The sequence below is a fragment of the Phalacrocorax carbo genome, chromosome 4, assembly GCF_963921805.1.
Source record: "Phalacrocorax carbo chromosome 4, bPhaCar2.1, whole genome shotgun sequence".
NCBI lineage: Eukaryota > Metazoa > Chordata > Aves > Suliformes > Phalacrocoracidae > Phalacrocorax > Phalacrocorax carbo.
In genome coordinates this window covers 10,916,963-11,029,317 of record NC_087516.1, presented here as the reverse complement: position 1 = coordinate 11,029,317, position 112,355 = coordinate 10,916,963, and the positions used below count along the sequence as shown (strand labels likewise).

General features: G+C 37.6%; 1 protein-coding gene across 6 annotated transcripts; it reads right to left on the bottom strand.

Annotated features, from left to right (window-relative positions):
• Window positions 1–11,626: 11,626 nt before the first annotated feature.
• RGS12 (regulator of G protein signaling 12) lies at window positions 11,627–101,547 on the bottom strand. Of its 6 annotated transcripts, none has more exons than XM_064449038.1 (18): window positions 101,391–101,547; window positions 91,750–93,694; window positions 76,556–76,675; window positions 55,444–55,465; window positions 47,482–47,651; window positions 44,410–44,502; window positions 43,082–43,225; window positions 38,545–38,724; window positions 37,088–37,241; window positions 35,771–35,847; window positions 33,825–34,025; window positions 32,782–32,855; window positions 29,859–29,985; window positions 29,212–29,308; window positions 27,615–27,691; window positions 26,963–27,116; window positions 23,750–24,367; window positions 11,627–12,501 (listed from the first exon to the last, which is right to left on the bottom strand). In XM_064449038.1, exons 2-18 carry the CDS (start codon window positions 93,604–93,606, stop codon window positions 12,137–12,139), a joined length of 4,530 nt encoding a protein of 1,509 aa, XP_064305108.1. In that variant the 5' UTR covers window positions 93,607–93,694; window positions 101,391–101,547; the 3' UTR covers window positions 11,627–12,136. The 6 variants fall into 6 exon arrangements, with proteins under 6 accessions (XP_064305108.1, XP_064305109.1, XP_064305112.1 ...); XM_064449039.1 differs by having other exon boundaries at window positions 23,789–24,367; XM_064449042.1 differs by lacking the exons at window positions 91,750–93,694; window positions 101,391–101,547 and adding an exon at window positions 89,611–89,627 and having other exon boundaries at window positions 11,635–12,501.
• Window positions 101,548–112,355: the final 10,808 nt, after the last annotated feature.

The following is a 112,355-nucleotide window of genomic DNA, read 5'->3' as shown; positions in this document are numbered from 1 at the left end:
TTATTTTTTCCATCTCACTCCCTCACCATCCTCATCCTTCACTGACATGCTGGCTGAGGATGTCTCATCCTGGACCATGACCTTTCCAGCAACCTCCACTGCCTCCCCAGTGCGCAGCAGCAGAGTGAACATCTTCCTTCCATGCACAAGCCAGTCTCATTGCATTATCAGTTCTTCCTCTCCCCTCTGCCTTCTGCAGGGCTTGAGGCACTCCTTTGGCAGCTCTGCAGACCTTCACACTACCATCTCAACTCCCCACGGAGATGGATCTGCCCCTGGACCCTGGATTTTCTCTCATGATGCCTCCAGCTGGCCTTGGCATGTTTTCATTAAACATCGCTCTTCACCAAAGACCACATCCTGGTGCTTACCTGCCGCTTCTACCCCTTATCTCACTGCTGCCCCTCAGACATGGCCTCTTTGGTCTTGCTCTCCACTAGCATCTTCTCTTCCCACACTGCTGGGTCAGTGCTCAGAGCTATACCTACCTTCAGCGGAAAGTATCAGACCTTGTGAGTCCCTCCTCAGTCAGAGGGTTGTCATATTAATCTCCCTTCCCTAGCCCAGAGCTTCACAGCCTTTCCTCATCACCTGCATCTGGCAGGAGTGGGCACAAGGCCCTCAACAGCGCAGCACCCAGAAGGTGCAGCCTTTCAAACGGGCTCTCTGCAGCAGCAGCAACTACCCAGGGCGCCTCCTCCTCTGGTTTCAGCACTCCTAGGAAGACTCTTCCCATTTTTTTGTACTTTCCCTGCAGCTGTAGCCCCGTCTCATCCATTCCCACACCAGCCTCCTGCTAATATTTACTTTCCCAAAGAGGCATATAACATACTGATCAGGCTGCCACTCTGCGAGCACAACCTCCTAGATACTTTTCCCCATTGGCATGGGTGGCTTTGCCTTGGCAGGATGTGGTATCAAGGAATATTCTGCCTGCAGGTCTTCTCTTTTCAGTTGACCACCTTTGTGTGCACTGGTTCTGTAATGGCTTCATTCTTTTTTCTCTCCGAAATCTCATCTTTAGCCAGATACAGCCACTGCAGTTGCAAGTATATATTTAAAATGCCTTTACCTGCAGCTGTGCTTACAAACGTTTCTTTCATGAATCCAAAAAACTTTAGTTCTGCTCTGAAAAATCAAATCATATAAAAGTAGCAATAGAAGAGCTGGGCTTGAGCTACAGAAAGAAAACCAGACTGTGATTTTATACCCCTAATCACAAAAATCTGTGAGTGATTTAAGGCTTTGCTACAAGCCACAATATGCGGAACCTTCATTTACGCATCTCAGACATGGATCTAGTTTCAAAAAATGGCCAAAATTTTAGAAGAAGCCCATTTCAAGATGATACTTAGTTCTGTTCATACACCCAGATGTCATGACATACCTAAAATACTATGCCTGCAACCAGTCTAGAATGTGTTTGCATGAAAAGACTGTTCCTCCTACTGTATATGAATAAGAGTGGAAAGTAGGTAACTGTATTTTTCAAGGACTTTGATATAAACCTTTGCCGATAACCCTGGCTGAAACAGTAGGCCCATATACAGAGGCGTATGATTTTTTTTTAGCCATGTGCTCACTGAAAACTGACAAGAAGAGGTGTAGAGGCACCCACCTTCCACCGATGCCAACACATTTAGGTAACTTCAGCACAGGCTGATTTGCAATTGTTAGGCATGTACATTTTTAGCTGTGCTCAAATTCCTGCTATTCCACCCACTTTCTTCATTAGCATATTAGACGCCCCCATGGCATACTTTAAAATGGTCTATAAGTCAGGCATGTGTGAGGGAAGGTGGCTCCACTGCTGCAGCTGAAGGCAGCCGAAGTCTTCCCTTTCGAAGTGGGAAAGAGCACTAATGGGGAAGAGACAGCCCCATGGGAAGGAAGCCAGCCCCACAGCCTGCCTCGACTTCGGGGTTATTTCCTATGGTAGGGTGAAGAGTAGAGCTTACAAATAGTGCTCTAATTATTCTGCTTGTAGCTCTAATAATATCCTTTATAGAAACCTATATATATGTACATATATTTTCCATATATTTTTTTTCCATATATATACACATGTATCGAAAACAGATGCCTTATTGAACATTCTGCTTTGCAGATAACTCATATGCCAAGGGTTGAAGTGCCAGGTGACACCTGTTGATCAGCCTTTTGGCTATGGTGACCAGGGGAAGCCACACAGTGGGGTGCCCTCTGCTAAACGTGCACCCTGTGTAGGCAGTGCTCCTGTCTCTCAGTGTCGCTGCCACAGCTGCCAGCAGGGCTGCTTGGACACCGGATTTTACAGCGTCATCATAAGCATACTCACTTAGATTTATCAATCTATACTTTCAACCTGTTAATCTAGCATAGTGTTTGCTAGTGGCAAATCTGGTGGCAAATCTCTAAGGGACTGTCCCCAGAGGGTATTTCTAACCATTTCCCATGGGTGGTGTCATTCCAGTCAAGAGGTTGGCTGCTTAGGGCAGCAACAAACTGCAATTTCTTTCCCCATCAGACACAAATCTCCTTTATCCCTTTGCCCCTCCTGCCTCTTCCTCCTACTGTCTTTCTCCCCCACCTTGTCCTCTCAGTCTCCCTGCTGCCAAGCTCTTCTTCCTATGCAGGATGCCGACCCTCAGACCTCAGTTCTGTGCCTCAGGGTGCAATTGGGAGATCTGATAACATAACAGGGAGGCAGAGATAAGCTTGCCTCCTTAGGGTGGGACATGGGTGCCCCTCAGCCAGGGCTTCACTCTCGCTGCATACAAAAGCCCCACTGCACATGGCCTCCTCTCCTCTATTGCCTACTTCTGCTCTCACCTGTCTATGGTCTTATCCTGCTGGAGACTGCTGCACAGTTTTTTCACCAAATCAACAGGGATTGTGTCACTAACAAAACCTAAAGGCACTTTTCCCTGAATTGCAAAAATAAGGCAGGCAGAGATGTACCAGGAAGAAACTGGGGTCCCTCCTTGTGAACAGCCCTCTCCCCTCTACACTAATCCTGACTTCGAAAGTGATTTGCGCACCACTCTCTATCTCACTGCTGACTTCAAGATAGGCTTAGGCTAGATTTCAGAACCTGGCCAATATCCCTGCTGTATTTCCTTCTCTCTCTTTTCTTTCCCCTTATTTCCCTGTACCTCCAGTGCCACTCCCTGTAATTGCTGCAGAAATGTGATTGCTGTTCTGTGTAATTTCTGCAGAAACAATCTGAGCTGTCGTTGACTTACATTGTTCACATATCAGGAGAAACTGGCAGATCAGTCACCCCACCTAGCTTCAGGCACCTGCTGCATATGTATTTACATCTGAGGTAGGTATCAAGGCTCCCAGAATAAGCAATGGAGACCTAGAAAATACAGAAGAGTGAAATTTAAGGTACAAGTCACCTGTCCAGAAGTATGTTTCACCTCAGGAATGAAACAAATCATTCTTTATACCCATGGAAAGTATTAACTCTATCTCTGATAAATATATTAATTAGCACCTGTGTTCAGGATACAAAGGCAGCTTTGGAGTAGAAACCTAAACTTAGGCACAAAGATCCCAGCCAGAATCACCTAAAAGAGAAAGCAAGACTTTCAGATCAGCTCTGTTAAGTCTATTTTGAATTAAACTGGACTTTCTCTTGCTCACACAAGGGCCAGTCCTGTTAACTATGCAGTTGCCTAGAAAGAAAAATTGCATCTTACAGCACCATAGAGTGGATCCTTTCATGATATAAGCTAATGCCATTGCAATGATTGGCAGCAAAATCTCATATCTCTATGTATGTCCCTTTCCCACAAGAGCATAAAGCAAACGGGCAACATGCAATGGGATGACCAGCCTTCTCCAGGAGACTGAGGTGGTGTAAGACCAGTGGTGAATGGTTAGCCATCCAGCAACTTCCAAGAGGAAGACGACCAGCTGCCTGGTTGTGCCTTCACCCTCTTGCCAGAGAGTGAGGTTGTGAAGTGTGTTGTTCTGGCTTTTCTAATACACGTTTTACTCAACACTTAAATGAGGAAAGACGAGATTAAAGATATATGCCCACCATCATCGATTATCTCCTGCTTGCAAACAAGTTTCAGCTAACTGCTTTGCATACAGCGGGCTGATCTCAGCCAGGCATTGCTTCATCCTGGCCGTAGTATTGACTCTGGAAATTTTAAACGCATGGAAGAGGTTGAAGTTACATAGATATTGTTGGTATTTGAGTTCACATTGTTGGTATACTCGCAAATACTGGCTAACAGTTGCTGGAAAGGATGCTTGTGCAAGTCTATAAATGGGGGAGAATAGTAATTAAAGGGTAGTTTCCCCTCATCTCATAGATTCATCTTTCCAGGAAAGATTCGAATCATTAAGAAAGAGCCCAGTTATCTCTTGCAGTAACAGGGAGAGGCATTAGTTTCATTTTTGTGCCCTGATTTAAGATTATCCCACTCCAAGAGGATTAGCTTTAATTAGATGAACTTCTATCTGGCCTTTCATTTCTTTATCAGCCTCCTCTGGAATTGAAGCTTGAAGCTGTACAATAACTAAGCTATACACTATTTTGAGATTGTGAGCAGACCTTTGCAGGCAGAGAATGCAAATGAGGTACAGGTTGCATCCTGGCAAAGCAGACACAAGGTATTGAAGACTACACTCCCAAAATGGGATTTCAGGGCCTTCTCTAGTGAGGTAGGTGGGTGGTCTTTACAGTACTCACCCTGAGGCTTGATGCAGGCTATGGGGGCTTGGAAATGCTCTAGTGGCTTTGCAGCTCTGTGTACCTGCAGGGGTGGGATTCAGCATCATCACTGGAATGCACTGATGATAACTTCCTTCTCCAAGTGGTAGAGGAGCCAACGAGGAGAGGTGTTATGCTGGACCTTGCTCTCACCAACAAGGAGGGGCTGGTGGGGAATGTGAAGCTTAAGGGCAGCCTTGGCTGCAGTGACCATGAAATGGTGGAGTTCAAGATCTTAAGGCACCAAGGAGGGTGCCCAGCAAGCTCACTACCCTGGACTTCAGGAGAGCAGACTTTGTCCTCTTCAGGGATCTGCTTGGTAGAGTATCATGGGATAAAGGCCTGGAGGGAAGGGGGGCCTGAGAAAGCTGGTTAATATTCAAGGATCACCTCCTCCAAGCTCAGGAGCGGTGCATCCCAACAAAGAGGAAGTCAAGCAAAAACACCAGGAGGCCTGCATGGATGAAAAAGATGCTCCTGGCCAAACTCAAACACAAAAAGGAAGCCTACAGAGTGTGGAAGCAAGGACAGGTAGCCTGGAGGAATACAGAGAAATTGTACAGGCAGCCAGGCATCAGGTTAGGAAAGCTAAAGCCCTGATAGTATTAAATCTGGCTAGGGACGTCAAGGGCAACATGAAAATTTATAGGTACATAGGTGATAAAAGGAAGACTAGGGAAAATGTAGTCCCTCTCCAGAAGGAAGCAGACCTGGTTACTCAGAGTATGGAGAAGGCTGAGGTACTCAATGAATTCTTCCCTCAGTCTTCACCAGCAAGTGTTTAAGCCACACCATCCAAGTTGCAGAAGGCAAAGGCAGGGACTGGGAAAATAAAGAATCACCCACTGTAGGAGAAGATCAAGTTTGTGATCGTCTAAGGAACCTGAAAGTGCACAAGTCCATGGGACCTGATGAGATGCGTCCATGGGTCCTGAGGGAACTGGAAGATGAAGTTGCTAAGCCACTATTCATCATATTTGAGAAGTCATGGCAGTTGGTGAAGTTCCCACTGACTGGAAAAGGGGAAATATAACCCCTGTTTTCAAAAAGGGAAAAAAGGAAGACCAAGAGACCTACAGGCCAGTTAGTCTCACCTCTGTGCCCAGCAAGATTATGGAGCAGATTCTCCTGGAAACTATGCTAAGGCACATGGAAAATAATGAGGTGATTTGTGACAGCCAACATGGCTTCACTAAGGGCAAACTGTGTCTGATAAATCTGGTTACCTTCCATAATGGGGTTATAGCATTGGTGGATAAGAGAAGAGTGACTGATGTCATCTATCTGCACTTGTGCAAAGCATCTGACACTGGCACAAGAAACATCCTTGTCTCTAAATTGGAGGGGCATGGATTTAATGGATGGACCACTCAGTGGATAAAGAATTGGCTGGATGGTCACACTCAAAGAGTTGCAGTTAATGGCTCGATGTCCAAGTGGACCAGTAATGAGTGGCATTCCTCAGGGGTTGGTACTGGGAGTGACGCTATTTAATCTCTTTGTTGGCGACATGGACAGTGGGACTGAGTGCACCCTCAGCAAGTTTGCTGACGACACCAAGCTGTGTGGTGCAGTCAACACACTGGAGGGAAGGGATGCCATCCAGAGGGACCTTGGAGCCGGAAAGGTGGGCCCACGTGAACCTCACAAAGTTCAACAAGGGCAAGTGCAAGGTCCTGCACCTGTGTTGGGGCAATCCCAAGCCAGATACAGGCTAGGCAGAGAGTGGATTGAGAGCAACCCTGAGGAGAAGGACTTGGGGGTGTTGGTTCATGAGAAGCTCAACATGACCCAGCAATGTGCACTTGCAGCCCAGAAAGCCAACCATATCCTGGACTGCATCAAAAGCAGCGTGAGCAGCAGGTCAAGAGATGTGATTTTGGCCTTCTACTCCCTCTGGTGAGACCCCACCTAGAGTACTGCTTTCAGGTCTGGGGCCCCCAGCATAAGAACAACATGGACCAGAGGAGGGCCACAAAGATGATCGGGGGCTGGAGCACCTACCCTATGAGGAAAGGCTGAGATTTGGGGTTGTTCAGCCTGGAGAAGAGAAGGCTGCAGGGAGACCTTATAGCAGCCTTCCAGTACCTGAAGGGGGCCTACAAGAAAGCTGGAGAGGGACTTTTTACAAGGGCATGTAGTGATAGGACAAGGGTTAATGGCTTTAAACTGAAAGAGGGGAGATCTCTTGGTCTCAAGCTGTGTCAGCAGGTTTAGATTGGATATTAGAAAAAAATTCATCACTGAAAGAGTGGTCAGGCACTGGAACAGGCCGCCCAGAGAGGTGGTGGAGTCACCATCCCTGGAGGTGTTAAAAAAAATGTGTAGACATGGCACTTTGGGACATGGTTTAGGAGACATGGTAGTGTTGGGTTGATGGGTTGACAGCTGGACTTGATGACCCTAGAGGTCTTTTCCAACCTTAACGATTCTATGATTCTATCAAGCTTAGATATTGGGAAGAAATTCTTCACTATGAGGGTGGTGAGGCACTGGAACAGGTTCCCTAGAGAAGCTGTGGATGCCCCATCTCTGGAATTGTTCAAGGCCAGGTTAGATGGGACTTTGGGAAACCTGGTCTAGTGGAAGGTGTCCCTGCCCATGGCAGGGGGGTTGGAACTAGATGATCTTGAAGGTCCCTTCCAACCCAAGCCATTCTATGATTCTATGAAACTGGTATGAGATTACTGTGGGGAGTAATACAGCGTCAGCATGGAATTGGAAGTTACATTTCATCCCATTCCCATCCATTGTTATTTTCTACTATTGGCACTCAAAATTCTGCATTGACCCTTGCTCTGGCACAGAGCATTCAAAGCACAGACAAAAGGGTGGTGAATGAGAAGGGAACAGTTTAACGAGCATCGTGTCACTGATTCAGGTTAGTGTACACATACACTGATCTATTGGGACCCCCAGTTTGTTCCACTCTTACTCTCTGGTAGAGAAAGCATTCGTATATTTTAGCAGTGCCTGCTGCAAGGGCAGAGTTCTGATGCATTTGTCCACTCAGAAACCACAGAGCTAGACAATCCACCAAGACTATGTAGAAGGGAAGCCAGAGGAGGATTACACTGGAACTGGAAAACATTCAGCTACTGCCTTACCTCAGGTTTGCAATCCCTTTGTGTTGCTAGAATGGAGCAAAAGGAATTAATTAAAGGCTAAAAACCTAACCCGCTATTATTAAATTCCAGAGGATGAGCTATTTTTAAGGTATATAAATATTTGGCAGAAATTCTTTAAAATCCTCTTTTAAAGGAAATTCTTTATGTAAGCTAGGTTTAAGAAGACGTCTTTGCAAAATCTAATAAAATGCAGGCTAGTTTCACATTGTCTCATACTTCCATTGAAGCTGTGACGTCCAAATGGCAGCAGGTCCCAGAATAACCACAAAAACATTTTTCACATCTTTTCCCTACTTTGAAATTTGATATCAATGCAACTTTATCAGTTCTAGTGGTATAAATTATTTACTTACTACATACACATTTAACATTTTAAATGAGTTTGACATACTTACGGTTCTATAAACATTATTGTATGGTACAGGATTTCTCAATACTTTGGGGAGACAAGGCATGAGAAATAAGTCCAATGTGTGTTTTCATATTACAAAGTGATTACATAGATGTTTAAAGACAAAAGCACAAATAAAACAAGAATACAAATCAAACTCTGTACAACAACATTTTTAGACTGTGCAGCAGAATAATCACTTGGGATGGAAAAATATAAACAATTTTCTTCCCTTATCTTCCACACAAACAATTCAGAAGACATGTTGGTTCATGTGTAACATATTGGATTTGCTAACATTTTGAGTAATGCAGGCAAGATTTGCACACACCTGATCATCCAGCACTTCTCAGCAGATAAAGGTCTTCTGAAAAAAATCAAGTCAACCTTGCTAAAAGTGACAGTTGGTCTACAGCAAGAAAACATTTCAGTAAGATCAATGGAAGTTTTTCCTGTGTTTTAATTGGCATTGGATTAGGGTTCACAAATCTCCTGGTTGTTCATTACCCTAACTCTGTGATGCTAAGCTTGGGATGCTGTTCCAAGAGCAGAGAGTAGTATTTGGTTGTGCCACTTGTTTTTGCTGCAGGGTGAACACCCACACTCTCCACAGAGCAACACTGTTGTCACACGGGTTTGCTACATTCCCACAAAGCTTGGAAATCTGCCTGTTGATGCAGAAAATACGTTCGTTTCTAAACCCAACACAACCACCTATGGTTGAGAGCTAGGAGGAGTGGCTTGGACGTGCAATGGTTTTGGCTTCTCACACCCCATGATAAGGACCTGCAGTTGGGCCATGGCCTTTGGCTAACTGAGCCTTTGGAAAATTTTCAAAATCTTTGAGAAATTGTGAAAAGATGCCTCTGGGTGTTTGCATCACGGACGCTACAGCACACTACTCCACACTCACCCAGTCTCCCAGCTGCAGAGAACCTTAGTAGAGACTATTTTAAATGAGAACATTCACTATCGATGCCACATCAGCGATATCTGGGAAGAGCAATAGCACCACCAGTGAGAAACAACTACTGGCAAGGATTTCAGTTTTGTCATGAAAATCAGGCTACTTCCAAAAAAATCAAAATGGGCTCATAAGTCCTGGTTATCTCTGCTCCAACAAAACACGGAGGCTACTGGCTGAGCCTCGCCTTTTAACAGTTTTCTGTTAAGAACAGTAAATTCCAGCATCAGAAGAGAAGGAGGAATAAAACAATACATGCTACAGCAAAGGCAGGAAAACAGACCAAAGTTCCAGGTGGAGAAGTAGTGCATGAAGGACCCAGCATCCTTGAAAGACACTCAGTAGCCCCCAGAAGACTTTCAGGGGCATGAGAAAGGACATGGTACAGTCAGGTATTGGCGCCTTCCCACAGAGCAGTAAATCTCTTGCAAAGTCTCTTTGCAAAGCCTGTTTATGTGCCTTCAAAAAACGTTGGTTATTTGTCATGCAGACCCCAAGAACTTAATTGCAGAGTGGTTTATTTTGCATGTGCATTATATCACAAATTTGTTGCCAAGGCATACTGCTACAGTAATCCTAAAGGGGAAGTCCCTTTGCAAGTTTGCCTATATGTATATTTTTTATTCTTCACAGAGACTTTAAAACAAAACAAAAAAACCCCAAACAACAGAACAGACTGTTGCAGAGTCTATGAGGCTGAAACTACTACCATTTGAAAATCAAGTACTATGACAACAAGTGAAATATGAGAGAACTAACATATTAAGTAAGATTTAGAATGTTGCAGGATTTTCTAAGTCTTGGGATTTTTTTATGTCACTGGTTGTTACAGTTTTAGGTTTGAAACAGTCAGTGAATTTCCCTCTTCCACATTAAGAGGATGGGGAGACCAAAATCCCCTTTTATTTACCATTGTGGGGTAGAGGAAACGTAAGAGTGACTCTCTGTACAAGTGGAGTTTCAACAGGGGAAAACTGGGAAAAGTAAAAGAAATAAACTGTATAAAATCTGATTATCTTTAGGAACTAGCTAGCAAGGTAAAGGATTAAGCTATCAAGCAGTGCTTCATTTGGGTTGTTTTTTTTAATTGCAATTAGATTTCATTAGTAGTGGAAATCACAGTATATAATGAGGCAACCTGAAATCATATTATAATGTTGAAGTCACACAGTAATTAAAACTGGACAACATCCTTAGTAAAATCTTGGAAAACAGCAGCCAGAGACAGGCTGTCCACATTCATTTTTAGTAACTCCATGATCTGTGGCAACTGATTCCAGCAGGTTTAGCTTTTATATTCTGCTAGATATTGAATAGAAGAATTGAATAATTATTATTTCTGTGTCTAAGGAATGAATTTCCATCAGTCCTAGGTAAGAAGTCATTCTTTTAAACAACATGCCAATAACTGGCATAACAGCGCAGCATGTGGAGGAACGGGGTTTCCCATGCCCTTTTGTTTACAGGATTTCAGGCATTCTGCCAAGATTTTTCCCTATAGCTCTCTTCTTTCACATCCTTCATGTTCCTGCACACAGCTTGGCTCTCCCATGCTGTCAAAGAATTAAACTATTAAAGTTAATGGGTGATGTGTCCATTTATATCACTGGAGCATATGATGTATAACTCTTAAGCTTTAGGAGTCTTACTTTACTGCTGTAAAATCATACATACCTCTTTCTCACTTATGGATTTAAGTTTAAGAAACTGAGTGACTGCCTCCAGTATTCTCAGCTATTCATAATTCTTGGTAGGCTTTAATAACAAGGAAAAAAGAAAAAGTTAATGAATAATTACTGCAATGCTTTAGACTTACTGCCTGTGTGGATCTGCAGTCTCGGAGCTATGCCATACAACATTTTGAGACTCACAATAATTTCAAAGCAGTGAACCACCAGAAGGTCTCAATACATACACTCAATATTTTTTCACGTTGATGAGCAGAGGTCCAACACTCTCATTTCTTTGTGTACTCTTTTGCTTGTCCAGACTCATAACCTCTTCTGAAGTAATACGAAAGGAGGAAAAGGAGCGGGTGGCAAAAGCAACATGTTCACTAGTATTATCTTTTCTTTCTCAAAACTCCACCCAAGGCTAGAAGGTTGACTGAAACTAGAATCAATAACAAGAAGAATGAGGGGTACTTTACCACTTATTGAAAGCAATAACAAAATCCGCCTTCCCCCAAAGCTAAGAGACACCAAGAGCAGTGATGAGGAGGGACCCGGATGACCCTCCCACCATGATGTAATTAGTACAGACATTTCAGGTATGGAAACGTCACCAGTGTTGGCTACAGGAGCAGCTATTACTCCCAGCACAGGAAAGTCACAGCTTTTTTTTTTCCACTTCTTGCTGCTTGTATAACCACAGTCTTGTTGCATACATCCATCCAGGCAACACATTAGACAAGACTGAATTCCACCTGGACCCCTTCCCAAATGTTACGAGACAGGTAGGAAGATAATAATAAAATAATCTAATCTTTTTTACACCAGTAACTGATTTTACTTCCACTTCAAAAGTCTACAGACGCATAGGGAATCATGCAGACCAGGAAAAAACATTAGAAGATTAAAGTAAAATTGTCTTAAATAAAGAGTTTGGATAGGGGAATTTACTGTGAGTTTGTCTTTATTAAAGACAAGAAGGATAAGGGTGGAAATAGTAATTTTAATTGCACTGTGCAATGGAATAGTCCCAGGGAAAATTATATAGAAATGGTAAGAGAACAAAAACAAATAGCTCAATACTTTCGATGAAATAGTATCTTTTCATTCTACAAGTTATAACTTATATCAGAAGAGACAGTCTGGCAGGCTCGTTGAAGGCAACAGGTACTGAAAACAACTTACAACTTGTAGAAACATGTCTCTAAGGCATATCTCCATTGCTGCTGACGCCAAGCAAAAATACCAGAACTCTTAATTAAAAACAGAGATTTAAACAAAAGTAGCTTTGTACTGATTCTCAGTGCCCTTATTCTTCTCACTCTTGACAGTAATCAGAGATGGAAGTTCTGATGTCCTATAAACTCCAGTCCTCATCCTCCCTTGGCAAGTTCTCAGTTCAGAGATGTAACCTTCAAAGCTGAGGTTCCCTTCAGAATCGTCACAGGGGCGTGTGCTGGTGTCCTCCAGTTTGACACCATCCACATCGATTATCTTGTTTACAGGGAGCTCGGTACCAGGGTTCTCTCTCACACCAGGAGGATTAAAGCTTCTGCTGGTCTTCACTTTGTGAGAGGTTTGCTCACAAGAGTTTCCTGAAGTCCCTTGTGAGTCTTTTTTCTTTCTGTGGTTTGCACCTAACAGAAGAATTGAAAACAAAAAACATGAGAGTTATGTGTGTTCTGGTTTTAGCAGTTTTCAATATTGCAACCTCCTCTGAGGTCCTAATGGTAGATACTCAGCTGGGATATTCCTCTGCCCCATCAAGACGACTTATTGATGTACTAAGTAGGTAACTAAACAGTAGATCTCAAAGATTAATGTAAAATGTTAATATGTATCTGTCTTAATTTAGCATTTTTCAGAGTTTTTAAAAAGATTCCATTAAAAATAACTACTTAGTATAAAATTGTACACCTCTGGAACAAAAACCCTCACACCAGCAAACCCAAAGGTGAAGGAGGGGAATAAGAGCTTCTCCTGGGGCAGAACAGGAGATGTTCTTTGACTTGAACAGGCCTTCAGTCCCACATCCCTGCTGAGATATTGTTTTTACTTGGCTAGACATTAATTCTCTCGCAGACTATGAAGTTGCAGTTCACTGTCCTGAACTGCAACTAAGCAATTATGGGCCACGGTTTACAGGACAAGAAGAAATAGCTTAATCTGCTGAAGGGCCTTAAACATTCTAGAAATACCTGAGTTATGTGTGGTTTTTTTTTAACCTTGAAGTTTCTTTTTGTTACAGCGCTTCGAAAATCACACTTCTAGGATTCAGGCCTATTCTCTAGAACTACTCATACAAAGTCATTACTATCCCAAGTTAATCCTAGATTAAAACCTTGAGCTCCCAAAAGCTAGTTTTGCATTAGGTGTGACACTGCAAACTGCTAGGCACTTGTTAAAGCAAATGCAGATAAAGCTGTTTTGCCTGTTTTGACACGCAACAAGAAGGGAAGGCTGAAGCATGAGTTCATTTCATGATTCATACCATGGTTATCAACATGATTTCTGTAGCTGAGATGCCCGCACCATAATGATATAACAAGGGGCAAAAGTCGCCTGGAGAGAGAACTGCTTTTATTAGACCAACTGATATCCAAGAAAAAAATAGAAAAGCTTTCAAGGCACAAAGGCAGACCTGAGTAAGGGCTTCCATTTCATGTTTTATTTCTTTTTTCCATGTATATCAGCTGGTCTTTTAAAAGATACCATCCTGTCCACCATGCCTTACCTAAACCATTTTCAAACTTTTTGCCGCAGGACACACAAGACTCTGACTAGTACATCAAGCCACACAAATCCCATGAGACTGGTGTGGTAACCCACAGCTGGCTTTGAAATCTTTTATTTGTGTTTGCTCCATAAAGTGATGTGTACAGTGGTTTTTGCAAGAAAAGTAAATCTCAATGTATAATCGTAATCAAGAACATTTTGATATGCAGAAGGGGAAAGGGGAAAAGGACAAAAAAAGCGATTTCATACTGTTTCAACCAAATCACTCCAGGGTCTTCTCAAGGGTTAAAAGTTTTCTATTTAAAAAAAAAAAAGTTAAAATTCTAAGTAGTGCAATATTATTTTAGTGCTTTAGCTCCAGTGCAGCCCTGCATTAATAAGGTGGATATTCCACATCAGTAAAGCTTGCCTTTTTCACATCCAGAGGAATTAGATCAAACTCCAAACAAATCAGCTGAGCAATAGCAGAGAGAAGGCAGAAAGCTTTCTCAGCCCTGTTAGCCCAGCACGACTCCAGCCTACTAAATTACAGCTAACATTTAATGGGACTATATGACGCTTCATGTTTACATCTTCCTACAGCAGCTGAACATTGGCTTAATTTTAATTGCTATTTGCATGACTGTGGTGTAAAATGCTATTCTTCTATTCTAAAATGTTTATCTTTACATGAATGTACTGAACCTTACTCCTGATCTTTTTAATCTACCATTCTGTGCCCTTTGAGGAAGATCTCTGATTCTCCTTTCATGTCGGTTTAAAAGAGATACTAATTTCAAAGAAGCCATACTAATAATGAATGACACCAAAGAGTTTGCATTGACAGAGCATGAGTCATCCAGTTGTCCCAGTATTGAGAATACATCCTTCTGCTAAATGTAAAGAAACAACTTTGATGGTGGTGTAAGGTCTTATAGCTCCGTTGACTTGAACTAAGCTGAAATACTTTCCATAGACGAAAGACAGAGCCTGCATTAACAGGGTACAACAGATGAAAGGGCTGGAAGCTCCTGCTGAGAAACACCGTGGAAGGCGTAAGCATTGCTGTATTTATTTGGTTGCTAAGTCTTTCCACAGCTACATATAAGAAATGCCATTAAGTCTCGGAATTATGGTGTCACTGAGCCACCACACGGAGCAACTGGGCTTGCAAAGTGTCTGATAGGAACGAAGCAAAAATAAGGTCAATGTTAGTTCTTGGGCTTCATAAGACACAAACCCACTTGAAGAGAAATAAATCTGTACTATGGGCAGTTTTTCCTATTAATGCCCTTCTCAGAAGCAATCCCTCTGAAGCATCTAATAAATTACTACTAGAGGCAGGACAGTAACAGAGGAGGTCTTACCTAAAATACCAGTCAAAAAGAATATGGAATTACTAAGGCATAATACTGTGAAGATGATTTCTCTTTTCCTGGCAGGGTACAAAAGATCTTGGCTCATCTAAACCAAACGGGAAGATGATTTCAAGAGTAGCACTACACCGAAAAAATATTTTAATGTGCCTTTTTTTCCCATTTCTTAAAACAAAGCATTTATGAAGCAAGGCTATTTAGCACAAATAATAGGAGATTCCAAAAACAGTGTATAAATGTATCCTGTAATATTTAAAATAGACTCATGATTTGCATGTACTCAGTGGAGCTTTATAATGAGGCTTAAATGATGCCTACGACACTTTTGCCCTGGTCTCCTCGTATTCTTTTTTTGAGTAACCAATACCTGAGCAAAATTAGCTGTGCAGGGCACCATCTGTGGTGCAGAGAGCTTTCACAGATAAAATTTCTCTTCACATATTCTTGCACTGAACTGATGAAACCTCTGCAGGTACCTCTGTGGATTGCTTTGCCCTGCATAAAGCATGTCAGGAGTGATATTTTATTTTCCTGAATTCAATCTGTCTAATATCTTACCTAACTTCAAAAGTGAAAGGAAGCCAGTGCTTAGAGCAGTAGTTGCAGAGATTGGAATAGCATCATCGTGCCTATTGGTAATCTTTGGCTCCCCTGCTAAGTATTCCACGCAGCTCTAAGGGAATTTTCTTGTGCATCTGATCCCATTAGTATGTTCCAGCTGGTTTAAAGATGGGATGATGCATGTCATCTTCTGTCTTTAAACTGGAGATCTGCTGTTTTACAGATTCACAGCTAAATAACTGCTTAGAAGGCTAGGTGCACTGCTCTGCATTTTTCAAAAGGTAAATGATCAAGCAGTATCTTGGCTGATCTGATCTCCTTTACCAATATTTCTCTTTTTCTGAAATTTTGATTTTGTGTATTTTCTTAAGGTCTCTGAATTTAACATTGTGATTATGGAAAAGTATCTTTACATAGGAAGACAAAGGGAATTTTTGTTCTTCAGTATAAAATATTCCTCAAACTCTTAAGTAAGATAGAAGCAAGATATTGGAAGACATTGTCTTCCAAGTAGTTTAGGACCAAGGGAGCATTTGGCCAAATTCTGAGCAAAAAATAGGGTTAAAAAAAAACCTGGAAATTTCAGGAACAGCACTAACTGTCAAATGTAGACGATAGGATCAGAAAACCATAACTCAATGCAGATGCTTGGGATTTAAAGGTCCACCCACAACATCTTGCAATGATATTATTTCTATACCATAATTATTAGATCCATTTATTTTCAATGTGCTAATTTTAGTTATGATTCATTTGTTAAAGCACAAATAGAGCCGATCTGAAATTCAGCACCTTTATTTTTAAGTGATCAATACTCGATATAGCTCCATTCACACCATTTTTATCTTTTTTTATAAAAGCAAGTAGAAATCTATTAAGTCTCCCTGTAAGAGATGAGCTCTGTATTTGTCTGTAGTTGGAAGTCCATACTTAGTGGACTTCATATATGACAGAACATTAGAGCCTTTTCCATCATTTTCCCAAGACCATTTCCATATGGACGATACCTCTTCCATGTAGATGCAGCGTTTCACTTAGCATTCCACCTTTGCTAAAATCCTGCCCTTCTTGCCAAAACCATTTACTATTCAGATGGCTCTCAGTTCTGCTGAAAGCTAACAAGAATACTCTGCTGGCATCTATACAGTCGATCCCAGGCATTCAGCTTCTAACGCTTCTAACGTCAGAGAGGATCAGATATTCAGTTAAAGAGGACAAGCTCCAGTTCAATGATTTTGTGCTGACTTATAACAGATAAGAATCTGTTCAAAGTATAGAACTCTTGTGAAAGGAAATCAGTGAAGTTTTCAGGAACAGCTAAGGAACTGGTTATTCACTGGCATATACCACCGCCAAATGCAGTCATTTGCAGTCCCTCAATTCATAGACCAGTGTGTTCTTTAATGCAGGGAATTGGGCAGATACTGTTCTCATCTCTGATTCCATACAACCACCTGTCCTAAGGCGGTAACATGCTGGCTGAGAGCGCTTTTTTTTTTTTTACATCAGACTATAAAAAAAAAAAAAAGAGCTTTGCAAGGGTCACTTCTGCAGTGGTGTTCACTTTGGTGTCCTGGAAATGTGTCAGTATGAGTAGCTCTTCTTCCTTAAGATACACATAAACTGGCAGTTTCACTCTGGGGAAGACACTTCTCCTTTCCTGTCCTAAACTGTTGTGAAATGGTACTTCAGAATTTTAGGCTTCCCAGATGTGGATTCTTTTAAGTGGTAGATAAATGACTTCCACACTGGCTGATGTACTGTTAGTATATAACCGTTTGGGTTTTTAAGTTTGCCAAGTGATTTATGCTTCCAAAGGGAAAAGGATACCTTACATTTAAGATTTAGAATTCTGCCGGTTAAATTCCCTTCAAATGTCGCCTTCCTTTTATCTCTTAACTGATACAACACCAAGGAGAAAGAGGATTTAATAAAAGTTTCCTGCCTACAGTTTATACTAAAACTTTTCAAAGGAAATTTGACTTTACATGCCGTATTTCACTTGCACGATGAAACACCAACAGCAGCATATGCTTAGGGCCTTGAAATCTGACTCAATAATGATGAAGGCATCAAGCTAGGAAAGAGACTATTCTACAAAGCAGCAGTAGTCTGCATTATCAGGCTGTTTACTTTTGTCCTGGGAATTTCTGGAATACATTTGCAGCATTAAGTTTAGAAACACAGGGTGGACAGAAATTCTTTCATCGCACTCATCTCAAAAGCATTCACAAGAACAAAGCACAAAACAGTATTTGGAAAGACAAATTCTGAATATTATGTTGAAGAGGGAGCTGGTATGACTGCGTGGTCATGCACGACAGCTCACCAGTGGTGTATATAATCAAAAAAGGGAACGCTGCAACCTGTGTTTGCTGCGGGCAGTGACCTTTCAAACCCATGGCTACGACAGCTGCTGAAGGGAACTGCGCACAATGTAATTTAAAAGCCAGGGACAGTCTGAGAAGAAATAAAATAAGAAAGTCTGAATTTTGATCCAAAGTGGTATGCATGCCCTCGATAACGCCGGCCAATTTGCTTGAACCTTCTGTTTCTCCACTGCTAAAACTGAAATAATTTTTGAATACTGTCCAAGCAATAGGCAGGACAAAACATCTCTGCAACAGTCTAAAGGTATTCAGCCCTCAGTTTGATCTTCCAGCATTTATTGTTAACACTGGTTTTGCTCAATTTCCATCAGTAGTCAGCAACAGCAGGTTTAGTTATTGAAGAGAATAATACGTTGGGAAATAGTGGATTGAATTACTTGAATCAGTTTTAATTTAACCTGCCATTCATTATGTTATTTTTCAGTTAAGAAATTCTACAATGTGGTTTAGCAGGGCTACCAGTTACGTTTCAACTACTAATTCAACTAAGTTAATTTCATCCTCCAAATACAAGATCCACGTTTGACTAGATCTGGTTTTGGCCTGTGTGCATTTGGTTCAAAGAGCAGTTGTAATTTTTCTGATATTTTATCTAGCAAGTGATAAAATTTGTAATTCTCTCTGAAATGCGTATCTTGCTGATTGATTGCCATAAGCGTACATTTCAAATAACTATCCCTCAAGGCCTTCCTTGCTTCCTGGGTGTCTGCTCTTAACATAACTCTTCCCCTTTGTTTATTAATGATCTCAGCCATGTACCACATGTAATTCTCCAATGTAATCATGCCCTGCTTAAAAGAGGATTAACAGATTCTGGCCTTAGTATTACTGGATCCCCACGAGTACTTCTTTATATTGATCCAGAATCCAATTATCTTCTATAAAATTACACAGAGCCAGTAAGGATGTAATTAACTGCAGGACAACAGCCTTTGTTAAAAATAATGATTTGCATTATTTTTACATCTTTTAGTCATAATCCCTTCCTTTTCTTAAATTTTTATTTCATTTACGTTTTGATTTACATGGCTATCTTGATTTACATAGTAAACACCTCTGGATTTTCTCTAAAATATGCCACATGAATTAAGGGATTATGTAAAATATTAATTACATAAATTATAGAATTTATTACAAAAGTAAATGTTTATATTGAATTTTTGAAGATATACGCAAGATAATTTTTAATCTCCTTAACTATCACAAAGTTTATTGCACTTGGAATTCATTACCCTTATAACTGAAAAGTTTAGTAGTCAAAAAGTGAAAGTCACAGAAATACCACTGATGCTATCTGACCTCTGTTCCTTGCTTGCAGCATACTGCATCTTCTCTGTGAATAATAAAAACAGAGCTGTTGAGATTGTTTCTTTTTGTCTTTGGGAACAATAGCCGCCCCAGGCTCTGAGAGCCCACCCTACATTTTATTGCCTCATAATTTATCTTTCAAAGCAAAAAAATCCTAGCACTGCTACTAACCATCCCACTCCTGAAAGAATTCTTTCCATTAAAAAAAGCAGCAAGTTTCCTTTGAGGATACCATTGCCCATCTATTTCAGAAACCAAGCAGTATCTTCAGAACAAATTAGGTAACTGTTTATATAGTCTAAATTTACCCTTTATCTTCCATAGCCTTATTATTCAAGTATAATTCCAGGGAGTTCACCATGCTTTTATTTTCCCATGCTGGCTCTCTGTCTTAACCGATGACATTATATACCTGTGAAAAGGGAGTTTTGAATAAACCCTGTTCGACTGAATTGTTGGATCCAGTCTATACATCTACTCAAAAAAATACCTTCTTACTTGGTAGGCAATAATACCATTGACTGTAATTGTAATTTGATTTTAAGAATATTTCTCATCCTAAATGAAGAAAAAAAACCCAAGAACTTTTAAAATAATGGTAGAGAGAACAATCTGATGGAATCGAATCTACGGTCTGTGCACCTTCAGTCTGGATTGCTGCAAATTTGAAAATTATCCTACCTAAGGATTCAATGATACTCCCTGAAAAAGCTCAATTGCTACTAAGACTAAATGCCCACCTACTCTGTAGTAGAGACAACAATAACAGCGAACAACTCACTGGCCCCAGTGGAATATCGCTGAATAAATAAACTAGTGCAATGCCTCTGGCCTGATATTCACATCTCTTGTGGGGGACTAACGGTTTGAAAGACTGCCTGTCCCCATGACAGCTATTTTTCACTTGGGTAATGAATATGCCTAACCCCTGGGAAAAACTGGGGAACATTAAAAGTACCTAGACTATACCATGCCATTTAAAAAGAAACAAAAAAAACAACCAAACAAAAACACCCACCACCAAAACCAAAGAGATTAAATCAGTGTTTTAACACTTTCAAAAATGAATGCAGCGCTTCAAGCCAATTACACCGCCATTTTACGTAGAGACATGAAGTAAGCGCATTTCAGAATTAGTGTTCAGATTCCAGAAACTCCTGATTTTTCAAGTGGCGAAATTCCAGAACTATCCAGCTTATTCAAAAATACATTTTCTTCTTGACGAGTAACGCAACTAGAATCGGTAATGATGTTACTTCATAGCTGAATATTACTACAGTATAAACACATTTCACTTATGAAAGATCCTTGTTTGAAAAATTGTTCTCAAAAGCTCTGAGCGATGCGAACCTCCTTTTGCTGTTTTCCATTATTCATATTTTACCTTCTAGACCTTCAAACAGAAAAACGCCTCAAGAGTTGACTGTTACAGGGATGCATATTGGCCTGGCATTGCTACATCAGCCTGCAGTTACAGAACTGACCCCTGCAGAACGTGAGGGACTATTTCATCCCTGCCAGCCCTTCTCCCAGCACACATAAACCCGATGTGTAAACGCCCAACGCAAAGTGTAAGCATAAATGTCATTTGGCTTTATACCAATCTGAAACCAAGATTACAGACCACTTCAAATTATGTAGTCACTATTTTTCTTTTTATCCCAACATTTTAATTCAACAAACCAATCAGAAATGCATTTTCCATTCATAAGAGATTATGAATGGAGACCATTAAAGCACTTAAAAAAGCAACCATTATTAATGATTTAGTCCTTTGAATTATCGATTATTGACTGGAGATAGCTTCCAGCAGTCTTTATTATAATTACTGTACATCATTGAACAGTCTTTCCATGCAAACTCCATGAAATCATGAAAACAGAAATGTTTTGTTTCAGCCCACACTTTTTCCATAAAATCACCGTTCTTTTGTACAGTTCCAATAGCAGCGTACTGTGAGATGAGCGTAGAATGGAGTTAGTGTATGCAATAAGGTTTTAGCCAAAGGTAAGTGTTTTACATCTTTCTTTTAGATTTTTGCTATTCAACAAAAAAAACCAAACCACATAAAATCTGGCTTCTCACAAAGCTAAGAGAAACTAAGATTTTAGTTTTGCAAAATTATTTTGTTTGATTACTTAAAGGTCTCTCACAGGTGACTATGACAGAAAAATAAAAGACAATCACCAGTGAAAGTAGAGTAAACCAGCTGGAATATATGACAATTAAAATTTGTAAAACAAAAATTCAATATGCAGGACATTAGTTAGTTGTTGTGGAAAAGTCTGAATAATTTTAAAAGGGGAACTGCTGTAGGACCTTCAACTGCTTCATTTTCTTTCATGGAGGCCCACAACTATGTGGGAACACAGTGACTTTTGGAAAAACTACATTTTCAGCCCCCAGAACACGAGACCTAGATAACAGCACAAGCCTCTCTGCAGTATTATTTTTTTTTAATTAGGCTTCACAGTACTGTTATATAGGACCCACTTCTAAGAATGAAAAGCGTAGTGCGGTCTCCAGCACCTATCCAACCCTTCATTGCTTACCCAAGATTACCAAACAAAGAGGTTGTTATATTGGTTACTCCACACCAAATGAACTGAGATCACCAGCTCATTTCTTACAGACTAGGGAAGAACTGCTTTAGTTTAAAATAAGAAGAAAAGTAATGAATATAAAGTTTAGCCCAAGAACCCAAAGACAGAAGAGACTCTCCTTTCAGGAGTTCTTGTAACGACTCATTTAAAAGCAATCTTCTCTCTTATCTGCCTTCTGGAGCACATGTCAATGCTATGGATTTTACATGTGACCCATCAGCATCTCAGACAGCATTTGCCCTTTGGTATCCAGACAATTAACAAATATATCATTTGTCAACTTTGTCTCATGGTAATTGCTAGTTCATATCCATTAATCTGTTTGTTATAAGAAGATAATTTTAATCAGAATTCTTAATCCAGGACCAAAAGAAGTGTTTTTAAATAATGAAGAAAATCAAAGCTTAAAACCAGTTTGCGTAACTAGGTCTAGAATTTATTACTCCTGAGAGAACAAAGATACAAAATACATGTGAAAACTACACAAAGATTTCTACAAAGTAAAAAGTAGAAAGTGGGAAAAGGGAAAGCTACAGTTCAGTGGTTACACAGAAACGTATGGCATGCATTAAAATACTGTAAATTAATGAAGTTTTTTTTAAGTGCAAATGGTTTTTTAACAGTTCTCACTGGAAAGGATGCAAACTGATACCTATGTTGTACACTTGTCATATTATCAGAAAGACACCAACACAAATCTATGCATATACACACCAGTATGTCTGAAGTACAATTTGTGGTTTTGTTATTTGTAGGCACTGGTTACAAGTCTGTTCAATACTCAGTTTCAGAAATTAAGTGGTAGCGTTTATAGAACATTTCTCAAATACTGCTAATAAAGGAATTTGTTTTTAAAATACCAAGAGGATGAAATAATTTGCATTGCCATTTATAAGCATCCAACAACCAAAGAAGTATTTACAAATCATCAACCATACAGATAAAGAACAGTATCAAATACTCTGTGTAAAAAGATAAATAATTAAAATGTATATTCCCACATCACAAAGAAATGTGATCATACAAATTATGGCACCATATGTTTGTGAAACATCAAAAATAAATGTAGCACATAGATACCTCTTCTTATATTTTACATTAAAATATACAGTACAGTGACTGTAAATCATCAATGTCACAACACCCATTGTCTTCAGATTCTTGTTTCTGGTAACAGCAATTATTATTGGAGTCCGTGTTTATAAAGAAATTCCATACTTCAGCCTTGGGCTAATATTGCTCTGTGATATTGCTAGACCATGAAACTTACAACTTAAAAAAAGTTACATGTTTTCTTTAAAATTATCTAATAGAAAGACCTAATTTCATATGTGAACATTCTGGGGAGAAGTATGATGGATGCAATCTATTTCTCTGTGTAGCAAAGTATGGGTTAAAAAAAGTAACATTTTTATTTCTAGTCAAAGATATCTAATTTATTAGAGAAATATCATTTAAATTAAGGTTTACCCATTTCAAATTTTAATCGTAAACAATACTGCAATTTTCAACACATAATTAGGGTTTCCGCTAAAGCACATAAACTTCCAAACCCTAATCATGTATCTCATTATGACAAATGGATCAGAAAATCTGGAACACAAGTGTTATGCAGCTCAAAATATGCTGATATCTTGTTTTGTACTCCTACGGTTTAAAAAAAAAAAGATAATTATAGCATAAGGTTTGTCTGCACGTGGCCATTTTTGGCCACATTCCAAATCCAAACAAAAGTACATTGTTAAAAGGCAACCAGAAGTATTACAGTTAGCACAGAGTAAGGCAATGAAAATAGTTTTTTTTCTTTTTGTAAAAAAATTAAGGTGCAGAGAGAATTTTCTTTCTTGTTTTAATGGGTGCCAAACACTGATTAACAGTGCCAAGGAAAAGTAGTTTTACATGAAAGGAAAGACTATTAAAATTTAGAAATACCTGAATTGGATCTTTGATATCCAGATTTTTCCTGATTACCTGCAAAAGGAGTTGGGGGTGGATAGTTGGCTTCTGTGAGCTTACTGATGTCTGACGGTGGTGTTGGTGGTGGCGGTGGTAGCAAAGTGCTGTTAGGGCTACTAATATCTCCTTCAGCCACAAGAGTCAAGTCTGCCACGTTCTCATCATCTACCATCTGTATGCCTTCAGCCTGTAATTCTCTTGACTGCCTTTTCCATATTGTTGCATTGTTTTCCTGTGCATGCGGAATTGGAGACAATGCAGTATTGAAAGGAACACTGAAAGTCTTCTGACTGTGCAGCGCTGTCAAAGCAGATTTATGTTTGTTTTCTGAGTAACCCATTTTCTTAACTGAATTTTCATTAAAGTTTTGTATGGACTCCTGTTTTCCACTTGGAGATGTACATCCATCCTTGCCATCATTTTTTGAAACTCGCTTGTGGAGGCCTTTAGGGCCTGTGGGAGTAGATGAGGATGGTTCTGGTCCAGCGGGTGGTAAACGAAGAAAGTCAGGAAGAATAAGGTCTTCTTTCCTTAGCAGTCCACGTTGGTCATCTGCTCTGTTACTTTGAGCTTTGGATATGAGTTCAAAAAATTCTATTGGGGAAAAACCCAAAATTGACAAGTTTTTGTCAGAAAGTGCAATGTCATTAAAACGTAAATTTTCAGCACATTTATTTTCCATGAAGATCTTCAATTCTTTCAATGCTGCCTTGAAATAAGATCCCATGTTAATGAGGAACTTTTTCAATTGCAGCAATGTTCGCTAGCATCACTATAATTAAGACCATTAGGATTGCTATTGTAAGAGTTTTGCAGTTTAGAACAGCTGCAATTCACTGAGCCTTGAACACATCTTCTATTTTATGCAGTTAATAAATCTGTACACATACACACAGAGGATTTTTTAATTCTTCATACAAAACAAGGCTCTGGTCTTACTGACAATGGGTGCACATTTTTATATTCTGGATAGTTTTCTCAACTCTTAACTCAAAAACAGCCACGCCATTTGAAAGTTCAAAGATTCAGAATGTTGCAAACTTCCTTGTTATGTTGAATTTCTCTCAGTTTAATAATATTTTATCACAGTTTCAATTCAAGATGTAGTTTTAACCCGGGATGTTATCATCACAGGGCATGATCAGATGTTGATTTAAGTAACCCCATTTTCCTTTGTGCTGCAATGAATCAGTAGCATATAGGTAGTAATAACCAAAGGAGCCATTACTCAAAGCAATGGGGCAGCTTTTTTAGTAGAGTTTTTAACACAACTAGAAGTGATTTTCTGATCATGTCCTTAATGATGTCCAGTGGTTTAATATGTTTCTATATATAAATAATACTCATAGTAAATCACCACTGTTCTAGAAAGTCTCAAAACTTGGCAACAAGAAACTTATCAATCATAAGCCAAGAATTATACCACTCCTCAAAAAAGAAGCATCACAACAATAAACAAACTCTTTGGTACAAAACATATAAAAATATGTAAATCTTAATATAGGGTCTCTGCATGTCCTAATTATTCAAGAAGAGAGCATTGAAACTATGCAATATTAAAGATGCATCTCCAACAGATAAATTAAAATCAAGAGTTTCAACCCAGCCTATAAATACTGTTTGAAGCAAAAGCCATTACAAAATAAAGCACAAAAAGTTTGTATCAGTTTTAACTTAGCATAATATGAAGTCATACAATTGCACTCGTACGACCTTATTCCTAATCCTCTATTCATATTTGGCAGGACTTGCAATGTATTTGTAAAAATTACTTTTTAACATGCTTTGACAAACGCCATAAAATCTGAATGTAGCCAAGATGGAAGCTTCAAAATGCTTCTTATTGCCAAAGTTTTGCAAAATGGCAGTATGCATATTAAAACATGCAACATTTCTAATATGCGTTATACAAAATGTTCCTTTCTGAAATTTCAAACTTCATAGAACAGTTTGGTTTTTTTCATTAAAAAACAGTCTACAACATTTGGTACGTATTTTCCGAACTTGGACAAATTTCACAAAATTCAAAATAAAATGTGAAAGCCTCGAATTCTGAAGTTTTCAAATTATGTTAATGTTTTACTCAGCCCTAGGAAGAAAAATGAAAATATTAAGATATGGAAAACAACAAAATAGTAAGCAACACAAAATAATTTAAAATGCACTCATGTTTTGTAATAACACTTATAGTAAACATCTACTTTGCAATAAAAGTTTTAGTCATAGCATTTTTTCACCCATTCTGGTGAGTGGACATTTATTCACAGATGAACATTCATTTGCTGTATAACTGTGCATAACTGAAGTTTTGGATATGCATATTAGGTAACAACAGCAGTGAATTTTAATCTGTGTATGAGGTATGTCCTCTGATTTTTTTCTCTACTTGGGAAAACAGGGAGGAATGTGTAGGGCTGACCAGAAAGGTAATTGCTTCAATTAATGCCCTAGGGCAGAGGGTGATATGTCAAGATTTCTAGTGCTACGTTTTTTAAATTCTGTTTTCCCATGGAGATCTTTCCATTAAAAAGCAAATTCTCCTATGAGTTCTTTTCCAATGATATCACCAAAACTATTAAGATGTAATTGAAGGTAAAAATAGGACTCAGAATATAGAGGATTACCAATAACCTCTCTGCTTATTTCTACTTCTAATCCCCTTTTTAGAGCAGTTACTGAATATATGCTAAGCTTTTTCTCTTGACCATCACAGCTCTTCCACAGTCATCAGACTGACCTGACCTGACCGTTACAGACTTCAGACAAAAAATTTCAAAAATTCTTACCTGAGTAAGTTAGGGTCTACACCATGGTGCAGAATGCCTTTCAGTGAGTTAGAGACTCGTACGTAAAGGTAACCAGAAAGGCAAGCTTCTACATGGCTTGCAAAGGGTATTGAATGGGATATTCAGCTGCAATTGAGTAACTAATTCCTTTTTATTTTACCTGGAATTAGGTAACTTTCACTTTTGGAAATCCCACTAGGCACCTGTGTCTATCTTTAAGTATTCTTAAAATTTTGCCTTCAGCCTCAAAAACTTTACAGTTCAAACACAGTGACAAACAAAAATATAAGGATCATGGCTATGATTTTCACAATGCATTATTAAACACGGTACCTTTTCCTAAAGAGATATAAAATTCTAATTTTTCTAAGATTACTTATGTTAATACATAAAGTTCACATACCCTCTGCTTCATCCAAATTTATTTTCTGACATTTTTTTTTCCCAATCTTTGCAATAGAGTCTTCTCTCTTTGACAGCCGGACTTCCCTAGCATTTTTTCCATTTTCGCCTTTCATTTTGATAGAATTAGACTTTCCTAGAGTTCTTCCCTCTCCCTGCATTAGAAGGAAAGTTAAGGTACTACTTACATTTAGGCTATATCATTGTGTACATAACATGGTCTAAGTGAATAAAAAAGTTATTTTGAAAACACATTTCTCTAACACCACCACAACATATGTTTTAGTTTAACCTTGCCATAGTATTTCCCAAAAATGTATAAATAAATACAATATTGTCTACTCTGAAAAATTCACATTACAGAAAGGGCCTTTGAATATCAGAGTAATTAAATCATTTTCAAAATTAGATAAGCCAATGAGAGACAAAACAACAAGCAACACAGTGAAAGCTATGTGATTCATCATGAACACAAAGTTCTCACAAATAAATGCTGTTGACAGTGGAAAAATATCGAATGAATTATAGCTATACTCAATCTAGTTACATAATTTGGCTCATTCAAAATCATGGATGAATGCAGCTTTTAGTATAGAATTCCAGAAGGAAACAAAAGATGATCTAAGGGACAAAAATCATTGCAGAAGACTTACAGTAGATACTTGATTTCTTGAAGTAGTTACAGTTGCACTCTGTTTTACTGATGCACCTTTTTGTTTATCTGTAAACACTGAACATAAACATACCTTCTATAACTAAAAATTTGTAATTTCCCGAAGAAGTAATATTTAAGTGACGATGATGCACAAACCAGATTTTTTGCTTTAAAATTTCTCAAAGATGTACCCAGAAAATAAAGAGTGAATACAGTTGATATATCCCTGATACTTTTCAGTCAAAACCTACCAGAATCTCCATCTCATCTTCAAATTTTCCTCTTACTGGCAATACTTTTAAAGTTTAAAGATGTTGAAGTTTCATTTAAGTTCTCCTAAATTTTCAGTTGATTTAGGTCAAATACTTTTCAGAATCTCAGCTAATAATTCAGCCTGTAATTCTCAAATTTAGAATTTGAACAAGAAAAAATATATTCAGCAGAAAAGACCACTGGAAGGTCATGTTGAATCTTTTTCAACCTGTTTTGTGCATCAACTGTTTTCTAGACATTACCATATCCTCCTTGTCTACTTCTAACTAACTAAATGGCTCCTTCCAATTACATCTGCTACATCAGTTACACTAACTGAAGACTGAGCTGCAAATACAGAATCATGACCCTTTTCCACTGGTATGTTGCCACAGAATCAGCCTACTGCTAGAACGATCCTCTATAATTTAGGCTTTTAGAGCAGCTGGCAGCGCATAGGATTACAGTTTGACTTGTAATCCTTAAACTAATTATCTGTGTGAGTATTTAGATTTATATCTTTTTTCAAAGTGACAATTGGTTCTGTTTCCTAGAAAAATGACAAATCTGATATTCCTCAATAAATACCTCCATCTTTATTCTCCTAGTTCTTTCTCAAAGAGGATCAGCAGAGTCAATTTAATTTAACCGCATCTAATTTCATTTTTAAAACTAAGTGTTCTATATCCATAAAAACATCTCCTAGAGAAACTGAACCTTTACTCTCAAGGCTGCTTACATTAATCTAACACATTAATTGTGCCAAAAGATTGTCAGTTGTTCAGCTGATCAACTTCTATTTTTCAAATTATTTTGTCCAGGAAATCAAAAATTATATCCTTTTTAGTATTACCTCCAGAAATCATCACTTAAAACTGAAGATGTAGACTTTGCTACTTTCTCGTGTTAAAGAAGCGGATTATCATAGCAGAACATAGAGCTGCTACAGAAACTGCGTCTGTTTTACTTATGCATAATGTTTCTTTCGAAGTAATTGCCAAATTCACACAAGTTATTTGGCATTTTATTCTCATTATTATTACTGGGCACTCTGTCCCTAAATGTGTGTGTGTATCTATGGCTGAATGCAAGTAATATATTCAAGTATTACTAGGGAAAAATTTCTTACAGCAACAGTGAAGTACTTGGTATCAACAGATTAATTTAATCTTCAATCTTTAGAAACTGCACTCCTTTTTAATTAAAAAGAATATAGGCTATATGTGAGATATCCAGGTCTAATCACATTTACCTCACCTTTGCTTCAACAGAAGAAACTAATCAAAGTCAGTGTTTATGAAACTGACTTGACATCATAAATAAAAGCCTTTATGCCAACTTACCTCTACCCTTTGTTGGTTCTTTTTCATCTAGAACAACCCGCTGACCGTCCAGGTTAGATATAGGGACACCAAGATCAAGTGGCTCCTGCTCACCATTCTAAAGTCGGATCACAGTTTGTATATAATAAAGAAAAAGCTGCTTTCAGAACAAATTTACGCAGTCTGACATGTTTTGAAAGAAAATGAGCAAAGCATTTTTACATTTCAGTGTAGCCTCAATCTCTCTTTCTTCTACCATTCTAAAACTGTTTATTCCATTTATGTAAAACTACCTTGATTACAATGAGCGTAACCCATTTATGGGAGGAGAATGGTATTTGGTGAAAAAAAGAAACAAGAAAAAAAAACAACTTTCCCTGGCTAATAATGGGAAAAGTTGAGCTCTGGAAGAAGCTACTTTCAGGTTCTATTATTTAGGATGTTGGATTTATTCTGAAGGAGAATATAAAACAGATGCAGACTAAAGCTTTGAGGTAGTTACTATTAACCATAATGGTTATGACTACTATGCATTTTCATCTCAACATGTAGTTATAAATACAGATTTTAATGCCTAATTATAAGGATAGGAATAATTTCAGGGACTATAATATGATCTTCTCCAGACAAAAATTATTGCAGCTTAAATTACATCAAAGGATACTTACTAGTCTTGCCACCAGTTCATTAAGATTTAAACCATATTTTGCAACCACAGGCCTTAAGACCTCTGTTACTGGTTTGGTGGGTTTAGCCTTCAAACCAACTGATCGATTGATTGGAACAAGATCCAGCCTGAAACACATCAATTGTTTATTGGAATATTTCATACTTAATGTTACAAAGTGTACAAAATATATAAAATCCAATCTACAGCAAAGTTATACTAGCTTATAGCTAGCGACCCTGAAACTTCACTAGCACAAATCCATCCTAACCTGAAGGAATAAAGCACTTTTAATACAAATAAAACTTCACTGTTTCACTCGCCAGAGCTGAGTGAAGGCATTAGCCAACATAATTGCATGGTGATCCTCGGACCAATTAAATACATTCCATAGCACTTTCATCTTTAGATTGCTCTGACCATTCTGGTCCCATAGTGCTTCCAAACTGAGTCCATGCCTCTACTGTAGCCTCAGATGCAAGAAAAAAAAATAATTTCTTCCCACTTCTGCAAGAGACACTCACAGTGTCTTGAGATGGGCTTGGACAGGAATATTTTTTTTTTCTTTTTAAGCAGAGGAACAAACACAGTGGTATTCCAGATGATGCTGATTTCTGGCTAGATGCCACCGTATCACAGAAAAATTGCTGTAAGAGAAACTTATATGCTAAAGCTGTAAAAACAATTCAGTTGGAATTTAAAGGATAACGACAGCCCTCTTCACTGTCTATTACGCAAATTTATCATTTCATTGAAATAGCAAAAAAAATAATGAAATAAGAAACAATTCTTAAAACCCAAACAACTATTCCATTTATGTCTATTTCCCTGCACAGAACTGTGCCTAGTTTTGTTTTTGTTTGGGGTTTTTTGTTCTGTTTTGTTTTTTTAATTGCTCTGCATCTGTACCGATTCCTCCATAACAGCCACATTTGACTATAATGGCACTAGAGTATGAAAACAAGGGCAGGCTTATTACTAACAAAACTATCAGAAGAAATGTACATCATCAGAAGAAATGAAAATTTTTAGTGATTTTCAGTCACAATTAAATGTAAACCCCATCTTTTCACTCACACAAATTACTTAAATACAAGATGCTTAGTCTTATTGACTTTTCCCTTCCACAAGAAACCTGAATAACTGAAACTTTGTCTTTCATATTTTCTTTGAATACAACAGCTAAATAGAAGTGATCAACAATTAATTGGTAACTGACACAGAAGTGGAGAAATGGCAGACATTTAGGTAACCAAGTACATCCACATATTATTTGTCTTAAGCCTGAAAATATTCCAAATATTTGAGTATTTTTGCTTACACAGTGTCTACCCACAGAAGGAAATAATGTAGAACATTTCTACATTTTAATTAACACACAGGTAACATGGTACTGCCTACTTAAAGTTCCTTTTTAATTTGGAAACTCAAACTCACACCTAATATAAGACTGCTCAATCTCAATTTTGAAATTGAATATGCTATACCATAATCATTAATCTAAAGTACCCTTAAATTGAAACTAGCCTTACTTCCCAAAGAAAAGTAATATAAAGCCAAAATGAAGAATGCCTGACAAAATAAGTTCTACTCACTTCAAAAGCACAACTCAATAATGTAACACAAACATTCTGCTTCATAACTTTTTCCTGAAATAACTATTTCAGGAATTTTCATAGCACTGGTTTGGATTTTTAGAATTTAGAAACGATTAAACATTTTCTGGCGTTTTGGAATTAAAAAAAGAAACAGTATTTTGAATAAACTGTATACTATAAAATAAGACTATGTAATACTAAATTTATAATGTACTGCATTGTATTGATAACATCGACTCACTTAAAAGTCAGGGTTATAAATCTATACTCAGATGAATTTATATTTATACAGTTAGTCTTGCTGTAATCTGCCAGTTGGCTCATAATTACAGATGTAACTGAATGGGAATAGGTAATCAATAAACATACCCATTTAGTCCTAAAGGCCTAGTGTTTTTGATTGTTGCATTTAGGGTTAGACTAGGAGACTTGCAGTTCAATTTCCATCACATTCTTGTGCTCCTTCAACCTACAAAAAATGTCTCTTCCTGATGCAAAAGGTCTCGCTGGGCCTGCAGATCTGTCCCATATGCTTGTTCACAACTGCTTCAGTTTGAGCCGTCAGGCATCATAATTTTTAAATGTCCCTAAACTAGAACATTGATATCGAAATCCCACTTGTATCTACTAAGACAGTAATCCAGAAAGCTGCTTCTTGCAGCATTTAAAACTCACCAGATGCAGCCCTACTCAGTTTGAACCATTCCTGTAGGCCCACATTTCTCTCACTGATCCTTTCCCTGGTTGCCTTCATCTGAATTACCTGTTAGAAGTACCCTAATCTCACCATTACCTGTAGAGGAAGCACTTGGCAGCTGGCTTTAAATGTAAGGGATATCAGTGCCTAAACATAGGCAGGATATCTGATGTAGGCACTTGTCTAACTCAGAGAACCCCCATGCTAAATGCATATCTCTTGCGTAAGTGTTACTGCAATCTGAAGTAAAAATTGTCTTTTACTTTAATAGAAACTCAGAGTGTTAGTTAACTGCAAGACACGGAAATCAACCATTTTCAGTTACAAACATTAGGCCACCTTCCTTCTTCACAGGAGACTCTTTGCTTGATACTAAGGCCAACTTCTTCTAATGTGCCTGTCAATGAATGGGAACCTTGGATCCCCTAATGCTGGATTCTGGATTACAATCTAAGATGTTCCATTGCATGGCTAACTGGATTTTTTACTGGATTCAGACAAATTCTGTTTTGCATTAGCTACTGTTTTGCTGCACAGGTAACTGACAATATACTTTAGCACACTTACAAGAAGTAAAATGGAAAATGGAGTGGAAAATGCCAGAGGAAGGTAGTATTTTTAACTCTTACCGAAATAAAGTGCGTTTTTCTAAACGTAGGTCCCGAGACTCCAGGATGCTACTGTCTTGGTGCAATACAAGTGGCTAGAGAGAACATCAGGAACGAAAGAAGAGAGAGCAAATTAATTTAAAAATATGTAAAAAAGAACAGCTGAGTGGTTGAAAAAATTTTCAGAAAACTCAGAAAATAATTAATATAGGTTATATGCATTCTAGTGGATATTCATTTACAATAAGCAACATAATTAAAGTGTATTTTATTTTGGCTACTTGTGAGATAATGACCAAACTTCAACTTCCACTGGAGTCTGCAGGTATTCAGGAACTCAGCATTTTGACACAAGTCTAGGTCCTTCAACTTAAATAAATTGTTACATAAAATGATGCATTAGAAAATATGCCAAGGTAACAGTCTTTAAAAGATTTAAAAGAACAGGCATGTGTCTACGGACGTTCATTGATTACTGTCATTGTAATCATCTAGATTGATCATAAGCACAAATCTAAGTCAATACGTGTTTCACATCCCAGCATCTCTTTGAATTGGAGATACTTCTGTTGCAACAACAGCCATCACACCCCACCAACGTAGACTGCTGTCTTGGAAATTTTCCTCAATATTAAAACACTTACCTTAATTCTACCATGAATTCATCTCATTCACCTTCGAACAACTGAACGTCATTATGTTTCTTTGCTTTAATGAAGTACCATCTACTACAACAGATGTTTTTTCTTTGTGGATACTTTAAGTACAAGCTAACAATTCCCCTGCACAAACTACATGAACTAGATACCTAAATTAACTTATTACTCTAAGGAAATCCTTGTCACAAGCTCTCTTCTGCTTTATGTAACGTAGATACCACAATCAATCACAGTACTCCACCAGTTCTAGTTTCACTAAAATTGTCCTTCATTTAACTAGCATTGCCAATGTAAAGCTATAGGTGGAACAAGGAGAGACGTATTACTATTGAGAGAACATAATTCCTTATTAGTAAAATGAGTATGAAAATGCTCTAAAAAAAATATCACAGAAATATGCAATACCTTATCACCTCCAACTAAAAAAAGGTCCACTGCAGCTATGTTAATGCCATGTTTCTCACAGAGCCCAGAAAGCACCTCTTTGATAGAGAATCCAGATTTGACAGCCATTTTGCTAGATGAACCATCCGGAAGGTTTATAGAGCAGTATTTGGGGGATTTCTCTTTGTCTGGCACAAATACAGGTAATCTTGATGCTTCAGACTTGACAGGAAAAAGAAAGAAAAGTCATTGCCCAATGGGAAAATTAGGAATATGCATAAATTTTTAGAGTCCGGGCAAATCAAACCAAGCCAATAAACTACTTTCTACCTTGTTTACAGTTTAGAAATCCTTCCAAATATCACAAATACCAGATAAATTTAAATTCTGAAAAAAAAAGTTTATCTAAAGGTAACAGCACTGTACAAATCTAAATGCATTTGAAGATGGTTTTAGACAGCGAGTGTGTAAAACCAGTTACAAGATTCTCAAAACTATAAAACAGAACTCCTAATCAAAAAGTGTAAGTAGCATATAAAATCGTATTTAGCTTCCAAATAGTTAAGTGTCTATACTCAATAATGACCTGCTAATGTACAAATTATAATTGGCACAATATGAATCAGCATTTAAGTGATGAGGAACACCTTTAAACATCAGGTTCTTCAAACAAGATTTCCTCTTCTTTTAACATAATCTCAATGTTACACATACAAATACACCACAGAGAGATTAAAATTTTAAAATAATTCACTTAATGACCATGCTTTTTTGTTATTAAAGGTAACAAAAAGTACAATGTTATGGGTTAAGGCTAGAAGGCACAGCATTAACCTTTATTCTAGAGTAACAGTAGAATAGTAACACTACGACAAAATATCAAATTCATTAAAAAGCTCACTTATAACTTAAAAGAACACTACAAAAATACTGTTTTTGTCAGTCTCTTAGGGTACTCATCGTGCTTTTTCTCCTCCCTTTAACTTGCTGCTTCTCAACCAAATCACAGTAACTTTCTGACTTAATCAGTTGAAGTGGGAGAGAAAAGAAAGGTTGCTGCTTTAGGGAGGGTTTGCACTTTCTGTTTTTTAAGATAAGATTTTTCTGCAATAGAAATAAATATGAATTTGCCATGCTTGCTTTCCTGTTCATTATCTGTAGCGTAGTCAAAATTACATAGTTGCTAGAATCTAGTCTACTAGAAGGATATGAAGACTACAAAAAAACTTCTAAAAATGTAATTATTTTTACATTCTTCCTCCATATCAACATAGTTAAAATAAATTTGAAGTATTACATTGATGTTTTATTATTAATACTGTTTTAATTTTGCATTTTGTTAGTTTTACACTGCGAAGGTAGAACTTGATGGCTAGAAATCACAGCATCTTCACAAATCATGTTCCTACATACTATGACAAAGTACAGTGTTTGCAATGAAACTTCTTATCTCTCTTTTCTCAGATTTTAGGAGCAGAGTTAAGTCATAATGAAAAGAATAAAAAACTCACAACTTTAAAAGAAATTAAGAGGAAAGAAGCACAACAGACGCTAACACAACTTGCATACAGGTCAAGCAGAGGGAAAGCTTTAACATGTGGTTGTTCAGAACAGAATCGCAAAGCTCTGGTAGGTGGGAAAAGCTGTTTATAAAGAGCTGCAGAAGCTCTCTTTAAAGGTAAACTTTTATTCTGGAAGTTTAGTGGTGCCTGAAGTTAAGACAGACAAGATGCAAAGGATATCTTTCTGTTGCAAGGACAAAATAAGAAGCAATATATGAACACAAGGTCTATCACCTTTCTAGTATTCTAAAATTGTTCAATATTACATCTTGCCCTCTAACTGTATCACTTAAAGACTCTTTCTCAAAGTATTACTTCAAACAAATTGCTTCACACTACTTAGAAAATTAGTAATTCACTGTTTACACTGCTTCCCCACTTCATTATTAAAGAGCCAGCCATTACCAGGTCAAGGCTAGCAGTTGATGACATGGAGCCTTGTGATTCCCGTCTGTATGATAATCCATTGGACTGAATAGAATCTGTTTGTGGAAAGAATCAGCAATCAGTAAAAGGGCTTACTTCTATTATTTATTATAATACAGAAAGCTATTTCAAATATTAGCTCCTCTGGTCAGAAAATAATTTTTTAATTAAAGGGAAAAATAGCAAATCTTCATACTGTGCACTGAAGCATGCAATACTGAAACAATATTTGGTCAAGTATTTCTTGGTGTTGTAACCCTTGAATAACCCCACTTGCCTTTATAATTTAAAAAAACCTCTAAATCCCTCTTTTTTTTAACCTTAAAATGTTTCTAAAAATTTAAAAATTATTCTGCCTCTTCAGATACTTTGAAGAGAGAGAAATATTTTTAAAGTGCAAGTATGGTGTTAGAAAACTAAAACCTAAGACAATGACCAGTCACTTTCAGAAGTTTAAGTCTATCATCTTAGCAAATGTCTCTTGTGTCTTTTCACATAGCCTATAATGAGAACACAAACTATCCATATGATCACAGATATCTTGTGGGTCTGGGCCTTTACTAGAAAATAGAGAAGAAGAAACCACAGTAACAATATGGTCCAAACCTGGTGCTTCAGTGGAATTTCTCTATTATTTTTAACTCAATGGAATGAGCTAATGCAAAACTTTCATCTCTTCCTCTAGATGACATATACAGGTGCTTTCATAGGGGAATTCTTCCTTAAACTCTCAAAAAAAGTTAAATAACAAAACAGTAAAGTACAAGGGGTTCCACAACTCTGACTCTTCTTTCTTCATTTTAGTCAGGAAAGGTGGAAACAGATGGTAAGTGGGTCCAAAACTGAACCTACCTGTGCGGTACTAATAAAAGAAAGAAAGGTAGGATAATGCATTTGGAGGAATTTTAAACAGCTGTAACTATAGCACTATTTGCATGTACAACTCCTGAACTTCTCTGTAAAGAGTTGAAATTATGTTACTATAGAAATAGTAGCTCTCTACTTGAAAAAGCAATTGCCAGCACACAGAGATGCAGAGTCTGCTGGAAAGCAGGAACAAAGTCTCCTGGAAGTCAATAAAAAATATTTAAATATTTTCATATTATTATCTATTCACTTGTACATCTGCTTGCACAAAACTCCCAGTGATACTAGCCCCACTATGCATTCTGACTTAACAGCTTCTTCTCTCTCTGTCACACCCAAGGACGCACTTAGATGCAAACTAAACACAACGAGATTAGTCACATCGATTGCTGAAACAACTTTGCAACAAAGTGGAATGTGAATACTCACCATTTGGATAATCACCATTTTCTTTTCTCTTCTGTGATTTTCCCAAACTCTTACTTCTTGACCATGAGAAAAAAGTTCCCCTTTTTTTCTTCTCAGTGTCCTCCTCTCCTGACTCTTCATTTAAAGACCTTCCTGACTTTGATTTGCCACTTAACTATCACCAAAACACAATTAAAACCTTGGTTGGATCACAGTTGTAACTATATTATCTAAAATAAACCCTCCCATGCTTCTTCCCAAAACAAGCGTGTGACAGTCAGGTTAGCTGTCTTTATCCCACTCACGAGTGTATATGCCAGCATGCCTCTCAGTAGCAATCAAAAAAAAAAAAAAACCCACCACCCAAAAAAAAAAACCAACCAACCAAACAAACAAAAAACAACAAAAAAAACCCACACACAAAAAAACACACCACAGAAATGAAAATATGCTACTTGGTAGGGAGTACAAAAGGGTAGCTCGGAACAAGCCACAGAGAGCTCCTGCAACCATGAAAGAAGTCTCCACAGAAGTCTCTATGTGGTTAAGTTAATGTGGAACGGCCATTTGCCTTGCTTTTAAAACACAGAATTTCATTTCGGTATTTCAAGTATTTTTCCTAGTCTAGGATTGAACATGAACTGCATTTAAAGAAAATTACAAAGTATTGTTTAACATTTACATGTATAATCAAAGTATTTATTAGGGCTGAAGAATACAAACATCAGGAATGTTTGATACCAAACTAAACTTTCTTTTAATAAATTACTATTCTCGCTAGATTATTAGATTATTCCTTAAAATGTTACTTTTGAAAAGGTTCCTAGTCATAAAAATACATAATAGCAGATGGGCTAATGAGTAGTGATTGACATGAAAAATGCAAAGTTATCATTTACCCATACAGTTATGTAATACTATCGTGGTATTATCTACATGAAGAAAAAATAAACTCTAAATAATGTTAGGAGATCAGTAAGACTACAGGTCTGATTTTTAAGCAAATATATCTGTTTTACACAAAATTATCTTAGTTCAATAGAGGCTAAGAAATTAAAAAACTGTCCTCTGCAAAGTTGAGGTAAGACTAGGTTAAGCCTTCTCCAATAACTTCTGCTAAAATGTCTGCTCTTAGCAAAGGTTAAAATATCACATCTTAATTCCAATATTCAATCAAAATAAGCTTCTGAACTGATGCATTAAAATAATCCTCATTTTTTATTTGTACACGTATATTTAAATAATAACAAAGATTTAAAATTATATTCAGGAAGTAAATAGCTAGAAATCTGATTCAAAGGTAAGGATTAAAAAAAATAATTATTTTCCTGAGTACATAAAGAGTTTGTAATTATATTTGCCAGCACCACTAAAGAAACATTCTAATTGGTTTTTATATATTATATGTGATCTTCTAAAGAACCTGAAAAACATCATTTAAGAACATAGTTTTCAGATAACAACAATACAAAGGTAACCTTTTTTGGTGTTGAGATATTGGACTTCTCTGAACTGATACTGTGTTTAGAAGTGGGGCTGCTGGGAACACGCTGAGGATCAGGAAGAGGACGACCTTCTACTTCAGCTAAGATGCATTCTTGGTAAAGGGGGGATTTGAGAAAGCGAGTATAGCTATCGAACTTCATCAAGTTAAATATCTGAAATTAAAATGCAATGGATAGTGGTTACATAAGCGTAAATAACACATCAAGCAAACAAAGCTATTTCACAACAGCCAACTCCCACAAAATTTATGATATTAACCTGTATACAGCAGTAGGCATGAATTTGTTTAGACCTGGTTAAATATACTACATCAATTTAAAATGAAACATAATTTGACCTATTCCCTTAGCACAGGTTCAGAAAAATGCTACGATTTGTGCAAAATGCATGAAAAGCTGAGATGCTGTAGTCCTGACCATACCATCCTCACAGCCATCTTTTACTACATTTATGCCTTTGTACATTCCATGTGAAGCACGTAGCAAGCTAGCCATTTTAAATATTTTTTAACAATTTTTACATCAGTACTACATGCGACAAGATTAAATTATACAAGTGTGCTTTAAGGTAGCTGTGAACAAGAAAAAAGTTTATGCTCTAAAACTCAGGAATATGATATAACTGCAATATGCAATAGTACGCAATGATACAAGATATACAAGGTTAATAACCGATGTGAGGAGGAACAAAGACTCCTTTGCAGTACTATGTAATGTTCATGTGCCCAATCACATGGGGGGGGAAATCAATATACTTGGAAGATTCAGTAATCAAGGTGCTATGAAATCAAGACCTTGAAAAAGAACAGTGTGATAAAATGGCTGCTCTGGGCAATATCAACATTTGCCTTTAACTACATAGGAAGGCAGCAGCACTTTACTAAACCTGGAGCAAATGTCTGAGGCTAATTTAGCCAAAGCTATATATATGAAAGTAAAGAAAGAAAAGTTTTTTGTTAAATGCTAAACAACATTTGAACGTCTTGTTCCATTTTTGCAAATCTATAGTTTTAAGTGAATTCATACTTCTACCTTTGTATCTTCTGCAGTGTTTCAGTTGATCTGAAAAAACAGTATGAATGCCACCTTCTTTGGACATAACAAATTCGCTACAAGTGAACAACAGTATGCGCCACCCAACTGGTTACGGCATTCCCAAGAGTCTACAGGGAAGTCCATCACTAAGCCACAGTGGCCCAGTTGCAAATGGAAATCATTCTTCAGATTGTGCAGAGACACCCTTCTCAACAAGCACTAGCCCAAAGCTTTACTGGCAAACAGCAAGATGCTGCAGTGTCATGTAAAACCTAATTCAAACTGAACATTGACAACCATATTTTTGCCTTCCCCCCATACATTCCCACACCCTCTAAGGGGCTACCTGTCGTGTTTGTGGGGCCCTCTAACAAACTGTTTCCCACATGGCAAGCTATGGAAAAACTACTTTGGTAAGGTTAGTTTTGCCAGCTTAATGTGTTGAAACAGCTCAGTGCAAAGACTTATGTGCCCTCAATGCAGTGTCAGAGACAACCCCATATCAATGACTCTTCCCACTTGAAAAACTGCTCGCAGAAGGGAATCTGTCTCACATGCTATGAAAGATACAATCCTCTGACCACAGGTACACTGGCAAAAGTCAAAAATTCAACTAGTTTCAGAACACACATATTCTTCAGGTTATTCAGTGTACACAAATACACACAGCTTGGAAATGTTTCTTGAGTTCTGTTGAACTCAAAGAATAACACTGTGGTATATTGCCAAAATAGTGTAAAATACAGGGGAGCGATTACAAGGTATCAAAATGCCTCAGTCACACAGGCTCATAGATGAACCGGTGATACAAGGTTAGTTATTGGGGAAAAATGTGAAGTGCAGTCCGCACACGCCAACACAGATACCTAAACCAAGCTAACTGAAAAACACAAAATACTCCACCTGCCCTTGAAGTTTGCAATGAAATTAAATGTATAGAGGTTACACTCAACAAATCACAATATTTTAAGCTAAATGCAATTTGTGCCCCCAAAATATAAGACACTATTTTACAAAGCAGCTAACCTTAAATACCTTAAATTTAATACAGTTTGAGGATAAAAAACAAAGCTTTTCAGAGTTGTCTCCTGTCACAGAATCTAGCACCAAAAGAAGATAAAATTGTTATTCCATGCTAGGTAGTTCTCCATAATATTTTCATATATTCTTCCTGAGAGACACGAAGAGAGTTACTGCAGAGATTAAGTCTGCAGATTAAACATACTTAATACAGCAAAAACATTCTAACCTTTTAACTTTGCTGGACAGAGTGATGACAGCTTAACTACTTTATCTTGAGCTGATCATCATGTGCCCTACTACGCTGCTAGCCCACACTACATCCCCAATTTCCTACATTTAGCATTATCATCTATTAATTTACACATTAATGACTTCTGCTCATCAGAAAAAATCTAGCAGATGCTATTTCTTGTTCTTACAAATGAAAAAAATAAATACAGCTTATAAAAGCATAATGTGAACTTCACACGTAAACAAGGGTAGAAAAACACATCCATTTATGCAACTCTACATGAAGTAAATTATATTTTATTCTTATTTTAGTATCTTCAAATGACCTACACTGTCTTGCATCGAGGAACACTCAAAGTACCTGGTCTTATTCTATTATAAGAAAGAGTTAAATCCTAACTAGACATTTTGGCTACACTGTCATATTACAACACCTCTAACAACAGGCTCGAGGGCAAATTTGTCAGGCCACGGACAGAAAGCATCTTCCAGCAGCACTCCCAAGAGGCAGTCCTTGAGAGCAGTGCTTTCCAAGGCACTTTCCCACACATGCTTCTGCAACTCCACTGCAGCCTTACAGTAACACTCCCTATTCCCCAGCATCATATAATACCTATCTGATGACCACGACAGATCAGCACCCTTGCACTCTATGCTCAGGGCTGAAATCTAAAAGATCTTGTGAAAGACCACAAATGCAAAGCCTTCATACTATTAATATGGTGTCACCAGCATGAGCTAGGCTTTGAAAGTCTGCAGGTGTGTTGTGCTAACTACACACACCTACAGTTCCATGTTCCCAAGGTCATACCATGCACCAAGATCACAGAAGAGATACACTGCAGAACCACCAGGTAGTGAAACGAAGATAGTAAAGGCCATCAAGGCAGTCAATTACCCAGCACCGACCTCAGCCAGGCAACACACCATTAGTACGTCAACCGGCACACCTAGCTCCAAGGCTGCTTACAGTGGCAGAACTAACTCTCATTATGCTTCACCTGGGGCCTCACTGAGGGATCTAATGGGAGAACTACAGAGGCATTGACAATTGGAGATAAGCAGGTCAGGTCCAGACAGGCCACATGGCTGGGATTAGACCCACAGCAGCATGTCACATCGACATTTTCACACACCTTATGAGTCCTCCAACCTAAGGACACAGCATTTTCAAAGAAGGAAGAGAACCTGCATCAGCCCAGCCACTGGACTTATAAGAACACTATCTGCTCCACCAAACCGGGAGAGGATGAAGAGGAATTCAGGCTCCACAAAGCTAAGATGAGGAATGCATGAAAAAATGTCTGGGAAGATCGTGGCTGGTAATTCCCACAGAAGCCGCAGGCCTTGGTAGGTGCATGGTGGGTAGCTGTAATGATGGAACCTACCAGACTGGCAGTTAGACCCACCTTTCCATCTCCACTTCTCAGATGAAAGAAGATACTATACCCACCTGCTCAGATTGCCCCAAAACCATGTGATCTGAGGTTACACAAAGACAACGATTGTGACCTGCTTCATTTATGCAGTTGAAACTATATCCTTGATTTCTAAATAACACGATCTCAAAATTATTTATACTAATAAACTGTTAGGGTGGGAGAGTTACAAAAGAGATTACTTAGGAGAAAAAAAGAATCTTAAGTTCTACCAAAAGTGTAAAGTGTATCCTGTTGTTACAAAACTGTTCTGTTCCGAACATCAATGATTATTTAAAATACAACCACTTCAGAGGTCTTCAAACACCAACAGTTTTAACGAGCTTTTTGTCTGACAGTTCTATTAAAGCATAAGGGGAGGACTCCTTTCATACAACAGACATATTTAACAAACTACTTTAACCAAAATTTGACACTATTTGTGTACACAATTGTCCACTAAAGAAAAGAAAAAGCAACCATATGCAAACACCATATGCGAAGGGATTGCAGCACATGGAACTATTTACTTGCAAACCTTCATTTCAATAATAGTATTTTTCAGATTATTTTGTAGTTAATGGCAATTTTTTACGCATACGCAAACGTCCAGAAAAACAGTCAAGTAGCCTCCCATTACCCAGCCTTTTTCTATTCTGCTAACATAATCTATATGATCTTCACATCAGTGTCTTTTTGTACATAATAAAATACAAAGCATGTGAAACTACTTTTATAGATTTTTCCTTCAAAGGAAAAGTTAATAGACACAGATGTACATCAGTCGTGTTTTCTGTGGTTACCTGAAGTTGCTGTTCCTTGAACATATCTGGATGCGGAGAATTGAGGATATCATCTGCCAGCTGTGCCTGGCTATCAATATTAACTGGGGTTGTAGCTTTGCTACACAAGAACTTACTGAAGATCTCCCGAGCTCTGAAAGAAAGCTACAGAAGAGAAATGTTAAATATATGTTTGCTTTAAAACCATAATTTTTGGACGGGCATTTCTTAGACTGATGTATTCCACCCAATAATATACAGCAATTCCAGTTTCCTTAATATATAAGCATTTTTCATTTAACAGCTCTTGTTACTTTTAGGCATATAAATAGGGTTTTTCCTTTAGAACTACAAATATTCATCAAGTATTTCTTAAGCAGTAGAAATTGCCATCAAAAATAAAAATTAAAATAAACAAACTATGAAAATAAAAGTGAAGCATATAAAATACTGTCTTACAAAGGAAAATAGATTTTTTAGATTTTAGACCTTTTACATAACAGTTACTATTTAAATAAATCCTCTAAGCTTCAATTTCTAGAAGTTAGAAAAAGGTAAGTATATGTATGAATATTTATGGCCAAAAGCATTCATGCTCTATTTTTAACTTGTTTACTTTGAAACACCCACATTCTGGAAATAATGAAAAAAAACACCAAACTGAGCTCAGAGCTCTCAACGGCGGTATTCAGAAAATGCATTTTTCAAAGACAGAATGTGGGGGAAAAGCCTCAATGGTCCACAAAAGTGCGAAAAGGGACTTGCAAAATGAAACCGTCTCCGCAGCGTAAACCTGACTAGATTTGGCTGTGGTGTTGAGAGAAGTGCTGCCAACAACCTGCACAAAATTCAAAATTCACCAAAGCTGCCTGACCAACATAGGACTGTTAAAAGGATGAGATGCAGATTCTCGTAATTGTGAATAAACATGACTACACTTACAGCAGCAGATATATCTAAGTTAGTTATAAACACATTATCTTGGCTAGTGGAGGCCGCCTAGCTTAAAGACCACAAGAGAGGCTAATTTTTGCCTCTCCTTGACAAGTTAACTTGCTCTGCACTCCCTTGCACTGGGCTACTGCAGCTAGCTGTTTTTCAACATCCAATATACCTTAACTCATTTTTACAGAGCTACCTCTGCATTTCACTGTAGTCTAAATATATCCAATACCTTAAACCTGGGACAGTACTCTCAGGGGATCAAGAAAATTAGATTGAAGCTCCAACCCTATTTTAGCAAAGTCACAATACAAAGACCAAGCACAGCTCCAACAACCTCAATAATCCTGAAGAAGGAACAATTTTTAGTAAGCAATACCATATATTGAAATACAACATTGACTTACCTCTTTTTTATCATGTGCAGGTACATGATTAAAATATTCACAGGCCTGCCAAAATAAAATATTTTCTTCACTAAATTCTTTCCGTAGAAATTCCTAGAGGAAAATAAACAAATAAATAAATGTCTCAGAGAGAAAAGAAGTTACTTGTCATTTCAAACAACGTATTTATAATACTTGATAAGAATATTAAAGTTTGCATAATGCTACCATTTCAGTCCAGTTTTCTTCTAAAGTAAAAAATCAATGCATGTCCAATATATACCTAGTGCTTCTCCTCTTTCTCATTTCTTTTTAAGCATGTACAACTGAGAAGAATCCCCATCAAAATGCAATCAAATCGTTTGCATGTACAAAGACGAAATTTGAAGCTTCATGTTAAGTAGTGTATAAACTAGTGAATAAACTTTTAATATAAATTTGAATAATTTATAACTACATTTAAAAATTACACTGTAAACCGGCTGTATTTAATTGCAGTTCTACAAGTATAATAGAGTAGATGTTTATCGAGCAGTGCCCGTAATCAATTCTGTATTCATTAGAGTCTTTCTGCATCACATGGCAGCTACAAAAAATCATTTATCTTTGCTTGTTGATACGGTTACATGGGTTGACCTTGGAAAATGCATTTTTAGAGAAAAAAAAAAATCTCCCAGTACAACACACAATGATCAGGACATTTATATTATAGTATCCAAAGGCCCAAATGAAGGCTGAGACCCCATTCACTTGGGAAATTGTACAAACAGTCCCTGATTCAAATATGTGTAATTCAATATTCTCTCAGCATTTGTTTCTTGAAAGCATTTTTCCCACTGAGGGGCAGAGATGAGAGATACAAAAAAATTAACCTGATCCTCTAAAAAAATTGTCAAGGTACTCATGTTATTGGAGCAATACTTGTTTACACTTTAGAGCTTTAGGTATCAGTGCTTAATTGGAAATTTTATTTGAAATCAGCCCACAAGTCACAATCTTCACTCAAGTGTCACATTGGTATCACTCAAGCTTCCTTAACATACAAGGCAGTCTCAGAAAGCAGCATAAGAGGAATCTTCACAGAAATACTTAGAACTTAATTTGTGCTTTTAAGTTTTGCATAGTTTAGGGAGTCCAACTGTAAGAAAACAATTGAGATAAACTACAATACAGTAAGTCTACATACACTAGCAATCTCTCAATTTAAACTAAAAGTTCTTCAGATACCTAACCTGAGACACCAAATGTATAAAAGACAATCCAGAGAGCAGTCAGGGAACGTTTCTGCATTTTATACATAATTACAGATTAAAGAGAATCAAATTAGTGAGCAGGAACTGGAACCCAACCTCCTACTTCCACACTCGGTGTCTTCACAATGAATCTATAGTCAATCTCCTGCTTGCTTTCTTTCTGGCCACGTGTTTCGGGCACAGCTGGCTGCACAACCATTCAGCTTCATCAGGAAGACTGAGTGGTGCCCCAGTTGGAACATTATGTAGCCTTGCAGTTGTCACACACGGTTGGGAAGCTGGAGATGTTGGTTTGAACCACTTGAGGAGGGAGCTTGCAATCAGGTCTCTCACTTCCTGGATGACTGCTCTAATCAGGAGACTATTATGCAAAATGTGAGTATTTGCAAAACATGCAAAAATCTCTTCTTCTTAGAGAGTAATTCCTGCTCTGTGACAAAGCTGTCCTCAGGAAAGGCCTATGCAAGCTGAAGCCCAAATGCACCAGGGTGCTTACTATGCAATCTTAAATTAAATGCTGATGCTCCACTGTTCTTGAAAACTGGCAGAAATCTGTATATTTTGGCTGGTTATAGGTGACTCCCTTCTCGGTTCGTGGGCTTTAGGAGCTTCACTTTGAAGGAATGTTAACCTGTCCCTTGAATAGGCATTTTTTAGGCACTGTGACCCTGCTTTAAGCCAGACTCCCAAGGCTTACACTCTTAAGTGTACATAAGTAAATTTCCTGGTGGCTTAAAAGTAGTGAGAAAAGACAACTAAACTTTCAGTAGTGCACTCCCAAACTATACAATTTTTCAGGTTGATTTTAAGATCACAGCAAAATTGTAATTTTTCTTGCAGTCTGAGCAGAAGTCTCAGTATCTAAGCAGAAATACTAATAACTCTTAGGCTGCTCTACTAAGAAAAATGGAAAGACAGGGAACATAATATCTAGGATATATTATTTTTCTTTCACCTTCTCAGTTTCCTCAAACAGGTGTTCGCTGTTAATGTGGGTTTTCTGGGTCCCCACACCAACTAATATGGAAGTCTGCTTATTAATCATTTGATATTTTAATGTACCTTTGTATCAAGTAAAGGAGTCCAATAATCTACATCTCTTATACCATAGGTTTCTTTACATCCTGTTTGTGAAAATTATTTGGGCAGCACAAAATGTCCTTGTGATTCAGAATCAGCAATAGACTTTCAGTGCAACAATGTAAAAGTGTATAAACCTCTACTTCCTTACATGTAAAATAGATGAAACTACGTACAACTTCACAAATGTGCTGTGAAGAAGCTTAATTTATGCTTTGCAAATACTCAACAGTACTCCTGCAAGCTGTAGCTTTAACCAGTGTTGCCAGGTACCTTAATTACTTCCAAAAAGTTATTTCTAAAAACCTTCTGCAGGAAGACAAGCCACTGTACCATTGAAAAAATATTCTACATGGCTTCCAACATTTCAGTAGGCAGACGTGAATAGATTACCAGTTCTTAGGAAACTACTGCCTCTTTCTTTTTTTCAAAGGTTACAGATACAAATGTAACCAAATGTAGTTGTTTTATAAAATGGGGAAGCTTTGTACAAGTTCAGATACAAAGCAAAGTATAGTTTCCATTTTTATCTGAAACATTTGCTATCCAGAAATGCATGGCAATGTGTATTACTATAAACTTTTATTCAACTGTGAACCGGTTTAAGCTTTGAAAGATGCTCAGATAACAACTGTGTAACAAGTGTAACAACAAACTCGTAATTCTTGCCCTGTGCAAGGATACTGTCAAGAAAGAAAAAAGAATAGAGAAAATTACTGCAGCAATTTTGAAAAGCCTCTTACCGTTCCTCAAAACTTACCGAAAAATATTTAACACCAACAGGATCCTGAAGAAGGCGCTCAAATGAAACAGCCCAGCTTGCAACTCTTCTTTCTCGAAGTCGTCGGCAGCTCTGTACACTGGGAAGACTAGCATTGCTACTGAGGCTGTTTTCACTGATGCAATCTTTTAAATCAGTACTATTCAGCTCTGTTTAAAAAAAAAATCAACAAATTTGTCAGTAACATATTATTCACTTCTACTCTTCAGCATTGTTTACTTGATTTATCACTTCTCATCAAGCTGAAGTAGTGCAGACTTCAAAATATCCCTTCCGATTTTTATTAGGAGCACCTGCACAGATAAAGCAACCCCAGCCATCTCTCAATTTTCTTCTGTTCCTCTGCAAAGAAAATTTTATTAGTGTCTTAACTGCAGTCCTTCCTAAGATTACCCAAGGAAAGCTGACCTTCAAGAACCCACTGTTCACCAGAAAGTGGGAAAAAACCTATTAGGTGATGGGAGATAGCAAAATCTCATATACTCTTAAATCAGCAGACAAAGACTATGTGAAGCTTTTCATGGAAATGAGAGATTCCTTTTAAATGCTGAAAATGTAGGAAACAAGTCAAATCAGTAAAAGAACACTAAGGAAAATGAGCTAGTAATGGGTGCCTTCCTCATCCATGGAAAGCAGAAGTATGAAACTGTAGGTCCTAAATTTATCACAATGTTTCTGACAAAAACAGGGATCCGTGACTCCCTTCCAGACTCAAGCCAACACAGTGCAATAATATTGGGACCCCAAACTGAGAAATTATTGGATTCTTTAGGTCTCAGAAAAACATAAATTATTTTTGTATTCTGAAAGATGAATTAACAAGAACACAGAGAATTCAGGAAAACGCAACCTTGGGTAGCAGCGTGACTATAATAATTTCCAGTATTGACCCAGATCATCTTTGTCACATATCAGTAAGCAGAACATGAACAATAAATTCTTACAAACGTGACCACTTGTTCACGGAAGTATAAAGGTGAAAGAAATGGCTGCTCTAAGTAAGAAAGGGAAGTGTGTACAGCAGGGTCCTATTCACAAACCTGTCATTTATTTGTTGTATGCCCTTTACAACTCACCACTCTCTTCACCTGTTTACACAAATGTAAAATTGGTATAGTAGTACTCACAGACACCCACTTCACAGCAGTGATCTGAGGTTTGATCAGTTGTGAAGATGCAACTGAAGAAAGCCCTGAGCTACCTCGTCTGATCTCATAACAGACCCTGTTTTTAGCAGGAGGTTACACTAGAGAGATGCCAAAATGAATGGTTCTGTGATGAAGGGACTAAAAAAAATACAAAAGCACATATTGAATTCTTTGAAAAATTAGCAGTAATAAATGTGAGAAAATAACACCCTCAAATAAAATATTATTTTCAATAATTCTATGCCAAGTGGAAAAGCAAATATACAGCTCATTATAAATATAAACTGAGAAAACTGAATTCACAACCGGTAAGAAATGGCCTATTCTTCACAGAGACATTTTAACTGTCATTTATTTTCCTCAGTTAATTGCCTGGACTAACTAAAGCAAGGAGTAATTTCACCAAAGTTCTCCCAAGTTCTCCTTTTCTATTATATATGTATTTCCAAGCACTTTGCACTTCCAAACTCTATGTTATAAAACGTTGCTGTTCCTCCCTGGAAGTATGAAGTTTGAAAAAAAGGACCATTCAAAGACAGTTATGAACATAAGAAAAAGTTATAAAGATAGTCATAAAGATAAGAAAAACTAAAGAAAATAAATAGTTCTGAAACTTCATTTTTAAATGCAGCTTCTGTAGCTTAGAGGTATTTACTAAGGTGTAACAATTAACTATGGCAAACTTCTGTAAGCAAAGCTATTGTTTAAGACAAAAATAAAATAAAACAAGACAAACAGAATTAGATTAGGAAGGAATGAAAATGTAGCTTTATATTTTCAACAAGGATAATATTTAAGGACTATAACACCACATTAGGTATACAAATATTTTTATTTGCCTAATTATCATATTAATCAAAGCTAATTAAAAACACTCAGCAAATAACACTAATTTTCTTATAAGAAGTATTTATTCACTTTTTCCTTTAAGAGATATGAAAACACATAACCAAGTCAACTGTTAGCTTCATTAGAGAATACCTGTCACCACAATGAAACTATTGTGAAAGAAGCTAATGTGAGTCTGAAGAGAACTGTATCTAAATTTATTATCTGAAGTATTTTGCTTTAACTCTGCAGGTGGATACATTTTATTTTACAGTCCAGGATATAAATAGACACCCACTTCTTGATATATCTGGAACAGTTTCAGATACTGCTTCAATCCTAGAGGGTTCAATCCCCAGTGTTCTTCAGTGATGAATGATGAAAATTTCCTAGCTCCTTTCAGGCAAAATCAGAAAGGTAAACTCATCCCACATACCAAACCATTTAAACCTACTTGGTTGACAGAGGGAAATTAGAGAGTAGCCACACAAATTGCTCAACTCTAAATCCACAAGTCAGAGCACCTTAGGACTCAGAATGGATTGCAGAATGGTAGGCACAGCAGTCATTAGCAGGTCAGTTTTGCCTTCCTCCCTCCAAGTGATGGCTGTTCAATTTCCCTATGGCAGGCAGGAAGACCAAACTGCAATTACAGTCTCTGAGTGTTTACACCAGTGGGTGACTGCTAACTACATATAATTGCTAGCAGCTGCTCGCTCTCTCCAGCTTGTCAGAGTTACGCTTGCTCTAAACTACACCAGGTTCTATTTCCTCTGATATGCTGCCGACTCTGGAGGTCCCATGAAAACAAACGAACCAAATAAGACTGCATTTTTAACAACTTTGAGACCTACTGGCACAGGTCCTCCAAAGTGTTAAAGCAGCACTAAGGGATTACTCATTCACAGTAAACTGTCTCTGTTCTGGTGGATTTTATTTAGCTATTTCAGATTTTTTCAGAAAGAACAATTTGAATTCATACTTAGCCCTGACACTGCATTGTTTTCCCTTAAAACAAAAGTGCAGTCAGTTTGCTTTTAAAAATCTGTGCAGATTTCTGCTGGGGTACCTGTCAACCTGAAAATAACACAGAACAAGATTGTTTTCCAGAAAAGGCTTGGTTATTCTAGTTTATCATGTGTATCAACAGTTGCAATTAAAACAGTTACAACCTAGTGCAGGTATGCCTTTTAGAATCAGAGAAAAAGGAAGGTCAGACAGGAAGAAAAAAAAAAAAAAACCCACCACCTATAACACTAGTACACAATTTATCCAAATCATGCTTAAATGAAGACGGTATAAGCAGTAACCCCTGCTCCACTCCCCTCGCAAAGGAATGTTTCCAATGCAAAACTTCAGTGTCAGGTTTCCCGACTCTCACAACTTGTGCATTCCTAGGTACATGCAGCCCACCTTGGAGAGCAGGAATGGAGAAACTTTCTAACCGAGTCACATATTTTGTCTAATGATCGCACTGCAATGATCAGGAAATGTAAAGCCCTGATCCCCACCCTGAAGTATTCCAACTGCAAGGCTGTTGTGCAAAGTGGCCTCCTCCTTCTTGCTAAGCGTTTAAAAAAAGATTAGCTCTTGGGAACCTCAGGATGCAAAAGCAGTTTACTGTGAAAACTCCGACTCAGGTGCGCAGAAGACTTCACGGTGTTGTGAAGCTGCCTAACGCCTGCCTTCCTTTTTTCTTACTGTGTGGAAGCACCAACTCATCTTGCATTACCTATAAAAGCAAGCTCCTTACTCAAGCATCATGAATCCCAAGGATCTAATTTTATTTCTGTTCTATTCAAGAACCACTGTACCTTGCAAGGAAGCACCATTTTCTGTGCAAACTCATTCAGTTTCATTTATTACCTTCTTTAAGTAGAGAACTGACACAGAATGTTTTCTAAAAACTGCAGAAAAACAATCTTTTCCACCTTTTGTATTTACAAATTCTGTGGAGGTTCTTGGTTTTGTTTTACAAAACCATCATCATGTAAGAAAATGCAGGCATTTAATCAGCTAAAATCTTGAAAGTATAGGGGATAAGATGGCTTCAAAAGTTTTGACTTAAATAATATAAAGCAGTAAGTCTGAATACAATTAAGGATGCTTTTATATGCATTTGTTCGTGAAATCCGTATGTATTTTTTGACCTACAAATACTTTATATTATTGTGAAAAGCTACACGTATTCCTTGAAATCATCGAAATGCATGAATTCATAAAATTAAGATGTTCCAGTTAATCACTAAGTACATTACCTGGATAAAGCTGGTAAGAACCACTGTGGCGCCACTTAATCAAATACTTCAAGCCATTCACTGAAAGCCATCCTTCTGAATCCATACCAATTTCAGCTGTAACGTCCCGGAAGCCATTGGATGCAGATTAGTCTTACTGTACGGCACACTGTTCCTCTGCCACTTTGGGATAAAGGAAGCTAACGCATTTCCCACCAGCAATTTCTGGTAGCCTCTAGCATCATTCTAAACAAATTGATTCTTTACCCTCATGGCTTCAAGCAGAGGAAAGCAATAGTATACTTAACAGAAAGCGTTATAAAATGCCACATAAATAATTTAAAGGGAAGACCTTTTGCCACTGCTGCTAAAGGAACTTGAATTATTTATGTTACAGCGGAACACAGCTACAGCAAGCATGCACTGCCGATGTAACTGACAAGTAAGTCATATACCTGTTGGAGGAAACAATCCATCTGTATTTATAGTGTAAAAGCAAGAACAATGTTTTGTTTTGTTTTGGACTTCATTGCGGATTTTTTGTTCTACCTTCTTTAGTTAGTTCTTAAAATACAGTTTTACATTATTTATTAATGTAAACATCAGATTCCTTTTCAAAAAGTCTTTAAGAATGCTTTTCCTTATGAAAATTCTTTCTAGGTGATGAACACTAAAAACAAAAATCAGCAGAAACTACAGCAAAGTAGTATCTGTTATGCGTAAGTATTTGGAAATAATAGACCAGCTTTGTGGAACTGTCTGGGAGATGAATGATGATGTACTTCTATTGTATGTCCTTTGTCCTTAAGGTTTTCCCTTTGTAAAGTGCCATCTAGGTATCAATAGTCAAAATCAGACTGTAGCTGGCGAATATCGATCATCCCTGAGAGGATTTAGATGGCACAGTGCTCAAAACATCACCCACAGCCTGCATGCTCCGTACACACTCTCACTATTCCTACAGTCAGCAGGAATGGACAGCTTCTGAGGTGGGAAGTAGGAGAAATCTGCTAATTACAGGTCTTTGTTGTAACATAAAATGGTTTCTGCTATTCCTAGAGCATAAGTGCTGCAGATTAATTGATGTATAGCAGTGATCTTGCATCTAAGCATTGTTACAGTTTGCAATTCAGTATGCAAATCAATTATAGGTAAGAGTTGCTACTGGTCAGCATCTCTGAAAGCAACACTAATTCAAGTACCTATATCTTTTACATGTTACCTATCTTGCAAAGCCCATGTGCACAGTTTCAGCTGATGAGAACATCCCAGCCTTGCACAAGCTGAGTGACCACGTAAAATAAATGCAACAAGGGGTAAATGGTTTCCAGTGCCTGGCTCTAATGTCATAAAAGCCATATGACATGACGCCTCATTGACCTTGGAAAGAAAATGTAGAGAGAGCTGTCATGCCTCCTATTATAATGAAGCAATGTATATAAACACATAACTTTTTACACATAAATTTTCCTTCCCAGACTAAAGCTTAACAACAGTATTTATAGTATGTAGTTATATATACAAATACTAAGATTCAGTCTATAGGAAGGGAAATACGCACAGCTATACTAATGGTTACACTAGTGAAAATCTCTCTAATCTAGACATGCCCTAAAATGTGTAAATCTGTGGATCTGTTAATGAATTAGTGAATTAGAGAAGATTGGAAAAATTTCAGAACTGTGACATATTCAATAAAAGTGAAAGCCTGAAAATGTAATTCAGACATGAATCAGCTTTTTACTCAATGCAGCTCTAAATGAACTGAATTAGGGTTTTATTTCATTTCACTTTTTCTGGTTACAGTCTCTCTGGTTCTTATTTTTCCAATCCACTTTCTAGGTATTTAAGCATTGATTCAGTATTACTCAGTATAGTTCGACTATCGCTTTTTACAAAAATTACACAGCCCCCCCCTTAAGAAGCATGTAACAATGAAGAGAGGGTCCATGTTAAATCTTCAGCACTAGCTGAAAAATAGGTCATGCAACTCAGCAGAAAAATGCATATAACTTATTGCCTGTTCTTTCACCTCTGCAACCTAATGGCCCTTAGATTTCATTACTTCACAAAACTGCACAGAATCAACTGTGAAAACACAATTACTTACAGAATTGGAATGAAATACAAAAGTGATATTGGAAGAACTAAAAATAAGTCAGATCTTTAAAATAAATTCTCAGCTGGAAGCATAAAAAGCTTGAAATTACTATCATAAGTACTACCACAGGGATCTCCAAGTTCGGATAGGCAACAGAAGTAAAATTATTTTCATTAACATGGAACAAGAACCCTCATGGAGACAAGACATAAGTACATTCCATTTTAGCTAAAAAAGATCAATCAAATTTTTTGCCCCTCAGCATCTGGAACTTAATTCAATTACATTCACAAACAAAAAAAAACACCCAAAACTGTGCTTTGTCTTGATTGTTATATATAAAGAAGGTAACATCCGGGGGAAAAAATACATACTTTTCTCACAAAAACATAGGCTACATTTTAGAAATAGAAAGCAGGATAGAGACAGTTATTTTCTGTTTCCTTCCTTTGTCACTTTGCAGACAAGACAGGTACAATATAGTGTCTATCTTCCCATCTAGGCAGAAGTACTGTTACAGCATTAGACTGTGTCAGCAGTAGAGAAAGAAAATACCTGACAAAGTCAGCCAGCCATTGGAAAATGGCTCTGTCAAGAGGACCAAACCAGTAATGTTTCTCTCCACTGTAGTTCTAGTTTTGCAAAGAATCAGAAATTTGGACACAATGGAGTTTTGTGAATAGTATTGCTAATTTTGCATTTATTTTTGCACGTAATATAAAAAATTATCCTTAGCATTCAAAATATTTCTTCAATTTCACTGCGCTAACTAGAGTAACACAGTTTGTCCCCTTTTTACTTAATAAAATTGTCTTGTACTGTTGCCAAAGAATAGCAAACGTAACAATATGTACGTTAGTTTCTCAGCAGGATCAAGTGAACCAACTCCTGCCAAGCAAGACAAGTGAGAAAAGCCATCTCTTGTATACCCTAAACTATACAAATTCCCTGATTCCATTCTAAGCATACTTATACTGTTTCAATTAACTTCAAAGGTTCAGAGAAATCATCTTCTAATGTTTAACAAAGAGTGGACGTCCTTTAAAACATTAAAGCCCTGGTAAAATCAAAACAAACAAGCTTATGTGACATAAAGAGGAGTTTACTTAGAAGTACTCCAGGACTGCAAAAGCTCCATGCTGGGATTTTACAAACATCAGATTACTTACCCCCTTCTCAAAATGCATCACGCTGTAAAGAAATGTCAACCTCAACAAATGTAGCAACACAGCTTACAACTTAGGAGCTAGAGCATCTCTCTTCAAAAGCAAACAGGGTATGTAAAGGACAATAAAACAGAGAACAAGATTTTAACTACCATCCAGTTATATGAAAGTCTACCAGCTCTGCCTCTTTATTATTATAAATGAAGAAGCCTAGTTATAATAAAAACATGCATATACAGAGACATGTGCCACAAAAAAATCTATGCAAATGAATCAGTGAAAGTATGTGAACATAATCCTGCAATATTTTCATTGGCAGAGCTCTCAAAGAGGTCACACAGTTCTGCACCACTTTGGGCTCACATCTTATAATATATCACCTTAATTACCACATATTATGTTGCTTAATGTGGAAAATGTATTCTTTTTCATTATAAAAGTAAAAACAAGCTTCAGCTTACCTCCATCAGAAACAGTTGCTGACTGCAATAAGAAAGAGAAAAATAAGTGTTACTTCAGTTTCATTGTAAGTATTTGAAAGAGCTTTACATATTTGAAGTGTTAGCTACTTTTTTATCATCTTATTATCAGATAACATGAGAGAGGAAAATCGAAAGAAACCAGCTGTTTGTTTCTCACAGGTGTTTCTTCCCCACCATGAAATTCACCCCAGGGTTTTTAACCACTGTCCTGGAACTTGATCCCACTAGTATTTACTGGATGAAGTACTTCCTGCTCTGAGCCGCTACACTGCTTCCAACAGTCCTTCTTAGATTAATAGAGTCAACCGGCTGGTGTATGTGAGAAAGCAGATACCTTAAACTAACCTGCAAAGACTTAAAATGAAAACAACACCTCATATGCTTTATTTTGCTGCAGTATCTGCAGATATGTGGAACTAAAATTAAAATTCGCTATTTTGTCCATCAGATGACTCAGACAACTTCCCCTGCTGACCGCTTCTGACTTCCACGGAGCCAAAAGGATGTTAAGAGTATTTCCAATAAGCTAGGTAAAAACACCTCACCATCTCTACTAGTATTTTACATCAAATTTTCAAGGACAATTAGTCTTCTAGTGAAATGTTGATGTTTATGTACTTATCTGCCCATAGCTTCTCACCTTTGATCACAAATTACCTCAAGGCAGCTAACATTTCCGTAAAACCAAGTAGACGACCATTTCCCAAACATGTACTCCAGTGCTTGCACCTTGACACTCAGGTGAGTGAAAGACTGAAAGGACAGCTGATTTTTAGATGTAAGTTTGTATTGATTTTTACTTATCATTAAAAACCATTATTATTTTAGTTTGGGGTATCTTTTCTTGGTCATTTAAAGTGTCCTTGAACTATTAAGTAACTTTCTAAATAGTTAAAAAGAAACTCTCTTATTTCGTACTGCTCTTTAAAAAGCTAGGAAAGAATGCCCTATATTTGCAATTTCTTCAGGATGGAAAACATAGAGAAGAAAAAAACGTACGTATTAACACAGCTCAAGAGAAAAGCTATCTCTCCATAGTTTGTTTTTTTCCAGCCTTGGCAACATAAATTACCGCTCTCCTTCAAAATCCCCCAAAACTTTTACTAAACCTTAAAAGAATAATATCTTCTGCTTCCTTTCTCTTTTTCTATTTCACTGCAGGATCTCACACTGCTTTTAACACTATCTGAAGATTGTGATACAACATATCACTTGTATAAACCGTTGTGGCCTCACCATTCACATCAGTAGCACACAATCTGATCTGGTTTTCAATACAAGTATTCTGGAACTTTCAAAATTGAAACTAGTCTGTATTGACATCATTCCTCTGGTGCTATTTCAGATAAACACATCTTTCATGGAAAAGATCAAAAAATGATGGCACTTCTTGTTTAACTATACAAAAAAATAAATGCTTCTGAACCTGGGAAGCGTAATAATATAATCAAAAGTGTATCCAGGTCTCTCACTTTTTTCATTAACACTGTTTCAGCTATCAAAAAAGTACTTTTGTTTTGGGTACAGTTCTTCAGTGAGGGTTAGGATATCTTTTCCAATTCTATTTTGCACTTAAGTCTAGCAAGCATATTATGCTTTCACAAGCCATAACTTAATTCATGTTTGTAATTTAGAAAATTTAATCTACATTACTGATATCTGTTTTATAAATATGATTGCTTCTAAATTCTTACACACTGTACAGAACAGCTGATGAACAAACAATTTCAATGTCATTTCTCACAGAATGAAGAAAAGGATGGCTCAAAGTAAAGTAATAGTATCAGCTTACACATTAGAAAAAAATAAAAATACTTTCATAATATATACGTTTTAGGAATGGTCATTTGGCAGCTTGCATGAATCTTGATTCAAACAGCAAGTGCAATTCTCCATTGTGTTTTTGAAAGGTATCAAATAAAATTAATCAGATTCTCATGATAGTAAAAAGAATATTTCACAGATTCACAGAATCCCAGGTTGGAAGGGACCTCAGGGATCATCTAGTCCAACCTTTCTAGGAAGAGCACAGTCTAGACAAGATGGCCCAGCACCCTGTCCAGGCGACTCTTAATGGTATCCAATGTGGCCGAGTCAACCACTTCCCTGGGGAGATTATTCCAATGGGTGACTGCTCTCACTGTGAAATATTTTCCTCTGGTGTCCAATCGGAATCTCCTCAAAAGCAACTTGTGTCCGTTCCCCCTTATCCTCTCCATGTCCTCTACTTTTTTTAAAAAAACTGGGAAGTTAACAATTGAAAAATATCACTTTAAACGAAAAGTGGTGTGATTTCATAGCAAACTCAAACATTAGAGCAATAATACCCTTCATGAAGTTCTATGGGCAATGAGATACAGTTTTACCTCTATCCATTTAGCATAAGCTTTCTACACACCATGGGTTGGTTTTGTGTGTTTATTTTAAATGCTTTGGCTAACACATGTTACATTACATGTATCAATATCTTAAAATCTCTCCAAGCAAGGCCTTTAGTAATTATTATGTTTAAGCATTAAAAAAAAAATAGTACCCCTAGGAATAAAAAAAGCTTCTTATCAAATATCAACCACCTATTTCTATGCTATTAAGATATTTCAAAGTTCCCTTTGTTTTTGACGTAGTCCAACTATATGGTGGGTTTTTTTACATTATAGTGTCACAAAAACTATCCAGCATGTTCCAAGCATTATCAGTTTACTTCTGTAGATCACAGAATAACATTTATTTTAAGAACATTTCTTTAAATTTATCTGTGTTACTGAACCAAATCCACTTAATTCAACAAAATCGGCTAGAAACTAAAGCTTGTAATTATTGTGTAAGAATTCACAGTAATATGTTCAAAACATGTTTATGAGTACTTAGAACTCTTAATATAAACCTGTCAGAAATTGCATGCAGTCCACATTTAGACAAAGCAGTTTCTCTTCTAAACTGTTCAGCCAAAACTTGTCTAGATTTGTCCAAAGGCATAAGTTGCAAGACTAGATTTTTTAAAGACTATGATGGTCTAATTTTAAAATTTCACTATATGTTGGGGGCTGCTTTTCATTCTTCAGTGCTCACACTTACACCACTCGAGGCTCTTCAGGACAAAATCTGATTTACTATAAAGTTTGATTATTTGATTAAATTTAACACTTACCACACACATATTAATACCTACCTATTAAAAATATATGTATTAACAAGCTATCAAATGGAATATTTCCTGTACATAGCCATTTCTGAAAGATGAGGAAGGATAGGGTATGACGCTGTGCCAGTTAGGGTGAATGTCAAGATTAAAAAAGAAGTATTTAAGTGTTTCATTCTAAATGACAGGACATATGTGTATTAATTTTGTGATTGTACATATGAACTATCACCCAGAGATAAAAATCTAATTGCACTCAACCCTCAACTCTCTCACAACCAGATAGGAACTGAAATTACTTCTTCAAACTACCCTGACTTCCAAATTGGTTTAGGAAAAGTCCCATGGTATATGCCAGGAGTCTGACAGTAACTAATCAACAAAATTTAAAAAATAAATCTAGTCTAAGAAAACTAAAATGCCTTCCAGTATATCTTTTCATGAGAACCCTACTTGCTCATCTAGCTGGTTTAGCAGCTGAGGTATACAGACAAACATACACCCTGCAAAGGTGGAGGATGCAACTCTCTTCCCTAGAATTCAGGGCAAGATCTTGATGCCTGTGATCCAAGTGAGGAGCTCAGTGCCAGGGCCAGCAAGCTCAACAGCGGCTTCCCAGTTATCACACACCACAAAAGATGTTCTAGGCCTCTGTAAACTGGCAACTGCTTCAGCATGTATTAGATAGCATAAAGTTCTGACTAAGAGAAAACATGTAAAATTTCTCTTTGTATCACCTCTCTTTCCTAGTTGGAAAAAACAGAAGGGCCCATGAGTTTTTAATGTCACGTTCAGGATGTGCTTGCAACAAATCTAAGAGAGTATTAGCTTACATTAATTAATGAGGAGAAAACTACTTTGTGGGTACATTTTTTTTTCCCAGAATGGAAATAGACAACATAGTATCTTGCACAAACAACAGGGTGAAAAGGGAGAGAGGGCATAAAGGAGAATAATTCATAAGGTTGAAACAGCCTATATCTTTTAGCTTTCATAGTCTATAACCTGCTAGATATGTACGCCACTGCAAGAAACCAGTCTGGTGACATCCTTCAGTTGACAGAAACTTTTATCCAGAAAATCCACTTAGTTCCATTTTACACGTTCCATTTTACACGTTCCATTTTACATGGATCAGGTCCCAGGAAACTAAGTACTGCCAAAGTCTGCCATAATACCATGACGCAGAAAACCTAAAAATATCCTACCCATATCCCAGACAAATAACTGAGCAAATAAATCCATGTGTACAGACTACCCAGATACCACAATACAAAAATGTTCTTTTTCTCCACCTCAAGATTTGTCATTCAAGTCAAACTCATGCTCGAGTACTTGAGTAGAACAAAGGGAAAGATGGGAAAGGGAGGGGTGACACATACTAGGAAATGCCAGGCCGTAGCAATAAAATAGAGCAGCATGAAATCATCTGTGCTAATAGAATGTGGGTGAGTGCCTTCCTGAGTCAAAAAATACATCTATTTCCAACACCTTCTGAGATGCAGAGGGATAAAATCTATAAGGAGAGTGAAGACATATTCCTCTCTCCTACCTTAGCAATGACAAAATCACAGACTAAACAGAAACATCTATTTCTTTCCTGGGCATCCAGAAAGATTCAGAGAAAATGGGATTAAAAATTATCTCTCTCTGTGTCCTTCCTAAAGTACACTTTCTCACAATACAGGCATCGGCTTTTCATTGCATCCAAAGAATTCTCTGACTGCTGCCTTCAGAATCTGTTGGACTTACCTAGTACAATATTATACTACATGCTATTTTACAAAAGCCCCTCTAATAAAGCCTTTCAGATTGGAATAGCATACCTAGCTCCACCAACTTTCTAAACAGATTTTCTCATATGATTTCAATACACAAAATAAGTTTGGGAAAGTTGTCATGTTCTTTAAGAGATGAAGCACTGAAGATTTAAAGAGTGAATACAAATAGCCAACTTTCAAACATTCTGTCACTTAGCTCAGGGAAAGCCTATCACTTAGTCGACTGTCTGCTTGCATCTAGCTTTATTCAAACTCCTTATCACATCACCTGAAGCAACTTCTCCTTTTGCCAAGGTATGAATTATGATCAGGACCCTAGATATTCAGTCACATCACTCCTGGACTTACATTACATATATTTATCCTTTTAAATACATTACAGCATTAACATTGTATAAATGCCATCAACTCCAATGATCTGTGGGAGGGAGATCATGTCTCAAAATATGGTATATATTGTTCTAACATTTTAAATAAAAAATAGAGCCATATTACTTTAAATTTAGTGCTAGATTTTCCTTCTAATAAATAAATAATCTCAAATGTACTTCTCACCTAAATATTAGAGTAATATTATAGTATTTTTATCCTCATTTCAAAATATTATTGCAATTAATTTCATGATTTAGAATTCTACGAGAAGGATGCTCCTTCAGAATGCCACTAAAGGGGGATTACTACATAATATGTCTTTTCAATTCTCTACCACCAAAGAAGTTAATAGTTAATACAGAAGTATTATAGATGTAAGAATTCCTAAAGAAAACAATACAGTAAAACTACTGTACAATAATTTTACTGAATACATTCTTCTCTGAAGGTTAAATATTTTTATCAAATATTTGAATCTATAAAAACAAAAATAATGAGCAGTAATAAATAAAAATAACAGTAAATGATGTGGCATTTGGAATTCCTTTACGAAACAGATCTTCACTTTTTTACCCCAAACAAAACCAGTCTTATCACATATAAACACAGTGCCTTAAATGCCAAATCCACCCCTAAAATTATTTTGATAAAGATATATATAACATATATACAGTTATGCCTAAAGATATAACATTGATATAATGGTACAGAAAGCATATACAAAATACATTGCACAGAATTAAAAAATAGGCACAGATTATAAACACACTGATTTTTTAGCTTTACACACATTGGGCACAGTTCATAAATACACCTCAAAATCTGAATATTAGCTGTACAATAAGATTCCCTTTACTCTTCTGATAATAAAACCCAATGTTTGCATTTACAATGGCATTTTAACTCAAATACTTTAAAGTAAAAAAGCTTAAAGGCTAAGCAAAAAGCTTTCTGAAGCTGATAACATTCTTCTCTAATTACTTGCCAATAACAATAGCCTCCTCTAATTTCTCACTGCAACAATGCCTTAGCTAAATATAATTCATATCACTTACCCGTTCTTCGTAAGAAACAGCAGTTATTTTTCCTAACAGCACTCTTCCTAAATTCATCTTCACTTAATATGAAAAAAGCATTTCCTTAACACATCAGCTTCTGAAAGATTAAACTAAAAAATTCCATCCTGTTCCATGCCTGTACATGCCAGTAAACTTTAAAGGCATTTCATATGAAGTTCTATTTTACTCCCTTTATGTTACCCATAGCAACAGGCCAATGCAGGAAGCTGTGGTTCGTCAGGGATTCAGATTAGATCTCAATTATCTCTCACCAGAAAAGCTAGATCACTTTATATAAATCATGCTGATTGTATTCTAAAACATTTCCTATAACAAATCAGGAAAATAAAATGACATTGAATTGTGTGATAGTCCTGTATTCAATAAAACAGATTTCCAAGACAGTTTTCGGAAAAACATTAATCACCCTAACATTAGTTACAGAAACATTTACATAGTAAACCACTATTTTCAGAGGTTTACATAACGCAAGCCAGAATAAAGTAGGACCTCAAACGGTCTATTCTGCTTAACTTCTCAGTGGTTAACACTATAACTTTCATGTAAAAATCCACAGTACAAGGAAACTTGGCATATTTGGTTAAACCTAGGAGCTGCCCATTGCCACTAAAGACAAAATTCTCCTTTCAGAAACCAGCTGATATTCTGCCCTTCCATCCTCACTACCTGAGTCTGTGCTCAACTGATGTCAAGAGAGGTCTGTGCACAGCACTTTAAGAACAGAGAGTAAAATAGGCTACTTGTAATGTAAGAGGGAAGTGCTATTAACTTGCCAGTGACAGCAGTGTCTTCAAGAGTCTGTATATGGAAAGTATAGGATTTCATAAAGTTTGCTGCTATTGACAAGTAAATAGCGATAGTACCTAAACCATTCATTGCTGTTATTTTTTAAGCGATAAGAATATAATTTTCTGCTAAAAATAAACACCAGAATTGCAAACTGGAAATTATTAGTGGGCATTTTTATGCTAGTGGGATGTCCTTAAAGCCCAGGTGGACCTACTAGCAGTGGTTTAGGAAAGAGGAATCTTCTCCCTTGTTCAATGCAGCATGTGAAATTCCCCACAGCCATACAATTCCTAGGTTAAGCCCCCAATATAAAAACAATCCTATGAAGAAGGCAAATATTACTCTCAACTTAGAGTAAATGAGGCAAAAAGAAGTTAAGAGCCTTTACTCAAGATCTCACAGTAAGAGTGGCTTGCAAAAGACAGTCCAAGTCTGCACATCTTCCCATTTCTGGATTCAAGATTAAGAGACTTGGTTAACTCAATCTTCTCAATTTAATTTAGAGTGATGAGAGAAGAAATTTTAAGCTAATTGCAGATGAAAATGGAGGAAGCATACTTTAACAAGCATTCCAGGCACATATGCAAACTGCTGCAATGGATGAAGTTCTTTTTATGATTGATTACTTTTTTGAATAAGCACACTACTGCACTTTTGAATGCTGTCTTCTACAAGCATTTAATACCATGAAGAAATGCAATAGATATAAATGGGTGGGTAGACAGGAAGGAATGTGTTTTACAAATTACACCCTCCATTATTTTAGGACTTAAGATGAAAATGCCCCATGAAACTTACACAGAAGAGCAGTTTTACTATGTGTGGTTAAGTATTAAAAATTATAACTGTATAAAGAAAAAATGCCAAATGGAGCTGTTTAAATACTGCATTTTTCTTGACACTAAACTAGATGGGATGCAGAATGTATTTTCACTGCCAATACCTTAACCACACAGCAACACCATTACAAATATGCAAGTGACCAGGTGCATAATCATCCTTACATTGGATACATAAAAAGCACAAACGGATCAGGAATGCCTAGAGAACTTCCCTGTGAACACCCCTTTGCGGTAACACAAGACAGGATTTTATCAATAGTCTCTACTTAATGGTCAAAGTCCTCTAGGAGTCACCTAGAAAGACCAAATGTTACCCACAAGAACACAAGAATGATTAGGAGAAAAATGACCCCACATGCAATGGGATGTAGCTGCAAGACTAGCAGTTCACAGGAGCAACTGTATGAACATTGTTAGGAACACTGTGTGTGGGCAATGTTTTATACATTCTAGGCACTCATACTTGGTGTTATAAACCTAATAATCCCTTAGTTTAAACAGACCTTTAGAGCTGTTGACTTTATTCCATTGAACTAAGCATTGCACGTCCACATTTTTTCCATACAGTGACTCTACTAGCACCACAAATGAGCGCTACCAAGTAGACAGTACCAGTTAGTGATAATGCCTATGAAATGTCATGTGATTCTTAAAGCCCTTTAAAAAATTCATATCCCTCTACATTTTCACAGGTTATTTCAGAAGCTGCCAGATTCAAAATCTTGTGATTTTTGTGTACCATATTTGTAAACCAGGCCGGCAACTCAAAGTTCAAAGGTCAAAAGCAGAAGGAATGCTAATTTGCAAAGCTATTAATGGAAAGTGTTAAAATATGACACAACAGCTTTAAAAACTTTATTCAGATATACTAAAGACGACAGTTGTAAACCCACATCCATCTGCTTAGAAACTGAACTGTGGGAAGGGGTAGAGACCCCAGATACGGTTGATCTGTTTTTCTCTGTTACCCTCCCTCCACTTCCTGCTCATATTTTCTTCTGTACATTTGTTTTCAGAGGAAAAAAAAAAAAGCTGAAGAGAGATCAGAATGACTGGAAGCCTGGATAAGTTTTAACTTGTCAAAAGATGAATAGGATTTAATATATCCCCAACTCCTAAAAGAAGAAAACACACACAAAAAATGCCAGGCAACTAGAAAGAGGCAATCCCCTGGACCAGCTCTTAGTCACACAAATTCCTAAAGTAAAGTTAACATTGGCAGAATGCATCATCAAAAATCTTAAATCTCATCAATATCAAGTATTTCTTTTATCTCATATTAAAGAAAGTAACAGCTACTTGCATTAAAATTGGAGAAAAAAATATCTGCTAAGAACATGATTCAGCTCACTGACCCTAGGTACTGAAATAAAATGCAGGAGTATCACAAAGCCTACAGACAAATTAAGAAATCTTTGCTATAAGATAAAACAGTGTTTTCTTCCTAATTCTCCCAATTCTCTATAATCTGTCTAGATATACCTTTGTCAATGCTCTGTCAGCTATTCAACAATACACAGACCCTATATGTGCTATTAAAAGCAAAAGACGGAAGATACTCTCATTTACAACACTGGGGTTTTCCTCTAACAATTTTAAAGAGAAACGTCCTTCCTATTCCAAGACAGTATTAAAAAAATATTTTCAAGCCAAACTATCTGGAATTTGTTTGTGTAAAAATAACTGAAATACAAGCCACCTTGTTAAATACCAAGACTTCCCACACTATAAATTCAGTGAAGTAAAGAGACTGGATGCAAAGTGCTGTTCCGAGTGCCCCCTGCTGACTGCCTGCCCTGCTGAGACAGGTACGCACTTTAAATGGTTCAGTTCAGGAAGATTTGCCATCCAGAAATCAACTCTAAAAACAAATATTTGGTTTTGAAAGCTGTACTGTAAACTTTGAAAAATACTTCTGTAGAGCCCGACTGTAAACTGATAATAGGAAAACCACTTTTTCAAAAACATTTCTTAAATTACTATTTTTAACTTCTGTTGATCAACATTAAGAAAACTGAATTCTCTCTGCTAATAAGAACATGCAGAAACAGCATAACATCCACATCCACATGGAAGGTGACCTGCAGCCCAATATTAAATTAAAATTAAATTACATATTAAGGAGGATATGATTAAGTGACAGATTGCTGAAAAACATTAAGCCACTTCTGAATTTCCTACTACTGCAGATGGAACCTCTAAGAATCGATAGATTTTGAGGAAATCAATGTAAAACAGAGCATGAAAACTACTAATTTTTAAGAAAACAATTGCATATATGTCTTCCTGAGCCTTGTGATTGTTTATTTCCCTTTTCATTTTAAAAGCTGATAGTTTTGCTGCTATACCTTTAGCATTAAAGACAATTATTTATGTCTACATATCTCAGAGTATAAGACTATGATGTCAAAATTTGATAATACAGCTAGGACCTTTACTTACTATGTGTTTTCTGAGCAACAAGAAGCTAAAACTGGTCTGAAGTCTCTACACTTTACAAATTTTGTATTCTATAAATAGTTTTCATTTATTTTCAGGTTTTTTAATAACTCATACCACCTGGATTCTGTTTTATAAGATAAAAAACAGCTGGAAGTAAAACAAAAAAATCGCTTTAGCTGTATACCTTAAAAAAACGCTGTAACAATTTGAAGGTGACTTATAACTTTAACATGACATTCATTCTTTACGGAAGCATGTGCAAGTATAATGAAAATTAACAGAAACATTTAAAAAAAATCCCTTAAGTATCTGTATAGCTACTAAACTCACTCCACATTTTAAAAACAATACAATGCTAAGGAGAGATTTAAAACATGTCTATAAAAATGGTGTATTCTTAATTTCATAATAAAGCTTACATACAAAGTCAACTTAAATACTTATACTTACGAACTTTGCCTCTTTAAAACCTCATTGAATCCTTAGAAGCATTATTTATCATATTTGACTGCAAGATTTCTTAGCTTGGAAGGCTATTCATTAAACCATATTCCTGCTTTCTGTTCGCTTTAGACAAACAAAACTTTATACTTACAGACACTTGACTATCAGTAAAAGTTTTCTCCATGTATAAATAGTTTAACAGCTCATTATTAAGAAACAGTCCCTTCAACTTATTATGCTCTTTCTGAACACATATTTACTTCTTCCAGAGTCCAGTAAAAAAATGAAGCTTCTCTGTCTGTTGCCCTATCAACACCTCTCCCATTCTCCTCCCTCCCCAGCACATTCTCCGCCCTCAATACTGGTTCTGTATCTTCTCATCAAAAGGAACAGGCAGCTTTTAAAATGGTGTTTAGGCAGGTCCTGTGTAACAATAAAGCTTCTGTAAAGACAACAGCATGCTGCTGAGGAATCTGTTACTGCAAAATGCATTTGGTAAGGGCCTACAGGACTCTTGTCTTAAACGTTTGTCCAAACTTGTTTAAGCATTGAGTCAACATCGTTTTCTCCTCCAAAGTATTCTCTTTTTTAATACATTCCCCTTTGACGAGTATATTATCTGAATGAACTAGGTCATCAATCCCTATTAAAAATCCCTAAAATATAATCTAAAAGTATTTTTTTTAAAAAAATTGTTAAAACTTGTACGACTCTCGGCAAATTTCTGTCAGTTTCTGGCATGTAGGTACATGTCTCAGTGTGATTACAATCGCATGTATGCATATTATGCAATCTATCTCATCCTACCAAAATGCTCCGTGTTCTTTTGAGTAAGCAGGGCATTGGCATTTAGAAGGATCGCGTTCCAAGTGAAACATGATTCTCATAATTTTCAATACCACACCTACTCTCCAGACAGACCAGCAATATCTGCGTATTTTCAGAAAGAAATGCACACACTTTCTGCCCAACAAATAATGCTTAAATACCATCCTTCTGCAGTTCCTTGGTTCAGAGGAAAGTAGAGGATGGGATTTTTACTGTATTTTTATAAGTATCAGAAGAACAGATCAAATGTTGTGGTGATTTAATATTGAATAAAAAGCAGTAGCTCATCTTGTAGAAGCTCCACAGGTAACTTTTTTTTTTTTTTTTTTCTCCTGAAACTTCACTAGACTGACAAATCCATACCAACAGTGAAAATTAAATGGTACCAACTCCTAGCCAAAATCCCAGCATTTAAGCATGGAGGCAGGGTCAGAAACAATTCACGGATAGCTACAGTGCTACCATTTGTGCCATATGTATTCTGTGGTTATACTTTATAAATACCAGTTCAGTTAATTCAGCAAGGCTTAACTCTTTCCCTAACATTAACCAGGTCTCACAGAGCAAAAACCCCTCCTTACCCTCATTAGCACATGACACGACAAAAAGACATACCAGGTAACAGGAAGAGCAGCCAAGGGAGGGCAGGAAGAGAGAGGCATGAAACCGGTCACCCAGTTCCTCATTCCCACACAGGAGATGCACTGGCAATCTGTCTTGCAGCAGAAGCTCTAACCAGGAAATCTGCAGGTGTCCTCTCCCTCAGACAGCTGTAGCACAAGCAGCAAATGCTCCCAGAGCCCACAGCCAGCAGTTACACTGCTCTAGGAGATGCTATGGTCAGCAAGCCCTTTACTTTACAAACAAACAAGCTGACACCAAGTGAAAGGTAACGCAGCTTCCTGTGCCAAGAGTACAATCCATAAACCCACAGTTAAGGAGAAGCAATGTCCATCCTTTAGACTAAGGACATAACCAGTTCAGAACACAGTTTTACCAAACCCAGTATTATGTTTCCAGTAGTGGCCCACACATGGATGTTTACCAACGAGTAGCACAGGGCGATGTACTGGACATTTCCCTGATTACATTCTCCCAGACTCCAGGTTTTTTTTTAGTTCAGGAGATTTCCTGAACCTGGCATGGCTTGTCTCCTTAGTAATCCCCAGTGGCTCTCTATTCCAAATACTTGTCCACTTTCCCCCCAGGACATGCAAATTTCTTGCATCCGCAGCACTCAGTGGTGAGGCGTCCCACAAACCAACTCACCTCCTGCATGAACAATCATTTTGCTCCTGGCTCCAGCTACCTTTAATTAATGGTGCCGACTTATTGTCCCTAAGGAGACAGTGAGCAGTCAATCCCAACTACTTCTTCTATGCCACTCATGATTTTTGTACCTTCTTGTGCCTTTCTGAATCTTTTCTACTTCTAATATATCGCAACATTTTTGAAATAGAGACCAGGTGTGGAAAAATTACAGATGTATACACTGGAATCATTATGTGGGTTTTTTTTCCTCTATTCCTTCCCTAATAATTCATAATGCAGGATTTTGTTTCATTGCTACTGTACTGAGCTGATGTTTTCATGCAACTCTCCCTTGTTAACTCAAAGACCTCACTTCTGAGAAGAAACAGTCAGCTCAGAGACATACATATCATTTGATATATGAAGCAAGGGCTATTTTGCCTCGTTTGCATTGCTTTACATTTATCTGCATACATTTTCATTGGCCATTTTGTTGTCCAGTCACTCAGTCTTATAAAAGCAGCCTGCCCTCATCTTCAGAGACTGCTCTTGCCCTTATTACCCTGAGTAACTTCACCTTACTGCTCACCTTCATGGGAGGAGCCTTAAAGATGCTCTTGAATCAACAAGTGTAACATAAGGAACTGAAGCAAGGGCCAACCTTAAGTGGCAAATAATTCTGGGTTTCAATAACAGACTCCAGTGTAATAAGCTAATTATTCTGCCTTAATGTCAAGTGCCTCATGAATAAGACCCAGAAGAGTGAACAGTTTCAGTTCAAAGAGAATTCAAAATTTTAGATTTAAAAAAAATGGTAGGTACCAAAGGTTACAGAGAAAGACACCCCTGAGAGGTTGCCCACCTACCAAGAGTCCTAGTTCTGTGACAACTCTTTTGTCACTACTCAGGGAAACCAGTACCAAAAGAATGGAGCCAAAACCAAAGTCTGATACCTTATATTGCTGAACTAAGGGATATGACCCCTCCGTAGCTTCAGGTGGTTACTTTAACTTGTTCACCCTGGCTGATACTTGTAGTTCCACAAACATGACTGCATCAGAGATGTTGACAGTTTATAGATTCACTTGCGTCCATTTAATCACACATCTCAAGAATGGGGGTACTGGCTACTGACAAGAAGTAAGGCCTGCTGCCTGAGGATTTATGTAGAATACAAGTTCATATGTAGTCCCTGAAAGCACATACTGTGCCTCTGGTTCTGTGGCAGAAACTGGCTTGTGTTGGAGAGCCAAGCCCTGAGGCAATAAGGCTTGGACAGCACTTGAGTGGCAGGGTCGGACAATGTACTGATTACTTCCTCAGGGAGAAATTTCTCCATACAGTGCCAACTGTCTTTGCACATATGGGGACTGAATTCCCTGTGGAATCCATCCTAGGCAACATTGTTGGTTTCTTCTCAGGCACCAAAGTACGGTATGAGCGCTGCCTCAGTGAGCACTGCCATATGCACCTCACAAAGAAAGCAGAGATGAGATCCAGCTCTCAGCACATTCTGTGACTACTCTGCTTTTTACATGCAAATTTACATGGCAAATTTCTCCAGAATCCAAAATAAAGAAAATAACCCCAAAGAAGGAGGAAACAGTAAACAGTAAAATTACTGCAGTATGGTCATTTTACCAACTGCAGTAACAGAAAACCCATTATTCTCAGTGTCTAGAAAAAAAAAAATCACATAGTTTAACATTCTGGATTGTGCCTACAAAGAAGTATCTCCAATTCACAATAAAGAGGTTACACACAACTGTACTCATCTGTTGACCAACCCAGCTTTGTCAGATACTTTACAAAGCAGTGTGAAGAGCGTAAGAAAGTTCCATAATTAAGTCCATAAATGTAAGGAAAACTCAGAGCATATATTGGATCTGCAGTGAAATCCTACATACGCCACTAAAGAGTGCTGATGAGGCACCATAACTTTATGTCACCGTGTAAATGTGTAGTGCACAATCTGTAGAAAAAATAAATGTATACTGCTAGCATGATGTTTTCCTTCTTTAGGGGGTAACAATGGATGTACCAAAAGCACCTGATACGATCACACATGCCAAAGTAAAAGCCTGAAGAAGATTGTCTAGAGTACACTGAAGAGAGTTTGAAATTCTTTATAGAGCAGGCTATAGAGAACCAAATGTGAAAACATGATGCTCTTTTAAGACATACTAAGAACAATGACAGCCAAAAAAACATCTAAGAGATACCATAAGCATCATCCAGAATGAGATTATGGTAACCTACAGACATACTGGCTATATCTGTACTAGTCAAATAAATAGTACCATAGGCTACTGTGTAGTTCCAAAGACAGCTGGTGCTTTCTGGCCAGTCACACCACCAAGCTCTCCCAATCCTCCTATCAATCAAGTTGGTTGCAGCCAAACTGCCTGCTGGGCACCGTGATGCTAACTATTAGGGCTAACTTCTAAACCATGTGCAAAATCATTTGAGAAAATACACTAGTTGGCCCAGGACGAAGCCAAATAAATGACAATTCTAACAATGTGACAGTACAAACCCTGCAATCCCCTACCTGCCCCTGTGTTCTGGCACTGTTTCATTTACCAGCACAGCTGTGCAGCCACTATGCAACACAGCAGGTAAACAACTCCAGCCAGGACTGTAACAGTCAAAGGTCTGAACAGAGCAGAATGCCTCGCAGAAACCACTGGATGCTTTCAAAGCCTTACTGATCAGCTCCATGGCTGCATATGTTACAGTAATTCAAGGTAAAGAAATCAATGTTTAATGTCATGACTAACTTACACTATTTAAACCTATATATTACAGTTCAGCAAGAGGGTTTGAGCTACTATAGCAAGAGACTCTAAAATCCCTAAGCACACTGATCTAAAAGCTGACCCCTGGTGGCACACTCCAAGAAACAGGATCTGTCATTGCTACTCCACCGAGGAACAACAGACAGGTTCTAGCAAAGGGAAAAGCGAAACAAAAAATGTAGGCTGCGATCACAGATCCATCAGGCTTCCAAAACAGAGGTGTTAGGGGCTACACTGTGTCAGCATTCAGACTTCCCATGTATGAGACAGGAGTAGCCCTTTAACAACTCTATTCTGAGCATGCTAAAAATACAGAACTACCTTTTACATACAAAAAAAAAAAATGTTTTATTCTTGCATGTAGTTTTATTTCCCAACTGGCCTTTTCTCCACCTTCATGAAAGCAGACAGCAAAACTGCCAATTGGTCAATTACACCTTAGATAAAAATTAGGACAAAATACATGCAAAAAGATGCAATACTTCAAGGTAGTACTAAGTGGAACCTGTGTATATTGGCAGCCCATGGCAAATTATCATACATTAAAAAAACTGGTGAAACCTAAGACAAAAATATACATTCTTTTCAATTTTCAAATTCACAATTATAAGCTGAGAATGAAGAGGCCTCTTGATTTAAATCTTGTAATTATACTCGCCACATTGGTGGCGTTGTGGCCATGGTGAACATCAGAGAAGCTCTGCAGGGAAAGTGAATATTTTCTCTTAGTTCAGCTGACAGGGTGGGAAGAGTTTGGGGCATGTTTAGCCCTTCTTGTCTGATTTTCCTAGTATACTAGTTGGTCTAACATAAGCTATTATCTCCCTGTGTAAGCCTTGGCTGATTATTTAAATCAGTCAAACAAAGACAGGTACCCACTTAAAAACTCATTATTAAGTCAAATGAGCATTTAGGGGGTTTTGCCACCCACAGATGCCAAAGCTAATATCCAGCAGCGACATGTCATTCATTAGTATAAAAACCTCATACCAAAGAGGTGTGTTGTATGCTTTCAATTAGCAGATGAAATGCAAAAAAGTTGCTTCAGTGGAATTAACAAAACATCAAAAAATCAAGCATTATTATCTAAAATAACAGCTAGTAATACTACATTATTAATGGTTATAATTAAGATAGAACATTCTAACAAAATTCCTCACACTGATTTTTAAAAGGAGTATATGATACATTCCAACCCTGAAAACTTTACTAAACTCTAGAACTTTGATCGAACAAATGTTCTTTTTCATATAGGGTATTATAAGGCTTCCAAATCAGGATGAGGACAAGAAAAGAAGCAGCAACAGCCATCTTTTATCCTGATACTTAGTTAAAATAATTAAATAGTCCTGAATTTTAAAAAGATCTCTACATTAAAAGATTATTTAACAATACTCAAAAAGCTTGACACCTGTTTGCCTACGATATTTTGTCTTTCATGATACTATTCCACCCTATTTTTAACAGAGAAATACCAAAAGAACAAGTGCCGTAATAATTTTCAGGAAACCCAACAGCTTTGAATGTTCTTCTTGGCAAGGAGGAACCTAAATCTGTTGACTTCAGGGGAATACTGCAAGGGTCCCCCATTTTTACAGACCTCAAGAAAAATTAAAATATAAATGGAATGAGCTATGGTTGAAAGTGTTACGGACTCTGGTTCCAAAACTGTTGTTCTAGTCTCTGCAGTCTCACAGAGTCACCTTTAACGTGTTTATAAATCTATAAAAGATGTCATTGCCAGGAAAGAATCACGCAAGAGGATGAGAGTAGTGGCACTTACCTATAGGGAAGAAAAGTAGGAAGAAATGTAGGATCATGCTCTATCATTAGCCCAAATATTAAATAATGCTAAATCACAGCAATTCCATTTAGCTTAAGAAACACCTTGCAAATATGAACCAGCAAACATGCTATAAAGCAAAACTGGTGGAAATCACAGAATTTTAACATGGTTGTTACTGGACACTATTTCATAATGACAAATTATTCACATAGCAAAATTCATTACTGCATATAAAATAGGAATATTTTCTTAATAAAACCAGATTTATTGTAATTGAATGAAGTTCTAAATACATTTCTTGTGCAAACAACAAAATTAAGGCATATATTACACATACTAATTTTCTGAATTCAGTTCCAATGTGCAAGATAATCATATTCATCTCTAGTGTGAACAAGCATAATTTCCACAGTGCAGAAATAAAATTGTGTATTTTCTGAGACATTTTGTATACCACAGATGTAGCATAACTGCATCCATTAATTTTGCACTCTCATCCTTTTTTGATCCCTATAGATTTAAAATAATCTTGTATACTGGTTCTTATTAGTAAAAACAGCACCTACAGGTTAACCCTACAAACCTGTCCGTTCTCTTCTATGTATAATACAGCTTCTGCAGGTGAGAGGAAAATGCTCTAAGGAGGGGCAACTGTGTCGTTACAGCTAATTCTAATTATGGAAGAATATTGTCTGTGATGTATAGCCAGCCATAATCTAACAATTTAAAATAAAGAGTGACATATTCTCTTGCAATCATTGTTTCTATTTATTAAAATAATATATGTATTAAAATGTTTTATTCTTGGATAGATTTTTAAAAACAAAAAACAAAACAAACTGCAAAGAAATCATGCCACCTTATGGCAGAAGATAGCAAAACTGATGGCTGGTATTTCACACACTTCAGCTGCAAAGACAAGAGGAACAAGTTCATACTTTCCCAAAACACCCAGATACAGCCTTCTTCAGACCCATAAGTAAATGAACAGTTTCCAGCATCCACCCATAAAACAAACTGCATGAAACCTACTTATACTGCTCAATTTCGAAGACTAAGTATGATGCCCGCAGGAATCAAATCCACAAGCTCAGAGAAGCATATTCATTTTCAAACCTCAGGTTTGGGTTAGTACCTTATCCATTCTGCTGAGATAACTGGAAAGAACACAAAAGCAACCAAGCAGCCTATATAATATGTTCATGATCATTATTCCAAAGGTGGAGTCTCTAAGAATTTCCTGGTATTGTTATTTCCTCTTCCAGCAACTCTAAATAGATGGCCTGAAATAATCTAAATGTGTACTAGCAACATTGTGTTCTACTACACTTAGTGTAACAGCACTTGGGAAAAGTGCTGCAGTAGCAATGTTAAAGTTAGAACCAAAATCAAAACACGTCAAAACTATTTTATTTTGACTCATGAAGTTTTTTAAACTCTTCTCTAGGTTGGTATTTCTCCTGGGGGCTAGGACATCATTCTCTTATGGCATGCAGAGGGAAAAAAAGATATTTCAAAGTGAAAAGAAGCAATTGACAGAGACCAGTCCACACCCATATAGCTACATGTAGTAAGGGCGTTCATCCAAACACAGATTTTCATACAGATTGTTTCTTCGTCCAATTCATGTAGTGACCTAGAATATAAGTTTCCCCATCCAAACTAACAGCTTTAACAATTAGGGCATTGGGTTACCCAGACAGCCTCTCAATCCCTCCTGTTGGTGCTACTAAATTTATATACACTAATGAATGTTAACTAAGACATAATGAGAGAAAAATTGACTTTTTAGGCCAGTAACTATGACATCTTTCTGAAATTAACAGAAAGTACTAAGTCCCTATTTTAATGAATAATTATGCAATGTAAAACAACTCCAACAACAGAAATTAAATTATATCTTTAGTGTTTAAAACACTCTGTCAAAATAGGAGATGTACACATAAATCTATATGAACTTTCAATCTTGAAGAACATGGTGTGAACCATGTTTTTCCTATTGCACGTGATTTACTAGCACTAGGCTCTTAGATATTCTGAGAGGATTCTCTCTTACTGTGACCAGAAATTCTGTCAAAACTGGTAATATATAGAGGCAGCTCTTTTAATTTAGAAGAATCACCATTTTCTGATGAAGAAAGATGTAGCTAGACGGTTCCCAAACAGCTTTATCCAGAGAATCTGGCTCTGTGTGTTCAAGTTATGCACTTAAAGCTATGAGTGCAAAGAAATGAAAAAGTATTTTCCATGACTAGAAAAAGAAAAGCAAGACACTTAAAAGCTTTAGACAACAAGAAAGAAATAAACCACCATGAAAAATGTCCTTTAAAACATCTGAGAACTAAGTAATTTCATTTCCTACCTGCATTCCCTAAGCACACCAGAAGCTCCTTCCATATGTTCTGTTCCCTAAAATCCAGTGCACTGAGCTCCCCTCTCCTTTAGAGTCAGTGAAACGTCGTTCTTCCTACATTTTCCCACAGCAGGAAACTCAGAATATCTCTTTCTTTCCTCCTCCCATCTGAAACACTTTTTAAACACCTCCTTCCCATTTAGAGGAATCAGTGTGCCACATTCCCTCCCATGCTGAAGAGCATTATAATATATTACATAGTTCCTGTGCCAAGAGCTCTGCACATATTTTTGTTTCTCCCCAACCACAAACTTTCTTCCAGATAAGCATGATAAAGGGTTAAGGGAAAAATCTCTCCCTTCACCTTCACATCACTATGGGTCATGTTTTCCCAAAGAAGCAGACTAAAAGAGAAGATATAATGAAGCCATCCTCCTACACCTCGTTGAGGGAAGCTCTCGGCTGAGCAGAAGGAGCAGCTTTTTTAATTCAGATGGCTTTTCATTCCTTGTTTTCACCAAAATCAATAAAGTTTGGCCACTGAGGCCCAGGCATCAGCTGATGTTACACCAGATGTGAAATAGCATTATTATATTTTATTCAGAAAGATCCAAAATCACTATAACCAATGACAACACCAAGTTGATTAGGAATTCAATTTTCTCAACCACTGATTTATAAGGAGCAAAAACCTGTTTAAGTATTTTTAAAAAACTTTTCCATACTCAGAACACTACATTCCATAGGAACTTATCTAAGGAGCCCTCAAAAAATTTAACCCCCCCAAAATTTTCTCAATGCAATGATCATCAGCTGAATAAAAAAAAAAGAATACAAGCATTTGATTTTTTATATGATACCATGATACAATGATTTCTAAGATATGATGAACATTTTGATCAGCAAAACTGTATCCTTTTGCCTTACATGACCACTGTGACGGGTAAAATAAAGTCAAAATGCCCCACAGAAAGAATGGCCACTCCTGCCATGAGGGTAAACTATTAAAGAAACACTGAAAAAGTCAGGTGATACCTGTAATCTATATTCCTCTCACATAAATGTCATATGATAATTAGTAACTTTATTACACTACAGATATTACTTACTTTCATTAATGATCTGCATTAACTACTGTAAGCTCCTCTCTAGGACTCACTTCTAAGTTTCACTTAAAACTTAATTACCTCAAGGTCATCTAGAGAACGAGTAATACTAAATCGCTTAGATCTTCCGAATGATCTTCGAACAGAAGAACGCGGGGGAGGAGCCTGATTTAATCCCATTGGACGTCCAAATTTTGCACCCTAAACAAAACAGAAAATACATATTATTAGTTTACTTCTTTAATTTTAGTACATTGCTGATCATAGTGATGGCATCTGAATTTCAAGCATTGGTAGGTACAGAATTCCAAGGAGATGGATTTGCAAACCAGTAACATGACCACAATTTCAACACAAGTTGGTCACTTGCCATGCCCCTGTAAAATTATGTATTAAAATCATTGAAGTTATGAGTTTTCCAGTCTCGAGTCAAATATATTCAGCATTAAGTTACTGTATAAACATGAGTCATCAGTTCTGTTGCTAAAGTATACATATGCCACATGTCAGTATTAGTAGACAGAGCTTAATTAAAAGCAAGACTATCTTAGCTCTTTACTGTCTTAACTGGAAAATATTTACATTGACAAACTATTTGTTCTTTCTACAGGAAATTCTTAGATAGCATCTAGAAACCATCCTAGAAATCATCTCACTCAGCTTCTGTTGGAATCTTCCTCCACACTTTTAAAAATCTTACTTTCACTGCTTTTTTGTTTTAAAGGCTTGTTACTGTGAAGTCCAACTTTTTAAATCACATGGTACAAAATGCAAGAACTTTTGTTCTGAGGAAAGAAACTACCTCGCTTGGATGTTACATGACTAGAATTGGTGCTGCAATAATTAAATCTAATGGCTTTCTCTTTTCCCCATAATCATACTCTTTCTCCTTAAAAAGTCACCAGATGTCAGTGAAGCTACAGCAGCTCAACATGTGCATATATAGTTTATGCCAAATGGCGTACTTGAAGCTTAAACCTAAGAGTAGGTACAGAGTCAGTGACTGGTGCTAAGCAGATGTACATAAACTCACTACATTATGAAAACCTGTGATTATGTGCCTGAAATTTTGGATTCCTTTCACTGCAACATTCAATGTGGGGAAAATTCCTCCCTGTCTTCTGAAGCTTTTTCACTTTAGAATATAACAGTGTTTAATTCAGAGTAAATTTTCTTCTAGTTCATTTCAGCATCTTTCTTCATCACAGTAAGCTTAAAAAGATATCTGTTAGTACTTGTATGATTGCTTATTGGCAGCTTTGTAATATATATTACATTTTAGATTGTATTTGTTTCTTCCCTTGGGTAAGTTGCTGTGCTTGAAATCTGAAATACTTTTATATCCCTTTGATCCCTTGTTTGAAAGACTATATACATCACGTTAAGCAAAAGAACAGCCATAAATTTCATATTCTTATAATCTCATGCTAACAACCACTCACACAAAGTAGAGAAGAGCATTGACAATATTATACAGCCTCCTTACTGCAATAAAAGATAAGGTGTCAACAGAAGATGTCTGCCTCTCTGCTTATTCCTATGGAGTCAACACTATTCTTTAGCAACAGGGCTCTGACTGTCACCAGTACTCACAACAGACTGTTTACAAGCTCGTAGAAATGTCAAGACATAACACAGCATACAGCAATCTGGATCCAAAGCATGTAGCAGGGTTCATCACTGCAACAGGCTAAGACTCCAGCTTCTTCATTCAGTATTAAAAGTGACCTACTTTTATATGAAATCTCCTTCCCTCACAATTTTCAATTTACTATAGGGGCTTTTTTTTACTGGCTGAGAAGAAAACTGGGGAGGTTCTCCCAAGGAAAACTGGAAATCTGGCAAACAGAGATTAGCTTCCAAGGTTTTTAAGTGAGCTTTTACAAGCACAGTATAAACAAGCTAGGATGGCGTTTGCTAAAATGGTCAACTAAATGTGAAGACAGGAAAGTTGCTCTCTGTGAATGTTCACAGATAGCACCCACTGGAATAAGGACAGTTCCTGTCTTTCTGAGCAACTTTTAAAATCATCTGTTTACCCAGGCAGGTGCAACTGAGGTGGTTCACCCCAGCTCATACCTTAAGAGTCACAGAAATCTTTCCTGTCCAAACTGAAAGCTTATACCTAATGCAGTAATCTGTGTCAAACAGTGGACTCTACATTAACCCCTGACTAAATTCAGCAGTATCCATTGCTATTACTGCACAACATATCAAAACACTTAAGAACGCTCCTCCTGTGTGAGTATGTTCTGTTGAAGCAGCATGAATGTGCGAGTACAACTACTAGGTTTCACCAGTAGTCATGTATGACCATACTATTTTTGTAATTTTTACATTTTTAATCTGTGAATTAGTGAAAAACCTATCAGACTACAAACAGCTCAGCTAATTCTAAGGCTAGTGAAATTAATGACATCATTAGTGCGAGTACAACTGGCATTTTGAAACTAATGAAACAGTTACACAGTATGAATTCTGCTTAATGGTCTTTCATGTATTTCTCAAAACAGGATGCATCCCTCAGCAGACTTCATCTTTCATAAAACAAAACTGGTGAAAGGAAACAAAGGAAAAAATTATCAATGGCAGTCTTATCTGTTTTGAGTAACAAATACATTTTCACTTTTCTTTCTAAATCAGTCCAAAAAGAAGATAAACTGTCCAGTATATGTTTAAATAGAAGAGATTGCCATATATGATTGTGGGAGATTGAGACATACAACCGGAGAACATACACACAAACAAATTTTGAAACGGTAACATTACAAATTGAAGGAAGAGGAACAAACTGCCTGAAGACAAATCTAATTAGATTCCACTGAGAAGCAGATTCTAGATAAGATTAATTATCACCAGATGTCCCATTTTAGAAGTAAATGCTGCTTACCTATTTGTGGTCAGAAACATAACAAAGAGAAAGAGGGAGAGTGGGCAAAAAACACTTGCAAATTGTGTGTTAGTAGAAAAGAGAATAGTAAATTAGTACCCAATCAAAAATTTTGTTTATGGTTTTTGACATTCTTATACAAAACTCACTACTGAGCCCAGGATGGACTGAGGCTGGGATGGAATGGTAAAGACAAGAGCAGGGGAAAAAAAGGTGCTGAGAATAAAACAGTGCTTAAGAAACGATTACAGAAGATAAGAATTCACTGAGCTAACCATTTCCCCAACCCATTTGGATAACAACTGCAATTAGGAAAACATTTTCAACTGACAAAAACCTCTTCGTTCTCTGAAGAATCAAATTAATAATCTAGGAAATTAAGGAAGACATTGCTAAAAAAAAAGACTGCAGTTCACAAAGTATTTAATTTCCTGGTAATGGTGCTGAGCAGTTTCCCTTTTCATCCTTTCTTGACTCTATTCCAGACATTCAGACTATGAAGGCAGACCTCCTTCTGCAAATCAATTTTAAAAACTGCCTTGCATACACACACGCACACCAATAAAGAAAGAATCACATAGCTTAAGCAAGTAGCAGCAACATTTTGGCAAATGTTTTCCATGGCGCTCTGAAGAGCTGGAAATAAAAGCATCCATGACTTGAAAAGAGAACAGCCATTGCAACTAGAATGCACTGATCAGCATGGCTAAAGAAATCCACAGTTATTTGAGCAAAGAGATTTCTAGTGCAATGTTAGGCATAAAGAAATCATCATACTTCTAAAAGCCTTTATTATACTAGTAAAGAGATATTGAAAAATATTAAATGAACCTAAATAAATTTCAAAACAGTACACTACATGACCAACAAAATGCTATTACATTCACTGTAAGCTGCCAAACTAAAACACTGAAATTTGCTACATGAGCGTTGGGCTGTGTGGGTTGTTTTTTTTTAATACAGGATTATTTACTATCATATCTTAAATATTCTCTTCCAGAACCCCTGTGTTGCTGAATCTATAAAAGAAAACTCTGAAAATATCTAGATATTCAAGAAAATCTAAGAAACCCTATCACAGAACAGTATTTGAAACTAAAATCCATCTGATACTTTACTAAGTGTCTTTGTTTTAGGAATCCAGAAACACAAAGAAAAACACAGCAATTTGTGAAAACTAGTGGATTAGTGAAAAGCATGTGGTACAGCAGCCCATCCACTGCGTTTTGCAACACAGATACTTACAACCAGGCTACTGCTATCTATCATGGTGAGAGTACGAAAGAACATATCTCTAAAAGCCTTTATCCTGTTACAGTCTGGCAGATGGAGAAGAAAAACAACAAAGGATTAAAGGAATTAATACACTCATGCACTAAAAGGTCCATTCCTTTTTCTATTCTTACAACAAAGTAAAAATTATGAACCAGCATAGATTGAAATAGCAGTTAAATGTATAATCGTAAGAGGAAAAGCAGGACAATGAATGGGTCTGCATAAATTTTTTTAAATATATGACTAGATCACACCTTTTCCTTAGGCTAACAGGAAATGGCAAGTGCAAATACATTCCCCTGAAATAACCACCAATCATTGATTAAACTACAGTCTTTCTTTCCCTTTAAATATTTTCTTAAATTTAATTTTTACCCTGCTTATTTGGCCTTGTGGATGAGTTACATCCTAATCGACTTGAAAAGAACAGCATTAAAAACAAAAGTCACCAGAAGAGGACTGATATAGCACTAGTTTGTGAATGTGTCCAAGTGAGAACAGTTTCTGTCTGATAACAAGAGGTACAAGAAAAGACAGTGGAAAAAGTTGTACTTCATGTAACAGCAAGACAGAGGGTATGAAGAAGCACTTGACTCATGTTAGACTGCAAACGGAGGGACAGAAAGAACAAAAATTCTTTGTATGCAATACAAAGTGACTTGCACTGATCTAGTTCTTCAAAGACAGAAAGAAAAACGATGCTCTTAGAAGTAATTTTAACTGATAACAAGTCAGTTAAAATAACTGGTAAGATCAACAAGTGAGGCAGTAGTTCCATATAACATTATTTTCAGCAGCTGTGCTAGCTTATGGACTTTACATGCACCTCTGACCACTCATGCCAGCTCCCAAATTGCAGCAAGCTGCCCCTCATCTCTGCTAACAATAAACTATAGTTTACAAAATGAAATAACCCTGTTTCTAACACAGATCCACAGACAGTCATGCCAACACAACTGATGATGCTCACTGCCAACTCCGGCCTGAGCATGACAGGAATTCCTGAAGTTGGTACTAGCACAGAAATGCAATGTGAAACTAGGATGGTCTATTCTATACTCTAACCTGGAGCTTGACTGCACAGAAGCAATTTGATGAAACCTTATCAATTATTCAGAACACAAAGAAACCAAACACCTTGAGAACACATCTTCAATTAGCTTAAAGAAATTCCGAGCTATAGCATGAGCTGTATCATGTTCTTTCACATTCTAGCAAATGCACTTACCAAGTATTACAACTTTTTAACAAATTATTATACATAACAACCTGAAATTTCCATTTTGTATGATATAGTCTCTGTGTCCCTCCACGGTTAATCATATATTGTCCTCTCATCCAAATATCTAGACATAACTAATGAAACAATGAGATTCGTCTCCTCTGGTACAATAGTTTTAAAGTTGGAGGAGCAGGAAGAAGGTAGCAAGGAGATGTCGCTGATGGCTCTTGGAGTACAAGAGGCTAAGGAAGTGGAAGATTTTTGCTACATGTTCAAGCTCCTTCACAACAACAAAATGCAAGGAGCTGGCAGCAGGAATCCAGAAAGGGGGGAAGAAGAAGAAAAAAAAACTGTGAGGCTTAGGCCAGCTTTGCAACATATAGCAAATTTAATCTTTTCATGGAAAACACATTACAGTTTGTGACCTTGAGGGGAAACTAAAGGGGCTGAACCTTATGGGACAGAGATTTTGGCTGCTGGAAGAGGGAAAGCCAAAATATAAGAAGGGGAACTAATACAAAAAGTTAAAAAAAAAACACTAACAAGCCTGATCATCTACATTTACAGAAGGATGCTTTGAAGTGCTCTCAAAACTGTTTCACAATGATAGCTAATCTCACAAGATTCACAGGTACGTGAGTGAAATAGTGCTTTAAAATGCCTGAGGAAAAAAAATAAGTAATTGAATGTCATGAACAAAGTTATAAGAGCTCTAAAACAAAAATACAGTTACTGGTATGTAGTAATTTTGATAGAAATTGTTTCCTCCTCCTCTTCAGGTGGAACAAGTGTACTAGCCTCAGTCCTGAGCATTTAAGAGAATACAAAAGGACTATGTGCATGCTAGGACCACTTGCCATCTGGATTAGAAAAATTCATCATAACAACAGTTTGTGAAGTCTTACACAATCCAGCTAAGCCACATCTGCAACAGAAACAACCATCAGTACCCAGACAGAAACTGGCCATTCTGCTTCAGAGTGTCAATTCTCCAGATAAGCATCTCCCTATACTAAAAAGTCCAATAAATTAGATTCTTTTAACAAAAACTCTGTCTCTGAGTGTCAATTTGAGTACTGTTTTCTGATTAATTGCCTCTAAAAAGAAAGTAACAAACGGAAGATGCTTATATTCACAAATTTTATCGCCAAAAAAAAAAAAGGAACAGCACCATTTATAAGGCCTCAATTTAAGAAGCTCAACTAATACAGAATTTGCTACATTCCATGCATCAGAGCTTAATCATACTAACTATAAAATCATCACATTTTAATTTGTCCTACTCCTAATTCCAGCTATTGAAGCTTTTAAAAACTCTCACTGCTTTTAGGTTTGACTTTATGACTTTGTATGGTAAAGTACATAATACTTCGGCACCCAGATACACAGCTCATATAATTTGAAACTTCTGTGGGTATTCAAAACATGCCAAATTTACTCTCAGATGTGAAACAGCAGATGGGTCGGGCTGGAGCAGCAGTTCATCTTTACAAAAAAATGCAGGTTTAAGACTTCAGAAAGAAAGTTCCTAATTTAGACCCTTCTGAAAAGGGATGGAAAACAGGGATGCCACAGTAATGCCAATATAGTCAGTGTACAAAATCTCAAAAAATACTGTAAGTCTTAAAGGATTATAGAACAAAGTAGTTGATACAAATACCATTCTGTCACCAATATTAGTCTCAAACCCTGCTCTGGACCATTTGGCCTGGACAACCTCTGTTGTCCACTGCCCTCCCTAAGTGCCCATTCTCCTGATTATGGGTCCTGCAGGCTGAACGATCACCTGACTACAGCAATGCAGAACAGGCAAGACTGTAGGCCATGACCTCCCTTTACCCCTCATCCTATCAGCCAGCATCACATGCTACTCCACCCAAAACCTGACAGTGCAGACTTGCAGGACTTGTAAAGTGAGAGTCTATGGGCCCTGAGAATGGGACGGGTTGAAAAATGGGGTATGTTGGGTTAGGGCCTCTCGTACCCTTAAAGAGATGAAAGAATCTGGGCAGGAAATGGAAGAAGAGCACTCTGGGAAGACATAGAAAAGAGGCTGTCCTGTCACATTGGACATCCACGTAAATGAAATGTATCACTTCTCTCCTGTACTAAGGATACTATGCACAAAACCCTGACCACCCACATTTCAGTGGTATCCTAATCCCTCTTCAAACAAAAAACCACACGTTGATGATATTAATGCAGATGGAATAGTAAGATCATTTTCTCAGTACAACTAGAAAATAATATCTTGTATAAGTTGAAAGCCTATTAGTTGGAAATTGCAGAGGAACAGAAAGACCTGACTATGCTAGGGGAAAACGTGGCGAAAATTACAAGTACACACATAACGATTGGTTCCAAATCATCTTGAACATTAGGTAGGCAGTAGCTGGGAACATTAAGTCTGTATGGCCCAGTAATCAAACAATCAAAAAGGCAAATGAAGAATCATCAGAAAAGCAAAAGAAATCAAGAAATAAGCTTTATGAATACATTGCCTGCCCACACATTTTAAAAACTCCTTATAGTTCTGGTCAACCCATCTCAAAACTAAGGGAGGAGGATTACAATTATGAAAAAACTTTTCGATGGGAGGAGACTAAGCTGACTTCTGCTTGGAAAGTAAGTGATTGGTGGCTGAGGTTTAAAACAGAAAAAAAATTACTACGAGAAAATAGAGAGTAAGATTGTTCGGTATTTCTCATGACAAATATTAGCAGGTATGAAATGAAACTATATGGGAAGTACAACTATGTACAGGCTTTTTTTCCCATGGTATTAAACTGCAGAATATGTAAGCCAAGTGATACCAGGAACGCCAAAAGTACAACTGAGTTTAAGAAACAACAACTTCAAGAACAAAGGTTCACAAAGGTTATTAGGCACAATGATGTGGATGGTGCCTCTACCAGAGCAAAGTCTCTAAACCACGTGCTGCTGAAAATTAGAAGGATATATTTTTCATTGCTCTCCTATAGTTTTTCTAAGCAGCTTCTCCTGGATGGTGTCCAAAATAGGATACCGACCTCAATATTGGATATGCCATCTGATGCATATATACATGGTTTTAGTGATCGACTACAATGTAAGTATTAACGATCAATGCTACATGCTATGAAAAAAAGTAAATCATATATGAAGAGGTATTGTATGAAGTATTAATAATAGAGACAGGAAAACAACAATTATACAAAAATTTGACAAGGAAATCAGTATAAAATTTTGGTCACTCCACTCCAAAAAAGAAGAATTTAAACTAGAATAGTTTCAGAAAAAGGCTACTGAAGTTATACAGAGAATGAAAACTTTACATCCTAGAAGACTAGAAGACTAAGTGCTTTACATCAAGCAAAATGAAAGCCAAAAGAGAACATGATTTCTATGCATAAACAGAAAGGTAAACACCAAAGAAAAAGTCGTTGTCACTGAAGGAGACACTAGCAGCACAAGAAATGGGTATAAAGTGACCATGGCTAGATTTCAGACTCGAAAATTTTAAAAAGTTTCTAACATCGTACTAGTGATGGGACACTGTTCCTGTAGAAGGCGGGGTGGAAGGGAAGGCAGGGTGCAATCACATTTTTTCCAAAGGTACAGCTGCTAAGTGTATGGAAGGCATGATAATACATGATTGCCTAAAAGAGCTAGAATTTGGTTTGATGATGCACTATATCCTCTGGTACTATCGCTGCAAACTTACTGATGCCTTAATGGCCATTTTATTGATGAGATGAATTTTCAAGTCAAGGCTTTGTTTTTTCCATGCTTCTGTTTAGACATTTCAGGTCAGTTTTAGCAATTCCATATTTATCTTTGTTAATTAAAAGACTTTATTCTCATCTTTATTCCATATTGATCTGTTTCTTATCCAGTGAAGAACTAGTATTTTACAGCTCCTTTTATTCTCTAGATCTCCACTGCAAGGAATTGGGGTCTATCTTTGTACAACTGAAAGCTCAGACTTCAATTTTATCAACTCTTATCTCAAAGATTCTACATTTTAAACTTAAAATAAAGCCATTTTTCACTATTTCGGTTCCTTCTGTGCTAATGACTCTTCTCCATGCTATTTTCTTCATTGTTTCTCTTTATTTCTCAAGATGCTACCTTTGCCTGTGACTTTGCTACTCAAAACCAGCTCAGAAATACTTAGATCCCCTCAGTTGTCATGATTTTAATTGGAGTTCAAGCCTACACTTTATTTGGAGAACATTTAAATTCAGGTGTACTGAAAAATTCTAAATCTCGAACATAAATTTGAAATGAGAAAATTTCACGAAGTCGACATTGCTCTACAGATATTAACTGTCCATATTTCATCCAATTTATTTTTCAGAGAAAAGCACTCAGCATTATTTTGGCTTGTTATACATTTTTAGAGTCTTAGAACTGACCATTTTTTCAAATCATTATGTTAGAAGATTACAATACATATGAAAAGGCTGCATGAAATTACTAAACATTTAATTGCTTTTCATTTTCTCATAGCAAAATGTATCAGAGGACCTATTTCATACAAATGCCTCTTTGCAGATTAATTCACATTAGCACATTCTCAGATCCAGCTTGGTGTGTGGGATTTCAGTTGAGTTCTGTTTAAGGTATATACGTACATCTCAAATCAGATCAAACCCTATAATTCCAAAGGTTAACATTAAATTGCACTGTATAAGAATAGCAATCCAGCTGCCATTAATTCTGCTTTATAAACAGCTGGGGTGGAACAATTTAAGCTAGTGAGCAAACAGAATTGTAGAGGAAAAGGAAAAAAACATATAATTATACAACAAAAACCAAATATGGGAACCACAAGCCTTGCCAACATTGTCTTTGCATCTAAAATATCTGCTTTTCAGTTAGTTCACCATCCAGTTACCAACATTAAAAGCGGCAATTCTTGGATTTGAAGCAAATCACAAATTTTCACCAAAAAAAAAACTATTTCATTTTTAACTTGAATAACATATGTTTTTCAGTAATACTTGCTTTGGAAACAAAGACAACTCTGAAGTAGTTACACTTAAACCTCTGATCAAAACAGAGTAACAATAACAGTAACCCAGAAAATATATTAGCAAGGGAAGATGCATTAGTGAACCCCACTGTATTGCTTACCTGTCTTCTCCCTTCTATATTTTTACAATATTTTCAGTAGCTTAGGTCATTAAGGTTACAGAGCAGTTGATATGTTTTTGGTTTAAAAAATAGTGTTTGCAATACTACTATACAGTGAGTCTCAGACAATTATATTATCTAATCTTACTTCCTCTAAGATCCACAAATAGGATCCGTTTACAAATTCACATTCTTCATGAGCACAAACAATAATGTGGTCAAGATAGAAGTCTTACAACAAATCTGAAGCAGCAAATGGTTTCTAAAAATCAACACCCAACCTTTTCAAGGTAAATTTAAAAAATTTTAATCATTTTTTAATAATTTGTCATGTTCACTTGGAATAAACCTAGAACCCAAATACTAGTTATTAAGCTCAGGTTGTAAAACCTCTTCTGATCATGTATGTTATACCTGCCTCCACAATTATTAAAAGACTTTCTTCTAAAAAAAAAAAAAAAAACAAGAAAGGTGAGAGGTCAATGACTAGGATTCTATCCTCATGGAGAGAAAACACAAAAACTAAATGGACTGTTATGAGGCTTTCCAATGGAAAAAGGAGCATTTTCCCAGTAAAACTTAATTTAAAACAGTAATGGGTAGACATATTTTTGGCCAGGCGCTAGCCTGAAAACAGTGAGGGTTGAACAAAATCAAACGTATTATATTAATTTAGTCTAGAGGGAAAGGAATGCTTCCCTGTTCAGCAATTTCTTAAGTCCTTTGCCAATCCCAACATCCCCTGATGTTTTCATATTGCTTAAGGTGCTTTTCTTTTCTGAAACCCAAAATCACGCAAAAGGGTAAGTAGGTAAGTGACTGGAACTTAGTGGGATGTTGAAGAAGGTGAAAATAACAATGCAACAGCAAAGACAGTACAGTGCAAAAGGAATAACAAAAAAAGCAGGAATTATTCCATTCCCACTGAAACCATAACCAGTCTCTTCATCTGCTAGTCTTGTAGACCTGGTGAGACCACATACCCTTACCCAGTATCAGTCTTACAGCAATTGAGAAGCTTCTCGCTGCCAGAAATCATCCTTAATCATCCTGAGATTCAAAGCCACCTTCCATGATCTTCCAATTCAGTGAATTACAGCCACCTAATCAGGCCTTCCACTAGGCAAGGAGACCCAAAAAAAAGTTTCATAAAATGCTTCAATAGAAACCCATTCACACTGAACTTTTAAGAAACATGGGAAACATGAAGTTCAGTACAGGAAACAATTTTAGAGGTGCATAGGGCCAGAGATACCTGTCAGTAAATCTCAGTCAGAAGAGGTGGAATAGAACCAAAATATCCCTGATTTGGTTCTCCTCTTCCCATGAACAACCACCATTCTGAAAGCCAAAGATTAAAGAAGAAAAAATACAGCAATTGTGAAAGTATGAGTTCAGTAATTTAGGGATAAATTCCTTGTAACATTTTAGAGCAAAACAAAAAAACTCATGCCATCCAGTAGCATTCAATCAAATCAGGCATTTTTATCTTTTTTCAGCTATTTACACTTATACTGAACTTTAAAATGTGTTATAGCAGTGTGAAGAAAATTAATATGCCAAAAGTTGTTTTGCCAATTATTACAAGATTAACAATAATTCTGATTTGTGAGCTGAAAACATCATCATTAAAGGGAAAGCAAAGCTCAGAAAACATGTCTTCTTCCTTGTAACCTAAGGTCTGAAATGCCATACCTATTCCTACCCACAAGAAACACTTCCCAGGTCCATTTCTGAAAGTGCAATTTTAAATAGATATGTTCACTAGAGCTTTCTCACATCTGCTCTTGCGCTGTGTACAATTCACAAATATTTTATCAGTGCAGCTATAAAATCAGGAGTTTATGCCCCTCTTACCCCCCACTAGCATTGTACAGTACAGCATATTTTTCCTGCATTACATGCTGTGATCATTGCTGTTCAGCTGCACAGCAGTTCTGCTAGATCAGAATTGCATCCAGGAACTCATGTCCTTTCCCCAGTGTGTAATGAAAGCTCCAGGAAGATGGTATGCAATATGGATGTGCAGAGAGCATCACAAAAAAACTCTAGCTTTGGTAGCCTTTTCTCCCTCTAGTGGCTTCTGCACACTCCCACCTGTAAGATATATATTACCCTTCAGTATTAATATAAAACACAAAAAAATCCACCTTAATTAAAAAGCGATTTAAGGACCACTTTGCCAAATGAAGCCGCTAGGTTGTAAAAATATGAACTTAATCCCATGTGGTCACTTCATATACTTTATTCCATGCCTGGAATGTGACTGAGCATGCTGTGTAAAATCAGTCCTTACTACTTAGAAAGGTCACAGGAAGCTGAGGACACATGGTTTTCTAGAACACAGCATCTAACACATCTTGAGTAATGTTTGGGAATAGATAATCTTACCTCTTCACACAAAGCAAAAATAGAGTCTGAATATCGTTCTCTTATGAAAGCGTATTAGTGCTCTAATATGCAAAAACATAGATTTTTTTTTCCCCTATTTTTGCAGTACTTAAAAAGGCAGAGGTACGTTCATCAATAACAACATCCCCTGTCTATTTTCACTAAAGATCTAAGATAAGAACATAGTACTACTTCATCTTTATGAATTACTCTGAATAATGCTAAGCGCTTGCAACTCACACTTGCAGATGAGTTCAAGACTTTCGTGAGCTTTTCTCATCAGTTTCAATAGTCTTCAGTGGTACTGATAAACAAAATTAAAATGCAAAAGAGCCTTATTAACACTAAATGCTAAAGCCATGTAGGAACATTTTAAATGTATCTTGCAAACAATTTGTTATTAATCAAAGAACAGAATGACTGTTTTATTAGTAAATAGAATAAAAAGGGAAGATTGAGGTATTTAGTGTTGGAACATATATTCTGGTATATGCGGGAGAAATATTATTACTGTTTACCTGCATATAGAACATCTTTCATCTTAAAGTGTAAAAACTCTAAGATTTTCATTAGTATATTCTTGACTTCCATTAAATAAATGTTTCAAACATTTAAAAAATAATTTTCTAGTTTTGAAACTCAAAAAAAAAAATCTAAGGCACATTACTATCATGGACAACACTGCAGACAAACTAGTTGCAGAGACCCCAAAGGAATTTCAATTGCATCCCATGCAGCTGGTCCTGTTCCTAAAAAGCACTTGGCACCAACATCCATATCGCACCTGCACCAGGTGCGGCATGTAGTGAGGCCTTTTCCTGATCCAACTGCAGAGAAATCATGAAGCATGTAGTCTTCAGGGTAGCAGACAGAATTGATTGTTAGGTGGTTTGGGTGGGCAACATTTACACATGAAGTGTTTGTTTGGATAATTTGTTTGGTTTTTCAAAAGTGTGAATCACCTTGTATTTAAGATCACTTGAAATTTAATATGTTACTTTGGGTCTGGAAAACATTGCTGTCTGTAGCAGTCACTTCACCTTAAAAATACACTAGTGTGTAACTATTACATGTACTGGGGATTTTTTTTTTATTTTCAGAACAAAAAGCGTACAAAAGTGTATGTGAAAGTTGTTGGCTTCACAGTGCAAGAAAAGCAACAAAAAAATAATTTCTCTTTCCACAACACCACCAAAATGTTCTGAAGTTCTGCATTCAAACCCCATAAAGTCTATGTCAGAGTGTCACACCAATGCAAAGATTTTGTTCATAACAGTGTGAAACAACTAATGAATCTCTACTGTGATCTACCTGAGCAGCAGGTGGGTATTTTTAATCCAGTGAAAAAAACCTTTTTTTCAAAATCAGATTTGGATAGCATGATGGACACTAGAATCAATCATGTAAGCAATAATTCTTCATGGGAGGACAATGCTTCTTGAAGATTAATTTGGAGTATAAGGACTCCAGTATTTGCTGGAGTCAGCAAATGTTTTAGGTACAACCCTGCTACTAAGTCTTTTGGTGTAAGACCAGTGAGCTCCACCTTACTAGAATCCCAGTTACCAACAAAAGACTCCCATGAGATCAGCTCCCTCAAGAGCAAAACGTGTATGTGACAAAGGGAATGGTATGTAATGATGTTGGATACACCTCCCACTTTTTTTTCAATCTTCTTGCTTTGGTTTACAGAAGCCTAATAGTAGACAAAACAAGTAGATGAAGCAGTAATTTGGAATAAAATTTGAATTACCGCTTCCTGGCAGAACGTTAGATTTGTGACCTAACAGTGGACACTATAATCACCACTAACAACTATCCTTTGATGTAGGTTTAACGCTGCTTGCATTGAGAAATTTGCTGGAATAAATTTTTAAAATAAAATTAAAAGTGTACAATACAAGCTTTTGACTAATGATTAGACTACATCTTTATAAAAATAGGTATCACTAAAATAATAACATTTGCAAGCCAGCCTTCTATAAAAAAAGGAATCAGACTGAAGAACTAGACTGTTTCCATTCTTTTGCTGCTGGAGGTCAGAAGGAACTGAAGTTGCTAGAATGTCATGTCTCCTTTTATTGCAATGCCACTGCAACATTTGGAAACAATGAAGAGACAAGAAGAAATGTGAGAAAGCTCTAACAGACAACAATTCCAGCAGAAGTACAATTCCAGAGCTGCACTCAATTAAACAGGAATATGCAAAGCCTCTGCAAAGGAGAAAGAACCACATTATAGTCTTCATCTAAAATTTTGTAAATTATATAATACATGTTTAGATTTTAGTATGCAAATAACATAGTGTAATAATACCATAGGCTCTAGAGTTTGGGGGTTTTTTTCGTCTATTAGGAACCAGTATCAACATATTCTTACCTTTTTATCTTCTTTAGATTTCCTAATACTGTGTGGAGGGCCAAATTTGTTCTGCATGCAAAACATCTTCTTTGACCATTCATTTTTATGAGATTTTAACTGTGGCTGACCAAAGCTGCCATCAACTCTGTATCTGTCAGCTGGAATCTTATTCATTGGTGGGGGAAGAGTCCCACAGTTAACACTTGACCAGCCATCCGTAGAATCAGTGTACGACTCCTGGTCGCTAGCATTTCCATGCTGCCATTCTTGTAAAACATGCACCGGCAACCACCTCTGATTGCCTATGCCTGCAGCGTTTTTCTTTGATGGGGGTACTGAATTTCGGGAGGAAACCAGTGGAACTTCAATACGAGCAGAAGGACTTAAATGTTTGCTAATATTTTGGGACTTATCATTCTGAATTACTTCTAAAGGAATGTTTCCTTCTTGTTCATGACAGAAGCCATTCCGATGGGAAGTAGGCTGATTTTGTCCCCTTCCTACTGGATTTTCCCATATGCTGTTAGGAATGTGCTTACTCGGATTGCTCCCTAAATCAACCACCAGAACTCTATTATTCTTTTCTTCTTGGTTAAAATTTCCAATCCCACTATCACTGTTACTGCTTGTGCTATTATTCTGATGAGCATCTGCATCGCCATCAAGAAAAGCCCTTGCACGCATTCCCTCGATCAATTCCCCCATATCCCTATACAGGACAGAAATAAACTGAAGAACAGGTAGAGATGATGTTGGAAACTCTAGACAGCCATTTGTGTCTGGATCTGCTGTACATTCCAGCCCAAAACGTCTTGCTATGCCCTGGTGAATTTTATGATGAAATAATTCTGGATCCACCATAAAAACATGGCAAGATGTCCTGAGAACTCCTTCATCTTCCTGAGCCAAGCTTGCATCATCGTTTGTCTGCATTGTAACAAGTCCAAAGAATCTTCTATCATCCGGGCAAACAGCACTGAATGCCAGTTTCTCTGCAGGATATTCTGCCACTACACCTGATTTGTCACTGCAGAGCTGAATACAGTCATGCATTATCTTCATCATCACTAGTGAATGGATTTTTTGTTCTGCCCGCAGGCGCCTCATGCATCCACGAATAGCCTGCAAACTCTCATTTTCCAAATTTGAGGTTGTTGAAGGAAGTTCAATTGAACCTAGGTAACCTACAATCATGGCAACATTTAAAATGCTTGCATCTAATGCAAAGTCTTCTGCACTCTCCAGTCCAATTCTAAAAACTGAATCATCGTTCAGGACTTTGGATATTTCTTCCTTTGACAGTAGGTTTGGATTGCTTACACTTTCATTTCCAGTTTCAAATTTAATAGCAGCAGAATCTGAAAATGATCTTTGTTTTGGTACAGAATTATCTGAGCTACCAGCACAAAGAGTAGGGTTCTCAAAGATCATGTTGAAAATGCCACCAGACTGCATTTCTTCAACAACTTTCTCTGCTCTGTTTATACCCAGGGCTTTAGAGTCAGGTTTGGGTTTCAGCCACCCCTTTCCATCATAAAAACCAACTTCTTCATCACTGGAACATGAATCTATATGACTAATCCCTTCAGCAATGACCATGTGCAGGACTCCAGAACATTTTCCTATAAGCTTCACTACATCTTCATGAGAGGCTTTTTTCACATTGATTTCATTAACTGCAAATATCTGATCTCCTGCTTTAAGTCCAACATAATCTGCAGGGCTTCCTTTCATAACACAACTAAGAACACAAGGCGCTTGTCCAGAAAGGGTAAACCCATAACCTGCTCTTCCTCTAGCAACTTCCACGCTTCTTATCCGAGGAGGAGCATGCATGTTGAGTCGACGTTTGACCGTTTCCCCTGGTCTATACATTTTGAGGTTTTTTCCTAAAATAGGAAACTTTTAATTAGTCCAGTTTTTTGTCATGCTTCACAGTATCACTCCTTTATCTGATGAAGCTCTAAAGAAAGAAAGAAAAAAAGACATTTTAATTCTTAATCATATATCAGGATTTTAATACCCTGTTTCCCTTTACTGTTCAGAAATATTGCTAGTGAACTCTACCAAAAGCTATTGCTAGAGAATAAACACAACACTAAAAATAATTTGAAAAGAACAGGTACACAGTCTTCATTTTACTGATGAGAAAGCAGTAGCAAATGCAAATAAAGTGGCTGGCCAAAATGGCAAAATAACTGAATGGCAAAGCTAAGAACAGACAGTGTTTTGATACTACAGCATGTTACATCTTCCCCCAACTCCACCATTTTACCTACTATTCAGTTAACTTCTGGCTTACTGCACCATTGCAATACCACATTTTACAGCACAATGAAAATCCTGGATGAAGTTCACCTATCCTTTCCCAGCAACCCAAAAATTAGAGCTTAAGTCTTTCTACTCAGCTATAGCCCACCCACCCTTTATACTCAATATACAGAAACAGGTACCAAAAGTATCCATGCCAAACAGGATAGATAAATTACCTCTAGAGCTGCCTGTATCTCTCCACTGACTGTAAAGGCAGCTTACACTAAGTATCTCAAACTTCAACTTTCACATGTGCATTTCAGTTACTTATGCAACAACAAATGGACATTCAGTCATGTATTAGACCAAAGGGATCCAAAAATCAGATTTACTCTGTTACACCAATTAATCTACTCATAAATAACTTGTCAGAAAGCAAATAATTAAAAATGCATTTCAGTCAGTCATTCCAACATCCATGTGTTTTAGTTTAGATAAAAACTTCCAAAAAAAAGAGGAAAAAAGAAGGAACTCCACATGTTGCCAGTATTAATTTAGTCATGGCTTTACAATGAAAATAAAGCAGCTTTACATGAACAGCAAGAAAAAGTAGATTTCAGTACATTTTGGTGCTGACACTGAAGTCAACACTCATCTCGTTCTAATTATACTCAGGCAAATTCCATTGTTTTAAGGACGTTTCCTCCACTAAGTAGGTTAAAATGTATTAAAATGTTTTAATGTATAGAATAGAAATGAAAACTTTTTCAACTTTTGAAACTATCCCCTTGATGCATGATATGAACTCTTACTTCCACAGGTCTGGAGGACTGCTGACTGAAATAACTGGAGGAGTACAGCTACATGAAATTGCAATAAACTCGGTCTGAGCAAGTGAGAACTAATCTGAAAATAATTACTTCTCGGAGTTGGTCCCCAGGCTTATTCATAACTTGGTCACATTTTAACATACTTAGTGTGTCAAGTACTTGAAAGCAAGTATCTGGTATATGTGGGAAAAATGCAGACAACATTTTAGATAAAGACATACACATTATATATAATAGATAGATGTACACACACTGAGACACGCATTTGTTTATCGTATCTAAAGTGTTAAATTAGTGGTCTCCAACCTGCACTACTTGCATGGAAGCAAAATGACCAAGAAATCCTTCTGACAGTGCTCTCAGCTACAGAAATAACAATGAAAAGCACACTCAAAATGTGATGCAACCCACAGCACGCTACTTACACAGTACTTCTACCTGGGATAGAAGTGGCAGAAGGGCCATGTCTCAAAAAGTTCCACAAAGGAAAAAAACCAAAACCCAGCAAACAAAAAACCTCTAAAATACAATTTAGGATCAAAGTCTTAACTACTTAACTACATATGAGCTGTTTGATGACCAAATTCTAAAAAACACTGCTGTTTCTTGAATTTCCTGCTAATATTCAACTACAGGATGTGATTCCCTTAGGACCCTTCTAGATCCTAAATAGGACAGCCTTCAAGATACTACAGAAGACATTCACTTGGCTTTACTTTTGGGTTTTAGTTTGTATTTTTTTGAACACAAGGACATCATGTTTTTATGGCTCCATGGTGCAGCTGTGACTGTTCAATGTAGTATGGTTTTTGCAAATTGTTTTAATATAGCAATTATGTAGCTTCAATAACAACAGTTCCCCTATAATTTGAGAAAATAACTTAGCTTTAAGAAGTCATGAAACTTCACACTTAACCTTTGAATGGAAATCATAACATGAGAAATGCTTTGCAAACATTTAACCAAACTCACATGTTGCTGTAAAACAGCCTTGTCAACTTGCATCCAGTCTTGTGCCTTAAACATAGACTGACCTTTGCTGATGAGACTAAACTTGTGAACCAAGAGATCACTGTACATTCAGCTATCTCTAATTAGGTCTAGTACTTTCTAAGAACAATCATTAAACATTTCAAGATGTAGTTCTTTAAACAAACAAACAAACAAAAAACCTAGCTAACAAATGCCCGATAGTCAATAAAAACCTGCTATCTAGCAGCATAAATATATACATGTTTTAATTTGCCTTACAGTGAATATTTCTGTTCTTGACTGTCTGGAGAATAGCCTAATGCAGCCCTTGGGTACCCTCCAAAACTGGGCTGCTAACCTGGTCAACATAAAGCGCTGTAGTATGTGGCACCTAAAAGTGCTACTATCTTGCAAGAAATAAACTATTGAAAGAGTATTAGATTATAAATAATCTGATAAAAATATAAGAAGAAGCAGTAGTTACAAAAAATTAAGGTTCAATATTGTAATGTTGATAAGAAAGAACAGATTTTTCCAACTATCTTTCTAATCTATAAAAAGTAACCCTACATGCAACTATGAAAAATATACACAATGAAAACAGAGTTAGGCTGCTCTTGGGAAGAAGCAAACCCCAGCACTGTCTTTCTTACATCATGATTCCACATCGAGAAGTTGTGGAGAACAGGGGATGTCCCAGAGGACTGGAAGAAGGTAAATGTTACCACTGTCTACAAGAAAAGCTCGAGGGAGGATCCAGGTAACTATAGGCCCATCAGCCTTACTTCAATCCCTGGGAAAGTTATGGAATGAATCCTCCTGGGGCCATCACAAGTCAATTGAAGCACGTGATTGGGAAAAGCCAACGTGGCTTCAATAAAGGCAGATCGTGCTTGACAAACCTGGTGGCCTCTATGACAAAGTGACTTGCCTGGTTGACATGGGGTGGGCGGTGGACATTGTCTACCTGGACTTCTCCAAGGCCTTCGATACGGTCCCCCATAGTCTCCTCCTTAAGAAATTGATGCGTTACGGCCTAGACAAGTGGACTGTGCAGTGGGTGGGGAACTGTCTGACAGGCCACACCCAAAGGGTGGTGGTAAATAGTTCCTTTTCCAAGTGGCAACCTGTCACTAGTGGAGTCCCCCAGGGATCAATATTGGGCCCAATGTTATACAATATCTTTATAAGTGATCTGGATAACGGGATCAAGCGTAGCCTGACGAAGTTTGCAGATGACACCACATTCAGTGGGGAAGTAGACACTCCAGAAGGGAGAGATGCTCTGCAGGGAGACCTGGATAGGCTGGAAGAGCGGGCCAGCAAGAACCTTATGAAGTTCAACAAGGAAAAGTGTAAGGTCATGCATCTGGGAAAACATAATCCGGGAGTGCAGTACAGACTGCGATCCACCTGGCTGGAAAGCAGCTCTGTGGAAAGGGACCTGGGGGTCCTGGTGGACAGAACGCTCAACATGAGCGAACAGTGTGCTGTGGCCAAGAAGGTCAACAGGATCCTGGGTTGCATCAAAAAGGGCATCGCCAGCAGAGATGAAGTCATTATCCTGCTCTACTCAGTGCTTGTCAGGCCACACCTGGAGTACTGTGTAATTCTGGTCCCCGCTGTACAAAAAGGATGTGGACAGGCTGGAAGGGGTCCAGAGAAGGGGCACCAAGAAGATCAAAGGACTGGGAAGCTGCCATATGAGGATAGGCTGGGAGAATTGGGTTTGTTCAGCCTTGAGAAAAGGAGGCTTAGAGGGGATCTCATCACCATGTACCAGTAATTAAGGGGTAGTTACAAAGAAGATGGAGACTCCCTTTTTACACGGAGTCCCATGGAGAGGACAAGGGGGAATGGACGCAAGTTGTTCTCGGGGAGATTCCGATTGGACACGGGAGGGAAATTTTTCACAGTGAGGACAGTCAGCCATTGGAATAATCTCCCCAGGGAAGTGGTTGACTAGGCCACATTGGACACCTTTAAGAGTCGCCTGGACAGGGTTCTGGGCCATCTTGTCTAGCCTGTGCTCTTCCTAGAAAGGTTGGACTAGATGATCCCTGAGGTCCCTTCCAACCTGGGATCCTGTGATTTGCTATGACAGGATTCCTTCCAGCTCCATTCACAAGTCAATTTATCTATATGCCTTCCTAACCTATGCCCCTTACACATCAAGCATTTATTCCAGATGATAGCCACTGATAAGGGAACATCATTCCAAAACCTGACCATTATAAAAACAAAACATAAGGCTGCTAATGCATTACTTCTCTCTACTGATGAAGTTCCAGAGGTGTGAAGACTTCTAGCTCTTAATTTGTGTAATTTTGTGAGTGGAAAGTTAGGACGTAATTCAACATTAAAGGGCTCTTTGCTATTAATGTATACACTAAAAAGAAAAAAAAAAAACCAAAACAAAGAAAAAACTGTTACGTCAGTAGAAAAGCCGTCTCTTCCCTCCTCCAGTAGCTAAATATTTTTGCATTTTTTGTGCCAATTACACACATGACAAATAACAGCTCACAAAATTTATCAAGGAAACTTCAAGACAAAGGACAAATGTAGCTCTTCTGCAAGAACACTCAGCATTCAAATGTTTTACTGCAACAATGGCACGGCAGGCAAATTGGAAAAATTACTAAAATAGTGTTTCACTTAACCAGAGAGATTCCGACAGAGGTTAGTTGAGTTACAAACTGTTAACAAACTAGTGCAAAACTAAATTATCAAATTACCTAACTGCCTAGGTTTTCTTTTAATTTCTTTGCAGATTTTAAACCTGGAGCTAAGGAGAAAAGGCACAAACTTCCACAGTTTCAAAGTAATCATATGGCTGAATATCCTTTTCCTGTCACAGATTCCAAAATGTAGTGTATCTAGTGATACAAATACGTCATTTTAGTTGCACTAATATAAAGCTTTGCAGGTGTCTGCATGTTTACTAAAGCATGAAATTACTAGTGAACTATATAACCTGTGATAATTGTCACAAGTAACCAAAGATAAGATTATTTGAGCTTTTGATTTTCAGTATAATTACTGAATCTTACTGAGCCTACGAAAAATATACTCCTGTAATTACTTCTAATAATTATGGCACTGAATTTTATGGGTTTGATAGCATAACTACATTCGGTCATATACAGTAGGTCAGAAAAATGGTTACACCACAATATTACACATGTCCAAGCTCACTTTGACTTTCACTAAATATGATAAAGTAAGCCTTAAAGAAAAGAGTCCATACAATACCAAAACCAAAACACATTAGTGAGTATTAGCTGGGAGGATATGTGCCTTTTGCAGGAGAACACTCAACTATAAAAGCAGAATAATTTGTAATACATAGCAAATAAATCCTAAGCAAATTACATAGGTTTGTGACATTTCAATGTAGTCATTAAAAACGCTGAAACTAAAGAACTCCTACTATCATTTGAAAAACACTGCAAATATAAAATTACTACTATGATTTCAGAAAGTTCAGCAAAATTTGTACCAACACAGCTTGGTAATATGACACAAAGCAAATACAGTTTAATAACTACAAAATATCTCACAGGACATTTCAGACAGAAACACTAACATATACAAATTAAGCGTTGTTCAAGTGTGTGAAATAACATAATCTGCCCATATACATCAGCTTTGTCACAGAACTGCAAAACAAAAATAAACATTGGAGTCTTCTGCCCATATACGTTCTGGTCTACCATTTCAATCAATTATTTTTGGGGTATAAAACTCCAAAAATACCAGGTATGGTTGAACTGTACTTTATCCCACAAACACCACATTTCTTTATGTAATGTTTTTACATAACCATGCTAGCTTTTCGTGTCATTTTCAAACCCCCTACTACAGAGAAAATTATACTTATTTGCTTACTTTCAAGGGAAAGAGGTGGTTTGTTTCCTGCTTCTGCTTTTGTTAACTCATAGCAACAAGAAGAGCAAACAAACGGGAGGCATTCTGTTAAAGTCTATGTTAGACCATATCCTTAACAGTTACAGAGGGCAGTCAGGGCGCATGTGAAGTTTAAGACTAAATTACTGACCACCAGTTCATTCTGAAAAGCCTGTGGAATCGAGCTGATACTCAGCTCTACAGCATCCATGTTAATGTGCTTGCCTTTTTTTCTTGAAGAGCAGAGAACTGGTTGGCTTCATTTTGTTTCTCAATAGTGAGACTGTAAGAGGATAAAGCGTGCAAAGTGGAAGCACATAGAGGAGAGAGACTGTTCCCTCATCCCTCACACACGTCTTGAAGTATTGCAAAAGACTCCTCAGCATGGGTGCCGCTCATTAAGGCAGAGCTGACTTTCACAAATGATGCCACTACAAAGATCAAATGAAGTTATAAAATTTGAATTCCACTCACTATTCAAATGTGGTACATGTTTATAGACAAGTTACACGAGAAATATAACAGCACAACCTGTAGAAGACAGCTACCAGTTGTTTGAGAACTTGGGTGGGACAATATTTTAATAAAACATTTTATCAGCTTCACAACTGGCAAAACATACCATTATGTTTCCTGTATAAGCAGCAACTGCTTCCCCAGAAAACAATTAGGTGTACCTAGCACGATCATTCAAAAAACACTGACTTTAATTAGTAACAGCAGGCTAAAAAAATAGTTGTTAATAGAAACTCTCCTCACACTGAAACCAGCGTACGAAGAGCACAACCATGACATTTGCTGTTTTGTCTGACAGGACTCCTGCGACTAAGGACAAAGTTTTCTAAAGCTGCCGTATAAACAGTCACGTGCTTGCACCTCATTAATTTGTTTATTGTATTTAAGAACGCGAAAAGGTTTTGCTGGTAGTTTGGCATTTTTTTCCCCCTTCTTTTCTTGCAAATACATTCCAGAACTGTTGGGACGCCGGGAGAAGGGGCAGCATTTCAGACTGAAGCAGCGACAGGCGAGATCTGCTCCGCTCAGGATTAAAGGCGGTCGGGAAAGGCTCAGGAGGGTTCGCAGCCCCGGCGCTTCCAGGCAAAGGCGAGAGCCAGGAGGGTAACGTCCGACTCCCGCCCCTAGCCTGGGGGGAGCCGCTCAAAGTTCGCCCCGCCGGCTCCTCCGGCGGCACAAGCTCCCCGGCCGCTGCCCGCCTGCCAGGGGGGCTCCGGCCCCGGCCGGGCGCTGCCTTCCGCGGGGCGCGGGGGCACCCGCGGGCGGAGGGCGACCGGCAGGCCCGGGCGGCGCGGAGCCGGGCTGCGGGTCAGCGCTGCCGCTCCCCGCCTCGAGCAACGGTCCACGGGGTCACACGGTAACCGCCCCGGGGGGCAGCCGCTTCCAGGGAGGGTGGAGCTGCGGGGAGGGGAGCGGCGGCACCTGAACCCGCCGCGGGCACGGTTTGAAACACCGAGCGGTAAAACGACGGAGAACAGGGACCCCCCCCCCGCCCCGTCCGCGCCGCCGCCGGGGGTCGCGGGCAGCGCCGCCGCCTGAGGGGCGCGCAGAGGGGGCGCTGCCCTCCCACCCCCCCCGCTCCCCTCCCCCCGGCTCCCCTCACGCCGCCTCCCACCCTACCCCGAGCGGGGTCCCGAGCCAGGCGCTCGGCGGCGAGGGGCGGTCGCTCCCCCTCTCACTCACCTCCGTCCCCCAGGACTCCGGCTACTCTACTGAGGCACCAGCTCCCCCGGTCACCGGGGAGACGGGCGCCGGGCTCCGCCGCACAGCGCCTCGGCCACTGGCTGCAGGGATCTGTCAGTCACCGCACTCACCCGGCAGGGGTGGCGGTCGGGTTCCCGGACAGAGAAAGGGGAGAGACAATACCCGGCGCCAAAGAACTACAGCTCCCGGCGTGCCTTGCGAGCGGCCAGCTATCCGCGGCCGTGGGCAGCGGGCCGCGCGGGGCATGCCGGGAATCGTAGTTCTTGATGCTCCCCAAGCAGGGCGCTCCTCCGGCGGGGAGGGCAGTGCGCAGGCGCGGGCTGCCGGCGCTCTTTCGAACGGGGCAGCGCCGGCGCCTGTGGGGCTGAGGCGGGGAGGGGTGGTCCCGCGGCCGAAACCGAGGGGAGGAATTAAACGATCTATATCGCACAGTAGCGACAACTATTTCGGTCCTCTCGGAGTCGGGAGGGCAAAGTGGAGCCGCTCCTCACAGAAACAGCTCTACGGCGTTGTCTGGATCGCTAGGATAACCTGCAGCTCTGGAGCGGTGCTGAGGGAAGGGGCAGGTGGGTCAGGGAGGACAGGCTGGGAGGCGTTCGGAGGTGCATCAAACAGGTATGCCCTGCCTCAGGAGCCCAGGAAGAAAGTGAGACAGGCCCTGGAAGGTAAAGGTGAAAGTGGGAGGGAGCAGGGTGGCACTGAGCTCAACCGTTAAGCCATCTGATGAGGGCGAGGAGGTGGGCGAGGCATCCAAAGGGCCAGAGTATCTGTAAAGGGGAAGTTTTCCCACCCAGATGGAGCAGGGCTCAGGCAACGAGTTCTCAAAATACGTTGGGGACAGCACTTTATTTCAAAAGGGCAGTACTAGAAAATCTGGTTTTAAAGAGGAGAAATAGGAAGAGGGGAAGATGGCACACACAAACGTGAACACCAACTAAGTGATTCCCAAGGAATCATAGAATCATTAAGGTTGCAAAAGACCTCTAAGATCATCAAGTCCAGCTGTCAACCCAACACCACCTTGCCTCCTAAACCATGTCCCTAATATAAGGTCCAGAACAAAGGGAGAATTGAACAAATATATTTCACTTTCCTACAGAACCTGAAAAGATTTTGTGCTCTTTGCAGAAGACTCTGATCTTTAATTGTGAATAAGGACTGGCAGAAATTATTTGTACGTAGGGGATTTCTTCAAAGTCTATCTATGCACTGGAACCTGAAATGGAACAGAACCTACCAGTCACAAGGTGAAGAAGAATGCTTACCTTGTCTTTAGGTTTCTTTCAATCTCCAGAGCAGGATATATATCCCACATCTCACTGCTGCTGTTAGGTCTGCAAGAAAACTTTTAAACTTTAAAAGTGTGGCTTGATGGTTTAGCTTCAGTAATTTAATTTTTATCCAGTCTAGGACATGTTTTCTTAATACCTCCTTGCCTTTCTGAAATGCTCTTTGGAAAAATAGAGGATCCTGCTCCTCCAGTCTTACCTCTACCTTCTCATTCTGCTGGTTTTTTTTCTTTGTCACTGCATCCCAAGGAGATTTCTACCAACATGAAACATTTTGGATCAGGTTAAACCCCAATTTTGTTATCTCACCGAGTTTTATGGAAAAAGCTTATGAAGGGGAAAGTAACTGAATAAAGTATGCATTTCTTTTCTTCATCCTCACAGAACACATCTTGGCAGCTCAGCATAAAATTACAAGATGTTAGTCCTCCTAACTTCTCCAGACATACTGTGTCCTATAAAAGTAATTTTTAATCCTTTAGGGAGACTAAAAATTCAAACTATAAACACGAAAATTGACTGATTTTAAACTTCAGGTGTGATTGATTCTTTCAGGTGTAGTACAGTAGTTTTTAAAAATACTCTAGAGATCTAAATTTGCCCAAACAAGTCCTTAGTTATCCCTTTGTCTGGGAAGATTTCACAGGGACAAAAATTCTGTTCCACAAACAAAAGGTTTTGTTATGGATTGCTATCCCTTAATAGCCTAATTGCTTCCAACTTCTATAAGGCCATCAAGACTATATGTCTTTTGCCACTGTTTCTGCTGCGTGTACTACCTCAGCTCATCTGGCATTTACTTGCATTACCTCCTTGCCTATGGAAGGGAAGATGTGGGAACTGTGTATTTCTAACAGTCTGACCTTGTAAACAAATGTAACAGAAGAAAATCTCTTTGAAAGTGACAAGGGGACTTGTAATTATTCCATAGAGGTGTTTTCAGGTGTCCCATTGAGCCTTTCTGACGTCAATAAAAAGAAACTATGCTGTATTTTGTTTCAAAGAGGAGGGATGCTAGAAATGGTGCCAGCGTTTACTAACTATGAAATAATTATTCCATGGCAATGCCAGATTACTTCTTCCACAGATACTGAACCTGTCCTATTTCTGATAGCCAAGAGAACTGATTGGCTGTTTGTAATAGCACAGCAGTATGTAATTAGTACAACGTCACAGAAGGCTTCTCTGTAGCAGATCAGAATTTCCTACATGAGTATTGCTCAGCAAGGAAGAACTGAACACCTAGGCTGGCATGGAAACAGGTGTGCTCACACAGCCTACTTGCAGGCAGAAAATACTGAAATACTTAACTCATCGTGAATGAATTTAGTGCTTTTCTTCCATGTTTTTGGAAATGGTGATTAAGACTTTATGTGAGACTCTTCAACAAGGTGATGAATGGCCCCTCACAAATCCACGCAGGGTCTCTTACTGTTTTCACCACTGTTGGAGACAATAAAGGAAGACAGGGTATGAAACAAAGTGATAAGGATTTGTGGCTTTGGGGCTGTAAAAGCTTTGGCTTATAAACCTAAGTAGCTTAGTGTTGGGTATACAGACATCTCAATCACACCAAGGGTGGCTGTCACTAAACAACTTTTCAGATTTGATCTGGAGAGGTTTACAACTCATACTGTAATGAAGTGTGATTATTGCTGTACAAACACCAGATGAGAAGTCAGAAAAATAAAACTAGTCCAGCATCTGATGCAAAGTCTATGGTTTTAATTACCATTGTTTAATTACCTTGGTTAAAGGCATGAAAGCGTGGGTTGCTCCAAAAAGGATTTTAGACATCCAGAAATATCCTCACATAAATGTCAATTTTCTCATTTAATGCTTTCAACATGTTCAAAATAATAAAATTTTGTATAATTGTCAGCATTAAATGCTCTTCAGTATACAAACTTCATTCCAATTTTCCTAGCTTCATTTTGCTCTGAACATCAGGGATGATTATCTAGCATATACATTACAGTTAGCTTATGTTAATAATGTTAATATGTAGTTGGGAGCAAAATCCTCATCAGAGAACTTATTTCTTAAATTCCAAAAACTCGTCCTCCTTCAGTGAACCATCAACATCCAACCCAAAGGATCAGTGAAGATCAAGTTTTCCACACTGAGGACTGCAAGATGAACGCAGCCATCAATATCTACCTTGGTTTACTAGTTAAATGAAAAGGTTTTTCTAAAAATTAGATTATTTTAAACATAGGCTTCTGCCTAGTGGGAGAGACTCTTGGCGGTGGGAAAAGAAAAAAAGTATTTTTATATAAAAGCATTTTGGTTTGGATGATAGTGTTTCCCACCCTAGCACACCAAGATGAAAAAAAACCTTTACAAGGAGCTGGCTAGTAGTAGAACTAAACAGGGACACTGATCTTGTTAAATCTTGACTAGCCAATAGAAGACACATCCTCTCCAAATCCTGCTTAGACATAAAAGGATTGATCTATGTACCTAGTGCATCTACTTAGCTTTGTAATTGTATCCTTACCAACTGTGTTATTTGATTAAACATTAAAATATAGTTAAATAGTTTTTGTGTTGAAAGAGTCATGTGTGCAATTGCTCTTAAATATGTGAATGGTACCATTTGCATATTTGAAGGTTTACAAGGTAAATGGTCTGGAACATCTTTCTCAGTGTGAAAACAGGCACAGCAAGGCCATGGTCCTGCCTGCTCCTTTGGATAGCACTGCAATATAAATAACATTATTTAGTATCTTAAGAAAATTTATTTCCCTACAGTGGAATGCTCTATACTTATTTTCCCAAATTCACTAATGTAAATCAAATTAAGAATGTTGTTCTATACAAAACCTGAAGACATAAATTATTGGTCATTGACCTCCATTTTTCTTCCCTTACCTATGACTACATGTGATTAAGGTTGTGTCACAGCAAACCTCCAATGCTGATGAGCAACCCTGATTGATTTTTAAACTGAATTATTTTAAACTTTTAATTTCATATGGTGTCATGGACACCTTCTGATATTGTTAAAACTCATAAACAAAAATTTAAAAAATTCATTTTCTCATGTATTTAATTCTATTTTTTTGCCCTGAAAGGATATTTCTGAGACATTACTGGAAGGTTTGTTGGATTTGGGTTTTGGTGGGTGGTTTTTTTTTAAGCCTCAGAGCTTTAATCTTGAAATTCAAAATGGCCTGACTAATTAGCCTGCCATGGCCTTGCTGCTGCATTTAAGCTGTGTCTTCTGTCCCATTGGGTTCATTTAAGCAGAGTGTCTTCGGTCCCAATCGGGCTTAAAAACGTGTATCATCTAGTAGCTGAATTTACATGTTCTGGAGACGCACTGTATATTTTTTGTGCTGTAAGGAAAAGGGATATCTCAGGGAGGTATCCCTTGTGGCTCTAAGTACCGTGACAAAAAAGTCATTATCATATTCAGCAATATCTTCTCACAGAGCAAGCAAGCGCCATCCTTGCATCTAAACAGCCAGCTGAGTTAGGAGCAGGAGTGACATCTTCTAGTGCTCTACTCCCATCTCCCTGTTTTTCCTCTTTGAGGTCATTTTCAGTGCGGCGCTTAGGTTCACACACCATACAAGGGTGACGTACCAGGACCCTGCTGGGTAGGTTTATTGCTACACACATTTCCTAAGTGATGAGGCACAGATGTCAGTATAAAAGTGCCACTCATATCCGTAAACCTCAGGAAAAACATGCTAAGAGTTCCCCATGTTCACACATGATTCCATGAAAAGAAACTGAGTGAAAATGAGAACCTGAGGCACTGAAGAGGTGACATGAGTAACAGCCAGAGAAAGTAACTTTGCATATTCCTATTTAATGTAATTCCCCTGATAAAAGATCCTGGCTCCAGGACAAAATGCAGCATTAAAGTGAGGAGGAGGGATCCTCTACTCCCAGTATTTAACTCTGGAATCAGAGCAGGTGTTTTACCACCTCTCCACTTGGGATGTGACAAAGTCAAGTCAGAGCATTTTCCCATTTCCTCATCCAAACTTTTTATCTCCAAACTTTGAAGAAGACAGAAGGCCCTTTTGGACCAAGTTTAGTCTGTCTTTAGGATACCTGCAGAGGCACTGCTCTGCTTGTGGTAATCTCTTCTCCTGAAGTTCACATGACCGCAGTGATGCTTAGGTCCACCTCGGCAGAGGTGGTTTTGGTGCAAACAGCTTCCATGCCTAATAACACAGAATGACAGGATTCTGCCCTGGCTGACTTCACCTTCCTCCACCTCATAACTAGATTCTGAATGGCTTTTAAGATTAGAAGATACCTGCTCATTCTGGGTAAAAATTATCATTACTATTAGTATGCAAACTCATCAAGATATACCTACATAAAGTAGAATAATTTTTTTGTGCTCCACCAAAACTTTGGTTTCACTGAAGACTAGCCTTGCAGTTACTCTAAATGACCTTTTGGAACAAAAAGAAACTGTTTTCTTCATTAGGTGCATTTGTTAAGCGTCATTTTGGCCTTGAGAGCATGTGTGGAAGTCTTCTCAGTGCCCTCACCATCACTTCTTAAGGTTCCTGTCAGAACTAGGTTAAGGTCTTGCTTCCTACTAAAATTCTGTTCCATGGTGAAAGTTGAATGTTGACGATTTATTTCCTTGAACCTGTGGCAGCCAAATTCATCTTTTGCCTTTTTAAGGATATAAAATTTGTGGTGGCAGTTTCATGAGCCAGGTCATCCAGGCAGTTCCTGCTGAAATCCCAGTGATTATGGCTGATCCTCCCTAAACATCCTTTCTTTTATAATTGGCTTACTCCAAGTTATTGCCTAGGATAACATCCTAATTTCATCTGAAACAGAAACTATCTTCAACTGAAGAAGCTAGTACCGCTTTGTAAATGAACTACAATGCACATGGGGTGTTGCATGGAGTTCTTCATCACACAAATGAGCACGTACAGTCAGTCACAGAGAAGGAAAGTCTAGTTAAGAATAAAGTTCTTCAGTGCGTATCGTACCTTCTTTAACCACCTTCCTAAAATAAGCTCATGGCTTATTCACATGAGAATGCATAAACCAAATCAAATTCTTCCCAGCAAGGAGGCATGAAACCAGTGCATATTTCTGGTGCGATCTGTATTAGGCTGTTTCAACTGGGACAAAATTCAGTCATAGTTTTTACTGAATGTTAACCAATGTGAACGAGCTCTAAATAGGCTTAAGTCCTTGAATACAGGTCACGTGTAGATATAAACCCTATGTGGACAGTTGTATTTTTGTGACAGATTTAACAGTGGTGTATTTCATCTACATCTAGTGACATTCCAAGTTAAGCTAACTGAAAAAGAAGTATATAAAATCTTATTCGTAGAAGTTTAAAGAAAGTATACTGTTATAGTTAACACCACACAAGCTCACGTGGGCAAGGTTTTATGCATCCATAAAGGAGACTGCATTTGTTCTAATTATATTGATATAAAGACAAATTAGAGTTAAACCTGCAGGGGGAAGAATGAGGATCATGGAGAGTTTTTAAAGTAGTTTTAATTAATTTTCTAAATATGTTTACTTTGCAGTTCATAGAAAATTGATATTCCTATAGCTTCCCTCAGTGACACAAGCCTTCCTCAAGCTGTGATAAGTACTTCTCAACATTTAAGTATGTAGCAAATTTTATACCCTTAATAGTATGCACCAATTAATTTTTTTCTTGCAATGCATAGCAACCCAGAACTTACCCCTAAGATAACAACATAGAGTCAGGAAGTTAGACTTTTGTTGAAAATGTTATCAATACATTTACAAATCCAAATTCAGATATACATGGCTGAGCATTTTAAACATTATTTGCCAAATTCTTAGAACCTGATGGAAGAAGCACAGTTGAAGAAAACAGAGTTATAAAAGGATTCATTTTCAGATGACTGAAGGCAACTACTTTGAAGGATATTTTTATATGAGTGACTTTCTTTAAAAAAATACTTTAGTACTGAAAAAGAGATTTGGAATACAAGCAACACCCTTCACTACATTGCAAATATTTTACAAAGACATAACTTTCAACCAGGATCAAACTGAGATCCTATCTGTAGTAATAAGGGTCTTTTCCAACCTTAATGATTCTATGATTCTATGATTAATTAGTCAGCTCTAGATAACTGGATGTCATTCACTGCAGATGACTGATCTGTTTTTCAAAGAACGTACCTGAAATTATTCATGCTTATTAGAAATGTGTGTCAATAAAACACCTTAAAATAAACTGGAGGAGAATGAAAAAATTTCCAACCAGAAAAATTTTGCACAAAAGAAAATTTCACCCCCCAAATGGCAAAGTAATTTAAATGTTGATGTTAAAACACTAAAAAAAAAGATCAATACAAAAGTTTAATGATGTAGTCTCAAGTTTGCACACACAGGAAGTATGCTACCCATAAAATCAGGGGAAAGAGATTAGCAATCTAGAGACCAGATGGTTAGTATTTACTTGCTGACATAACACCACCAAATGTTCCTAAATTTCTTCTTCAAATTTGCCTTTCACGTTACATTATCAGTGTAGGAACTGATCCTGCAAGTATATACGTACAGAGTTCAATAAATTTACTCATCTGAATAGTCCCATTAACTTTAGTACAAGAGACTATTCACAGAACCAGGCTGTCAGCTTAGGGTAAGTCTACAGAGTTGTGAACTCTTTTTGCCTGCACTGGATTGGACAGACTAAGTCTGGAAAAATAATTTTTAAATTCTGTATATGTGTTTTTCTGCTGGTTTTGTACTTTGCAAAAGAGATAGCCATTTATGGAGGAAATAATAAAAGACGTTCCTTGTCCATAAATATATTGCCTGGTTCTGTGGAAAACTTTTCAACTTGGCAAGACCTGAAATAAACTGAAATCTTAAGTTGCTTCTCAAATTTGAAGTTAAGGCAAAAAAAAAAAAATACTTGCAAACTATTTTAACCAGCAAAATGTTACTACCGACATGAGAAAATGCTGTTTAATTATGGGATCCTCGTACAAATTACTTAACCTCTCCAGTTTGTGAAAAATATTTTTGCTTCAAAATATTTATCCAGAGACTTATTTTTCTCTGGTGGGAAAAAAATGTCACTAGTCGCTTTATGCTATTTATAACTTGACTAAGTTATCTGTATGAGCTGTCGATTCAAAATATACAGAATTTCACTAGTGTAAGATCTTCATATTCATACCATAACTTTTCTCCTTCAACATTTTGGTTTTCTTCCATTTTCCCCTCCTGACTTTTGAAATAATGTGTTCCCTCACTTCCCTGTAATTACTAGCTTTGTTTGGAGGCATTTACTTTTCCCCATCTTTCCTTTCATCACAATCCGCTTCTCAATTGCTTGCGTGTTTCTCAACGTCTTGTTTTCTCATCTGCCTCCTCAGGTTCCTTTTCTTTCTATTTTTACATCACTTTCAAAGTCACCTGCCTCCAGGCAGTGTATTTCCTCCCCTATTTCTCTCTTCCATTTGCACCATCTGTGTGTGTATATGTAGTACAGTCACTTCACTTAGTGAAAGTGATACCATGCTGTGTTGACCCCATTACTGTCCTGAAAATAAGAAATTTGTTTTCCTGTGCTACAGTTTATTTGTTGATTTCACTTCTAGAAGCCACGAGGGAGTTCCTTTAATGTCATTGTTACAATGATAAACCTGAGTAACCCCTGATCTGCTCTCCTTGAATATTTACTACACTCTCATCCCAGCTCATACAGATACAGAAGCAGCGTCTCAGTTGTGCAAAACCAGGAATTCTACCAAGCATTTTAATTCTAGGCAGGTCTTTCAAGTTATAATTAGTCTGAATAGCTCAAACATTCAAATATCTTTACCTGCAGCTAACTGTCCCATATAGATGAGAAATCTGTGCCTACCTAAAAAAAAAAAAAAAAAAAAAAAAAAAACCAGAAAAATCACTCAACCTATTTTTTCAAGTAAATGTTCAGTCTTTACTAAAACAAATGAAACAGCAGCAAAAAGAAACTATGGATAGGTGAAGAATTTTCAACCTGTTATCAAAATAGCATTAGAATAATCCTGTCATATATGAAACTAGTTATATTTGTTCACAGCAGTGCTGTGTTCACTCTCTGGACAAAAACAGGGCTAGAACATAGATAATCTGGAAGGATAGGAATAAAGCCTTTTATTAAAGAGATGAGGTTTTAAAATTGAACTTCTAAATTTAACTAAAAAAAAAATGTTTTATATAGAAATAAAACCTCACTACCTCCAGAAAACGCCACTTCCTTTAATGCAGTTATGTAAGACAATGTTCAGTCTCATCTAGAATGCTGTATGTCATTCTGGACATTCATCTTTAAAAAGGATGAACTCAAAGAGCAAAATTAGCAAAGCAGTCATCAGAATAATCCCCACCTTATAAAAAAGTTTTATTCTTCTGAAGAAGGGCTGCATGGCACATGACCTCTGACTCTCAAGCGTAAATGCTACAGAAAGTGGCAAAATCACAGTGTTGATATAGGAAGAAACTAGTATAAATTGACCAGAAATAATCTTCTAAATTGCAGCTTACTCACCTGTAATGAGCTCTTCTTACAATTCTGGGGACAAAGCACTTAATTCGTTTCGAGATACAGGTCCACACGTTTACAAAAGGGATTATATTACATGGTTGCTTGTGGTAGTAGGAAAGGAATCTGGATTTCCTCCATTCCTGTGTTCCTGCAGCTCTGGAGTTATAATTCTCATAGCACGTAAGGAGGTGGGCTACCTACTGTACAGTACAAGGTTCAGATATGCTGCCATTGTTATTGCTCATTAATTGGATTTAATGGCTATATATTTCAAGTATATAGTGTCAGTAAATATTATTAATTCCCATAGAGTCAGGGGAGAGTTTCTTTATATCTTACTGTAAACAAGTTAGAATGTCAGGAAGCACTACAATGTAGATATACATCAGCCCACCTGAATCTGTGACAGATCTATATCTGGAATGTGCAAAACCATGACAAAGCACAGAACATACACTACTTCTCTCATATGCCTGTATGGCAACGCTCTTGCAAATATTCTGATGACCTACATGACGTTAGGAACGGTCCTGCTTTTACCAGTAGTCCTGCAGGCAGAGATGTAATAAGGTTTCACGGTTCTCTTTCTGATATGACTAATTCGATTTACATACACAAGAGTATTTGGAATTTCACTTTTGCTAAGTGTCAGCTATCACCCTGTCTTTGCAGAATCACACCAGATGCTCTCCCTTTCTCCAGTCACCCAAACACTGCAGTAAAGGTGGAGCAAAGGAAAGATTTCACTTATACTTCAGCTGCCACCATTTTCTGCAGGTTCAGTCTTCTACTACATTTGCATTATCCTGTTACCATGAATTAAACTCTGTAGGAATGGGTCACATTTACATACTTAATCACTCTTAATCTTCAAACCTGCAGAATCTTCTAAGAAGTATTTCCACATCTTATTAATTTGCTTGGTGAGTATAACCTTCATCCCATTCACCAAGCATAATTACAGATTAATTGGTTGGGGCTGGGTTTTAAAATAGTTTATCTAACATTAGCTTAGGCAACAATACGTTAAATTATATAGGAAAATGCAAGCAACTTCAAAAACAAAGTTTCAAGAGGGGACATTGTTTAATAGTGGGAATGGAAAGTGGCCTGAGTTCCTAGCACTAA

What these genes read in the sequence shown, in the direction of transcription:
- RGS12 (XM_064449038.1), bottom strand. Translation starts at nt 93,606, where the DNA reads ATGTATAGACCAGGGGAAACGGTCAAACGTCGACTCAACATGCATGCT. An exon ending in AGCAACTGTTTCTGATGGAG is followed by an intron (nt 47,652 to 55,443) that starts GTAAGCTGAAGC and finishes TTTTTTAAACAG; the next exon opens with AGCTGAATAGTACTGATTTA. An exon ending in TTTTAGTTGGAGGTGATAAG is followed by an intron (nt 32,856 to 33,824) that starts GTATTGCATATT and finishes TGTTCTCTCTAG; the next exon opens with CCACTTGTATTGCACCAAGA.